Below are 144179 nucleotides of genomic sequence, written 5' to 3'. Positions count from 1 at the left end.
GTCTTAAGTCAGTTAAACTGGGGTATTCCACTAGTAGGTGCGGAACCGTTAGCGGCACCAGGCAAGTCTAGTGAACCTGCGGGTGTGTGTCGGGTGGTAAATAAACCCAGGAAGTTGACCCTAGTGACTGTGGTTTCTCTCACATGCCTGTTTGTCTGTTTGCCTGCGTATGTCTGGCCTATGAGTGCCTCTCCTTGCTATTTCACTTATGACTACGGCCATCAGATCTTCGCCAAAGTGAATAAATCTTGTGTCTCCCCTGGTGTTTCTGCCATGCTATGAGGGCTGAGGAGTATCCTTGATAATCGGCAGGTAAAGGGGCATACGTAACAATAACATACATATCAACAAAACTTGAAGCTTTTCACTTTCAAGTTAACGAAACACATAGATAAAAGACCTTTCATCCTTAGAGTACAGTATTGTATGTGTGGTAAATTAATGAATATATTCAATCCTAATGTTTGCATAAATGGCAAAAATATTTAGAAAATTACTATAGCGATTGACGATGATAAAGATGCTTTTATACTCTATATTTGAAACTGTTTACTGGCAACGTATTACAATCATATTTTACTGATAGAGGGTGAGAGTAATAGATTTGAAGATCAGATCAAGACACATAATGTAATTTCAAAAGAGAGTAGTTATAAAAGGAGGACGAATCATATTTATCTGGTTACTTCGAGTGGAACGTGAATGTTATTTTTTGTTTATCTGAAAATATCGAATGAAAGGAACTATTTATAAATGTAGGTTAACTTAAGTATACTTAGAATGGAAAATATCTCCTCAATCAACTCATTTTTCCTTGAATATCAGTCTTAAAATATTTCTGGTTTCTGAATAGTAAATTTAAGAAAGATGGCCAGGTGCAACCCCAAATAGAAATATAGTACATAATGTAGAGTAACAAAATATAATAAAAGTAAATATTGATTCAACAGTTAATTTATGTCTAACACGATACAATATTCCGGTGATTTTCTTTTTTATAAAGTTACAGACCCATTAGCTATATGTTCCCTCCAATTTAGATTATCATCAATCGTAACTTTTAAGAATTTTGTAGTTTTAACACGATTAATAATTAAATGGAACCTAGTATTGATTCCTGTTTTGTAGTAAGAAAATGGATTATCATAAAAAAAACTAATTGTTTGTTGTAGGATAAACAACTTTTTGATATATTTAAACCTAGTTCCCTAACACCAATATATTATTTAATTTGGCTAATAGAATGTCATGGTTCAGTGTATCAAAAGCATTAAAAATATCAGGAAACACACTTGCAACAGAATAATCCCAGTCTAATTTGGTATATAGGTACCTTTGAGACAAAATTTAGAATCCCTGCCTATGTAGATCATTTTATTCTTTTTAACTTTTCGTTGATAAATTATTGTCCTCAAGAAAAGCACAAAGGTGACATACAATGGCTTTTCTATAGATATTACTAATAGATGGTAAAATGGATATTAGATTATAGTTACCAATTTAATATTCGTCCCCACACTTATGAACAGGTACGGCTTTTGCTACATTATGTGTATCAGGAAAAATACCATGACGAAAAAATATATTTGTATGTGTAAGTGGGGTCAAAATGCTGCTCAGCGTAATTTCATCAAACCCAAAAGAATTTTATTTTAATGATTTAATATAACCTTCAATTTTTGTTTCATTGTACGGGAATAGATACGTACATTGAAAAATTTGTTGCAGGTGTAAAAGTATCAGTGACTTCGTTATCGTCATTCGTATAAAGATTGTCAAAAATATTGATAAAGTGATTGTTAAGGCATTAACTTTATTAGAATCTGAAATGTTGTTTAGATTACTAGATACATTACTAGCTTGTCTTGTTTTATCCAAGATTTCAGTAATCATCTTCCATGTTTCTTTAGGATTACCTCGTGTGGATTTAATTTACTTCTATAATATTCGGTTTAGCATTACGCAACAAGGTTGTTAGAAGGTTTCTGTATGTTTTGTATCTTGACTTATAAGTCATGGCCACGGTATTTACTACCAAGTCTGGAAAGTCTGTGGTTTTCTTTAATGTTTCGAATTAGTCCTGATGTTAGATAGAATTCACTAAATGATGTTTTTTATTGTTGATGTTTGAGAGGAATATTAGTTTGAAAAAAGCAAATAATAAAAAAAAAATCATCATACGCAGTATTAATACAGTCACTTCGAAGCATCTCCTCCCAACTCAGCTGCGCCACGCCTTCCACAAAGCTATTCACACTCCCAGAACTGAAAACCGTCTTGAACACATGTCGCCTCGGCTGTGTTGGTTTGAAGTACATAAGAAAACATGACACAACTGGAAAATTGTGGTTAAGTAGTGCAAATATTATACATAAGTAACTAACGCCAATACCACGCGCACTCTCTTCAGTCAGGGTAACCAGCAGTATCAGCAAGATGGGACAGCGCGAGCGAGGCAACACAAAAATGGAAAATAAATCGTCGACCGCGGCCCCGGCAACATTAAAGACTGCACCATGCAGAGTTAGCCCCTTCAGTACCATGACGCGTTTCCATATCCATCCTGCTTACAATTTGGTGATCTTATACAGTTTCAGAGACTCATGTAAGGTATTAAAATAGTGATGACTGTGGCCATTAATCTTCTGAACTCCATAGACCTTTCCTAATGTCAATAAAATGATCTAATCGTACACAAATCTCAAGGTAAAAATGCGTCCCAGTACTGAAGGGGTTAAGGCGGGTTCACACGTGTCAATATGCGACTGAAATTGCAAGTCGTTAGAAGTATCGACTGAGATCTTCTAGTCTGAATACGTTCACATATGGCGAATGCGACGTATCGGCTGGTTGACGGGAAGTGAATGTAAACAAACAGCTACCCAACAAAGTGTCTTGCTCTGGTGACGATAACGATGGCGATCAAATTAAATCATCACAAATCCTCAATCCTCACCTCCAACAACACTCTGCACAGAGGAAGCACTCACCGGAGAGTGGCAGTTGTCTCATCGAACGCCTATTTGCGTAACCTTTTTTTACTGTAGATTTAATTTTTAGGGTTCCAGTTGTGCTCTCTTTCCCTCACCAACTCAAAAATCTTCTCTACAATAACACCACATCTTCAAACCTTTCTCCGCGACGTTACAACGTAAAGAAAGTTTCAAATCAACTAAACAACATTCAAAATGTTGGTCTTGTTTTGCGACTGTTTTTTAACAGTCGCTAGACAATGATATTCAGTTGCAAACTCTACCGACTTGGGTTTTCAGTCGAAAATTGATACACTAAATTTAGAAAATCAATTAGATAGGGAATATTGTGATGAAGTAAATATACATTCCAATCACCAAAGATCTAAACAACAGTACACTGGTACGTCTTGCAACAAATGCATACCTGTCTGCGTAAGACTTACGTAATTTCTATGATTTTTAAGTCATCCGGCTTAAGATGAAAATCTTGATGTTTTTTTTATTTATGTGTTTGTTTCAGAACAATTTGAAATAAAATAGCCTTTTCAAGCGTTATGTATATGACACTTCTCCCAACAGGTTCCGCTGTGGTACAATGGAACCATGTGTGCTTTGGGGTCCAAGGGGTTTCCAAGCACACGGGTTAATGTTAAACTGCATTTGCCATTTGTCTATCCATTCATTCATCATATCTAAATCTGCCTGTAAGGTGATGGCATCCGAATCCTAAGGTGACTTGAATTTTTCTAGTCTATCTATCTCCTTTTCTACACTCTCCTTAGTTATGAGAATATCTGTCTCCGTCTCGCTCTCATCTGCTCCAAAATCAAGAATTTCCCGCATGTTTTCCTTTATAAAAATATTTAAAAAGTACTCGTTCATAATTTTACGAATCTCCTCCCCAGAACTAACCAGCTCTCTATTAGCTGGTTCCCAACTTTTTCTGAGCGAGTACCACGTAAGAGGTCGTCCCGTCCAGTCCCCGCGTACCATCTCGTTCTAGAAAACTCAATTCCAGCAAATATCAATTCATTCACAAGTAAAACACACAAATAAACTAACAACAAGGACCACAACTCAATTTAATGCGAGCTGATCGAAACTAAGTGATCTTGTGTAAGGCGATAATAATTTTACTGAACAATGAAAAAAAAAAAATCGTATTTGATCCTGAAAGTGATCATGTACCATCTGGAAGGCCTTCGTGTACTACTAATGGTAGATAGTCTCTCTCTCTCTCTCTCTCTCTCTCTCTCTCTCTCTCTCTCTCTCTCTCTCTCTCGTGTTAGCAGAAACAGCACTTGTGCACCAGACCGTCACCTCTTCCCTCTACACAAGTGTCACCTCCCCACCGTGCGATAAGGTGAACTATTCCATCACTGTTATCATCTCAACACGTGTCCCGATGTAGCTCAAGCCAGAACTTATCTACCAGCACATCAGTTCCGGGATATGTGTGTGTGTGTGTGTGTGTGTGTGTGTGTGTGTGTCCTCAAGGGGAATGTTCTAAAACACCGTTCTCCTTTATTCTGATCGGTACTAGATGTTACAGAAAGAAGAATACGCGGGCAGTATGCAAACCTGTTTAACAGACGGTTGGTCCTCCTCTCATGGAAATTTGCTATTCCTTAAAATAAAAGCGTATGATTGAATACGGCGCTTTCTTTTTTATTTCTGCGCTTCCTTTATATGGTTTCTCTTTCACACCAATTTCCTTTTCTGACATAATACTTTCACTCCTCTCCTCTTTATAGTATCATCAATAATAAAGGACCCAAACTGGCGAGTTTTCAGTGTTCACAGGCTGGTTTAATTAATTCAGAAGTAGGTCAGCATCGTCTTTCGCTACAGAGTAGTCGTCTTTGAATCTATTAATTTACCATGCCTTTCCTCCTTCCAGCATTTTTCCGTTGTTATTTTGTTATAATATTTCTTTATAGTTACTCGAGTTTACACGACCAACATCATTATATAGAGCAAAATATAGTCGGCCTGATGTACCAAGCTCTTTAATCTTTAGACTCATTATAATTTGTTTTCTGATTAAGGTAATTAGATAGATTTAATATATCTTATCTTATCAATATTATAACAATTTCCAACAATGTAAAGAACAACCATTGTAATAATGGAAATAAAATTCTGAATTCTGAATTCTGTGTTTTCGCATAGCCTGAACTTAACTAACTCATTAACAATCTCATTAACAGACTTTGATTTCTAAGTTATGAAAATACACTCATTTGCTAGGTTTCATATGTTCATGTTTTCTTGTAGTTTACTTCCTAGTCTAGAAGGAAAGAAAAGTCATGCTGACTATAAGTAAGAGTAACGAAGTATTTTTTGTCCCAGGGAGAGAGATGGTATTAAAAAAAAAATGCATGGTTATAACCTTAATTTTACTATCAAAAGCTTTATGCCGTAGATATGTGTTTAAAAATACTTAAGCTACTTCAATAAATCGGTATGTGACAGTAGAATATCCAAAAATATACGATATCTAGTTGACCACCTTTTTTCTATGAAATGTTACGATATCTGATGAATCTGGCAACCGCAACGGGAGTTTGGGTCCTCTCCTATTCATCCAAAAGGTGTAGACAATCATCTGTACGACGATTTCATATCTCCCAATACTTAAAAAAAAAAAAAAAATGGAATAACTGTTTTGTATTCAATTCATTGCATGATTTCGCTAAAAAGCGAACGTCACAAGAGACACGATGATTTGTGCAACTAACTATGCCAAAGGTAAATTAAATACTTTAAAGATTATATCGTTTTAACTGTTTCCTCGTATATTCCTGCGGCACTTTAATGTTGGTAGGTGAACGGATTGGATTGAATTGGATTTTTATTTTAGGCGCCGCAACATCAACGGTCATATGGCGCCGCTACGATATTTTAATTATACTGTAGTTTATGAAAACTAAAATCAGTTAAAAACAATAAAATCAAAGGAGGAGGAGGGAGGATTTGGTGTTAGGTGCCGCAACAGCATAGGTCATTAAAACTATTTAATTAAAACCAAAAGGGTTTAAAACAAAGAGTAAAATAACTCAATCAAGTAAAAACGATAAAATTAATGGTAATTAAAAACAAAAAGCTACAATAATATACATAAAACATTAAAATACATATAATAAAATTAGATAAAATTCACAACTTTGGGAGAAGGCCAGCTTCTCCCAAAAATCTAAAAACGTCATGGCCTTGGGCCAGACACTTTGGTCCAAGGACCTATGAGATATAATATGATGACACCGCTATCTCTACCGCGACAGCGGTAGAGGTAGCGGTGTCGTAACTCTATCAAACTAGGGCACTCTACCAATAGGTGCCGCACGGTAAGCGGCACCAGGCAGTCATCACAGTAAGGTTGAGGGTCCCTGGTCAACAGGTACCTGTATGTAAGGTACGTGTGACCTATACGCAGTCGCGCCAATACAGTCTGTAAACGTCGATCTCGAACATGGGTGTATGTCCAGTGAGGGATAGAGAAAATAGGGATCTCTCCCATTTTCGAGGTTGCGACCCCCGTTAGCCATCTCCTCTGCCAGATTGCTGCAACTGCCTCACGAATTAGAGGAAAGACATCTCGAAACGGAAGAGACGCAGGAGATGGAGCGCGACTTGCTGCCTCTTTAGCGAGGCGATCTGCGTGTTCATTCCCTAGAACACCAACGTGACCAGGAACCCAACAGAACCCAACACGATATCCTCCTTGTGTGTAAGAAGGTATAGCCACTCCAGGGCTGATAAAACCAAAGGGTTAAAGGATATAGTGCAAGAGAGAGAAGTAAGAGCACTGCGACAGTCACTAAAAATTGTAAAAGACGAAACCGGTAGAGTAAAAATTATTTGTAAAGCTAGGACTATGGCAGACAGCTCCGCAGTAAAACGGATGCCACTGAAGGAAGGCTGCCAGACCGATAAAAGAGGGAAAACCACACTAAATCCAACGCCTGAGTCGGATTTGGAACCATCAGTAAAAACAGGGATATCATCAGAATGCATAAAAAGTGTTCTAAAACCGTGTGTGGGACAGAGCTGGCAGAAAATCCTTCTTGCCATCCATGGCAGGGCATAATGAGATAACAGGAAGCTGCCAATAACCAACTCGCGGGAGACGGAAAGAGTACACAGGAGTGGGGTCGATAGATAACTCTGCCATGAGATTTGCAACACGTAGGCCAAAAGGTTTAGGGAGACTCGGTCGAGTGACATACGCCTGCGAGCGCGAGTCCCGCAACATTGACACACAGGGGACAAAATCAGGCAGACGGTGGGTGCGAAACCAACACCGGAGCATCGAAGACTGGCGCCGGAGGTCGAGCGGCCAGAAACCAGCATCCACTAGAAGGCTAGGTATTGGAGATGTCCGAAATGCACCCGTAGCCAAGCGGACCCCAGCATGATGCACGGGGTCAAGCGAGCGTAGTCGTGCATCTGTTGCGGATGAGTAGATCTCACAGCCGTATTCCAGCTTCGGAAGTATGAGTGTACGGTGAAGCAACAGCAACGTGTCCCTGTCCGCACCCCAAGAGGTATGACTTAAAACCCGAAGAAGGGATAGTGCCTGCCGACAAGACGCCTTAAGAGAACGAAAATGGGGAACCCAGGTGAGACGGTTGTCAAATAAAAGGCCAAGATATCGAGTCGCCTCCACGCATGAGAGGCGTCTATTGGCGAGGTATAAATCCGGGTCTGGATGGACACCACGGTTGCGACAAAGATGCTTGGCTACGGTCTTCGAGGTGGAGAATCGAAAAGTTGGAGCTTGCGCTCAACCAGTGACATCCTAGAAGCTGCAAAAGAGATGCAAAAGTCGTCCACATATAAAAAACTGTGAACGCAATCCGGTAGAGTATCTATAACACCATTTATTGCAACTGCATATAGTGTAACACTAAGAATACTTCCCTGTGGGACACCGTCATTTAAAGATGTAGCATCGGAGAGAACACTCCCAACTCGAACCCGTAAGAAACGTCTGGATAAAAACTGCTGGATAAAAATAGGAAGGTGGCCCCGAAGGCCAAAATTAAACAAAGACTGTAAAATGCCATGACACCAAGCCGTGTCGTAGGCCTTCTCCAGGTCAAAAAAGACTGTTACTTGATGGTGGTGATTAGCGAAGGCCTCACAAATGGAAGACTCTAGGGATAAAAGAGCATCAGTAGTAGACCTCATCTTTTGGAAGCCGTACTGTACCGGTGACAAGTACTTCCCCTCTCCAAATACCACATGAGTCTTATATTTACCATCTTTTCTAACACTTTACAAATACAGGACGTTAAAGATATAGGACGGTAGTTCGTAGCCTGGAGATTATCTTTCCCAGGCTTCGGAAATGGGAGAACCACTGCCACAGCCCAAGAAGATGGAAAGTCACCGGTATGCCAAATCATATTATAAAGATTTAAAAGAAAGTTAAAAGCAGTGTCAGACATGTGGCGCAAGAAGGCATAAGGTATATCATCTGGCCCAGGAGAAGAGTCGTGACACTGGGACAAAGCAGTCCGCAACTCGGAAGCAGAGAAAGGGACATTATAAGACTCCTCCAGCGGAAGAAAAGTTTATGCCGAGAGATTCCATTCTCTGGCGGTGACGTGCGCCCGGCTGCAGGATGCCTCTGGGAAACACTGGCAAAGTGCTCCGCGAAGAGGTCAGCGACATTCCTAGGGTCTGCCACCGTTCGCCCAGCAGACAACAAAATTGGTGGGGAAGGAGCAGAATACTTCCCAGCAATTCGGCGGACTTTGTTGAAGACATCCGTAAGAGGGGTGCGGACGTTTATGGAAGAGACATAGGCTTTCCACGAGGCTCTTTGTGCCTCTTTCAAAATGCGGCGGGCCCGAGCTCGGCAGCCGAAAAGCTTCCAGGCACTGCGGGTCCCCACGATGTCGCCGGAGACGAGAGAAAGCTGCCCGTTTCTCTTTTACCGCTGCAGTGCATGCTGCGTTCCACCAAGGAACGGGACGCTTAGTAAAGCGACCTGACGTCCTAGGGATTGTCTGAAGGGCTAAAGAAATAAAAAAATCAGTAAAATAATCAACAGCCTCAGCACAAGTAGAAAAGTCAGCCAGCGGACGGATAAAAGAGCTAAGGTCTGTGAATCGACGCCAATCTGCCTTGTCTAAAACCCAGCGTGGTGGCCGGGACTGTGGCTCAGATTTCACAGATTGCAATAAAATCGAAAGTGGTCACTACCGTGTAAATCCGGTAGGACTCGCCAATTAAAATCAAGGAAAGAATTAGATGTACAAAGAGAAAGATCGATAGCTGTAAAAGTCCCAGTAGGACTGTGGAAATGTGTAACATCCCCAGAATTTAAAATCTCCAATCCCTCATCCTCAATAAAAGAACCGATTAAAACCCCACGAGGATTACTAGCACCTTCATCCCACAATGGGTGACGGCCGTTAAAATCTCCCAACAAAGAAAAGGCGGAGTCAGCTGACGCACCAGGCCGTCAAGCTCACCCCTGGAGACAGGAAGCAGAGGAAGGATATAAACTGCAGATGGTGTACAGTCGTCCCATAAAGACCTTAACAGCAACCACCTGAAGGGGAGAGTTAAGTTGTACCGGGATAACAGGTATATCCTGACGGACTAGAATAGCTGTGCCACCGTGGTGGCCCTGGTCAGGGAAAGGAGTGTTAAAAAAGGCACGATAGCCAGGAGGACTAGAATAAGTACTATCACCTATCATAGTCTCTTGTAGAGCTACACAGGCTGGAGAGAACTCCGACAGCAAAGCTCGGAGTTCCCCCCACGAGGCGCGAAGGCCTCTACAGTTCCATTGTAGAAGCTTGAAGACGACTATTTGGGTGCAGTGGACGAGCGAGCCTTTTGAGGCTGCCCGTGACTGACCTGACTAGAAATAATCAAACGACGAGAAGACACCGGGAATTGAGGTGTGCCGGGTCGTTGGACCTCAGCCTTTCGGCTTATCGGTGGGTGATGCAAACCATCATCACTTTTACTGGTCCTCGGAGGACGAGGATCAGGCAGGACTGCACTTTCCGATACAGTTGGTCCACGAGGGACGGCTATGACAATATCATCGGACGTCTCCATGCTCAGACCGTCCTCATCATAAGAAGCCCGATCTGAGACGGAAGGCGTCACAGAAGGCTGGACAGAAAGTACTGGAGCTACCCTAGCAGAGCGGTCCCTGGAGGACTCACGATTATAAGCGCCGGGAGAAAACTTAGACTGCTTATGCTGAGCTAAATCTAACGACTCCGCAGAGCCGCGGTGCCGCTTAGTTACACCCTTGAAAGGCTTAGGAGATAAAGGTGGCAAATGGACATCTACTACATGGGTGACTTTGTTCAAGTCCGTATTTTTCTCGTCACTTCTAAGAGATGACTCAACCGAGTCATCAGCCAAAATGGCAAACCTGTTAGCCAGATAAACAGTACCACCAGCCCCAACAGAGCGAGAGGTAGCAGGAGGAGTTGTCTTCGGACCGGCAGACTCAGCCGAAGAGCGAGCGGCCAATGAAGCATAGGATGTCGCACCAGTACCATCCTTCTGGCGGTACAGGAGTTCACGGCGGGCGCTACCGAGACTGATAAACTAACTGACTATTGGCAAGCTGTAGAATGTCCTGCTCCAGGCGATACCTGGGGCATTGCCTGGAACGTACCTGGTGAGCATCACGACAATGAAAACAATAAGCTGCACCATTGCAATGCTCCTCTGAATGCGAGTCGAGTGCAGAGCAATTACCACATCGGGAAGCTTCCTTACACGAGCTTTTCCCGTGACCGTACCCATAGCATGAGAAGCACTGAAGAGGGCGAGAAACAAAGCGCCTCACCCTAAGGTTGATAGGACCGATATTAACACGGTCAGGAAGGGTGGACCCAAAAAATGTGAGAAGGACCATGTTGGAGGAGTTCCTCATCTTAGTCACCTTTTGTACTGAGCTAGGGCACATTGCTAGTATTTCCTCTTCTGGGAATTCATAGAGGTCTTGGCTATAAACACAACCTTTGCTATAGTTAAAGGTGGGATGAGCCTTAACAGTCTCAAACATGCTGTCAGAAGGGCATGGGAGATGTTGCAACATCCTAGCTTGCGTAAGATCTTTTGCTCGCACAAGCACCCCCTTCCCATACTTTTTCAGATTCCCTCAGGAATCGTGCCGATTTCTTTGGACAGGTACCGGGAGGCATGGATGAAATTCCACGCCCATTTCTATAGTACGCCACAAACCAACGTGGAGGTGGTATCTGGCGGACTGCTGGAACTGAATTCTCTAAATAGTTTTCAAAAACATTTGGGATGTAATCCATGTCACTGTCTGAAATATTACGTGACTGGAGAAATTCAGTTTTAAAGCCATGGCCGGCGAGTGGCAGAGATGCTACATGTTCATAAGCTAAATGAGCTTCATCACATGACATAAACGTTACATAGCAGCGGTTAGAAGGAAAGTCCTTATCATAAACCAGTCGAATGCGAACAACCGTACCATACGCCTTGAGAAGTAAGTGCAAGGCATGATAGAAAAATGATGGATTAACATTTACCATTACAATAGAGTCATATGCAGGAGACTGCTGTGAGAGGCCCTTGTGGAGGGGAATCCTCCTCCTTAATCAGACCTGAAGATGACGTCTCGTGGGCCAGGTCAGCCATCTCACGAGAACCTGAATGTTTTTTGTGTTTTCCCATAAAAAAAACAGCTACACAAAAAATTGGCTCCAGGGGCAAGGAAAACCACCTACTGGGACTACAATGGGAGGAAGCGCTGGCTGCCGTGGACGGGGTACCTCGTCCCCATGCGGACCAGTCGTTTTAAAAATAGGCCCCACATGATACGAATGTTTGTCCATGAAAGAGCTGAGACTCCCCTCCCAAAGCATCCCAGCCTGGACACCCAACCATCCAGCACAGGACAGCCCCTATTGGGCGATCCCTCCAGCGGGTGGCTCCGCTGGTCCACTGGCAGCCTACGTAGGAACCATTTATTCTGGCCCCTCACTGGCGACCGTATTAGCATGGGTAGCCCTCTCCCCCTCGAAAGCGCAGAGCAGGGGCCTAAGCCCCCCCTCTAGCCTAGATCGCCAGGTCACAGGGGCACGCAAGCCCCCCCACCACGACAAGGCGGTTCCCATCTGGGGGGATAAAATCAAAGGTCTCTAGAAATACTAAAACTACAATAAAATTAAATAAAACATTAAAAACACGTATAATAAAAGGAAATAAAATTCACACATTGGGGAGAAGCCCAGCTTCTCCCAGGTACTTGTAAACATCATGGCCCGGGGCCAGACAAGCTGGTCCAAGCACCTGTGAGATATTGTAGACACCGCTATCTCTACCGCGACACCGGTAGAGGTAGCGGTGTCGTAACTCAATCAAACTAGGGCACTCCACCAGCAGGTGCCGCACGGTGACGGGCACCAGGCAGTCTTCACAGTAAGGCTGAGGGTTTCTGGTCAACAGGTACCTTTGTGTAAGGTACGTGTGACCTATGCGCAGTCGCGCCAATAATGTCTGTGCACGGTGATCCCGGACATGGGAGTATGTCCACTGAGGGATAGTGGAAGTAGTGATCTCTCCCATTTTCGAGGTTGCGACCCCTGTTAGCCATCTCCTGTCATAATGCTGCAACCGCCACACGAATAGTGTGAAATACAAGAGATGGAGCGCGACTCGCTGCCTCTTTAACGAGGCGGTCTGCGAGTTCATTCCCAGGAACACCTACGTGACCAGGGACCCAACAGAACCCAACACGATATCCTCTTCTGGTAAGTAAATAGAGCCACTCCAATGCTGATAAAACCAGTGGGTGAAGAGAAATAAAAGAAGATAGAGCAGTGAGAGCACTGCGAGAGTCACTAAAAATTGTAAAAGACGAAACCGGGAGAGTAAAAATGATCTGTAAAGATAGGACTATGGCAGACAGCTCCGCGATAAAAACGGATGCCACTGAAGTAAGAATGCCAGACCGATAAAAAGAGGGGAAAACCACACTAAATCCAATGCTTGCGTCGGATTTGGAACCATCAGTAAAAACGGGAGCATCATCAGAATGGATAAAAAAAACTGTTCTAAAAACCGTGATTGGGACAGAGCTGGTGGAAAATGCTTCTTGCCATCAATGATAGGAGGGCATAATGACACAACAGGAAGCTGCCAATAACCAACTCGTGGGAGCCGGAAAGAGAGGACAGGAGTGGGGTTGAGTGACATATGCCTACGAACGCGAAATCCGCAATATTGACAGACAAGGGACAGAATCGGGAAGACGGTGGGTGCGAAACCAACACCGGAGCATCGAAGACTGGCGCTGGAGGTCGAGCGGCCAGGAACCAGCATCCAATAGAAGACTAGGTAATGGAGATGTCCGAAATGCACCCGTAGCCAAGCGGACCCCAGCATGATGCACGGGGTCAAGCGTGCGTAGTCGTGCATCCGTTGCGGATGAGTAGATCTCACAGCCGTATTCCAGCTTGGGAAGTATAAGTGTACGGTGAAGCAGAAGCAACGTGTCCCTGTCCGCACCCCAAGAGGTGTGACTAAAAACCCGAAGAAAGGATAGTGCCGTCCTGCAGGACGCTTTAAGAGAACGGAAATGGGGAACCCAAGTAAGACAGTTGTCAAACAATAGGCCAAGATATCGAGTGGCCTCCACACATGAGATGCGTCTATTGGCTAAATATAAATCGGGATCTGGATGAACGCCACGATTACGACAAAAATGCATAGACACGGTCTTTGAGGTAGAGAAACGAAAACCATTTATGTTGGCCCAAGTGGACACTCGATTGATTGCCAGTTGGAGCTTTCGCTCAATCAGTGACATCCTAGCAGCAGCAAAAGAGATGCACAAATCGTCTACACATAAAGAGCTGTGAACGCCATCTAGGAGAGTATCAATAACACCATTTATGGCGACTGCGAATAATGTAACACTAAGAATACTTCCCTGTGGAACGCCATCATTTAGAGCAGTAACCTCAGAGAGAACACTCCCCACTCATACCCGTAAAAAACGTCTGGATAAAAACTGCTGAATAAAAATAGGAAGGTGGCCACGGAGACCAAAATTAAACAAGGAACGTAAAATGCCATGACACCAAGCCGTGTCGTAGGCCTTCTCCAGGTCAAAAAAGACTGTTACATGATGGTGGTGATTAGCGAAGGCCTCACAAATGGAAGACTCTAGGGATAAAAGAGCATCGGTAGTAGACTTCATCTTTCGGAAGCCGTACTGAACCGCTGACAAGTACTTCCCCCTCTCCAAGTACCACATGAGTCTTACATTTACCATCTTTTCTAACACTTTACAAATGCAGGATGTCAAAGATATAGGACGGTAGTTCGTAGCCTGGAGATTATCTTTCCCAGGCTTCGGAAATGGAAGAACCACAGCGACAGCCCAAGAGGATGGAAAATCACCGGTATGCCAAATCATATTATAAAAAGATTTAATAAAAAGTTAAAAGCACGGTAAGACATGTGACGCAAAAAGGCATAAGGAATGTCCTCTGGACCAGGAGAAGAGTCATGACGCTGAGACAAAGCAGTCCGCAACTCGGAAGCAGAGAAAGGGACATTATAAGACTCCAGCCGAAGAAAAGTTTATGCCAAAAGATTCCATTCTCCGGCGGTAACGTGCGCCCGGGGCTACAGGATGCCTCCGGGAAATACTGGCAAAGTACTTTGCGAAGAGGTCGCCGACAGTCCTACGGTCTGCCACCGTTCGCCCAGAAGACAACAAAACTGGTGGTGAAGAAGCAGAATACTTCCCAGCAATTCGGCGGACTTTGTTAAAGACATCCGTAAGAGGAGTGCGGGCATTAATGGAAGAGACATAAGCTTTCCAAGAGGCTCTTTGTGCCTCTTTCAAGATGCGGCGGGCTCGAGGTCGGCAGCGCCGAAAAGCTTCCAGGCACTGCGGGTCTCCACGATGTCGCCAGAGACGAGAAAAAGCTGCCCGTTTCTGTTTCACAGCGTTTGTGCATGCTGCGTTCTACCAAGGAACGGGACGCTTAGTAAAGCGGCCGGACGTCCTAGTGATTGTCTGAAGCGCTGCTGAATGTAAAAAATCAGTAAAATAATCAACAGCCTCAGCATAAGTAGAAAAGTCAGGCAATGGACGGATAAAAGAGCTACGGTCTGTGAATCAAGGCCAATCTGCCTTGTCTAAACCCAGCGTGGGGGCCGGGGGGTGGATTTAAAATTAGGCGCCGCAACGGCGGAGGTCATATGGCGCCGCTAAAATTCCTAATGGAAAACAAAAAGGTTTAAAAGAAAAATGATAAAATGAATAAAAGCAGGTAAAAACAATAACATTTAAAGAGTAACTAAAACAAAACAAAACAAAAACTACAATAAAATCAAATAAAACATTAAAAAACATATTATAAAATAAAACTCACAGGTTTGGGAGAAGGCCAGCTTCTCCCAAAAACTTAAAAACGTCATGGCCCTGGGCCAGACACTCTGGTCCAAGGACCTTTGAAATATAATAGACACCGCTATCTCTACCGCGACAGCGGTAGAGGTAGCGGTGTCTTAAGTCAATCAAACTGGGGCACTCTACTAGTAAGTGCCGCACCGTAAGCGGCACCAAGCAATCATCACAGTAAGGCTGAGGGTCCCTGGTCAGGAGGTACCTTTGTGTAAGGTACGTGTGACCTATACGAAATCGCGCCAATAAAGTCTGTGCACGGCGATCCCGGAGATGGGTGTAAATCCACTGAGGGCGTGTGGAAGTAGTAATCTCTCCCATTTTCAAGGTTGCCACCCCCGTTAGCCATCTCCTCTGCCAAAGTGCTGCAATCGCCACACGAATTGCATGAAATATATCTCGAAACGGAACAGGGGAAGGAGACGAAGCGCGACTCTTTAGCGAGGCGGTCTGCGTGTTCATTCCCTGGAACACCAACATAACCAGGGACCCAACAAAACCCAACACGATATCTTCGTTGGGTAAGAAGATATAGCCACTCCAGGGCTGATAAAATCAAAGGGTTAAGGGAGACAGTGCAAGAGAGAGCAGTAAGAGCACTGCGAGTCACTAAAAATTGTAAAAGACACCAGGAGAGTAAAAATAATCCGTAAAGCTAAAACTATGGCAGACAGCTCCGCAGTAAAGGCTGCCGCACCGATAAAAAGAGGGGAAAACCACACTAAATCCAACTTCTGCGTCGGATTTGGAACCAAGTAAAAACGGGGATATCATTAGAATGGATAAAAAAGTGTTCTAAAAACCGTGTGTGGGACAGAGCTGGCAAAAAATCCTTCTTGCCATCTATGGCAGGAGAGCATATTAAAACAACCGAAAGCTGCCAATAACCAACTCGAGGGAGCTGGGGAGTGGGAGTGGGGAGTGGGGTCGATGGACAAATCCATCATCAGGTTTGCCACTCGAAGGCCAAAAGGTTTAGGTAGACTCGGTCGATTGTCATACGTCTGCGAACGCGAGTCCCACAACATTGCCATACAAGGCACAGAATCGTGAAGACGGTGGGTGCGAAACCAACACCGCAGCATCGAAAACTGGCGCCGGACGTCGAGCGGCCAGAAACCAGCATCCACTAGAAGGCTAGGTATTGGAGATGTCCGAAATGGACCCGTAGCCAAGCGGACCCCAGCATGGTGTACGGGGTCAAGCGTGCGTAGTCGTGCATCCGTTGCGGATGAATAGATCTCACAGCCGTACTCCAGCTTTGGAAGTATAAGTGTACGGTGAATAAGCAGCAAAGTGTTCCTGTCCGCACCCCAAGAGGTGTGACTTAATACGCGAAGAAGGGATAGTGCCGTCCTGCAAGAAACTTTCAGAGAACGGAAATGTGGAACCCAAGTAAAACGGCTGTCAAACAATAGGCCAAGATATCGAGTGGCCTCCACACACGAGATGCGTCTATTGGCTAAATATAAATCGGGATCTGGATGGACACCACGATTTCGACAAGAATGCATAAACACGGTCTTTGAGTTGGAGAATTGAAAACCATTTATGTTGACCCAACTGCACAAACGATTTATTGACAGCAGCAGCAGCAAAATAGATGCACAAGTCGTCCACATATAAAGAGCTGTGAACGCCATCCGGTAGAGTATCTATAACACCATTTATAGCAACTGCGAATAGCGTAACACTAAGAATACTTCCCTGTGGGACACCGTCAGTTAAAGCTGTAGCATCGGAGAGAACACTACCCACACGAACCCGTAAAAGACGTCAGGATAAAAACTGCTGGATAAAAATAGGAAGGTGGCCACGGAGACCAAAATTAAACAAGGAACGTAAAATCCCATGACTCCAAGCTGTGTCGTACGCCTTCTCCAGGTCAAAAAATACATTAACCTGGTGTTGGTGATAAGCGAAGGCCTCACAAATACAAGACTCCGTAGTAGACCTCATTTTTCGGAAGCCGTACTGTACCGATGACATTTAACATCTTTTCTAACAATTTACAAATACAAGACGTCAAAGATATAGGACGGTAATTCGTAGCCTGGAGATGATCTTTCCAAGGCTTCGGAAATTGGAGAACAACTGCCACAGCCCAAGAAGTAGGGAAGTTATCGGTATGCCAAATCATATTGTAAAGATTTAATAAAATGTTAAAAGCACTGTCAGACATGTGGCGCAAGAAGGCATAAGGAATATCATCTGGGCCAGGAGAAGAGTCATGACACTGGGACAAAGCAGTCCGCAACTCGGAGGCAGAGAAGGGGACCTGGGGCTGCGGGATGCCTCCGGGAAACACTGGCAAAGTGCTCCGCGAAGAGGTCGGCGACAGTCCTAGGGTCTGCCACCTTTCGCCCAGCAGACAACAAAACTGGTGGGGGAGGAGCAGAATACTTCCCTGCAATTCGGCGGACTTTACAAAGACATCCGTAAGAGGAGTGTTGGCATTAATGGAAGACACATAAGCTTTCAAAGAGGCTCTTTGTGCCTCTTTCAAAACGCGGCGGGCCCGAGCTTGGCAGCGCCGAAAAGCTTCCAGGCACTGCGGGTCCCCACGATGTCGCCGGAGACGAGAGAAAGCTGCCTGTTTCTCTTTCACCGCTGCAGTGCATGCTGCGTTCCACCAAGGAACGAGACGCTTAGTAAAGCGACTTGCGTGTCTGAAGCGCTAAAGAAATTAAAAAATCGGTAAAACAATCAGCAGCCTCAGCACAAGTAGAAAAGTCAGCCAGCGGACGGATAAAAGAGCTAAGGTCTGTGAATCAACGCCAATCTGTCTTGTCTAAAACCCAGCGTGGGGAGCCGGGACTGTGGCTTAGAGTTCACAGATTCCAGTAAAATCGGGAAGTGGTCACTACCGTGTAAATCCGGTAGGACTCGCCAATTAAAATCAAGGAAAGAATTAGATGTACAAAGAGAAAGATCGATAGCTGTAAAAGTCCCAGTAGGACTATGGAAATGTGTAACATCCCCTTAATTTAAAATCTCCAATCCCTCATCCTCAATAAAAGAACCGATTAAAACCCCACGAAGATTACTAGCACTTCATCCCACAATGGGCGACGGCCGTTAAAATCTCCCAACAAAAGAAAAGGCGGAGTCAGCTGACGCACCAGGCCGTCAAGCTCACTCCTGGAGACAGGAAGCCGAGGAGGGAGATATAAACTGCAGATGGTGTACAGTCGTCCCATAAAGACCTTAACAGCGACCACCTGAAGGGGAGAGTTAAGTTGTACCGGGATAACAGGTATATCCTGACGGACTAGAATAGCTGTGCCACCGTGGTGGCCCTGGTCAGGGAAAGGAGTGTTAAAAAAGGAACGATAGCCAGGAGGACTAGAATAAGTACTACCACCTATCATAATCTCTTGTAGAGCTACACAGGCTGGAGAGAACTCTGACAGCAAAGCTCGGAGTTCCCCCCACGAGGCGCGAAGGCCTCTACAGTTCCACTGTAGAAGCTTGAAGACGACTATTTGGGTGCAGTGGACGAGCGAGCCTTTTGAGGCTGCCAGTGACTGACCTGACTAGAAATAATCAAACGCCGAGAAGACACCGGGAGTTGAGATGTGCCGGATCATTGGACCCTTTCGGCTTATCGGTGGGTGATGCGAACTATCATCACTTTTACTGGTTCTCGGAGGACGAGGATCACGCAGGACTGCATTTTCCGATACAGTGGGTCCACGAGGGACGGCTGTGACAATATCATCGGATGTCTCCATGCTCAGACCGTCCTCATCATAAGAAGCCCGATCTGAGACGGAGGGCGTCACAGAAGGCTGGACAGAAACTACTTGAGCTACCCTAGCAGAGCGGTCCCTGGAGGACTCACGATTATGTGCACCGGGAGAAAACTTAGACTGCTTATGCTGAGCTAAATCTAACGACTCCGCAGAGCCGCGGTGCCGCTTAGTTAGACCCTTGAAAGGCTTAGGAGATACAGGTGGCAAATAGACATCTATTACATGGGTGACTTTGGTCAAGTCCGTATTTTTCTCGTCACTTCTAAGAGACGACTCAACCGAGTCATCAGACAAAGTGGCAAACCTGTTAGCCAGATAAACAAGACCACCCGCCCCAACAGAGCGAGAGGTAGCAGGAGTGGTCTTCGGACCGGCAGACTCAACTGAAGAGCGAGCGGCCAAACAAGCATAGAATGTCGCACCAGTACCGTCCTTCTGGCGGTACAGGAGTTCGCGGCGAGCATTACCAAGGCTGATGAACTGCGAGTTAGCAAGCTGTAAAAAGTCCTGCTCCAGGCGATACCTGGCGAGATCTGGCGAACTTCAGGAACTGAATTCTTTGAAAGGTTGTCAAAAAGATTTGGGATGTAGTCCGTGTCACTGTCCGAAATATTGCGAGAGTGGAGAAGTTCTGTCTTAAAGCCAGAACCAGCAAGGGGCAGGGATGCTACATGTTCATAAGCCAGACAGGCATGACAGAAAAGTTACATAGCAGCGGTTAGAAGAAAAGTCCTTATCATAAACAAGTCGAATGCGAACAACCGTGCCATACACCTTGAGAAGTGAGTGCAAGGTGTGATAAGAAAATGATGGGTTAACATTTACCATCACAAGGGAGTCATATAAAGCAGAAATACGTCCCTCAGAAGAACTCCCAGAACAGGAGAGGCTCTTGTAGAGGGGAATCCTCATTCCCACTCAGACCTGAAGATGATGTCTCGCGTGCCAGGTCAGACACCTCACGAGAACCTGATAGTTTTTTGTGTTTCACCATATATATAAAGTTACACAAAAAATGGCTCAAGGGGCAAGGAAAACCACCTAATGGGAGTACAATGGGAGCGAGCGCTGGCTGCCATGGACGGGGTACCTTTTCCCAATGCAGACCAGTCGTTTTAAAAACAGGCCCCACATGATACGAATGTTTGTCCACGACAGACCTGAGATCCCCTCCCAAAGCATCCCAGCCTGGACACCCAACCATCCATAACAGGACGGTCCCTACTGGGCGATCCCTTCAGCGGGTGGTTCCGCTATCCACTGGCAGCCTAAGTAGGAACCATTTAGTGTGGCCCCTCACTAGCGACCTTACTAGCATGGGTAGTCTCCCCCTCGAAAGGGCAGAGCAGGGGCCTAAGCCCCCTCCAGCCTAGCTCGCCAGGTCACAGGGGCACGCAAGCCCCCCCACCACGACAAGGCGGTTCCCAATAACCAACTCGTGGGAGACGGGAAGAGTACACAAGAGTGAGGTCGATAGATAACTCTGCCATGAGATTTTCAACTCTTAAACGAAAAGGTTTAGGGAGACTCGGTCGAGTGTCATACGCCTACGAACGCGAGTCCCGCAACATTGACATACAAGGGACAGAATCGGGAAGACGGTGTGTGGGAAACCAACACCGGAGCATCGAAGACTGGCGCCAGAGGTCGAGCGGCCAGAAACCAGCATCCACTAGAAGGCTAGGTATTGGAGATGTCCGAAATGCACCCGTAGCCAAGCGGACCCCAGCATGGTGTACGGGGTTAAGCGTGCGTAAGCGTGCATCCGTTGCGGATGAATAGATCTCACAGCCGTACTCCAGCTTTGGAAGTATAAGTGTACGGTGAAGAAGCAGCAAAGTGTCCCTGTCCGCACCCCAAGAGGTGTGACTTAAAACCCGAAGAAGGGATAGTGCCGTCCTGCAAGACGCTTTTAGAGAACGGAAATGGGAACCCAAGTAAGACGGTTGTCAAACAATAGGCCAAGATATCGAGTGGCCTCCACACATGAGATGCGTCTATTGGCTAAATATAAATCAGGATCTGGATGGACACCACGATTTTGACAAAAATGCATAGACACGGTCTTTGAGGGGGAGAATCGAAAACCGTTTATGTTGGCCCAACTGGACACCCGATTTATTGCCAGTTGGAGCTTTCGCTCAATCAGTGACATCCTAGCAGCAGCAAAAGAGATGCAAAAGTCGTCCACATATAAAGAGCTGTGAACGCCATCCGGTAGAGTATCTATAACACCATTTATTGCAACTGCGAATAGCGTAACACTAAGAATACTTTCCTGTGGGACACCGTCATTTAAAGCTGTAGCATCGGAGAGAACACTCCCCACACGAACCCGTAAAAGACGTCTGGATAAAACTGCTGGATAAAAATAGGAAGGTGGCCACGGAGACCAAAATTAAACAAGGACGTAAAATCCCATGACACCAAGCTGTGTCGTAGGCCTTCTCCAGGTCAAAAATACAGTAACCTGATGGTGGTGATTAGCGAAGGCCTCACAAATAGAAGACTCTAGGGATAAAAGAGCATCAGTAGTAGACCTCATCTTTCGGAAGCCGTACTGTACCGATGACAAGTACTTCCCCCTCTCCAAGTACCACATGAGTCTTACATTTACCATCTTTTCTAACACTTTACAAATACAAGACGTCAAAGATATAGGACGGTAATTCGTAGCCTGGAGATGATCTTTCCCAGGCTTCGGAAATGGGAGAACCACTGCCACAGCCCAAGAAGATGGAAAGTCACCGGTATGCCAAATCATATTATAAAGATTTAATAAAAGTTAAAAGCATTGTCAGACATGTGGCGCAAGAAGGCATAAGGAATATCATCTGGGCCAGGAGAAGAGTCATGACACTGGGACAAAGCAGTCCGCAACTCGGAGCAGAGAAGGGACATTATAAGACTCCCTCCAGGGAAGAAAAATTTATGCCGAGAGATTCCATTCTCTGGCGGTGACGTGCGCCTGGAGCTGGAGGATGCCTCCGGGAAACATTGGCAAAGTGCTCCGCGAAGAGGTTGGCGACAGTCCTAGGGTCTGCCACCGTTCGCACAGCAGACAACAAAACTGGTGGGGGAGGAGCAGATTACTTCCCAGCAATTCGCCGGACTTTGTTAAAGACATCCGTAAGAGGAGTGTGGGCATTAATGAAAGACACACAAGCTTTCCAAGAGACTCTTTGTGCCTCTTTCAAAACGCGGCGGGCCCGAGCTCGGCAGCGCCGAAAAGCTTCCAGACACTGCGGGTCCCCACGATGTCGCCGGAGACGAGAGAAAGCTGCCCGTTTCTCTTTCACCGCTGCAGTGCATGCTGCGTTCCACCAAGGAACGGGGCGCTTAGTAAAGCGATTGTCTGAAGCGCTACTGAAATAAAAAAAAAATCGGTAAAATAATCAACAGCCTCAGCACAAGTAGAAAAGTCAGCCAGCGGACGGATAAAAGAGCTAAGGTCTGTGAATCGAGGCCAATCTGCCTTGTCTAAAACCCAGCGTGGGGGCCGGGACTGTGGCTCAGATTTCACAGATTCTAATATAATCGGAAAGTGGTCACTACCGTGTAAATCTGGTAGGACCCGCCAATTAAAATCGAGGAAAGAATTAGATGTACAAATAGAAAGATCGATAGCTATAAAAGTCCCAGTAGGACTGTGGAAATGTGTGACATCCCCAGAATTTAAAATCTCCAATCCCTCATCCTCAATAAAAGAACCGATTAAAACCCCACGAGGATTACTAGCACCTTCATCCCACAATGGATGACGGCCATTAAAATCTCCCAACAAGAGGAAAGGCGGAGTCAGCTGACGCAACAGGGCGTCAAGCTTACCCCTGGAGACAGGAAGCAGAGGAGGGAGATATAAACTGCAGATGGTGTACAGTCGTCCCATAAAGACCTTAACAGCAACCACCTGAAGGGGAGAGTTAAGTTGTACCGGGATAACAGGTATATCATGACGGACTAGAATAGCTGTGCCACATGGTGACCCTGTTCAGGGAAAGAAGTGTTAAAAAAGTCACGATAGCCAGGAGGACTAGAATAAGTACTATCACCTAGCATAGTCTCTTGTAGAGCTACACAGGCTGGAGAGAACTCCGACAGCAAAGCTCGGAGTTCCCCCCATGAGGCGCGAAGGCCTCTACAGTTCCACTGTAGAAGCTTGAAGATGACTATTTAGGTGCAGTGGACGGGCGAGCCTTTTGAAGGGGCTGCCCGTGACTCACCTGACTAGAAATAATTAACCGGCGAGAAGACACCGGGAGTTATGATGTGCCGGGTCGTTGGACCGCTGCCTTTCGGCTGTCGCTTGTTCCCAGTTGGGCAAATGGTTTGAACAAGCGACAGCCGTGCACACAGGGCTGGACAAGAAGAAGAGGAAGCTGGTGGAAGCCGTCTACATTGCGTCAAGAGAGGCCACCAACCACAGAGACGGCTTCGTAAACCTCTCCCGCACAGCAGACAGACTCATTCTTACCAGCCAATCAGCGCGCCCACCAGCCAGACGTCCAGCGAGGTGATCCGCCTCAGAGGTATATGTACAGCTAGGCTATCTGTGTCTATTTACACACAACAGTTCTCTACAAGCAGTTACGCAGTTCGGACGTACCTCTCTGCATCTCCCCAGCGAAGCCAAGAAGAACATCCAACCTGTCTCCTCATTGGTCGGTTCACCGTCTCCCACGGAGCGGATAGGCTGAAACCAAACTGGTTTGCTGCGCCGGGCGCGGTCAGCCCCTGGTTGGGTGACCAACTAAACTTGTTACAAGTTTACTGTTTGTGAACCTTAAAGAGCTGAAAGGGATTACAGACAACAGAGCAGCCTGGCTCACCTCAGTTTGTTTTAGACAAACGATCTTTCTCTACTACCAAATTTCCTTTTCTGCCTTAGTGTCCGCCTGCTGGCGAAGGTGAACCCCGAGGCTATACGCTTGAGGGGGACCCTTAGAGGGCTGCCTTAAACCAGCAGGTAAGGTTGGGCAACAAGCTCGGGATAGAGTTAGGTGCAGTCCAGGGTGGTTGCGACGGTCACTAGTGATCGGGTCACTAAACTGGTCTGCATAGGCAGGCTCCTCCATTTTTTTCTATCCACTAGCTGGGTCGTATGTCGGGCTTCGGCTCCTTGTAGGATTCTTTTTACCACACACATCACTACCACTATCTGCTCACGGCTTCACACACACACACACCCTACAACACTGAGACATCCATGCAACCATGGCGAGGGTCCGGATCAAACACCCTCACCCCAACAACCAGTCAAAATTGCAGCTTCTACGCGCCCTCTCGGAGCACCTGATCTACGCGACACGCATCATCATGACCCCGGACTCCTTCATCGTCCTCACCCGTTCTGATGAGGACACTGACAACATCTTTGAAAAGGAATGCAACCAAACATTGCAAGAGGCGGGCTTCGAGCCCATCCTTCCTCCAGAAATGAGCAAAAAGAACCGTTCTTGTCTTCAACACCGACGACTACATCCTCTCTCACTCCGAGGAAGAAATCAAACAAGAAATAACCAACGAAAACTCATGGATCAACCAGGGAATTGATAACATCTTCAAGATCCCGTCTTCAAAAATTCTCAAAATTTGCTTCAACAGCACCAACGCTGACAAACTGGCCACAGACAAAGGCCTACTAGCCTTCCACATGAGTGTACCACCATACAACATAAAAGTGGAAGAATTTATCCCCATCATCACATGCATGAGATGCAATGCTATGGAGCAGCATACCACCAACAAGTGCACCATGCCTGAAACCCACACAGTCTGCTCTGAATGCGCCAGTGATAAACACACCTGGAAGACATGCACAGCGAGCACAAAGAAATGTCTCAACTGCCATGGCCCCCACCGCACACTAGCAAACAAGTGCCCGATGATGAAGAAAATTAAAGAAGACAAAAGAAAACAAAACAAAAACAACGGCAAAACCTACAGCCAAGCCACCCAAAACGCCACCAATTCCAACAATACAAACACAAATAACATAAATTTTGAAAAAGATACAGCCACGAAAATTCTTACGTGCATTCTTCACTCCCACATGCTCAATATGGCCAATCCTGGGTCATACAGTGATGAACTAAACAAATTGTTCAAACTTAACAACCTTCCCACCATAAACCTTCCACCCAACCCTCCATCACAAAACATCCTAAGCCTCACAGCAGCATGCAAGATCAACACTATTGAGGATCAGGAGGCCAGCGAGCCAGACGAAGATCAAGAGGAGGAAATTGAAGAAGAGGTAGAAAACTCACTAGCCACAACACAAGCTCTTGAAAAAGTAACACCACCACAACCTACACCAACACCAAAAATACAGGGAAAATATATTGATCTAAAATTAATAACAAAAAGAACAGCAGGATGGCAGGAAGAGCTAGAACCAATCGAGCTCAAAACAACATCAAAAAAGGAATATACAAAAAATTAATAACAAAAAGAACAGCAGGATGGCAGGAAGAGCTAGAACCAATCGAGCTCAAAAACAACATCAAAAAAGGAATATACAAATTCACATACAACTCAATGCATACACGGACGAAGAAATCCTCTCCCTAATTGCTAATAACAAAATCAACCTATCAGGAGTTTGGACGACCCTAGACTCTGCTAGCTTCAACAAGACCCGTTGCGGTTTAGAGCGAGAAAGCACCACCCACAAAAAGGTAACCCGCACCACAACCAAATAAAATCACCCACAACAACCACACTACAATCAACACCAACAGATACAAGCAAAACACCATGGATAACAGACACACAATTACCATATTACAACACAATGTACACACCTGGAAAACCAACAAAAACACACTCTCAAACCTATACAGGGAAATAAATCCTGATGTACTACTGCTAAACAGTCACGGCCTGCCACAAAACGAACACATAAAACTACACACATATCACACATACACCATCAACTCATCTGGAGAACCACATGATGGATCTGCCATCCTCATCAAAAACAACATAAGACACACACTTAAAGACAACTTTGACACAGACATACTACAGATCACAATAGACACCAACACGGGACCAGTAAATATAGCCACCACGTACCTCCCACCCAGACGCCCCTACCTACCATTCACAGATTTCCACACCCTTGCCAAACAATCACAACCTACATACATCATTGGCGATCTGAATGCTCATCACCCAACACTCGACAACAGACCAAGCAACACATTGGAGAAAGCACTCATGAGGATGATACAACTCAACCAGCTACAACACCTAGGCCCCAACTTCCCCACCTACCTCTCACACAACGCAGCCACCACACCAGACACTATATTCGCCAACAGCCACACATACCACAACATACACACCCAACAAGGACCTACCAACCCCTCTGATCACCTCCCAATCATCATCACCATCACATCACAACCTATACACATACACTCACCTACATATAACATACACAAAGCAGACTGGGAAAAATTCCAGGAAATAGCCACTCTAAAAACACAAGACATAAACACTCAACCAGACATCACACAAAACACACTAGACTCCTCTATAGAACAATGGATCAACGCAATAAAATACTCCATGACACAAGCCATCCCCACATCCAACAAAAAGACCATTTTAAAACCAATATACAATAACAAAATAAAAGAACTACAATTCTGGGCAAAAAGACTACTCAACAACAGCCTATTACAAGGATGGACATACACAACATATATTGCCTACAAAAAGATCAGACAATACTTAACCGAGGAATGCAAAACACAAAACTGAGTTAACTGGGAAAACAAAATAAAATCACTCAACACTCTCCACTCCAGCCCCCAAAAATTCTGGCACAACATCAAAATATTAAAAGGCAATCCATCCACTCCCACACCTTACTTAATTAACAACAACCAGAAAATTTTTAAACCCGAAGACAAGGAGGTTATTTTCAGAGAGATATGGAGGAATGTCTTCAGAATAAGCCCACAAGAAAATCAACAATATGACCAAGCAACAGAAAATATGGTGGACGAATACTATAACAGGCACGCAGAACAATACATCCATATAAACAAGGCGACCCACACAGACTCAACACAGACAACTACTACACACAACACATCACACCCCACGACATCAAACAAACCATCAAAACATTAAAGAATAACACCCCAGGCGAAACAAAAATAAACAAAACAATACTCCAACACCTACCAGAAGTAGCTCTCGAATGCTACACTAAATTACTAAATATCTCCCTCTCTATGGGTTACTTCCCCCGCCCCTTTAAACATGCCAAACTAATACTACTACCAAAACCAGGCAAAAACACCACAGATCCCATCAATTACCGCCCCATCTCCCTCCTTGAAGTCCCGGGAAAAATATACGAGAAAATCATAAACAAGAGAACACGCACATACCTCGAAGCAAATAACATCCTTCCCAATACACAGCATGGATTCCGCCCCGCTCGCTCCACGGACACAGCAACCGCCACCCTAACAGAAGTATTAGGCAAAACACTCGCGGAGAGAAAGCAATGTTGCATAGCTCTCCGAGATGTGTCAAAAGCTTTCGATAAGGTATGGCAAAAGGGATTAAAATTCAAAATCAATAACACCGGCATGCCATCGCTACTTAAAAAATTACTGTAGCTTTCTAGACAATCGCACAGCAGCCATATCTCTACACAGTTACACAGGCCCACCATTCCAACTACTCAGCGGGGTACCTCAAGGAAGCTCAATCTCGCCTACTCTATACACACTATACACACACGACACACCTACACCTATCACAGACAGCACACACATTATATACGCAGACGACATAACACAAATCATCACATACGCTGGGAAGTCCAAGAACATGTTTGCCAAAAGTATTGAAAAGAAATTAAAAACATCAACACCTTTGAATATAAATGGAAAATTAAAACAAACACGCAGAAATTCACACTCCTCCCCATAGCATCAAGAAATCTCAAACCAGTTAACATAAATGGAAACAACATACCATATGCATCAGAGGCAAAAGTATTAGGACTCACGCTTGGTAGAAGCGGTTACGCGAAACATGTCCATGAAATAACAAGAAAAGCCCAGATAGCCATCAACACCATGAGACGTTTTCAAACACTAAACAACAACATAAAGCTACACCTAGTAAAAGCGTGCGTGCTCCCAATTCTAACATATCCTGCTTACGCCCTCAACGCACTATCTAAATTCCAAGTAAATAAATTACAAAAGAAACAAAACAAAGCACCTGATTTGCTTTCGATATCAGGCACCCATACAGTCACACCACCGAAGAGCTGCACACACTTGCCAATATAACACCCATCAACATCACACTGTTCAACAGAGGAAACAAAACACTACACACACTTACACACACACTCAGAGACATCACATTCAACAATATCATACAAGAACACGAACACAACAAAGATCACCCATGGTTCAGAAAACCTATAAACAACCTTTCAAGCGAACCACCAGATCCTATTTACACTTAACAACACCAACAACCCAGAAAAATTCTCCCAACTAAACTTACAATAAACTTATAATAAACTTATAAAATAAAGATGCAAAAAAACTCAAGCTTCAACACTCCGCTCCCTACTCAAGATCAGACATCGCTGAGCAACCCCGACAGCTGACTGGCTAAAACAGTAAACACATTGAAAGATCAGCAAGGCGGTTCGCCCGCCAACTTTACTCCCTACTACTATATTTCTTCTCTTTTCACCCCCACTATTTTCTTCCACTCATCTCTTATTTCCCCCCCACTATCTATCACACCCTTACTGTTACTGTTAATTTACTCTCTGAAGAAGACTCTGTCGAAACGTAAGAGAATAAACAGTGTTCCTAATTCTGCCCAGGTTTCCTTACCACCATTACACACAGTTACGTTTATCATTATATTAAGTGTACAGTTATATTAAGTGTACAGTTAACTACACTACACTAAGACAGGCTGCACACACACTAGCAGAGCTCCCTGGCAGTCGCCGGGAGAGTCGCGGTCAGATTATACGATCGCTAAACTCCATCTCCTCCGACAAGCTCTCCTGTGGACCTTCGTCAGCAAAAATTCACTGACACGGTGACCGACTCGCACATTTAAGAGCACTTACAAATGCATTGATTACATTACACGGTGACCGACTCGCACATTCAAGAGCACTTACAAATGCATTGATTACATATGTAATTATAAATGTAAGAAGTAAAATATGTTAATATTAAACGTATGTCTATGTTGTTATACTTAGCTATAATTACATATATGTAATCTAACAACTAGTTTCCCACAGCCTGTGAGAGCGCATGGTGACCTCAGCACGGTCCCCCTGTTGGAAGTGCATGTGTGGATACCTACATCACAATATAACAAGAAGAAAACCCCGTCGGTACCATGACTCGTATCCATATACATTCTGCTTACTATTTGGTGATTTTATACAGCTTCAGAAACTCGTGTGGGATATTGAAGTAGTGATTTCCATACACCCTTCCCAAAGTCAATAAAATGGCCTAATCACACGCCAAACTCGAGGTATAAATGCGTCCCAGTACTGAAGGGGTTAAACAATTGAGGAGCTCTTCTCAGATAAATACAGTGATGCTCTATTATGATTGTATAGCAGATCTTGGCAGTCTACCAATAGTAATACATTACCTGCATTTAAAGCGCGTGTGTTTCATGTAGTTTATATGGTATGTATGTTTCATTTGTTTTATGTTACGTTTCATGCGTTTCATGTGATATGTGCTTCATGTGTTTTTGTTTTGCGCTTTGTTCTATATAGTAAGTACCTCAAGTGTTTCATGTGTTATGTGTCACGTGTTTTATATGGTATGTGCAGCATGCGTCTTAACCCCTTCAGTTCCATGACACGTTTTTCCATATTCCTTCTGCTTACTATTTGGTAATTTTATACACCTTCAAAACCTTTTGTGGGGGATTAAAATAGTGAAGACTGTGGCCATTAATCTTCTGACCTCCATAGATGTAAATGAAATTGTCTAATTGTACACAGATCTCTAGGTAAAAATGTGGCCCAGAATTGAAGGGGTTAAGTGTTTTGTTTTGTGTTTCAAGTGGTATGTGTTTCATGTGTTCTGATGTGTTACGCTTTGTGTTTTATATAGTAAGTACCTCATGTGTTTCATGTGTTGTATTTTCTGCTTTCATGTGATATGTACATGTTTTCTTTTTTTTTTTTGTGTGTGTGTGTGTGTGTGTTTGTGTTTCTTGTGGTGTGTGTTTTAAGTGTTTTTATGTGCATGAATGTTCATTAATGTTGAATATATAATAGTATATTTGATGGACCATACGCTACAATTTAGTTGTATTTGATATGTTGTGGTTAATTGAATAACTATATCTAAAAATCTGTGTCTGTCTGTCTGTCTATCTATCTATCTATCTATCTATCTATCTATCTATCTATCCATCCATTCATCCATCTCTCTGTGTCTGTCTCTGGCACCATATCAGACCTCCTAACACAAGTATTTCTGCTTTCTTGTTAACACGAACATATTTTAGAGACTGTGTCCAGGTTGAACATTAAATACTATATATATTTTTTTTTTACGGTAAGGCCTATAGCGCCTGTAGGCACACTTCAAGAGTGTATGGGAAGCGCTGTTCAGCTTCCGCCCATTAGTGGCGCAGGCAATTTTATTTATAGTGGTACCCATATTAGGGCCCATATCACCGCCCAAGCTCATCATGAGTGTAACCACCTAGAACCTGGGTATCATAGTGATATGTAGGTAACTTTAAACCACTCGACAAATGGCAGTGTTTTAAGGATGTACGTGGCGGGATTCGAACCTACGCGTGGACGTCTGCCCGATCCCACGCTCACCACCTTATCCGCTATGCCACCGCCACCACTCAGAATTTTTCGAACGTGTTTTATTCCCACATGTTTTTTTTTTTGTCAAACAAACCCATTAGAGTTTCAGAAAAGTCAGCCACAATAATAGATCATATATAGACCAATGACATGCATAATTATATTTCTAGCGGTATTTTGTACACAACCATCAGTGATCACTTCCCGGTTCTTAGCTCATTTTCTGTGCCAATGCCCAATTTTCAGTCTCCGAAGATAAAAATTTCAAAAAAAATAATTTCCAACAACAATATTGAAAATCTTACAATATAATTAAGAGTTTGACTGGAAAGAGATTACAAATACTGGAGTAGATGACCATTTCAATGCGTATATGGATAGATTCATGCACCTTTACAACAAGCATTTCCCTATAAAAGAATACACAATTAAGGACAAACACACCAACAAGCCATATATAACTAAAGGTATAAGGAGGTCCATTAAAGAACGTAACAGACTCCAAAAGTTATATGCCAAGTGGCCAATTACTTACGGAACTAGATTTAAAAGATACAGAAATACCCTGACTTCCTTAATAAGATCAGCAAAAAAAAGTTATTATAAATCTAAATTAAAAGATAATGCTGGAAACAGTAAGAGAACATGGGAAACACTTTAAAATAATATAATGGGAAAAAAATAGTCATCAGCTTCCAACATCCATGAACTTTTCAGATAGAATCTTGTTGACAAATCATGAAATAGCACAAATCATGAAATAGCAGAGTCCTTTAATCATTATTTTTGTAATATTGCTAATGATCGAGCTCAAAACGTTGAACATTCACCACTTTCTATTGAGAGCTTTTTACCTGACCCAACTACTTTTTCTTTCTTTATTCGGCCAACATGTCCATATGAAGTAGAAACTGCAATGAAAAACCTTGAGCTAACTTTTCCAGGATACGATGATATAGATATAAAAGTAATAAAAAATGCAGTAGTATAATATCACCGTATCTTGCCTACATAATAAACAAATCTTTCGAGGAAGGAGTATTTCCTAAAAAAAACTTCAGATAGGCCGGGTCATTCCCATACACAAAAAAGACGATAAAGCTCTTCATCTCAATTACAGACCCATATCAATATTACCATGCTTTAGTAAAATATTCGAAAAAATTGTGGCTTCAAGACTCGTGGAACATTTACATAACATTTCATTACTGTCACAACATCAGTATGGTTTCAGAGCCAATTATAGCACAGAGTTAGCGGTCCACTAGCTTTGCCAACACATCTGCAATACTATCGACGACAAGCAATTCCAAGTTACCATATTTTGTGACCTAACGAAAGCATTTGACACCATCTCTCACTCCATATTACTGAAGAAACTTGATGTCTACGGTAATCGTGGACAAACTAACAACAGGTTTAAAAGTTATTTAAATCATAGACAGCAATATACAGTTTACAACAACTCAGCATCTTCCTATAATATCATAAATATTGGTGTACTACAAGGCTCAATTCTCGGTCCTTTATTGTTCTTTTTTATATATTAACGACATTACACGCAGCACTAAATCATTAAAATTTCTTTTGTTCGCCGATGACATTAACATATTCAAATCTGGGAAAAAATGTTAATGAATTGGAATACATAATAAACCAAGAATTGAGCCACGTGACAAACTGGATCAAATGCAACAAATTAACTTTCAATATTACTAAAACAAAGTACATGATATCCCACCCACTAATGACACAAGCACCACAGATTAACTTAGAAATTAACAATCTATCTCTCACTCAAGTATATGAAATACGATTCCTTGGTATTCAACTGGATAATTCCTTAAGGTGGAAATCACGCATAGAATCCATAAAAACAAAACTAAGTAAAGTAATTGGTGTATTATTTGAGTGAAGACAGTCTTAAACAAATATACAGTTTCTCAGCATATCCTCATATCTTATATTGTTGTGCTCTATGGGGGGGGAGGAGCTTATAAAACGTATATTGACAGTCTCTTTATTGAACAGAAGATATTACGCATCGTGTCTCGCCGCCAACGCTATGACCACACTCACCCACTCTTCACAAGCTACAATTTGTTGAAACTGCCAGACATCACACACCTACAAACATGCTTATTTGTGCACACAGCCCTACACTCCTCTCCTGTAAATGTTAACTATATTGTAATAGACCGAGCTGGCACTAGACATACCAACTTACGAACGCCGCTAATGTAGAACAAGTCACGCCCAGCAGTGTTGTTTAACGAGGAGCAAGACACGGGAAACAGCTCCCCCAACATATCAAGGAAATCACATCCTGCATTAAATTCAAAAGCAAACTTAAATCATTTCTTTTAGGAAAGTATAAATAAATGTTTACTATAATGCATGACATAATACTATATCACTGTGTATTACAACTGTTTTGTATTGACATTAGTATTACTGTAACCATTATTACTATTTCTCTTATTAACATTATTATTATTATTATTATTATTATTATTATTATTATTATTATTATTATTATTAGTTGTAATTAACTGTATTACTGCGTGCTGTTATTTTTCTTTCTCCATTCCTAATATTACTGATTTAATGTTTGTTGTTGTTGTTGTAATCATTATCAAGTATTATTTGTTGTTGTAATTATTGCATTATTATTACCGTTATCATTATTGTTATTATTATTATCATTATTATTATTATTATCATTATTAATCAAGGTTTTTATTTTAATATCATTATTAGTGTCATTATTACAATTATTATATACTACTTCGTTACCATTAATTTGTTTACTTAGATATATACATATGTGTATGCATGTATATGTATGTGTGTGTGTGTGTGTGTGTGTGTGTAATTCACTGTTTGATCTGCTGCAGTCTCTGACGAGATAGCCAGACGTTACCCTACGGAACGAGCTCAGAGCTCATTATTTCCGATCTTCGAATAGGCCTGAGACCAGGCACACACCACACACCGGGACAACAAGGTCACAACTCCCGTACCTACTCACTGCTAGGTGAACAGGAGCTACATGTGAAAGAAGACACACCCAAATATCTCCACCCGGCCGGGGAATCGAACCCCGGTCTTCTGGCTTGTGAAGCCAGCGCTCTAACCACTGAGCTACCGGGCCGTGTATGTGTGTGTGTGTGTGTGTGAGTGTGTGTGTGAGTGTATGTGTGTGTATATGTGTGTGTGTGTGTGTGTGTGTGTGTGTGTGTGTGTGTGTGTGTGTGTGTGTGTGTGTGTGTGTGTGTGTGTGTGTGTGTGTGTGTGTGTGTGTGTGTGTGTGTGTGTGTGTGTGTGTGTGTGTGTGTGTGTGTGTGTGTGTGTGTGTGTGTGTGTGTGTGTGTGTGTGTGTGTGTGTGTGTGTGTGTGTGTGTGTGTGTGTGTGTGTGTGTGTGTGTGTGTGTGTGTGTGTGTGTGTGTGTGTGTGTGTGTGTGTGTGTGTGTGTGTGTGTGTGTGTGTGTGTGTGTGTGTGTGTGTGTGTGTGTGTGTGTGTGTGTGTGTGTGTGTGTGTGTGTGTGTGTGTGTGTGTGTGTGTGTGTGTGTGTGTGTGTGTGTGTGTGTGTGTGTGTGTGTGTGTGTGTGTGTGTGTGTGTGTGTGTGTGTGTGTGTGTGTGTGTGTGTGTGTGTGTGTGTGTGTGTGTGTGTGTGTGTGTGTGTGTGTGTGTGTGTGTGTGTGTGTGTGTGTGTGTGTGTGTGTGTGTGTGTGTGTGTGTGTGTGTGTGTGTGTGTATGTGTGTGTGTGTTGTATGTATGTATTTGTGTGTGTGTACGTGTTATATACATGTGTATGTCCATATGTTATTTGTGTATGTGAGCATGTGTTATCATTAGTTATTATTTATTATTTCATTATCATTTTTGTTTATGTGTGTGTGTGTGTGTGTGTGTGTGTGTGTGTGTGTGTGTGTGTGTGTGTGTGTGTGTGTGTGTAGTTATATTTATGTAGATTTGTATTTTTTGTACTGTTAGTACTGTCACTATTCACGTTTCTATTTGCCCGAGTTTGGTACATAATGTACATGTAGGAGGGCCTCAACATACGTTTATTGTCTCCTTAGGTTAACTATCAGGTCCACAATAGGGCCTCGGCTCACTGGGCCTTGGTTATACAACACCAACTAGTATTAATATGTAATGTATTGAATAGCCAATAAAATGTATCAACATCAATATCAATGTCAATCTCTCTCTCTCTCTCTCTCTCTCTCTCTCTCTCTCTCTCTCTCTCTCTCTCTCTCTCTCTCTCTCTAATATAAATGTTGCACATAGTCTGGACTCAAAAAGTGCACAGAACACAAATAGACCGATCATTGTGAAACAGCACAAGTGTTACTTTGAGACTGAACCTTTACATCAATGAGATATCTTTTTCAACACTGTTATACACATGATGGAAAGAATATACGTGAAAATTAAAATCTTTAATAAAAAAAAAATCATGTTATCATTAGTGATGCAACACTTGCAGACTGCTTAGGTAAAACCACCCCTGTGTTGAATTTATTCCAGCTGGTACCGTGACCATCATTACTTATTATCTACTTAAATTGCCATAATTATATATTCATATATGACTTGTTTTCCCTCTTTCCTTACTAATCTAAACTAGTCACTTCATACCTTTTGTGCAAGACCGTTACCTCTTCTTAATAAATGCTCTCTCTCTCTCTCTCTCTCTCTCTCTCTCTCTCTCTCTCTCTCTCTCTCTCTCTCAGGTAACATAGTAGTAATCTCTCTCTCTCTCTCTCTCTCTCTCTCTCTCTCTCTCTCTCTCTCTCTCTCAGATAACATAGTAGGAGTTACCATAGTAGTAATTCTCTCAGGCAACATAGTAGTAATTCTTTCTCAGGTAACACAGTAGTAATTTTTTTCTCATGCAACATGATAATAATTCTTTCTCTCAGGTAACATAGTTAACATAGTAGGAGTTGCCAAACATAGTAATAAGCTGGCATAAGTAAAGATAAGTAGTAATAGTACTTTTTAAATAAGAGCAACATCACACATGCCTGGAAAACTGACCACGTTGTTCCAGAGCAAACCTTATTTCTTTCTACATTTCAGTTACTAATGCCAAGCTTCTCAAATTCAACCCCTTCAATACTGTGACACATTTTTACCTCGACATTTGTGTACTATTAGACCATTAGGAGGGGTCTATGGAGGTCAAAAGATTAATGGCCACAGTCTTCACTATTTGAATCCCAACATTAGTTTCTGAAGCTGTATAAATTCACCAAATAGTAACCAGAATGAATATGGAAACGCGTCACAGTACTGAAGGGGTTGACCCAATTTGGTACTCACTCTTCCTTGCTCTGTTCTCCCTGCGTCCCGCTGTAGTGATAAATCCAAGCAGTTGACGAAATAGTAATAATAGCCTTAGCACCGATACAACAAGGACACTCTCCCCACCACTGTCCGGCCAACATTAACGCTCTGGAGGGCCGAAGATTAACCGATCGTTTACCTATATATTAATTCCTTCGCTTCTGAGTCTAATGGTCGCTGGTTCATACAAAAGCGTTGATAAATCATGTTATTTATTTGTATTCATTTCTGAGTATGGAATTGTGTTTATTTTGATGTTTAGATACGAGTATTTGTTAACCCGTTCAGTACCATGACAGTCTTCATACTTATTCTAGTTACTATTTGGCGATTTTATACAGCTTCAGAAACTCATGTGGGGATTAGAAGAGTGAAGATTTTTTTATCATTAATCTTCTAACTTCCATAAAATCTTGCTAGTGTAAATAAAACAAAATTCATAGTAACAAATGCGTCCTAGCACTGAGGGGGTTAAAGATGTGTTTCGAGGGTTCGAGTCTCGTGTCGATGCTTCGGTCTGGTCTCGAACTTGCCTCATATAACAACCCTTCATTACTTCAATCTCATCCATTAAATCTCCTGCCTTCCTTCTCATTTGTAATTTTCTTCCTTCCCTCATTCCTTCATTCATTCACTTATTCATTCATTCATTCATTCATTCTGTCTCGTGTATTCAAAAGTTTTATGGTTTCGAAGTTTATTTTTGAGAAAAATAATATGGCAGTGTTCCCTCCATCCCCCCCAATCTCTCTCTCTCTCTCTCTCTCTCTCTCTCTCTCTCTCTCTCTCTCTCAAAAAAAAAAAAATAAATAAATAAATAAATAAATAAATAAAAATAAATAAATAAATAAATAAATAAATAGATAGATAAATAATACAAAAATAAAAATAATAATAATAATAATAATAATAATAATAATAATAATAATAATAATAAATAAATAAATAAATAAATAACTCTTAATTTAAGTTTATTTAATTTGTACTCAGTTATACTAACAAACTTTCATCTAATTCCCTTACAGCTAATTCCTAGTGAATTACTATAAATTCATTATAATCACATTGTTTTGTTTCATAATCTCTTTTTGTTATGTGTATTCGTATTGCCAATGTTGTTTTTATTATTGACAGTGTTATATCATTGTTACCATCGTCATTTTTGTCAGCATTATTTTGTATTGTAAACACTTAATAATAATTATTATTATATTATTATTATCATTATTATTATTAATATTATTATTAATAGTTTATTTTTTATTATTATTGTTATTATATTATTATTATTATTATTATTATTATACTATTATCAATCAATAATAATAATAATAATGATAATAATCATTATTATTATTATTATTATTATTATATTATCAATATTATCATTATTATTATATTACATCATTATTATTATTATTATTATTATTATTATTATTATTATTATTATTATATTATCGATTCATAATAATAATAATAATAATAATAATAATAATAATAATATTAATAATAATGATTATTATTATTATATTATCATTATTATCATTATTATTATTATTTTTATATTATAATTACTATTATTAATTCATAATAATAATAATAATAATAATAGTAATAATTATTAATTATTTTTATTATCATTATTATTATTATTACTATATAATAATAATTACAATTTATATAATAGTAATAATAATAATAATAATATTAGTTATATAATAATAGTAATTATTATTATTATATACTACTACTACTACTACTACTACTACATAATAATAATAATAATAATAATAATAATAATAATATATAATATTAATAATATTATTATCATTATTACTATTATTACTATTATCATTATTACTATTATTACATCAATTATTATTATTATTATTATTATTATTATTATTATTATTATTATTATTATATTATTATTATTATCATTATTATTATATTAATCATTATTATTAATAATAATATAGTAGTAATAAAATACTATTATTACTATTATATTATCATTATTACCATTATATTATTATTATTATTATTATTATTATTATTATTATTATTATTATTATTATTATTATTATTATTATATTTATTTCCACATATTCAACTTAGTATTATTTTTAGCGTTTCCTCATTATTATTATTACAAACACAGTTATTTTACCTTATTGAGGCAAGTTAATCTAATTATTCAGTCATGTCAATAAGTTATTACTTCTCTCATTACACAAAACAGCTCTGCACGTGGCTTAAAAATGCCTCAAGATTGCTGAGTTTTAAAAAGATTGAGCCCTAGCTGATAAGGCTTGCCGCCAATCTCAAGGGCTACAGGAATTCAGGTGACCACTCTCCAAATTTTGATCCTGGATCGGCCACTGAACTCTTACAAGTATCATCCACCATCCACCAACACATACACACATTTTTTTTCTAAACCTTAGGCAAGACACCTTTCTATAAAAAATAATAAAAATGAATAAATATACATAACCAATACCATTCTATAAAAGCCTGGAGAAGAGAAAGGGAGAAAAAAAATATTCGGAACAGTGTAGAGAGAGTGTAGACTCCAGATCCATTATTCTAAAAAGAAAAAAGTCAAACACTGAGTACACAATGCAGTGTTTTCCACATTTTCTGCATCCTGAATTATATCTCGTGTGATAAGATAACGCCTCGCGGAAGTAACGCGTGTGTGTGTGTGTGTGTGTGTGTGTGTGTGTGTGTGTGTGTGTGTGTGTGTGTGTCTGTCTGTCTGTCTGTCTGTTTGCAGTGCACCTGTATATAAAGAATCAGCAGCAAAATAGGTGATACAGCCTGCGTGTGTTACAACTGTCCTCACTTCCCCGCCAGCGAGCAGAGAGGGACCACTTCAGCTCTGGTAAGGAGACCCACCACGGCCAACAAGGAACGCTCATTAGTCACCATCGCCCATCACAATAGTCCCGCCTCGTCCCTGTCATGCACAGATAGATAGATGACTTGTTTCACACTATTTTCTACACGAGTAAATCTAAACACTTGCGGAATTGCACTGAGGTAAAATTTTGTTTATCGCTTTCACTGATCACTGCAGCCTTTCTATTACATTATGCGTACGTAGATTTTTTTCTTTTTTTTTATCTACATCTGTGACTTTTCAGATAGCATTTTCTTATTTCGTCTTTCCCTTTCCTTCTTCCTTCTGCTCTTGTGTCTCCTTGGGCAGCATTTCTTATTCTGGTGTTCTTCTAAATATATCAACTTACATACCAAAGCCACACCTTCCTCTTGTCACGGTCGCTTGCCTCACGTCCAGTCTCTCCAGTCCATCCTCTTAAACTGATCCCGCTATTCCATTCATATTAGTAGACACTTGCCGAAACGCTAATTACTCCCAGTGAGGTCTAATAGCACTAGTGTTTTTTTTTTTTTTATTTATTTATTTTACGTTATGGCCTATAGCGCCGGTAGGCATACTTGAAGGGTATATGTGGAAAACGCTGTTAAGCTTTCGCCCATTAGTAGCGCAGGCAATTTTATTTATAGTGGTACCCATATAGGGGCCCATATCACCACCTAAGCGCATCTTTTTGCGTGGACGTCTTCCCGATCCCACCACCACGTTATCTACTACACCACCGCCTCCCTGTATGCTGTGAACTTATCACTAAAGTCAGCTGTGACTTCACTGAACGTTTCCCTTTGCGTCTCACAAGAGAAGGGGGTAGTCACAGCTTGCCCTCTAAAGACAACTCTCTTTCTTCACACAAAACTACATGCAAAACTACATGCATCTATCTACACAAACATTCTTCACACAAAATTTAAAATCGAAAATAAATAAATAAATAAATAAACAAATAAATGAAAAAAGCCTCCTTTTCCATTTGGAGTCACTTTGTAATTACTTTCTATGCAGTTTGTTTGGGGACCGGCACCCCAGTAGGCTTTTTTTTGTTGTCCTTGGCCAGTCTTCACTCTTTTTTAAAAGTCTTCCTCTTCTCTTACCCAGGAGATCGAGTTACTCCGTGTTAAAAATAAGAAAGGCTGATACGGGTTGTTAAAGATAAGAAAGGCTGATACGGGTATAGAAAGTTTTATTTATTTTTTTTATACATATTTTCATCGCCGAATGCAAAATTTCTTCCCTTGATATTCACTTGTTCATTGTTTTGATTTACGCGTCTCTAATGCATTTGTTCAACTTGTTCATTTCACTTTCCTCACAACAAAGCTTTCTCAGGCTGCTAACATTTTACATGATAAAAACATACAATAAAGGAAGTTGCAAGAAGCTGTCAGGCCTACACTTGGTATTCCATGTGTTGAAATGCACCCATCCATTTCCACCTATCATCCTCATCCACAAATTAGTTAAACTTCTCTCTAAATATCACAAATGAATCAGGTTTAACAATCCGATGACTAAGTTTATTCCATTTATCTTCAACCATCTCTTCGTCTCTTTTTAAATTCAACTTAACCAATCTTCAACTCATTATTTCCTGTGTTATCCTGACGATTGACCCTAATGACTGCTAATGTCTCTTTGGTCATGACACGTCGCTTAAAGACTTTTATCATGTCTTCTCTAACTTACGCCTTCCTAAGGAATGTAGTTTTAAGAGTTTAAGTCTCTTTTTGTAAGGAATACCCGACATTCCTGCATCCTGTTAACCATCGTTTTTCTTTTCTTTTCACGATCACGTAAAGCTCACCCACTTGTACCGCCACGGACATGATGAAGGCAGTGGCGGCCGCTGCGTTGCTAGGGATGGTTCTGTGCTGCCTGGTGCCAGTGACGTTCTCTGCTAGCACTCTCTCTGAAAGGAAACTACAAGAGGAGAGCGAGAAAGAAGCACCTCTCTCACCCGCAGCAGAGCCAGCCAAGGAAGAGATCGATGCTAGAGTAGAAGAGATTGGTGAAGGCAAAGAAAAAGGTAACGATACTATTTAAGCAGTAAATGCGGTGTGGGTAATAAAACACAGTTGCTGTAAAGACAATTTTCCTATTATTTGCTGAAATGAAAAGGAATCTGAGCAACAAAAAAAAAGAAAAAGAAAAGAAAGCCGCTATACACCATACAATTTGTACGATACTCTTTTTAATTTTGAGCAAAAAATACGCAGATAAAAAGAAGCACTTAGGCTTCTTGATTAGATTGGAAATACCTGCATATACAAGAAAGTTACATTATAGGCCACTCTGTCACAGAGACCAACATTCACTGAAGGCATGCATTAGATTTGGCTGGATGTACACAAAATATAAATTGTGGAGTAGTTTGCTATCTATATTGATTTTTTCATGAAGTGATCATTTCCTCAGAATAGAAAAACAGAAGCTGACAACCGCAAGGATCATCTAAACACACTTTTTCGGCCTTTACGCAACTGATTTCACAGGATCACTTATTTTCTTCTTCTCACAGAGGGGAAGGCAAAGCCTGAACGGAATCGACCAGCGTCACCGGGTGAGGAGGTGTCGGACAGATACCCCTCTCAAAAACCTCAAAAGGGAAATAAAAGTAAGATGGTCTTGGAATTCAATAAGTAGCGTAACAATATTAACTTTTTTCGTCACCAATAAAAAAAAAAAAATATATATATATATATATATATATATATATATATATATATATATATATATATATATATATATATATATATATATATATATATATATATATATATATATATATATATATATATATATATATATATATATAACATTTTTCATTTAACAAAAACAGAGACAGTGGAAGGAATAAAGAGGGTTGTCCAAATTTAAAAAAATTAGTGTTTTGAAACCTACCACGAAAGATAAAAAAAAAAAAAATGGTCTTAGTAAGTGGGAAATACAAAAGTAGCCAGATAGTTCCTGAGCATCAACGTGAGAGATAAAAGACTGAGAATGCAGGCAACATTTTACGTAAAAGAGGACAAAATTGGGATGTGAGAAGATAGAAAGTGTCGTGCAACAAGGCCCTAACAGGAGGGAAGATGAGAAGAAGAGTTGGCGTGAAAGTAATGATAGAAGACAGCAAGAAACACAACATTACGGTGGAGGAGGAGGAGGAATGTCCGTTAGTGATGAGTTGAGAAGACGAAATGTTGTCTTCTTTATTAAATTCCGTCGAGCAAAGCAGTATGAATGGATGGATGGATTTTGGGTAAGGCGCCGCAATAGCAAGGGTCATCTGGCGCCGCTACAATATGTAAAAAAAAATAAATACAAACTACTAAAAGCAACGAAATTAAAAGTATGAGTGGATGGAGTTTGGCATTAACGTCACACACATTATCTACAACCCATAGTGATATTCCTCATGACAATACGGTGTGGGTGCCTCGCTCTTCAGCCTTCTATCTACTGGAGTGACCGTTCTCCATTTTATTCGTTTTCACATTTGTATTAAACTTTATTGGATTGGATTGGATTTGGATTTAGGCGCCGCAACAGTGAAGGTCATTTGGCGCCGCAACAAAATTTTAATGAAGACAAAAAGGTTTAGAAGAAAAATTATAAAATAACTAAAAAGAATTAAAAAATAAAATTAAAGGTAACTAAAAAACAAAAACAAACTACAATAAAATTAAATAAAACATTAAAATACATATAATAAAATTAAATAAAATTCACAGCTTTGGGAGAAGGGCAGCTTCTCCCAAAAACCTAAAGACGTCATGGCCCTAGGCCAGACACTCTGGTCCAAGGACCTTTGAAATATAATAGACACCGCTATCTCTACCGCGACTGCGGTAGAGGTAGCGGTGTCTAAGTCAGTCAAACTGGGGCACTCGACAACCAGGTGCCGAACCGTATGTGGCACCAGGCAGTCATCACAGTAAAGCTGAGGGTCCCTGGTCAACAGGTACCTTTGTGTAAGGTACGTATGACCTATGCGCAGTCGCGCCAATAAAGTCTGTGCACAGCGATCCCGGACATGGGTGTATGTCCACTGAGGGATAGAGGAAGTAGTGATCTTTTCCATTTTCGAGGTTGCGACCCCCGTTAGCCATCTCCTCTGTCAAATTGCTGCAACCGCCACATGAATAAAATGAAATACATCTCGAAACGGAACAGGGGCAGGAGATGGAGCGCGACTTGCTGCCTCTTTAGCGAGGCGGTCTGCGAGTTCAATCCCGGGAACACCAACGTGACCAGGGATATTAAACTTTATTGCGGCATGCTTTGATTTTCTTACCTGAAGTACCTATGGACAAAACAGAAGATCCTCTGAATGTACCGGCCCTTAATAAGCATAGCCTGAAAAAAGAATATCTGAACTAGAGAAGTGCATTGCAACCTGCAGAGTTCAAATCGTAGGTAGTGGAAGTACAGAATTAAGGCAGAGAGGGAGTTCGACCGCTTAACAGTAAAAGGGACAAGAATTACTTATCAACAATATTCACAATAGTATAACAACATTACTGCTGCCAGTATTTTAAATCCTTATTACTTTATTCGGGTAAACTTGGGAACTGTCTGTGCAGTCTACTTCTGTATATTATTTTCCTTCCTGTGACCTAAACTCTTTGAAAGGGGGAGGCTTCAAGACATATTCACCTCTGTTTAAATTCCTTTGAACTCTTTCAAAAGGGGAGGCTTCAAGACATTTTCAGCCCTGTATATTCCTTTTTTTTTTTATTTCATTCCCTTTGAGCTACATTTTTTTTTCTTTCTTTCCCTTTTGCTACATAGTTTTTTTTCTCCTTCCGCTTCGCTACATGAAGGTTTTATTTATTTTTTTTTTTTTCCTATCTCTGAGATCACTGTATTTGCCTCAGATTGCAAACCGAAAAGACCTTGCAAGCAGAAGGAAGGGAAGTGCAGGAGTCGTTGCAAGGAAAAGGAGAAAAACTTGGGGCCTCTGTGTAAACCAAAGAAGAAAAGATGTGTCTGCTGTGTTAAAGGTAAACATGATTATTATTATTATTATCATTATTATTATTATTATTATTATTATTATTATTATTATTGTTATTATTATTATCATCATCATCTTTCTTATAATCACATTACTATCATGATCATTTTTATTTCGTTGCATGATATATTCCCAGTTCCTGCATCTATTGATTTTATTGAGTGAGTTGTGAAGGTACAGTGGTGCTGGCTCAACTAGTACTTGTAATGCTGGAATGTCTATCTACTGATTGTATACAATAAATTAATGAGCAAACAACTAATTATTTAGAAAGTACTTGTATGTACATTTCACAACTCCAATCAAGGTTTTCTCAATTGTTTTAACACGAAATGCTACTTTGCTCATACATTAAACTTTCAAATTAGACGACTTTGCCTTGTCAATACTGTATTTTCCTCATTCTTTATTAAACATATCTTATTTCACCCACGTACCAAAATACTTCTTTTCGCAACTTCGCAACTTCACTCTGTCATTATTTCCTGAAGTCTTTTAGCAAGAAATTTAAGTCTGCCATTTCCGAAGCTTTTGCATTTCACATCATTACTTGGTCAATATTTTTCTTCACGATCTTTAAATATATTACACATGTCCATACATTAAACTTTTTTGTACAATTCACAGATTTACTTGGTAATATATATATTTTTTAAATTCCTTAAACATGAAGTCTAAAGTTCTTTGTGTATCAGCCTATTTACTTTAACTTATTCCTATTTCCTTGCGTTTGAGAAGGTTACCTATAGAAAACTTAGTGCGCACTTTCCCAAGACAACCAACCGACGGCGAAAAGAGTGATGGGATGATTCAAGCCTTTTTAGTACCTGCAGTCTTATTTACGATCAGCCAAAGTCAAATGGCCAGTCAATAGACAGTAGTTCCATTGACCTGTACTCAGAAACGCTTTACTTTCTCACCATGACTATTTCCAAAGGCTAAAAAGTTATTCGTCTGGCTCTCAAACTTCTGATAACGCATAAATATTGTCAATTTGTTACTAGAATCTTAAAAAAGGATAAATTATAATAAAGGCAATGATAATAATGAAATTGATAATAAACCTGTGTAACGTCAACTGGACCCTTTTGAATGTAGTGGTGTGGCACAGATGCATGCCAGAATATCGTCCATTGCTCGATAACAGCCTGCAGTACTGGGACCCATTTTTTACCATGACTTTGGGTACGATTAGACGATTTTATTTGCGTTAGGAAGTATCTATGGAGGTTTGAAGATTAATGGCCAGAGACTTCACTATTTTAATCCCCACACGAGTTTCTAAAGCTGCATAACATCAAATAATGAGCAGAATGATTGAATATGAAGGGGTTAAACGTCTCAATTATCGTTCATCTAGAGAAAAAGAAGAGGAAGTGTTCGCAGAATGGAAGCTGCAAGGGTGCGGGGCGATGTAAGAAACGGTGCAAGAAAGGGAAGGAGCAGCAGGTGCCTCACAAGACATGCAAGACCAAGGGCTGTGTTTGCTGTGGCCCCATCAATACAGGTGACCACTCACTCATCTGAAGCTTGCTTGAATTAGCCTGCCTATATTGAAAGTACTTTGTTGTTGTTGATGGTGGTGGTGGTGGTGGTGGTAGTGGTGGTGATGGTGGAGGTGGTGATTATAGTAATGTTGTTGTTGTTGTTGTTGTTGTTGGTGGTGGTGGTGGTGGTGGTGGAGGTGGTGGTGATAATGTTGTTATTGCTGTTGTTGTTGTTGTTGTTGGTGGTGGTGGTGGTGACGGTGGTGGTGGTGGTGGTGGAGGCGGTGGTGGACGTGGTGGTGATGGTGGAGGCGGTGGTGGTGATAGTAATAATGGTGGTGGTGGTGGTGGTGGAGGTGGTGGTGGTGATAGTGATAATGTTGTTGCTGTTGTTGTTGGTGGTGGTGGTGGCGGTGGTAGTCATGGTGGTGGTGGTAGTGTTGCTGTTTTTTCCGTTTTCTTTTTTTATCCTTATATTCTGTTTCATTGTTTTTTCTTTCTTATTACTTTTTTTCTTAATTCTTTTTTCTTTTCTTCTTATTCCTACTCATATTTTTCTTCTTTTTGTTTTTATTCAAGTCACTGATAATATTAAGGTTATTGAGTTGTTTTGCTGTTGCTGTCCTTGTTTTTATTTCTTCTCGTTCTTGTCGTGTACTATAAAGCAAGTCTCGGAACACCAATACTTTCCCTCCCCAGGCCCGTGTCCCGTTGACCTCACCTGCAAGGCGAAAGGCGGCAGTTGTAAGGCGAGCTGCGGTGGTGACCTGAAGGTGTCCGGACTCTGTCAGCACTGCTCTTGTTGTATTCCTCCACGTGAGTATGAATTGAGAACCTCAGTACTACTCTGGTGTCAAGGTAAGGCGGCGCAGGGCTGCGTCAGACACCTTATGGATGATTCGAATAATCAGGACACAGTAGACAGGACTCGTGTATACATAATAAACAGGTTGCCCACAAAAGGTACGTGACCCTTCCTTCCATCACCTGAATCTCATGCTCTTTATATTTCTGCCTGGAATCATACTAACTCTTTTCTCCAACTTGCCAAACACTCCTTCATTAATAGAAAATGTTAAAATCTTTCAAAATCCAAGACTTCTGGCATCTGGCCAAAAACATCACCAATAACTTTACTTCTTTCTCTCCTTTATTTCATCCCAATTGCACCATTGCCATCACATTTGACTAAAAGCTGAACTCTTCTATCGAACCTTTGCTAATAACCCTACTTTGATTGATTCTGGGCTTCTCCCTCCCTCTCCTGCTCCAACTGACTATTTCATATATTCGATTAAAATTCTTCGCAATGACGTTTTCCATGCCTTTGCTGGCTTAAACCCTCAAAAGGTTTCTATTGTTCTTAAAAACTGTGCCACTGTTCTTGGACCTTTCATGGCCAGACTCTTCCAACTCTGTCTATCGACTTCTACCTTTCCTTCTTGCTGGAAGTTTGCCTACATTCAGCCTGTTCCTAAAAATGGTGACCGTTTTAAACCCTCAAATTACCGCCCTATAACTTTAATCTCTCGCTTATCCAAAGTTTTTTTTTTTTAAATCTATCCTCCACAGAAAGATTCTTAAACATCTGTCACTTCACAATCTATCTTCTGACTTTTCTTTGCTGTTTGCTGTTGCGTTAGACATATCAAAAGCTTTTGATAGAGTCTGGCACAAAACTTTGATCTCAAAACTGCCCTCCTGCGCCTTCTATCCTTCTCTTTGCAACTTTATTTGAAGTTCCCTTTCCGACCGTTCTATTGCAGCCGTGGTAGACGGCCACTGTTCTCCTAAATCTATAACAATGGTGTTTCTCAGGGTTTTATCCTGTCACCCATTCTCATCCTATTATTCATTAATGATCTTTTAAACAAAACTTCTTGCCCTTTCCACTCCTACGCTGATGATACCACTCTACATCTTTCAACGTCCTTTCAGAGATCACCAACCCTTCAGGAAATTAACAGATCCTGCAGGGGCACCACAGAACGCCTCACTTCTGGTCTTTCTAAGGTTCCTAATTGGGACAGAGTAAACTTAAAAGTGTTCAATGCCTTAAAAACTCAATTTCTCAACTTGGCATAATCTTTAAACAACTATCCCCTCTTCTTCAATGACACTCAACTGTCCTCTTCTACACTGAACATCCTCGACCTGTCCTGTATTTACAATTCAAACTGAAAACTTCATGTCTCATCTCTTGCTAAAACATCTTCTATGAAGTTAGGCGTTCTGATTCGTCTTCGCCAGATTTTATCATCCCTCCTTCAAATTGGTAATTCTGTGCAAGGGCCTTATCCTTGAATATATGGAGTATGCTTCACATGCAAGGGTACGGGGAGGTTCTAGTCATACTGTTCTTTCAGACAAGATGATATCAAAAGCTTTTTGACTTACTAATTCCTCTTCTCTGACTGACTGTCGTCAACCTTTTTCTCGCCGCTGCTGTGTTAAATCTACTGCTATTTTCACAGCAAATGTTCTTCTGATCCTGCTAACTGCATGTCTTCCCTCCTCCCACACCCTCGCTGCACAACATTTTCTTTCTTTTTCCTCATTGCTATTCTGTCCTACTCTCAATCAATCATACCTTTCTCTGGTAAACTCTAGAATTCCCTGCTTGCTTTGATATTTCCATCTTTCTACGACCTCAACTCATTCAAGAAGGAGATTTGAAGACACTTGTTCCGTACTTTTGACAGACACCTTTTATCCTGCTCTTGCCCGGTTCCTTTCTTAAATGAATAATAATAATAATAATAATAATAATAATAATAATAGAAATAAGCGATGTTGGGACGGCGCACCCTCGGATGCATACACAAGACATCTTTATTCATTTTACACTGAAAACAGAAAACTAGGCAGGAATCAAAGCCTGAGGTTGGCCAAGGTCCTCCGAGATTTGGTGGAGCGCTATGAGCCTGAGCTGTCCTCTAAAAGTCACAGCAAAGGAAATAAAAAGACAAAGTTACAAAGTAGTGAGCAACAAAATATCTTCTTTTACCAGGTCCGTGTCCTTTTGATCTGGGCTGCAAGGCGAAACTCGGCACTTGTAAGTCGAGCTGCGGTGATGACGAACTGAAAGTGTTTGGCCACTGTGACTCCCACTGTTCCTGTTGTGTTCCTCGGCGTGAGTATAAAGGAGCTTCCGTATTACCTTATAGATTTCTTGAGCTTCAGGAAGTATAATGTTTGGTATCACTTAATCAAAAGAGTGATGTTTGGCCATAGCAGGACCATTTTGTATTGGTCCAACGGATTTTTGCCAATCTTCCCTGCGACAATGGAATGATAACTATTTTTTGTATTCAATCTACTGTAATGCATGACTTCATTAAAAGGTCACAAAAGACCCCACTTCTATGCAGCTAATTTTGCCTTAAGCAAGTCATATACAGCAAAGGTCCTGATTACATATGTGGAAAGGAGACTGGTAGTCTATATTTTTTTTCTGTTATGTGCACACCAGTCGCACAGTTTGAAGCAATGACAGGTGAAAATGAACGCATCATGAATGAGCAGCACTTTATTTCAATAATTACCCAAACCCGAACATTTTATTTTTATTTATTTATTTATTTTTTTTTATACCATGTGGGCTTTTCACGGGAATTTACGGAATAAAGGGGATACTTTTTTGGGGTACCTCCTATCTCAAAGCCCACCCGCTAGGAAACCATTGCCCCGAGTGAGGAAGCCCAACCTACACTAGGACCATGGACAGAGTTTAAACCTGTGCGCTTGGAGACCTCTCGGACCCCAAAGCAGGCATGGTTCCACTGTACCACGGCGGACCCATTTCTTGGAATCCATTAAATGAGGAGATATTTTTTCACACCACGTTTGAGGTGAAAGTCTTAAGAACAGTGACTCCCGACGGAATACGCTGACTTGCCCCAGGGAGGTCCTTACGGTCCTTGGACTGTGATGAGGTGGTTGTAGTTTACCGAGACAAATCAATTAATGAACAAGATGCCATTCAGGGTAATGCAACACACATCCATATAAGAATCAGTGTTGACAGACTGTGCTGGCAAAAGACCTTGATCCAGCCTCCCTCGTACACGGTCTGATACCAAATTATCGCAAAGAGAGAGAGAGAGAGAGAGAGAGAGAGAGAGAGAGAAAAAAAATTGATTTGATTAATTTATTGCACCGTAGCGTCAGACAAATGAGAGTTGTGTGAGAAATGGAACATAACATAACATTTTTATTAAAATGAATGGAAGCCTTACAGCTGAAACTCTTACATATTACATGTATTTATTTACTAACATACATAACTACATCTTCAGTACACCCACCCAGTGGTGGTATCTGACAACTTGATACCGTAGCTATCAAGCACCTAATTAGCATGGCAGACTAGGCCCAAGATGGCCAGGCCACCCTGTATGTATTTTCTATTCGTACTTTGTTTCTCCTACCCAGCAGCTGGTCACAACTTCCTAATCACTGCTGGGTGAACCGGGACCACACTGACGCAAGTCTGAACAAACTTATGACATGACCCGAGATTGCAACCCGTGTCCCAGAGTAACGATGGATGGATGGATTTTATTTTAGGCTCCGCAACAGCGAGGGTCATATGGCGCCGCTACGATATTTTAATTAAAATAATATAGTTTATAAAAACTAAAAGCAATTAAAAACAATACAATTAAAAGTAACTAAAAAGAAAAAAAAATTAAATTGAATAAAACCTCAAAATACATATAATAACATGAAATAAAAATCACAAATTGGGGAGGAGGCCAGCTTCTCCTAAAAACCTAAAAACATCATGGCCAGGGACCAGACACGCTGGTCCAAAGACCTTAGAGAGACAATATTCACCGCTATCTCTACCGCGACACCGGTAGAGGTAGCGGTGTCTTAAGTCTATCAAACTAGGGCACTAGAGCATCTAGATCTCCCCTAGAGACAGGAACCCGAGGAGGGAGCTGGAGACTACAAATAGTGTGAGATCATCCCAGAAAGGCAGCAACTACCTGAAGGGGAGAACTAAGTTGCAAGGGGACAACAGGTATATCCTGACGGACTAGGATAGCTGTGCCACCGTGGTAGCTCTGTTCAAGGAAAGGAGTGCTAAAAAAGGCACGATAGCCAGGAGAACTAGAATAAGTACTATCACAAAGCATAGTTAATCTCTTGTAGAGCAACACAGGCTGGAAAGAACTCCGATAGTAAAGCTCGGAGTTCCCCCCCGATGCGCCAAGGCCTCTACAGTTCCACTGTAGAAGCTTGAAGATAACTATTTAGATGCAGTGGACCTAACTAAAAATAATTAACCGACGAGAAGACACCGGGAGTTGAGATGTGCCGGGTCGGTGGACCGTAGCCTTTCGCCCTTCCAGTGAGTGATGTGAATTATCATCATTCCTACCGGTCACCGGAGGACGAGGGTCAGGCTGCACTGCACTTTTTGCCACAGTGGGTTCACGAGGGACGGCTGGGATAATATCATCGGATGACTCCATGCTGAGACCATATTCACTAGAAGCCCGATCTGAGACAAAGGGTGTTTCAGAAGGCTGAATAGAAACCACTGGAGCTACCATTGCGGACTGGTCCCTGGAGGACTCACGGTCATGTGCACCAGGAAAATCTTAGATTTGCTTTGGCTGAGCTAAATCTATCGACTCCGCAGAGCCGCGGTGCCGCGGTACCGCTTGGTCAGGCCCTTCAGAGGCTTAGATGATACAGGAAGAGAATGTACATCCATTACATGAGTCACCTTGGTCAAGGCTGGAGGATTCCCATCGCATCTTTGAGATGACTCAATTGAGTCATCAGACAAAAGGGCAAACCTATTAGCCAAACGAACGGCAGGACCACCAGCCACAAGAGAGTGAGAGGTAGATGTCTTCGCACCTGCAGACTCTGCTGATGAGCGTGCGGCTAATGAAGCATATGATGTCGCACCAGTACCGTCCTTCTGGCGGTAAAGGAGTTCATGGCGAGCACTACCAAGGCTAATGAACTGACTATTAGCGAGCTGTAGAATATCCTGCTCCAAGTGATACCTCGGGCATTGCCTGAAACATACCTGGTGAGCATCACGGCAATGGAAACAATAAGCAGCAGCATTACAATGATCCTCAGAATGTCAGTCTAATGCTGAGCAATTACTATATCGAGAAGCTTCCTTGCAGGAGCTTTTACCATGACCGTACCCGTAACATTTGAAACACTGAAGAGGGCTGGAAACAAAACTCCTCACTCTAAGATTTGTAGGACCGATATGAACACAGTCAGGGAGGGTGGAACCAAAGGTGAGAAGGACCATGTTGGAGGAATTCCTCATCTTGGTCACCTTATGGACAGAGCTAGGGCACATCGCTAGTATTTCTTCCTCAGGAAATTCATAAAGATCCTAACTGTACACACAGCCTTTACTATAATTAAAGGTAGGATGAGCCTTCACGGTCTCAAACATGCTGTCAGTAGGGCATGGGAGATGTTGCAACATCCTCGCTTGGGTAATATCTTTAGCCTGCACGAGTACCTTTAACATACTTCTTGAGATTTCTCTCAGGAATCGTGCCAATTTCTTTGCCAGGTACTAGGAGGCATGGATGAAATTCTCACGCCCATTTTTATAGTACGCCACAAACGAACGTGGGGGCGGGATCTGGCGGACTTCAGGAACTGAATTCTCTAAATGGCTGTCAAAAATATTTGGGATGTAGTCCGTGTCACTGTCTGCAATATTGCGAGAGTGGAGAAGTTCGGTCTTAAAACCAGAACCGGCAAAGAGCAGAGATGCTACATGTTCTAAAGCCAAACGGGCTTCATCACATGACAGAAACGTCACATAGCAGCGGTTAGATGGAAAGCCCTTATCATAAACAAGTCGAATTCGAAAAACCGTGCCATACACCTTGAGAAGGGAGTGCAAGGCGTGATAAGAAAAAGATGGTTTAACATTTACCATCAAAATGGACTCCAAACCAGCAGAGACGCGTTCTTCAGAAGAACTCCCAAAATAGGAGACTGCTGTGGGAGGCACTTGTGGAGGGGAATCCTCCTCCCTACTCAGACCTGAAGATGACGTCTCGCGGGCTAGGTCAGCCACCTCACGAGAACCTGATAATTTTTTTGTTTTCCCATAAACATCAAGTAACACAAAAGAATAGGGGCAAGGGAAACTACCTACTGGGATGACAATGAGAGCAAGCGCTGGCTGCCGTGGACGGGATACTTCGTTCCCTTGCGGACCAGTCATTTTAAAAAAAAGGCCCCATATGATACAAATGTTTGTCCACGACAGAGCTGAGACCTCCCTCCCAAAGCATCCCAGCCTGGACATCCAACCATCCAACACAGGACGACCCCTCTTGGGCGATTCCTCCAGCGGGCAGCTCCGCTGGTCCACTGGCACCCTACGTAGGAACCATTTGGTCTGTCGCCTCACTGGCGACCTTACTAGCATGGGTAGCCCTCTCCCCCAAGGAAGGGCAGAGCAGGGGCCAAATCCCCCTCTAGCCTAGCTCGCCATGTCACTGGGGTACGCAAGCCCTCCCACCACGACAAGGCGGTTCCCAGCTGGGGGGGGGGGGGGCAAGTGGAGTAACCACTGCACACATGTTTGTTTGTTTGTTTGTTTGTGTATGTGTGTGTGTGTGTGTGTGTGTGTGTGTGTGTGTGTGTGTGTGTGTGTTTGTGTGTCGTTCACCATGCTAACCCGCTGGTCACCCAGCCAGCCTTTCCCCTACGGAAGGAGCTCAGAGCTCAAACTGACCGTTCTTTGGGTAGGACTGAGACCACATTCCCCACCACACACACCGAGAAAGCGAGGCCACAGCCCCTCGAGTTACATCCCGTACCTATTTACTACTTGGTGAACAGAGGCTACCCAGTAAGAGGCTTGCCCATTTATCTTGCCGCACCCGGAACTCAACCCAGGCCCTCTCGGTTGTGAGCTGAGCATGCTACCCACTACACTACGCCGGTGTGTGTGTGTGTGTGTGTGTGTGTGTGTTCATACGTACAAAGATCAACATGGGAAATCGCACTATATTAGAAACTTGTCAATATCGCATTAAAGCAATGATCAAAAGAACAGAACATGAACTTCCCCTCCACAGCTCCATGCCCCCTTCATCCAATCTGCAACGCGAAAGGCGGCACCTGCAAGGCGAGCTGTGGTCCGGGCGAGCAGAAGTTGCCTTGGCAGTGTGACGCCAATTGTCTCTGTTGTGGCGCCGCGCGTGAGTACACCAGTCCATCAAGGTGTATACTGGTACAGGTACATAATGTTTACAGGAAGAGAGAAAAAGCAAGCAAAAGAAATAAAGCATAAAAGATTAGCTGAATAGCAGTAGCTGCTGTTATTGTTTTGCTGTAGTAGTATGAGAAGTAATAGTACAGGCAGTAATAGTAGAGGCAGCAACTGTAGTTGTAGTTGTAGTTGTAGTAGTACTAGCACTAGTAGTAGTAGTACTAATGAGTGTTTTAGTTTTTACAGGATTCCCTCAAGAATTATTGTCTTATTGAATGATCTGGAGAGAGAGAGAGAGAGAGAGAGAGAGAGAGAGAGAGAGAGAGAGAGAGAGAGAGAGAGAGAGAGAGAGAGAGAAGTACCCAGTGTCTCTTCCGTGAGTGCAGGATAAAGTGGCTGGCTACAAGTCCTTGCCTTACCCTGCATTCCTGGTCTTGTTTTTGCTGGAGATTCAGTAATTTAGCTTGTGATGATCCCAGGCTTGCACGAGGAGGCGGAAACAATAAAAAGTATGTTAATAATATCACTCTAAGGTAAATATGGGTACATAACATGAACTTTCCCTCCACAGCTCCGTGCTCTCTCCATCCCATCTGTAACGCGAAAGGCGGCACCTGCAAGGCGAGCTGTGGTCCGGGCGAGCAGAAGTTGCCTTGGCAGTGTGACGCCAATTGTCTCTGTTGTGGCGCCGCGCGTGAGTACACCAGTCCATCAAGTGTATACTGGTACAGGTACATAATGTTTACAGGAAGAGAGAAAAAGCAAGCAAAAGAAATAAAGCATAAAAGATTAGCTGAATAACAGCAGCTGCTGCTATGGTTTTGCAGTAGTAGTATGAGAAGTAATAGTACAGGCAGTAATAGTAGAGGCAGCAACTGTAGTTGTAGTTGTAGTAGTAGTAGTACTAGTACTAGTAGTAGTAATAGCAGTAGTAGTAGTAGTAGTAGTAGTAGTAGCACTAATGATAGTGTTTTAGTTTTTACAGGATTCCCTCAAGAATTATTGTCTTATTTACTGATCTGGAGAGAGAGAGAGAGAGAGAGAGAGAGAGAGAGAGAGAGAGAGAGAGAGAGAGAGAGCGAAGTACCCATCGTCTCTTCCGTGAGTGCAGGGTAAAGTGGCTACACGTCCTTGCCTTACCCTGCATTCCTGGTCTTGTTTTTGCTGGAGATTCAGTAATTTAGCTTGTGATGATCCCAGGCTTGCACGAGGAGGCGGAAACAATAAAAAATATGTTAACAATATCACGCTAAGGTAAATATGGGTATATAACATGAACTTTCCTTCCACAGCTCCGTGCTCTCTCCATCCCATCTGTAACGCAAAAGGCGGCACCTGCAAGGCGAGCTGTGGTCCGGGCGAGCAGAAGTTGCCTTGGCAGTGTGACGCCAATTGCCTGTGTTGTGGCGCTGCACGTGAGTACACCAGTGCATTAAGAGCTGAAGTGGATAGATAAATTTAATGTATGTACTAAGCACAAAAGAATAACAGTGTTTATATCCGCTGAGAATAAGCTGTTATTTTTTTTTTCATTTTTAATAACAGGAGAAAGCTAGTCTAGGACAACAAAAAAAGAAAAAGTCCAACTTAGTTGCCAGCCCCTTGTAAGTTTGATAAAATTAGCCAAGAGAAAAGTACAAATGTCTAGAAACTTCCTCCTAAATGAATTCATGTTGAACATACAGACACAAGTGGAGAGTTCCAGGCATTACCAGAGAAAAGTGTGAAAGATTGAGAGTACTGGTTAACTCCTGCATTAGATGGTTGGACAGAGTAGGGATGAGAGGAAGAAGAAAGCCTTGTGCAGCGATGAGGGCAAACATGCAGTTAGCAAAAGATCAAAAGAGCAGTTAGCAGGAAGATACAAGATACAAGATAGCAAGCCATGCAACATTCGGGAGGTGAGAAAGAGGCTAAAAACAGTCAGAGGAAGGACGAAAAGCTTTTGATTCCATCCCTTCTATAAAACTGTAAGAGTGGAACCGTCCAAACATGCGAAGAGTAATCCATACAAGGATAGATAAGGCTCTCGTATAAAAATTCGCAGTTGGAGCGGGGTGAGAAAAACTGGCGTTAACGTATCAGAACGACTAACTTTATAAAAGCTGTTTTAGCAAAAGATGAGATGTGAAGTTTCCAGTTTAGATTATGAGTAAAGGATACTCAAATGTGGAAGAGGGGGACAGTTGAGTGTCATTCAGGAAGAGGAGATAATAGTCTGGAAAGTTGTATAGAGTTTATAGGTGGAGAATCGAGTTTTTGAGGCATTGAACACTATAAAAATTTTCTCTGCCCAGTCAGAAATCTTACAAAGATCAAAAGTCAGACATTCTGTGGCGTCCCTGCGTGATCTGTTGACTTCCTGAAGGATTGGTCGTCGCGGAAAGATGTAGGATGGTATCAACGTAGAGTAGATAGGGCAAGAAAGTTTGGTCAAGAAGATCTTTAATGAATAATAGAAATAGTGGGAGACAGGACAGAACCCTAAAGAACACTACTGTTCATAGATGTAGTTGAAGAATAGTCCGTCTACCACTTCAGCAATAGGACGGTCGCTGAGAAAATTTATGAAGTTGCAGAGAGAAGGATAGAAACCGTAGGCGTGCAGTTTTGAAATCAAAGTTTTGTGCCAGACTATATCAAAAGGTTCTAATATGTATAAAGCAACAGCAAATATTTCACCATAATTTTTAAAACAGGATGACCAAGACTCAGTAAAGAAAGCCAGAAGATCACTAGTAGAGCGGCCTTCACGGAAGCCAAACTGGCGATATGATAGATGATTATGATGTGACAGATGTTTGAGAATCTTCCTATTGAGGATAGATTCAAAAACTTTAGACAAGCAGAGATTAAAGCTGATACATGCAGTGTTCTTAAATATGAACGAAAGAACTGTCGTCAAGGAATGCGTCAGCTAGTCAGTCAAGTCTATCGTCAAGCCAAGAGACGTGATATTCATGTTACACTATGTGATATGTGATACTGAGCAGTTCACATACAAAACATTACATACCATGGATTTGCACTCCTAGAACCCTCACGAGTCAGTAAGTTTTGGAAGAGAAAGACCCAGTACCGGCGTCCCCGTCTGGGGAAGGAACCCAAAAAATGTCCTCAGACCGGCTGTTCTCCTGGCATCGATCCTGACTGCTAGATTATCATATAACCCCTACCTTCTTTCTACCTGGAGACCACTCTTGCTGTATTTTTTTTTTTTTTTATTTATAGCTTGTTTCTCTTACCTAGCAGTGAGTCACAACTTTAAACTACACCAGATACCTAATCACTGCTAGGTGAACGGAGGCCACACTGACAGAAGTCTGACATGACATGACGCTCCCCAGATTGTGAATTGGGTGCGCTAACCACTGCATATGTATGGGTGTGTGTGTGTGTGTGTGTGTGTGTGTGTGTGTGTGTGTGTGTGTGTGTGTGTGTGTGTGTGTGTGTGTGTGTGTGTGTGTGTGATATAAATGTGTGTGTGTGTGTGTGTGTGTGTGTGTGTGTGTGTGTGTGTGTGTGTGTGTGTGTGTGTATAAATGTGTGTGTGTGTGTGTGTGTGTGTGTGTGTGTGTGTGTGTGTGTGTGTGTGTGTGTGTGTGTGTGTGTGTGTGTGTGTGTGTGTGTGTGTGTGTGTGTGTGTGTGTGTGTGTGTGTGTGTGTGTGTGTGTGTGTGTGTGTGTGTGTGTGTGTGTGTGTGTGTGTGTGTGTGTGTGTGTGTGTGTGTGTGTGTGTGTGTGTGTGTGTGTGTGTGTGTGTGTGTGTGTGTGTGTGTGTGTGTGTGTGTGTGTGTGTGTGTGTGTGTGTGTGTGTGTGTGTGTGTGTGTGTGTGTGTGTGTGTGTGTGTGTGTGTGTGTGTGTGTGTGTGTGTGTGTGTGTGTGTGTGTGTGTGTGTGTGTGTGTGTGTGTGTGTGTGTGTGTGTGTGTGTGTGTGTGTGTGTATGTTAATACGTACATATATCAACACGGGAGTCAGATTCTGTCACAAACTTATCAATATTCCATTAAAACGAAACCCAGGACAGTGGTAACCCGCTGCAGGCATTGGTAAGGTCGGTTCATGAACTTCATGAAGCTGATTACTAGGAAGTTACTGCTGTGGTTAGCGCTCCACAGTGGGAAGTTGGGTTTACCTGCTTGATGTTCTGGAGAGAATCAGATCTGAGGGAAACCGGAACTAAAACCAACGAACTTTTAACTTTCTCAACTTTCCCTCCACAGCTCCGTGCTCCCTCCATCCCATCTGCAACTCGAAAGGCGGCACCTGCAAGGCGAGCTGTGGTCCGGGCGAGCAGAAGTTGCCTTGGCAGTGTGACGCCAATTGCCTCTGTTGTGGCGCTGCACGTGAGTAAACTAGTGCATCAAGAGCTGAAGTGGGTAGATGAGTTTAACATAGTGTAATTATCAAGCACAAAGGAATAATAGCGTCAATGCGCTGAGAACAAGCTGATGCATGCAGTGCTCTTGAATATGAACGAAAGAAACGCGATCAAGGAACGCATCAGCTAGTCAAATCTGCCGTCAAGCGAAAAGGCGTTACATTTACGTCACAGTATGTGACATTAATTGAGCAGTTCACATGCAAAACATTATACTATTTGCGCTCACAGAACTAGTCTAAGTTTTGGAAGAAAATAACCAGGCAGACCTAGCACCGGAGTCCCAGTCTGGGGAAGGAACTTAAAAATATCCTCAGACCGGCTGTTCTCCTGGCATCGATTCTAATGGCCAGTAATAACCTCTTCCCTCTTCCTGCCTGGAGACCACTCTTGGTGTATTACCAGTCACAGGGAGGCTCCTCTAGATGCGCAGCAAGAGATGGATGGATTTTTCTTTAGGTGCCTCAACATCTGAAGTCATATGGCGCCGTTACAATATGTTAAAAAAAATAAATAAATAAAAAAAACATCGTAAAGAAAAGGAAACTAAAAGTGATTAAAACCTATAAAAGTAAAAACATCGTAAAAAAAAAAAGACTAACTGAAAGCCATTAAAAACTATGAAATTAAAAGTATCTAAAAACACAATTAATTAAGTAAATAAAGCATTAAAATACATATAAAAAATAAAATAAAATTCACAGCTTTGAGAGAAAGCCAGCTTCTCCCAAAAACCTAAAAACGTCATGGCCCTGCACCAGGCACTCTGGTCCAAGGACCTTTGAGATATGTTAGACACCGCTATCTCTACCGTGACAGCGGTAGAGGTAGCGGTGTCTTAAGTCAGTCAAACTGGGGCACTCAACAAGCAGGTGCCGAACCGTAAGTGGTACCAGGCAGTCATCACAGTAAGGTTGAGGGTCCCTGGTCAACAAGTACTTTTGTGTAAGGTACGTGTGACCAATAAAGTCTGTAAACGGCGATCCCGGACATGGGTGTATCTCCACAGAGGGAGTGTGGAAGTAGTGATCTCTCCCATTTTCGAGGTTGCGACCCCCGTTAGCCACCTCCTCTGCCAAATTGCTGCAACCGCCACACGAATAAGATTAAATATATCTCGAAACGGAACAGGGGCAGGAGATGGAGCGCAACTTGCTGCCTCTTTAGCAAGGCGATCTGCGTGTTTATTCCCTGGAACACCAACGTGACCAGGGACCCAACAGAACCCAACACGATATCCTCGTTTGGTAAGAAGATATAGCCACTCCAGGGCTGATAAAACCAATGGGTTAAAGGAGATAATGGAAGAGAGAGCAGTAAGAGCACTGCGACAGTCACTAAAAATAGTAAAAGACGAAACCGGAAGAGTAAAAATGATCTGTAAAGCTAGGACTATGGCAGACAGCTCCGCAGTAAAGACGGAGGCTACCGAAGGAAGGCTGCCAGACCGATAAATAGAGGGGAAAACCACACTAAACCCAACGCCTGCGTCGGATTTGAAACCATCAGTAAAAACAGGGATGTCATCAAAATGGATAAAAAGTGTTCTAAAACCGTGTGTGGGACAGAGCTGGTGGAAAATCCTTCTTGCCATCCATGGCAGGAGGGCATAATGAGACAACAGGAAACTGCCAATAACCAACTCGTGGGAGCCGGAAAGAGTAGACAGGAGTGGGGTCGATAGACAAATCCATCTTAAGGTTTGCCACTCGAAGGCCAAAAGGTTTAGGAGACTAGGTCAAATGACATACAGCCTGCGAACACGAGTCCCGCAATATTGACAGACAAGGGACAGAATCAAACGATGGGTGCGAAACCAACATCGTAGCAGCGAAGACTGGCGCCGGAAGTCCAGCGGCCAGAGGCCAGCATCCACTAATAAGCTAAGAATTGGAGATGTCCGAAATGCACCCGTAGCCAAGCGGACCCCAGCATGATGCACGGAATCAAGCACGTGTAGCCGTGCCTCCGTTGCAGAGGAGTAGATCTTCCCAGCTTGGGAAGGATAAGTGTTCTGTGAAGAAGCAGCAGAGTGTCCCTGTCCGCACCCCAAGAGGTGTGACTTAAAACCCGAAGAAGGGATAGTGCGGTCCTGCAAGACGCTTTAAAAGAACGGAAATGGGGAACCCAAGTAAGACGGTTGTCAAACAATAGGCCAAGATATCGAGTCGCTTCCACACATGAGAGGCGTCTGTTGGCTAAATATAAATCAGGATCTGGATGGACACCATGAATGCGACAAGAATGCATGGATACGGTCTTTGAGGTGGAGAAATGAAAACCATTTATGTTGGCCCAACGGGACACCCTATTGATCACCAGTTGAAGCTTGCGTTCAATCAGTGACATCCTACCAGCAGCAAAAGAAATACATAAATCATCAACATATAAGGAGCTGTGAATGCCATCTGGGAGAGTATCTATCACACCATTAATGGCGACTGCGAATAGTGTAACACTAAGAATACTTCCCTGTGGGACACCATCATTTAGAGCACTAGCCTCGGAAAGAACACTCCCTACTCGAACCCGTAAAAGACGTCTGGATAAAAACTGCTGAATAGAAATAAGAAGGTGGCCAGAGGCCAAAATTAAACAAGGAATGTAAAATGCCATGACACCAAGCCGTGTCGTAGGCCTTCTCCAAGTCAAAAAATACGGTTACCTGGTGGTGGTGATTAGCGAAGGCCTCACAAATAGAGGACTCCAGGGATAAAAGAGCATCAGTAGTAGACCTCATCTTTCGGAAACCATACTGTACCGATGACAAGTAGTTCCCCCTCTCCAAGTACCACATGAGTCTTACATTTACCATCTTTTCCAACACTTTACAAATACCGGATATCAAAGATATAGGACGGTAGTTCGTAGCCTGGAGGTGATCTTTTCCAGGCTTCGGAAATGGGAGAACCACTGCGACAGTCCAAGAGGATGGAAAATCACCGGTATGCCAAATCATATTATAAAGATTTAATAAAAAGGTAAAAGCACTGTCAGACATGTGACGCAAAAAGGCATAAGGAATGTCGTCTGGACCAGGAGAAGAAAGAGTCATGACACTGTGACAAAGCAGTCCGCAACTCGGAGGCAAAGAAGGGGACATTATAGGACTCCCCTCCAGTGGAAGAAAAGTTTATGCCGAGAGATTCCATTCTCTGGCGGTGACGTGGGCCCGGGTCTGCAGGATCCTTCCGGGAAACACTGGCAAAGTGCTCCGCAAACAGGTCGGCGACAGTCTTGGGATCTGTTTGCCCAGCAGACAACAAGACTGGCGGGGAAGGCTTAGGATACTTCCCAGAAATTCGGTAGACTTTATTGAATACATCCGTGAGAGGGGTGTGAACATTAATGGATGAGACATAGGCTTTCCATGAGGCTCTTTGTGCCTCCTTCAAAACGCGGCGGGCCCGAGCTTGGCAGCGTCGAAAAGCGTCCAGACACTGCGGGTCCCCACGATGTCGCCGGAGACGCAGCAAGAGATACAGAGGCCGAAAAGCTAACTAGTTTTGCATCCCATCATTATTGCCTCGTTGCCAACTTATTTGCTTATTAATTGCATGCCTAACTACATGGCGTTTTAACGTGTTAGTGTATTAGTAATTGGTTATTGGATCAAGTAACACATTTTTGGCATATGAAAAATCGTATCTTGCGGAATTATTACTTTTCAGTATGTTAAGAAAAACTAGGATCAGCAGATCCAGTATTGGTTGAAATGTGATATATTTTTCTGCTTAATTTCATTCACTACTTATCGAAAAGCGAACAGCTGATTTGGACAACCGGCAACAGCTGTTTGGTTGTCCCCAGTGATGTCATAGATTTGTCTTTGCCCAAAGCAACAAACTAAAAGACGTCTTTATGATTATCAATACTTAATTAGCTGCATACATTGTACTCTTGAAATGAAACACTTGATGGCAATGTGGCGAGGCAACAATGCAGGAATTGTTTGCACTGTTCTCACTGTTCCATCTCCACACAGCACACAGTACTTACCACAGCTCAAGTAATTATCTGGTTTAGCTGCTTGAGATATCAGTAACCTGCCCATTGTAAGAGTGGAAGCTCTGAGCGTTCACCACTCGTGTTAGCACTCGTCACTTTTAAACTTTTTAACACTTTTAAACAAACAGGCAGAGCGCAGCCAAATATTATATGTCTTGTCTGTACTCCTCAAATCACACACACACACATGAGCGAGCTTCTTAATATGTAGCCCCTATTCACCTAGCAGCAAGTGTAGGAAAGGGATGTAACTCTGGGGGTTCTAGCACTGCTGTCCTGGTGTGTAGAGTGTGGTGTGGTCTCAGTCCTGTAGAAGATGAGCTCTGAGCTTGCTCCCTAATGGAGAAGGCTGTTGAGATTGGAATTGGGTTTGGATTTTAATTTAGGCGCCGCGACGGCGAAGGTCATATGGCGACGCTACAATATGTTAATTACAACCATATAGTTTATAAAAAAAAATTAACTAAAAGCAATTAAAAACAATACAATTAAAAGCAGGCTGCTGAGTGACCAGAAGACTACCGTGGTGAATTAAACACACACACACACACACACACACACACACACACACACACACACACACACACACTTTTTTTTATGCAAGAGGGGAAGCTGGCCAAGGGCAACAAAATTGAAAAACAAAGGTCCACTGGATTGCCAGTTCCCTTAAAGACAATAAGAGTTATCCAAAAGACAGGAACAAATGCCTTGAAACCTCCCTTTTAAAAGAAGTCAAGTCGTAGGAAGATGAAATACAGAAGCAGGTAAGGAGTTCCAGAGTTTACCAGAGTTAAATAGTATTCTCAATCATTCATGCCTTTCTCTGGTAAACTCTGGAGTTCCCTGCCTGCTTCTGTATTTCATCTTCCTACGACTTGACTTCTTTTAAGAGGGAGGTTTCAAGACATTTGTCCCCGTCTTTTGGCTAATTCTTTACATTTAAGTGGGCCTTAAAATTTTTTAATCTTTTTTTGCCATTGGCTAGTTTCCCTCTTGCATAGAAAAAAAGAACCCTGAGGAACACCACTATTAATAGATTTAGGACAAGGACAGTGGCCGTCTACCATGTATGGCTGCAATAGAACGATCGGAAAGGAAACTTACGAGATAAAGTTGCATAGAGAAGGATGGAAACCGTAGCAGGGCAGTTTCGAAATCAAAGCTTTGTGCCAGACTATCACAAGCTTTTGATATGTCTAACACGACAGCAAAAGTTTCACCGAAATCTCGAAAGAGATATATAAAAAAAATAATAACACAAAGACTCTAGCGATCACATTTGTTAAAGAAAGATAGGAAGAGAGAGTGTAGTGTATTTCAATCTTACCTCCCACATTTTCCTCTCCACAGCCGGCTGCTCGCGCCATCCCATCTGCAATGCGAATGGCGGCACCTGCAAGGCCAGCTGTGGCAAGGGGGAGCAGAAATTGCCTTGGCAATGTGATGGCAATTGCCTCTGTTGTGGCGCTGCACGTAAGTAGCTATACTATGTAGTCGTAGAGGTCTAGAAGTACATTACTAAACTGTACTAAATGACTTGACCTCATCTAAGGGGAAGACAACTTAATTTTTGGTTAGTCCTTTAGTTTTTTACCGTTTTGGGACTGCTATCTTCTATGTGGCCTTTTATTCTACCATTATTATCATTATTATTGTTATTATTATTATTAATGTTCAGACATTCAGACAAGCTGGAGGAGGAGGTGAAGAGAAACATGGGCTCTGCCGGAGCTCCCTCAGTTTCCTTGATGAAGCATCAGCGGAACTAGTCGGGAATAAACTCACCTCCCTACACCTGTTTCTCTTCACCTCTTCCTCCATTATTATTATTATTTTGCTTTCTTCTTTACAGGAAGTATATCTGAATGGCTACAGAAGTACAGTATACAGTGTGAAATAGACATGATGAGATGTTGAAGTACATTGCTTAATAGTTTAGAGAGTGAAGTAGAAAACAACAAAGCCCATTATTATCAGAGAAGTTTCAATAGAGCTCGGAGAAGCATCTCTCCAGTGAATGTGACAGTAAACATGTACAGTACCAGTGACAATGAAGCAAGGGAGAATAAGTTATGCAAAATAGCCACTTTTATCAAACCTTCTGCTCTCTCACCACTAATATTCTCAAAGGCTACAGAGGTTATCTGCAAAGTTCTTAAGAATATTTCTCTTGTAAATCTATCACTAGAATCGTAAAAGCTCACTCCTAAATTTCCAACTGAAGCTTTTCTATGTAGTGGAGGTGGGACACAAGAATCTTAGGAAATATGGTCCATGATGGCACAATACGAGAATAAAGAATGGATTTAAACAGTAGTGTGAAAGTAAAATAAATAAATAAATGAAATAAAATAAGAATAAGAAAACCCCTGATCAGTCAGTCAACCTAATAGTTGTTTCCCTTTATTGCTCGAAATACTTCAAATGTTATTTCACATACAGAGTGCGAGGAAGTGAAGGACTGCTCGGCGGTAGGCGGCAAGTGTGTCAAGGAGTGTAAAGGCAAGATTGTACCTGACCTGTGTGACGCCAAGGAAGCCTGTCAGTGTTGCCTGGCTGCCTGTGAGTATCAGTCTTGTTATTGCCATCACAACATAACTGCTGACAATAACAGCAATAATAATGATAAAAATAATAATAATAATAATTAATAATAATAATAATAATGTCAGTAATGATAATAATAATGGTAATAATACTAAACAGTAATTGATAAGGCACTCGTGACAATGAAAATGCAGAATAACATATACGAGAGGTGTTCATCTGTACCTACATCGCATTTGGTACACAAGATCAACAGTGTATTACGTTTCTCCTAAAAGAGTCATCTACCACCGAGACAACCGTTCTTTAGGCACTTCTGTCCACGGCACTGAGAAGAAAACAATGCCATACCTTTCTCTCTACTCTGCAGCAGTCACTATACTAACCAGCAACACACACACACACACACACACACACACACACACACACACACACACACACAGAGAGAGAGAGAGATGGAAGGATGGATGGATTTTGCATTAGGCGCCGCAACAGCAAGGGTCATCTGGCGCCACTACAATATGTTAAAAGACTAACTAAAAGCTATTAAAAACAACGAAATTAAAAGTAACTAGAAATACAATGAATGGAAATAAAACATTAAAATACAGATTACAGAGAGAGAGAGAGAGAGAGAGAGAGAGAGAGAGAGAGAGAGAGAGAGAGAGAGAGAGATTAATATCTTTATTGGCCATTTGTATTACAAATAATATAACATACACAAATTGATAAAGCCTATGTCCAATGAGCCGTGGCTCTTTTATAGACATTTTTTCAATATAAGAAATAAAATATAAAGCAGACGTAGCCTTTAACTATATATGTTACTAGATATTGATTTCTTAATAAAAAAAAAAGGAAAAAAATACCCTATAACAAGTATATTCTATATAGTAATACTTAACACGTAATTTATAAATTGAGAGAAGACAATAACAATAACAATGATAGCAATGATGATGATAATAAAATACAATAACAAAATATCAATAAGGTAATAATAATAAATTACAATAAAATATCAATAAGGTAATAATAATAATAATAATAATTAAGGTAAATATTAACAAAAACATAGTAAATATTAATAAGTTAGTAACAAATTATCAATAACAAAAAAATACTAATGAGAGAGAGAGAGAGAGAGATTTAGCCCCGTAAACCCGCGATAGAAAGGGCCAGCCAGCCTCGTGGATCACTGTACTACATACATCCCGGAGCATTGCATTGATACAGAAGAAAACACTTCATACAAATGCAACACAGTTTGAACAATTCACTGCTGACGAGTTTGTATTGTTGATCGAGAGTCACACAGCACAACACTGAAGACTTGCTAGAAACCTTGACCAGTCTTGCAGATAAGCCAGTATGAAACGTGAAAATCAAGAATGTTACTGTGAACTGTCTATCATTGTGCAAGGTTGGTTTTTATATTCATATACCAGGTTGGCTCTCACATGGTGCGAGGCGGGCCGGGCAAACAACCACCACACACACAACACACTTATACAAACTTGGTTCACCTCGGGGTCTGATGGAAAGGGACAGTTCCTTGCACATCCACGTTACACCTCTGGCTAAATCATATACTGTATTAGGTTACATTAAAAAGAACAGCAGTTTCCAATTGTTTACTTAGGCGTTTAAGCCACGGACATATGCACAGTTAAGTTCGGGATTTTAATGGTAATGATGTAATGTGAGTAAACGATAACTACAGTTGGTTTGTTTTGCAGCTCCATGTTCGGCCCACCCCGATTGTACCAAGAATGGAGGCTACTGTGCTCCGACCTGCGATGGAGGCAAGGCTCTGCCAGGACTGTGCCACGCCAAGGACTGCGAATGCTGCTTCTTTCCCTGTGAGTGTTCGTGTATCAAGACTAGTGGAAAGTGGTTGCTTTAGAAAACAGAGAAATGGAATAACATTATAAGCATAAATTTTATATTCCTGAACCTGCATTTTGTTTGTGGGTGGATTTATTACAATTTCACCAGCTCAAGATACACAATATATTTATTCTATATTTCTCTCTCTCTCTCTCTCTCTCTCTCTCTCTCTCTAACCAATGCAAAAATTTAACTAATACTCTCAATATTCGGTCTTTTTATTGGTCTCTTCCTTTACTTTCCCTTTCTTAAGCTTCATTTTCACGAGGGAAGTTTTCAAGACTGCTCCTTTTTTTTGGGTGATGCTTTCGCTTTAATTAAGGACCGCTATTTATTTATTTTTTTAATAAATACGAAATCTCCAACTTTCTAACCCTTAATTTTAATCTCTTTCAAACCTGCCTCCCGAATCCAGCCAGCCTCTTTCCTCTCAGTCCTGTCTCTCTCCATCCTATCCTTCCTCTTACCTCTTAATCGTAATAGCTGTTACCACAAAACTCACATTTCCATATCATTACTTTCAAATCTCTTTATTCCAATCACTTCCTCTTAATTCAATCATGCTTCCCAAACTCACTCGTTTTAGTTCAATTTATTTATTTATTTTTTATTTTTTATTTTTTTTTTTTTTTTGTGCGTCCTAATTCGTCAGTTTTTATTCCAATTTCCTTCTCTTACGTAATCTATGTTTCAGTCCCAGCTATTGTCACAGCAGCTACATTCCAATTCTGCCTCCTCTCAAATCTGCCTTTATCCTCTTTATTCCGAACTCTTCCTCATAATTTAGTCTTACTTTTTCCCAACTCTAAAAGTTTTTTCCATTTTATTTCAATGCCTAAATGGTCATAATTCATCCTACATTTGCCCTCAAACCAAACCACTTTGCCCTTTATTCCAATCAACTTACTTTTAACTCTGCCTTCTTAGTCCTCTCCTCTTCATTTTAGTCGACTCCATATGAATTCCGTCTTGCTCCCTCTCTCAACTCCAACCTCTTCCGTCTTTATTCCAATCCCTCTCTTCATTCTAACCTTCCTTATTTTATCTTAATCTCACCTACTTCGTCGTATTGCCACAAAATGCCACAATTTACCTTTCTAGTTGCCACTGGTTACCTAAAGTCCTGCTGCTAAATGTGACCGACGGCATGGAGTAAGAAGACACAATGTAAGAACACAATGATAGTAGAGACAGTGTAATGACTATATTGCTCCTGTCCCTCAGTGTGCAGACTGGAACCCGCCTGCCAGGCAGCGGGCGGCCTCTGCACGACTGACTGTTCTGAGGGCAACGTGCTCAAGGATCTCTGCCAAGGAAAGGACTGCCAGTGCTGCGTGCCTCCCTGTGAGTGTGGCAGTGTGATGTCAAGTGCTGGGTAGACCTTAAGGACAGAGTGAGGCTTCAGATCAACTCCAGATGTAGTTAAAGCATAAAAGAACACCCTTTCTATACTCATCTTCTTATAATTCTTTCCAATTTCTCCTCTTTTGTTGTCTACAGTGGCCATGTTTCTGCACCATACATCATTACCAATCCTACCATTAACTTGGCTATAGTCTCCCGGTGACATCACCCGCCTCTAATAATCTGCTGTCCCGCCTCTCCCAGCCTCCTGCAAACACACGGCGAAGTGCACCAGCAAGGGCGGCCACTGCTCCGAAACGTGCCCGGGAGGGCAGACGCTGCCTGACTTGTGTGAAGGGACGAACTGCCAGTGTTGCCTTCCTGTCCGTGAGTGTGGAGAGAGAGAGAGAGAGAGAGAGAGAGAGAGAGAGAGAGAGAGAGAGAGAGAGAGAGAGAGAGAGAGAGAGAGAGAGATGCGGCAAATAAATAACGATAATGGTAATAGTATACATAGTAGTAGTAGTAGTAGTAGTAGTAGTAGTAGTCGTAGTAGCAGTGGTAGCAGTAGTATATGACTGATTAAACCCATGGCGGAGCAACATCGCGGTCACAAGGTGGTACCTGTGCAGAACTTCAAAGCTTTTATTCATCTTTTTTTTTTTATGTTACGGCTTATAGCGCCTTCAGGTATACTTAAAGAGTATGTATGGGAAGCGCTGTTCAGCTTCCACCCATTAGTCGCGCAGGTAGTTTTATTTATAGTGGTGGGCATATCAGGGCCCATATCACCATCCAAGCGCATCTTTGGTGTAACCACCTAGAACCTGGGTATCATGGTGACATGTAGGTCACTTTAAACCACTCCAGAAATGTCAAAGTTTCAAGGCGGTACGTGGTGGTATTCTAAACTACGCGTGGACGCTCACCCCACCCCACCTAAAACCTGAGTATCATGGTGGCATGTAGGTAACTTTAAACAACTCCACAAATGGCAATGTTTCAAAGCGGTTCGTGGTGGGATTTGAACCTACGCGTGGATGCCTGCCCGATCCCACGCTCACCACCTTATCCACTACGCCACCGCCTCCCTACAATGTTAGAGGTTAAAATATTAATATTAAAAAAGCGGTGGATATGATAAACATGTTCAAAAGGGTAATTCAATACAAATACGAGTAGACAAAGCGAAATAGGATGGAAAATAAGGAAGTGCAAAAAAAAAAAGGATTGAGTGGCATGGTGCTTCCAAATGTGAGTGTACTGACACACTAACCCAGGCGTTGTTCGCTTCGTAGTAGTAGTAGTAGTAGCAGTAGTAGCAGTAGTAGTGTTAGTAGTAGTAGTAGTAGTAGTACTACTACTAACACAACACAACGTGTACGCCGCGAGACATACAAACGGGAGGAGAAACTTAGTCTGGAAAGGACTAACAGAAGAAGAAACAACCATGTGGGTGAACAACACTTACATAGAATTAGCTGGGTGGTCTACATGTCATCTGTTCGATCCACCAAAGTGTGCAGCCACCAACAAAATTGTACAAGAGATGGTCATCCTCCTCAACAATTACTTACAAGAGTCACCCCTCGCACCGTATGCGATGAAATTATTCTTCACACTGCCAAAACTCTTCTTTCAAAAGACACATAGGAATGCGAAGGTGGCGGAAAACGTGAAAGCCGTCGCAAGAAGAGTGGGTCTATGGCAGAACAACCAACTGGATGAGCTCCTGGAGGAAGCCCGAGCCATCCAGAAGAGGCTGCCAAGACCATCAGGAAACCAACAAAGGCAGGAAGACAAAGCCCGTAATTTCGCTGGCAATATGCGGCAAGGACAGGTGTCCAAGGCTCTGCGGGCACTTAATGAACAGCAGTCAGGATGGAAGGGACAACACAAGGTGACCCAGTGGCCATGGCGATGTACGCCCTCGGACTTTCAGTGCTGCAACAAGTTATCTCATATGAGAAAACGAGTGTGAAGCAAGTGGCGTACGCGGATGACCTGTCAGGGGCCGGCAAAATAACAGACTTGAAAAAATGGTGGGGCTTAGTGAACGATAATGGTCCCATCATAGGGTACACACCCAGTGCCGCTAAGTCCGTCCTTATTGTAAAGCCTGAACACTATGACAGTGCAGTGGATAGCTTCAGTGGCAGTGGAGTTATAATAACAAAGGATGGACAGCGGCATTTAGGTGCTGTCATCGGAACAGAGGAGTTCAAGAAGGAATACATAGGAGAGAAGGTGAAGGAGTGGATACATGAGGTGGAGGTCCTGTCTGACATGGCCAGGACTGAGCCTCATGCAGCCTACTCCGCCTACACCCACGGCTTGCAGCATCGATGGAGATTCGCCATGCGCACCATCCCAGGCATCAGCCCTCTCCTTGCACCACTGGAGGTCTCGATAAGGAACACCTTCATCCCAGCGTTACTGAGATCCCACACCATCGGAGATGGGGAGAGGGCGCTGCTCGAACTTCCACCAAGACTGGGCGGGATGGGAATCACCTCCCCTAAGAAGTTAGCGACTGTGGAGAACCTCAACTCCCTCAAGCTCACCAGGTCCCTCACAGAGAAGATCATTGCTCAGGACGCACATGGTGAAATAGCCCAAAGTGCAGTCACTGAGCAAAGACGAATTATATCTAGAGACAGGCAACAACATCAACGAAACTGTCTCGAAGACCTGAAAACATCCTGCCTGCAACCACAGTGAGAAAAATCCACACTGCACAGGAAACAGGAGCCTCTAACTGGCTAACGTCACTGCCCATTGGAGCGAAGGGCTTCAGCCTCAACAAACAAGAATTTGTCGACGCCATTGCTCTGAGGTACGGCTGGCCGGTGGAAGGACTCCCAGTACCTGTGTGTGTAGTTCCCCAATGACGTCAACCACACCATGACGTGCAAAAGGGGATTCGTATGTATCAGGCACGATGAGGTGAGAGATCTGACCGCCAGCATGCTCAGGAGGTGTGCCACGATGTCTCCACTGAACCGACCCTCCTACCGCTAGACGGCGAGCACCTGCGCTACAGAACAGCCAACACCACCAACGAGGCTCGAGTCGACGTCAGCGCACGAGGGTTCTGGACAAGGGACAGAAAGCATTCATGGACATACGGATCTTTGACCCGATGGCCGCCTGTCACCACGAACTCTCCTGGAGGCCGCCCACCGCAAGAATGAGCAGGAGAAGATCCGAGCGTATGGGGAGAGAATCCAACACATTGACCAGGGCAGCTTCACACCTCTGGTCTTCACCACATCTGGCGGGATGGGCTCCAAGGCTCAGTGCTTCTACTCAAGACTAGCCGACCTAATGGCAGAAAAGAAGCACCAGCCAAGGAGCCATGTCGTCGCATGGATGAGGTGCCGTCTTTCATTCTCCTCCTCAGATCAGCCCTCCTGTGTCTCAGGGGGACAAGGCATTCCACTCCCATACCTGCAGATTTAAGTGGCCTTGACTGCGAGGCTACAGTGGTGGAGAGTGGCATAAGAGTAGATAGAGTAGAGGTAGAGTGAATTTATAGCTAACAACTAATGTTTATATTATAGAGTAATAGATATGGTTGGATGCCACAGTCATTAGCGAGAGTTGGGGCTAATGACCTCCAAGTAGTGGAGCCCCTAATTGACGCATCAATAAACATGGGGTGGAGGTATTCTTTAGTAGTAGTAGTAGTAGTAGTAGTAGTAGTAGTAGTAGTAGTAGTAGTAGTAGTAGTAGTAGTAGTAGTAGTAGTAGTAGTAGTAGTAGTAGTAGTAGTAGTAGTAGTAGTAGTAGTAGTAGTAGTAGTAGTAGTAGTAGTAGTGGTAGTAGTAGTAGTGGTGGTGGTGGTGGTGGTGGTGTGGTGGTGGTGGTGGTGGTGGTGGTGGTGGTGTGGTGGTGGTGGTGGTGGTGGTGGTGGTGGTGGTGGTGGTGGTGGTGGTAGTGGTGGTGGTGGTGTGGTAGTAGTGGTGGTGGTGGTAGTAGTAGTAGTGGTGGTGGTGGTAGTGGTGGTAGTAGTAGTAGTAGTGGTGGTGGTGGTGGCAGCAGCAGTGGTGGTAGTAGTGGTGGTGGTGGTAGGTAGTAGTGGCTGCAGTGGTAGTAGTAGTAGTAGTAGTAGTAGTAGTAGTAGCAGTAGTAGTAGTAGTAGTTGTCGTAGTCGTAGTAGCTGCAGTGGTGGTGGTGGTGGTGGTAGTAGTAGTAGTGGTAGGGTGGTAGTAGTAGTAGTAGTAGTAGTAGTAGTAGTAGTAGTAGTAGTAGTAGTAGTAGTAGTAGTAGTAGTAGTAGTAGTAGTAGTAGTAGTAGTAACAACAATAACAACGGTCCACAGAGTGTCCCACCGACGTCTCTTGCTCTGCGGTGGGCGGGTACTGTGCCAAGAGCTGCTGTGAAGGGGCGGAGCTGAGCGACCGTTGCGGCGACGATGGCTGCGTCTGCTGCATACCTCCGCGTGAGTGTGGCATTGTGTAGTGTGGTATTGTGTTGTGTGGTATAGTATGGTAGTGTGGTATGGTGTGGTAGTGTGGTATAGTGTGGTATAGTGTGGTATGGTGTTGTAGGTAGTAATCAGTAGTGTGGTACAGTATGGTAGTGTAGTAGAGAATGCCTATCTCAGTTGGTAGACTGAACACAATTGGAGCCGAATTGACTGTTGCCTCTCGATCCAGTAATAACCATTCACTTCCAGCAGTAGACTGAACAGAGACTGACTGACCGCTGCCTCCCCAGCAAATAATAATCTGTGTTTCAGTTCAAATAACAGATTGAACAATTAAACTGACTGCAGCTTCAAGGGTGCATATTAACCCTTTTCTTTCAGTAGTACGTATATTCAATAGGGTTAGTTAAAGACAGGTTGAATGGTGCACCCCGAGCAGTCATCGAGCTTGTCTTTCTAATAACAATAAACAGAACTGCAGCATCCACACCAAATCACAACTTCATAACTTTTGTCCTGCAATAGTACACAGAACACAGCTTGCACGCAGCAGCTGTGTGTTGTGTGTTGTCAGTTCGGAAGACGGAGGAGATATCACAGTGGACTAGAACACTGCCATGATGCCAGTAGTCCATTGCAGCTCTGGAAGTAACACTTCCTCTCTCAGGACCACCTGTGTTCCAACTTCTTCCCTTAACCTCTTACCAACCTAACGCGACTCCAGACTGGTGGTGGAGGGCGGCACAGTGAGCCTCAGTGCCGGTAAGAAGATTAGAATCCCTGAAGAGAAGCCGGTGCCTGAGGAGCACGAGAGACACCAGCACTCCCACAGCTGACTGCCCAGGCGACAGCCGTAGCTGGCACCCAGTGGGTAGTCACCAAGGGGTTAGGCCCCAAAGACAGTGCCTTAGCAGAAGGAAGTGTCTTAATCTATTCGTCGCTGCGAGAACGTTTCTGCTGGCGAAGGTCAGCAAGGGCGGGCCACCTACAGAATTGGCGTGCCCCATTTGAGAAGCAGAGAGAAGAAATAGTACAGTCACATGGTCACTGGGTGTGGAGTGAGTTGCAGACCAGATGACAGCCGATCGGTGTGAAGTATGTGTCTGCAAAAATATAGGAAAGTAGTTTTATCAGAATTTGAGAGCTTATTGAAACAAGTCGCTTGCCTCGGTAAAGGAGACCTCTTCTTTCTTTTTTTTAAATCTATATCGGTACGTTCTACACCCCCCCTCCGCCCTACGGTAGACTCCGCTCCCACACAAAGGCCCTGGGAAGTAGACAGGACAACGATTGGTCCACGAGGCCGATGGATACCAAGGTCTTTCATGATAGGCAGGTGGTAATCCGACCACCATTTTAACATTCGGCGGATGATTAACAGTGCAAACATAAACAAATATTTGATCGATAAGTTTAAAATTAATACATAAATGTCTTCTCTTATGCATGTTTTCTGCTGCATTTGCTTAAATCAACACTAAAGAAATATTTAATGGAAAATTTAACGATTACTGCACAAGTACCTTGTCTTCTACACTTCCTGCAGCAATCTGTGAGCCGAGAAGCGCGTGCACGGACAAGGGAGGTCGCTGCGTCAAGGACTGCCCAGAAAAGAACTCGCTGCCAGATCTGTGCAACGAAGACGAGGACTGCACTTGCTGCCTGGAGTCAAGTGAGTAGCGCTACACCACACCACACCATGCCACCCACTCACACACAATCATGCCTACTGCTACTATTACTACTACTATAATACATTTACAACGTGCATACCTGCTTCTGCATTTCCATCTTCCTACGACTTGACTTCTTTTAAGAGGGAGGTTTCAAGACATTTATCCCTTTCTTCCGACTGACTATGACCTGCAAGGGAGCTGGCAATTAAAGGTGGTCTTTTTTAATCTAATTTGTTGTTGCCCTTGGCCAGTTTCCGCTCTTACATAAAGAAATACACGTACATGTCTTTTGCTTTGCACAATATACAAGGACTTCCAGGAATCGCGTAAATAGAAATCGTGCATAAAGAAAATACAATCATTTAATTAATTTTCAAGTATCAAAAAAAATAATAAATAAAAACATCGTGTGAACTGAGAATCACCTGTCTATACGTAGAAATCCACAAGACTGACCTAAACAAACCCCAAACAAATGAAGGTCAAGCTCCAAATGTTTCACGTTAGACTGGACTGTCACACTCCACTCGTCACGCTCTCCGGACACTTAACATTACCACTTCAACTTTCTTTAGGATCATCATCGCCCGTCAATGTCAACTCACTCATTATATATATATATATATATATATATATATATATATATATATATATATATATATATATATATATATATATATATCATATTGTGTAGTTATTGTAGAAAATCAGTCATCATCAGTGCACTCATATCAGCCTATCCAGTCTCTGTGCTTCCCCTCCCCCGCCTGTACTGTACCCTCAGTGCACTCAGGTCTGCCTATCCAGCCTCCCTGTTCCTCCTCCCCCACCCCGTACTGTACCCTCAGTGCACTCAGGTCTGCCTATCCGGCCTCCCTGTTCCCCCTTCCCCCCCGTACTGTACCCTCAGTGCACTCAGGTCTGCCTATCCAGTGTTTCTGCTCCCCCTCCCCCACACCTGTACTGTACCCTCAGTGCACTCAGGTCTGCCTATCCAGCCTCTCTGCTCCCCCTCCCCCCGCCTTTACTGTACCCTCAGTGCAGTCACGTCAGCCCATCCTCTCTTGATCGTGTACCCTCAGACAATCAATTTCAGATTCCAGAAAAATAAAATTTCATTTCTATTCATTTTTTTTTTTTTTCATGAAGTATGGAACCAGGTCTCCAAACTGATTATTATCTCATGCTTGAATGATATCGATGTAACATTTGCGTTTTCATCTGAGATGAGGTTAGGTTAGATAAGATGATGATGATGATTAATTACACCATTGGTCCCGTCACTGAGTAAGCCATGGCGAAAAACAGCAAACTCAACACCTTTCACGCTTTCCGTGTCTTTGCAGAGTGCGTGGATGACGAGTGCAGGAAGGTGGGAGGATTCTGCACTGCACTGTGTAGCCTGGCGGGCACAGACATCCCTCCCAGCCTCGCCCAGTGTAGCTCAGGGGCAGACTGCGCTTGTTGCACTCCAACATGTCAGTACTCACCACTCACCACTCACCTCAACCACACTGACTGCGCCATTACAATACATTTATTCATATATGCTTGAGCAACAGAAGAAGAAATATGACGCATGTGATGGTCAAAAGTGAACTTATGAAAATGTCAATAGCCTCAACAATATTAATGGATTGACAAGTATTTAGTTAAGGGGACAACGTCAATGAAGAGATCAGTCAGGATGGGAGGACAAGATCTATGATACTGACGCTAAATTCACATAGATCAAACAGAATTGGAATATTAAAAAGAAAGATACCACACAAGATGATAGAGAAAACACGTGATGATAATGAAAAGCATGAACAAGACATGACGAAATATTAACAATGATGGCACGCAAGGCAATTATAACAACCCCAGACTTATTTCATTTCTCATTCTCGGCAGCCGTGTGTCCAGCCACCTCTCGCTGCACGGACAAGGGAGGTTTCTGCTCCAAAGACTGCGACATTTGGTTCTTTGTGGACGAGTTGTGTGACGGAGAGGAGTGCAAGTGCTGCTTTGCTCCTAGTGAGTACATCGCTACGCATTCAGCGGTCACACAGCTTCACCAAACCAACAAGAAGGAATCACAAGCTTTTCGTTTCATATCTTCCTTCTCTCACATGCTGCCAGAATGTTCTGCTTCTTGCTATCTTCTAACATTACTTTCACATTGTTGCTCTTCTGAACTTGCTAACTATGTATAAATGGCTCTTGCTCTTACTCTTACTCTTACTCTTCGTGACCTTAATGCACAAAACTTTCTTCTTACTTTCATCCCTGTTCTATCCATCATTAATGTAAGAATTAGCCAGTATTATTTTTCTTTTCATTGTTTAGTGGTGACTGTGAAACGCTCTTCCGGTTTCCCTATTTCCCCCAGTCTGGCACTTACACGGTTTCAGAAAGGACTGTCAAAACACAAGCACCGTTGAAGATTAAGTGCACCTTGTCATTCTCTTGGATCCCTACTACTCGTTATTCATTGAGAGGACATTTTTAGCCACTTTCCGTAACATGACTCTCAGATCACACAATGTGCCAATGTATATTCTGACACTGAATTGGATTTGTTTACCCAAGCAACACGCCTACTAATACCCAAGCAACACACCTACTTATACCCAAGTAACACGCCTACTAATATTGCAGAAAAATATGTCGACATCGATTTAGGAGCACTAGAATAAAACTTAATACTAAAAATTTAAACTAAATCTATCCGCTATTTTTCGAAGGCCAACCTTCACTTCGACATGCATATATTTCAGAGTGTAAGCCAAAGGGCAAGTGTACCGAGCTGGGAGGATTCTGTACCACCAACTGTCCTGAGGGATTCTCCACGCAGGAACTCTGTGAAGGAAACCAGTGCACCTGCTGCCTTCCGGCACGTACGTTTTCCGTGTGTGTGTGTGTGTGTGTGTGTGTGTGTGTGTGTGTGTGTGTGTGTGTGTAATTCACTTCGGTCGCCTGCTGGTCACCCAGCCAGTCTTCCCCATTACGGAGCGAGCTCAGAGCTCATAGACCGATCTTCGGGTAGGGTGTGTGTGTGTGTGTGTGTGTGTGTGTGTGTGTGTGTGTGTGTGTGTGTGTGTGTGTGTGTGTGTAGCAGCAGTAATAGTTACCTTTTTATGCAAGAGGTAGAACTGCCAAGGGCAAAAAAATGAATATTAGAAAAAAAAAAGCCAACTTGAATTGTAGTCTCCATAAAAGAATCAAAAGAATTCATTATAATTCAGGAACAAATGTCTCTCTCTTAAAAAGAATCTTGCTTGCTGGCAGTAGGCAGGAAGAGGAGCCACACGGCGGGTATCGAATGACGAGACACTGTTTACAAAATGAACAACAAGGACAGAGCTGACACCGCAGGCTGGAACCTCTCCTCTACCGTAAGCTGTACGTTGCAATAACGTTGAGCAGCGGAACGAGCCACTAACAACACACTCTACCGAAAGTCACATTGAAAAATGTAGACTTGACCAAAATAGTGAGGCTTTCAGTGTCGTAACTTTGAAACTAGTCGATATATACAATACTGTCAACACACTTGAGTCGATAACGGAAGAGCAGTCAGAATTGGTAACTATTGTGACCACCTGGATCCCCTTCCCGGACGGGGACTCCGAGCTTGGTGTACGAGTCGCTATATCTAACTAATTTAGAAATGTACTGCCCTTTTACATAAATAAATGAACAGATATAAAAAAAAAAAAACAATAGAAGTGCACTCATCTCAACAGACTTTAGGCGTCCCTGCAAGCTCTGAGGAAATGCCACCCTTCAGACAACATCAGATTGATAACACAAATACCAGAGTCCCAAGCCACGTTGTAGAGGTAACGAACTCGCAGACCAGGCTGCTCGGACAGCTGCCCTCCGCCCTCACCCCGACGACCATGTTCCACCTACTAGTATATTGCGCAAACCAGATCTCAAACGACAAGTACACGCAGCAGAGGCTCAGTATCGGCAACATGGTATGCTAAGTGACCAGGTTACCCTTGGACATGCCTGCCTCCACACACCCTAGGATAAGAACAGACGTCCATCAGCTCCGCCTATGTTGTCCGCAATTCTCGGTGAAAACATCCCAGACTGCAGCCACTGTGAAGCTCGGACAGAAAAACCCCTTCTGCATTACACCCCCGATTGCCAAGCTACAAGTTCATTCAGAAACCCAAATAGACATTACCCCAGCGCCAGTGACATCAACGCTGATGCCGCTACAGCAAGATTAGTTGACGCAACGCCTGTGCCAAGTTTCGGTGAGACACTCATTGACGCGCCAGCCAGAATTTTTTTTTTTTTTTTTGCATCACCTTGGTAGGGAGGCGGTGGCATAGTGTATAAGGTGGTGAGCGTGGGATCGAGCAGACGTCCACGCGTAGGTTTAAATCCCACCACGTACAGCCTTAAACACTTTGCCATTTATCGAGTGGTTTAAAGTTACCTATAAAGTTACCTACATGTCACCATGATACCCAGGTTCTAGGTGGCTTGGGTGGTGATATGGGGCTTAATATGGGTACCACTATAAATAAAATTGCCTGCGCCACTAATGGGCGGAAGCTGAACAGCGTTTCCCATACACTCATCAAGTGTGCCTACAGGCGCTATAGCTATGCCTTACCGTAAAAAAAAAAAAAAAAAAAACCGTGCGCGCACCTTAGGTCAAAGCCCTGTCATATCGGGCTCTGGGGTGTATCCAGCTCTCGGCATGTTCCGAGAAAGTTGAACTTCCCTGAACTTTGGGGACAGCTTCACCAAAGTTGGTCCCTTTCTCTATTACTCTATTACTAAATACACTAATTCCAGAAGGCTCTAAATAGCCCAGCTAGCCAACGTGACAGCAAAAATACAACAACCAATCAACCATCCTCGCAATCCATAATCCGATGCCCAGGATGAAATGAAGATCGAGAAGTGTTTGAACACACTCCTTAAGACACACAACGTTAGTTTTGCTGTGAAATGAATCGTGTCCAACAAAGTTTCAATACATTTTCTTGTTTCACTATTCAGGTATGTATCCAGTGAGTGCAAACGATACCACTGTGACCTTCACAAGCAATGTGTGACTGTTTGCTTTATCCTGCAATATTACGAAATCACTCACTCCGCGGTGAACCATATATCTTACTTAGACTGGTCACTTTTGGTTCCTCCGACTAAATGTTATCCGCACTCCGCAGTCGCGTGTCCACCGGATAGACAATGCACTGCGGCCGGTGGGCGATGCACTCAGACCTGTCCCACCCAGAAAGAAGTGGCCACGTTGTGTGACGAAGGCGAGGACTGCGGCTGCTGCTTCTCTCTACGTGAGTGTGCATCCTAAGTAGCAAGGTTTTTTAACAGGCTTAAGTCACAGTAGCAGTCATAGGTGAGGAGGTCGCGTTGAATCGCACATCCTCTTGTTCTGTCCACCTCCCTAATGCAACACTAACCAAAATTCTATATCTTCCATCCTTCCATCAATACAAGCTGAACAAAACCTTAGATCTGCACTGCTAACTGTACAGTAAAGTGGCATCGTCGTCAGAATGTCAATAACTGAGTGGACTGACCGCCCGCAGAGTGCACAGCCAAGAAGAGCTGCTCGGACCTGGGAGGGCGGTGTGCCAAAACCTGCGCCGAGGGTCAGGTGGAGGTGGAAGGCGACCGTTGTGAGGGAGAGGGATGCAAGTGTTGTGTCAAGCCTCGTAAGTACATCGCACCCATACATTATATATAGATCCTGTGCACCCATACATTATATATAGATCCATTAAGTGTAAGCACATCATGAACCCCTTAAGCCCTTGAATGCATTACAAGTCCTTAACTAGGACATTATGAACCTCGTAAGTCATTCATAAACCTTGCGAGTGCATTACCAACCCTGTCAGTACACTCGAGAGGCTGAGAGATAGCGAGACGAGAGTTGTGCTGCTTGTTGTGGAGGAGACAACTGCTGCAACTCACCACTGGAATGCAGTCACTTCACTACCATCGACTTCGTTAATTTACTATTTGTTTGTGTCACCATCCGTCGTCTGCTCTCTCTCTCTCTCTCTCTCTCTCTCTCTCTCTCTCTCTCTCTCTCGTGTGTGTGTTTGTGATTATATATCTGTTCTGGTAAAGGCTCAATGAGTTTGTGAGTGAACCTTCCCACAGAGTGCAATCCTCAGTCCAAGTGCACGAAGAAAGGAGGCTACTGTGCCCCCAGCTGTCCCGACCCTGACCTGGAGCTGGATCTGTGCGGCGAGGACTGCAAGTGTTGCTTCCCTCCCCGTAAGTTGACACCAGATAACAACACTGACACTGCTACAGACACTGACACCCTCACACCTGCAGTGCCTCTGTGCCTGCACCTTGTAAAAGTGTGTAAGTACTGTACCTACAAGTCCTACATACATAGTCTTCTGACGAGAGAAGGTGGACTTGAGAGACTAACAGCGACCAATAGCGCAAGGCTTTACTGGTGGTTGTGGCTTGTGCCAGTGTGTAAAGAGCGCACCTTGCTTTACTTACATCTCCCTCATCACGAGTAATAGTTCATCATAATAAGTAACAACACTACTTACTTTTTTTTCCTTCACTCTTCTTGTCATGTTCACAGTATTAATCTTAAGTGATGTTCACTGTATCAATCTTGAATAACTATTTTAGTTCCACAGATTTTTTTTGACCAGTCACACTTTGTGAACATACACTTTGTGTATGTTCACATACACATACATAGAAAGGGAACACACACTTTGTGTATGTTCCCTTTCCATGACTTCGATGATTTCAAAAGGGTTGCTTCAAGACACTTCAACCTTAGTTAATCTTTTTCGCTCTTCTTTAGGGACGGGCATTTCAGTAATTTTCTTATGTAGAAGTGTTGTTGCCTTTAGCCAGCCCCATTCTTGCATTAACAGAGAGAGAGAGAGGATATAACAACTATTTCAAAAATTTCTTGACAATAAATTTACTAACCCTCCTATCTCTTCTACAACTCCAGAGAAAACAAGAAAATACATTACGTTACCCTTTTATGGTCACCTCAGTTATTCTATTAGGAAAACCCTTAATAGCTCCTTGAAAACATATTACCCTGACACTGAATTTTTCTTTATTTTTTACTAATCGTCATACTATTGGCTTTTTTTCAAATTTAAAGATTGTTTTCCCTACAAATCTCACCTCTACATAATGCCGTATATGAATTTTGTTGTTCGTGCTGTAAAGTACGATACACAGGTGAGACCTATAGAAACCTTACACACAGAATAGCCGAGCACAAAGATTTTTCTGTTAGAACCAATAGACTTTTATCTAACCCATCTTTCTCTGTAATCAGAACACATTAACATGATAGTGATCATCCTTTCGGTATTACTGACTTCAAAATTCTCCAAAGATGTCAATCTAATTACACAGATATCAAACTTTTGGAACCAAACTTTTGGAGGCACTTTTTATAAAACTTTACAACCTGAACTCAATAATCATCTCTCTTCAACCAGGCTTCACAACCTTCAATAGAAATCTCGAACCTTTGCTCCACCCTTCTTCATACCTTTCCTCTCATCTTAATACTACCGTTCCTTCCTCTACCACGTACAACACACTTCAACTTCAAGGTTGGTTTCCCGTGTACTTCTGTTTTTGTGCAGTTTTGTCTTTTGACGATGTATTGTGATTTTTTTGTTTTTTTTTACTTTGTATTTTAACTTAATATCTTCATAATGTCTAAATGTTTTAGACTTTTAGACTTATATTTTTGTTATTAATCATTGTAGGCTCCGATAATGCCTTTTGCTGTAAGGCGAAACGTTGGAAAATAATAAAGCAGGAGGAACGAAGATTTCCATGGTGATTTCCCTGCATTATAGTGCATATATACACACACATATATATATATATATATATATATATATATATATATATATATATATATATATATATATATATATATATATATATATCTGTAATGAACGAGAATGTTTTGGAAAATGAATTTCTTGTAAATGGAAATATACAAGAACCAAGACTTTTAATAACTCATGAATAAATGAGTGTTTTTCCAGGATGGAACGCAATGAGACTCAGCTCAGCATGCCTTTGATTTATGTAGCAATGAGTTCCCAGCCTGTGCCAGCCTGTGCCCTCCTGGGCCTCTGGCTCCAACACAAACAAGGCTTTCTCAATGAATCGGTGTGTTGTTCTGATGAATAATTGTGTCTTGAGCAACACTGGTGTGTACGATATGAATATCTACTTATGTACTCCATGACGTTCATTTTCTTTTTCAGGATCACAGCATAGTTTATCTTCATAATGAAATGAACACAAGATAACATACAGGAAATCTTGTTACCTCTAGGATAGTGCTTCTTGACCTTCTTTCTGTGTTGTGCTGGAGTGCTGCACATGTGGCGCGACAGTGTCAGTATTCCTGGCAAAGGAATAAAATGCATCTTTTCTACACTTTGTCTTTTCTCCCAGGCGCGTGTGAGGACAGCAGGGAATGCAAAAGAGAAAATGGATTCTGCACAAACAACTGTCCCGAGGAGTTCCTCGGCCCCCAGACTAGGAGTGGGCTTGTCAACTGCGATGGGGAGGACTGCGTCTGCTGCCACGATAAACGTAAGTCGATAAATGTGACTTGTAGACTTTCAATTAATAAATTTCGTATGTATAGTCAGATTCAAAGGTCGGTTCATGTGACGTGACTTGTAGACTTTATCAATTAATAAATTTTGTATGTAGACTTTATCAATTAATAAATGTTGTATATAGTCAGATTCAAAGGTTGGTTCATGTGCCATGTTTTCTTCTACAAGGGAGGCGGTGGCGTAGTGGATAAGGTGTTGAGCGTGGGATCGGGCAGACATCAATGGATATGTTCGAATGCCACCACATGCCGTCTTGAAACTGTCATTTGTCGAGTGGTTTAAAGTTACTTACATGTCACCATGGTACCCAGGTTCTAGGTGGAGGTGTAACTGCCTTATCCAAAAGATGCGCTTGGGTGGTGATATGGGCCATAATATGGGAACCACTACAAATAAAATTATCTGCACTGCTAATGGGTGGAATCTGAACAGCGCTTCTTATACCCTTCAAGTATACCTACAGGCGCTATAGGTAGGCCATAACATAAAAAAAAAGATTCGCCATCATCTCCTGTTATCTATTACCACTTTTTCCCACGGTAACAGCTGTTTTCATCTCGCTGGTTGCATGCCTGCCTCCTCACTGCATAACACTTACTACTTCCTTCCAACCCTCTTTTTTCTACTCTTTAATGCAAAACTTAATCAGTATTCTCAATTTTTCGTCCTTTTCCTGATATACTATCTGGAATTCCCTGCCTGCATCTATATATCCATAAAATTACATCGAAAAACAGGCCAGAACAGACCTTGCGGTCCTCAAGAAGTGACCTGAACTATAACTACTTAGATGATAGTGTAAGTTAAGGACAGCAAAGCAAAAGGCTCTCTTCCAACCCTTCACTCCCTCCAGTATAAGCTGTACAGGAAAATAGATGGGAAATCAATACCACACGTGGTTAGAAGAACAAAATCCGAAGGAAATTCTACAGGAAAAAATGGAGATGAAAGATGTCCCCATTTCCTGGAGGCGAGGAAGTTAATCCCTAATTTTTCGCATCCTACGATTTGATCTTTCCCACGAGAGGCTTAAAGACACTTATCGTCTAATTCGAGATAGTTTTCTTCTTTAGGGATTGGCACCTGAATGGATCTCTTCTTTTCACTTCTTTAATGTTCGAGGCCAGCGTCTCTCGTACATAAACAGAAAAATGAATCATCTGATGTGCTGGTCGCCTTACAAAATGTGAAAACAGAGAGAGAGAGAGAGAGAGAGAGAGAGAGAGAGAGAGAGAGATGAAAATACCAGTGTGAGGAGTGCAGACCAGGACTGCGTAAGTCTCCTTTGCTGTGTTGCTCGAATTCTTACTGTCGGTATAAAACCTGTGTTGTTTTAGATTACAAGACAATAAGAAAATAAGAAGAGCTGCAAGAAACTTACAACAACCCACCTATTTCCAAATATCATTCTCATCCATAAATTTGTCTATCAGCATATTTGAAAACTAGAGCCCTGAGGAGCACCACCGTTGCAATAAGTTTAGGAGAACAGTGGCCGTCTACCACAGCAGCAATAGAACGGTCGAAGAGGAAACTTGAGATAAGAAGGATAGGAAGGTAGTTTTGAGATCAAAGCTTTGTGACGATGAAAAGCTTTTGGTATGTCTAAGGTAACAGCAAACCTAAATCTCTAAAATATAGGATGACTCAGTAAGGAAAGCTAGAGCACCAGTAGAGCAGCCCTGCATGACGTAAGCCATACTGGCGATCAGTTAGATAGAAGAAGAATCTTCCTGTTGAGGATAGATTCAAAAACAAAACTTTAGACAAACAAGAGATCAAAGCTATAGGACGGTAGTTTGAGGGATTAGAACGTTCGCCCTTTTCAGGAAGTTGAATGTAGGCAAACTTCCAGCGAAGAAGGAAAGGTATATTTCGATGGACAGAGTTGAAAATTTGACTATACAAGGTGCAAATACGGAAGCACAGTTTTTGAAAAAAATAGGAAGCCCATCAGGTCCATAAGCCTTCCGAGGGTTTAGACCAGCTAGGGCACGGGAAGATCAGAAAAGCAGTACAATATAGCAAGAAATGTGAGGTTGAGGAGAGAAGAAGAATCATTTTTATTCTTGAATATAGGCGTCTCTTACAAGACTTTGCCCTTAGAAGTCTTCCGAAAAATTGCAGACATTATAGCATGCATCACTACCACCACCACTGCCACTCCACCACCACCACCACCACTACCACCATCATGACACTCCATCAGATTACAATTGTGAAGATCTCTCAGCCTTCTCTTTCCTCTCACAACTGCCACTCAGCAAGATTTCGTCTTTTTCCATCTCGCTCCCTGTCTGCCAATAAGCCTTACTTCATCTTGCCAAGAATACCCTTCCGTTATTCACACTTCCCACCTATTATTTGTCCAATGCCGCGTTTACCCATCGCTGATTATCTACCATCTATATTTTGTGTTTATTGTTCCACTACAGACTGTGAGCCAAAGTCTGACTGCGTAGAGAAGGGCGGCTTCTGTGCAAATTCTTGTCCTGACGAGAACAAAGAGGAAGGCTTGTGCTTCGGTACTGACTGCGTGTGTTGCCTCCTGCCCAGTGAGTGCCTCTAAATGATCGTTTCTGAGAAACTGAAACTGTTGGGAACTAAATTATTTTATCTAGTGTTCAATAAAGTCTATTTACAAATTACTCATGTAATTATTGTTGATGTATAACAACAATAACAACAACAGCAACAATAGCAGCAAAAACACTTGTTGCCACTGTCATTTTCACAACAGCAATGAGAACAGACATAACACAAGGCAAAGTCAGCTGGCCGGATGAGCGACACACGGCCGGCCACACGGTCACACAACACAACATAAGAACAAAAGAAAACAAAGGACCTTTAGGAAACCATCAGACCAACACACGTGGAATAGAACTTTAATAATTCCACATAGCCTCATTTAGAAATTTGTATGATCTTCTTAAAGCGTCCCAGACTAATTGCCTGCCATATTTCATAGTTAGGTACTGTTCAATGTACACTGACAGTCATCTTGAGTACGTGACTGGGTGCCTTACCAGTACGCAGATCATACCATTAAATCTGCATTTCCTCTAGAATGTAAACCGGCGGACACCTGCGCAGAGTTGGGAGGGTTCTGCGCCAAGACTTGCCCATCAGGAACCCTCGAGGAAGAGAAATGTGATGGCGACTGCAAGTGCTGTATTCCTGAACGTGAGTAGACCTTCCAGTGACTCCCTTCCCTCCCCTCCCCGCTATATGGGAGAAAGAGAAGACCCAGCTGAGGGCCATTAAAACAAAGATAAAAGACCCAATGAAGGTGCCACTTCCCAGAGAGAGAGAGAGAAAGAGAGAGAGAGAGAGTGTGTGTGTGTGTATGTGTGTGTGTGTGTGTGTGTGTGTGTGTGTGTGTGTGTGTGTGTGTGTGTGTGTGTGCGTGCGTGTGTGTGTGTGTATAATTCGTCTAGTAACCAGTAGAGCGAATCAATGAAAAGTAAATGAATAAATGGATAAATAAGACAATGAGTGACAAATAGTGAGTCCTTTACTGAGTCTTCTAATGGTACAGCCGCGTGCGACACCAAGAGTGAGTGCGCCGAGAAGGGAGGCCGCTGCGCCAAGACCTGCGAGGGACAACAGATCGACGGTCTGTGCGGCAGCCAGCGGGGATGCAAGTGTTGTCTCGAGCCAGGTGAAGAGGCGGCTTTTGTACCCACTACCTCCTGGCCCTGGACACACACACACACACACACACACACACACACACACACACACACATCTTCCTCAGTCCCTACTGTTTTTTTTTTATGGTGGTGTGCCTTAATAGTCGTTCCCATAATGCTCTGTCCTCTGTTTCCTCTCCACTTAACGCCCCTAAACACACACACACACACACACACACACACACACACACACACACACATTCTCTCTCTCTCTCTCTCTCTCTCTCTCTCTCTCTCTCTCTCTCTCTCATAATGTGTGCAGTCTTTCCATCTCTTGTTTGACGTGTCTTGATCTTCCTCTTCCATTCATCCATCCATTGGCTTCATGTGCTGCACCGCTCTTCTGCTGACATGCTACTCGTTCCGTCTCTTCCTCTGATGACCAATAAAGTGAAAGGTATTAACTTTACCCATAGGTCGTGCTACGTCAGTCTGATTCATTGATTATAAGAGCTTTACAATATATTCTTTACAGTCTCTCTGTCCACTTTATCCCTCAGACTGCCAGCCAGCGGACACCTGCTCGGAGATCGGCGGGTACTGCGGCAGCCAGTGTGGCGAAGGGGAAACTCAGGCAGACCTGTGTGGTGGAGACGGCTGCACATGTTGCTTTGTCCTGGGTGAGTAGTGCGCTCTCTGTGTGTGTGTGTGTGTGTGTGTGTGTGTGTGTGTGTGTGTGTGAAAAAGAAAAAGTGAGGAATCAACACGTGTCTAATGCAAAAAGGAACCATAAGTACACTTTTACTTATGTTAGACCAAATCAACCGTCCCACAGATTGTGAAGCCAAGAACGTCTGCACCGAGAAAGGCGGTTACTGCACCAAGGACTGTCCAGACGGCCAGCACGTGCCGGGTTTGTGTGAGGGACAAGGCTGCGTCTGCTGCTTCTCTTCAGGTAAGTGGGTGTCTCTTTCCCTGCTTACCCTTCCTTCTCCTCACTTTCCTTCTCCCCCCTCTATGCGTTAGACAGTGTTTCCAGAGCGAGTACCACTTGGGGAGGTCCCGTAGACTCCTCGCGTACCACTTGGTTTCAGAAAAAAAAAAAAAACTCAGTTCCAGCAAATATCAATTTATTCACAAGTAGAACACACAAACGAACTAAAAGCAAGGAACACAACTCAATTTAACGCGAGGAATGCAGTTGTTTCTTCACCAGCTGATCGATGCCATCATTTTTTCCGAGAAATTGAGTTTAATTAACTCAATCTGACTAAAAACACATACATCAAATAATGCACAAACATAAGACATCGGTAATGAAAGACTTGGTAAGACAATGATGGCTTCTGTTATAAAGAAAACACTAACAAAGTTCATTGCATCAACCTATGATCGTATTGCATCAGACGTATAGTGATATCGTACTTTTATAAATGTAATATACTTGTACTTTGTAGTTCCAGCACGTGCTTGAAATAACTCGGTTTAACTTGATTCATGATTCACACGCCTTCTCCCTCACCAGAGTGCTCGGCGGAGCAAGACTGCACTGACATCGGAGGCTACTGCACCCACAACTGCATCGAGGGCACAGAGGTTGAGGGGCTATGCACGGAGACCGGTTGCCGATGCTGCGTGCCGCCGCGTGAGTGTCGCTCAGCCCTGTGGCTCCTACTCTTGAATAGCACTTTGATGGATGCTGGTGAATGTCTGGCTATGCACAGGTGCACACAGTGAGAAACGACTTAATATAAGGAACTGGCAAACTAAGGTGTCGAGAAAGTATAAGAGAATACATCGGTTTTGAGACATAAAAAGATGGGATTAGCAACATGGTGGCAAAAGAATGATAAATGTGGCAGTGGATGCAATAACAAGAACAGACTGGTCAAGGAATAAATCGAGAGAGAGAGAGAGAGAGAGAGAGAGAGAGAGAGAGAGAGAGAGAGAGAGAGAGAGACGAGGAGGGGTTAGTGAAGGCAGAAGAGGCTTACGGGAAACACAAGTAAGATTGAAGTATCCTTGGTATAAGTTGCAGCAAGGTTTCAATGGCAGCCCTCAACAAGTGCACGTGTGTTTGTCTTGTCACCAGCTGTTTGTGAAGCCAAGAGGCAATGCACGGAGCGGGGAGGTTTCTGCGCGCTCACCTGCGAGGACGGCATGAGTGTGGATGGCGATCTGTGTGACGGGGACGACTGTGCTTGCTGCTTCCCCCTGCGTGAGTATACACACACACACACACACACACACACACACACACACACACACACACACACACACACACATCCGCGCCCTTGGTCCCTGACTCGCCTTGGGATCCGTTTCTTGCTTACAATAACAAATTACCCGCTGACTTTTTCTCATGTCTCAGCAAGGGGTGCGTGAGAGTGGACGGTTGAGTTGCAATTACTAGTGTGTCACCCGCGTGCTGGTTCTGGCCTTGTGACCACACACTACACAGCCGTGGTGTTCCTTTGACTTCTTACAGAGGGAAGATAAACAAATATGTACCGTGAAAGGAAAAAAGAGACATACATCAATGAGAACACTGGCCAATCTTTTCTGTGGCCTTTGAAAATAACCTTATTGGGAAAATATTATGTTTAAACAATCGTGCCTGAAGATTACAATTACAATACATGTCAAAAAGTTTGCCTTAATGTAGATAAAGAACTGAGAAGCGTTCCTTCCTATCTCAGATTTTTAAGAAGCGTGTTTCAAGAAGGTATGCAAGTTTTCAGCTTTAAAGAAAAGTCCCTTACCATTTCAGATATCAAGAAGTGTGCCTTTCACTCTCATGTTTCAAGAAGTGTGCTTTACAATGTCATACATCACTCACAATTTCAGTTTTTGAGGAAGCGATTCTTGTATAAATATGGTGTTGTGTGTAGTTGTGTAAGTGTGATGTTGGGTGTTGCAGAGTGCAGCACCACGCCCTCCTGCAGCGCCGCGGGAGGATTCTGCTCGCGGGACTGCCAGGGCTTGCCGTCTGTGGAGGGCGAGTGTGGCGCGGGCTGTCACTGCTGCATTCCCGCCGGTCAGTACTGCTCAGCATGTCTTGCTTTGTGATCACTCATATTTACTTACCATGATCATCTATTCGGTCATTTTTTTATTCAAATAATTAATCAGTTAATTGTCATTTATTTGCTTTCTATCACTATTAACTCACTTATTAATCTCTCGTGTTTTATTCTACTTCATTTATTTATATATCCTTATTTATTTATTCATTTACTTATTTGTGCTTTCACCTGGCTTCCTTTTTCTTACAAAATGGTTCAGGGACTTACAAAAGAGAGAGAGAGAGAGAGAGAGAGAGAGAGAGAGAGAGAGAGAGAGAGAGAGAGAGAGAGAGAGATTTTTAATGCAAACAACTGTCTGCTCCCTGCCAGCTGCCTGCAAAGCCAAGCCGGCCTGCACGCTGGTGGGCGGCTGCTGCGTGAAGGAGTGCGAGGAAGGCAAGGAGATCGCCGGGCTGTGTGAGGAGCGAGACTGCAAGTGCTGCTTCTCTCCTCGTATGTATTGCAAGTGTTGCCTCTCTCCTTGTGCGTATGGACTGAATTAACGATTATACTCCAAGGTTAACCAACAATATTCTTAAACTTTAATTCCATTTCCCTGGTAAACTGCAGAATTCCTTGCCTACTTCTGCATTTACGTGACGAACTCTCAACCAGCATTCTCTCTGCATTCTCTCTGTCTTTCATCCCGTTCACTGGTAAATTCTGGAACTTCCTGCCTATTTTCGATTTTCTCCTTTCTATGATGAACATTCACGTCATTTATCCTCTAGTTTTGGATATTCCATTTGGTTATTTTCTCTCATTATATATATATATATATATATATATATATATATATATATATATATATATATATATATATATATATATATATATCTTGTCAGTGACCCTGTTCCATTATTGTGGTACCCAATACTTGAATATCTTTTTATTAAATATTTATTGTAAATAATTGTCATTCATTATTTTTCATTTGCTTTTAAAGAGTTTTCCTCTTTTAGACAAAGGAGCAGCATAACAGTAAAAACCAAGGAGGCATCCATCACCTTTTGTCTGCCTGTCTTGAAATATTGTTAGGATGTTTGACTGGAATGTTGGTTACGCTACGTTGGGTGTAGACTCTCTCACTTCATCATTATTTCAGCACCGATCCATTCATTGTGTGAATTATAATTTAGAAAAATAAATCAATAAAAAGGCACCATTTTTTTTTCCCAGGTATACAGCAGTCTCAAAATAATTAAGTTTAGTTTTTTTCCATAATCTTCCTTTTTTCCTTGACAGAGTGCAAGTCTGCCCCGCAGTGCACCGCCTCGGGGGGATTCTGTACCAAGGAGTGTGCAGGAAACGTGTTGCCTATCAAATGTGAAGACAAGGACTGTCAGTGCTGCTCCCTCGCCCGTGAGTACTACCACCACCACCACCACCACCACTTATCACAGAAGCCTGCAGTTATCATGATGCTTTACTTATCTCTAAATTACTATTTCTTTTTTTTTTTTTTTTTTTTTTTTGCTGTTCTTATCTTTATAGTATACTGTGGTTCTTATTGATATTCCAGCTTTTCTTCTATATTATTTTTGTTCTTGTGTGATGGATGTTTTGATGGATGGATGGATTTAAAATTAGGCACCGCAATAGCTTAGGTAATTTGGCGCCGCTACAATATCTTAATTAAAACCATAAAGTTAGTTTTTGCGTGATGCAGAGTGTGATGCCACAACGGAGTGTTCCGATGTGTGGGGAGTGTGCGCCAAGTCCTGCCAAGGCCCTGCTGTCGCCAAGCTGTGTAAGGGAGGATGCAGCTGTTGTCTGTCTCCTCGTGAGTATTGAACATTGTATTGTAATAATTCTCTCTTTCTCTAATATAAGAACAACTTTTGTTCACCTTAGTGAGTCTGGTAAAGAAAATCATAGAAGCGATTCTGAAGCCAAAACTAGAGTATGCCCAGGTAGGTAGTGTGGGCACCGCACCTAATGAAGCACACAAGGAAACTAGAAAGGGTGCAAAGAGCTGTAACAAAGTTAGTACTAACCTTGCAAGATATGGATTACCAAGAGAGATTGCATGCCCTGGAGCTGCCAACTTTAGAAGAAAGAAGGAAGCGAGGAGATATGATTGAGATGTTAAATGCGTGAAGGGGGTGGACAAGATTGACCGAGAGGACTCCCTCGAGCTAGACATAGAGAGGAGAACGAGAGGTGGTCATGAGTTCAAGCTGATATTGCCGGGATACACGACTGATATCGGGAAGTATAGCTTCCCACCGAGAGCTGTTCGCGCTTGGAATGAACTGCCTGGAGAGATAGTGACACTAAGTAATATTCAGAGTTTCAAGGAAAAGTATGATGAGTGGATGAAAGCAAGCAGGACACCACGAGTTTAGCTCATCTCCCGCAGCAAATTTATAGGAAATTTATAGGTAAACTCACTCTCACTCTCTCTCTCTCTCTCTCTCTCTCTCTCATCGTCTCTCATGAAGTCCCATAGATAATTACATAAAATCTCACAAATGACATCTGGTAACTCCAACTGACGTCCTCCTCCACAGCTGCGTGCTCCCCTAAGGCAGAGTGCACCAGAAAGGGAGGCCATTGCTCCCATAACTGTGCAGGTGACAAGTCCTTGCCAAACTTGTGTGACGGAAACTGCCAGTGTTGTTTCTCCAATAGTAAGTAATGTTTCCGTTCCGTACATGGAAGCAAACTACATTAAAGAAAAGGAAAAGTTTGCAGGATGTTTTGTGCACGGTTGCATGTAAGCTTTCTGAAAATGTAACTAGTTGAATTTGGGCTCTTAGTTAATAATTGTGTGTGTGTGTGTGTGTGTGTGTGTGTGTGTGTGTGTGTGTGTGTGTGTGTGTGTGTGTGGACAAAAAGATCTCATCGCAGTCAATATCTATTAAGGAACTACATTAAAAATATGCAATTATTCCTGTTACTTCACTCGTCACTTACTGATTTGTCTGTTTCCTCAGCATCACCAGAGTAAGATTGCTACGTAGATCGACGACTCCCATGTGATCTATTCTCTTCAGGAGGAAAGACGTGAAGTGACGAGCACGAGTTTTCAATGTTCTTCACTCATCATCGCTGTTTTTATCTAGGAGTTTTATATGTTAAGGATGTCTTTTCATTTGATCATATATACAGCTTAGTTCTTTAGAGAAAGTCTGCGTTTTCGATCTTGTATAAAGGTTCGCCCAATGCGTCTTTTTAAATGAATATGCTTTCTGTTTTTCATGGCTTCCATATTTTATGTATTAAGCACGTCTTATTCCATATTGTATGAATATATTATATAACAGTGAACAGCCTCATTGTTTTATTATCTCCTTCATAAACAGTGAAACCATGCGTGCTTTGGGGTCCGAAGGGTCTCCAAGCGCATGGGTTCGAATCCTGTCCACGGTCCGAGTGTAGGTTGGGCTTCCTCACTCGGGGCAACAGTTTCCTAGAGGGGTGGGCTTTGAGATAAGGGGATATTTTTGGGGGGATACCTCCTTAGCCCACATATTCCCGTGAAAAGCCTTCACCTTATAGTGCTCCAAATAAATCTAAACAAGGTTTTCTGGCTGGGCTCCGTAGGGATTGGATTGGATTTTATCATAAGGCGCTGCAACATCTGTGGTCATTTGGCGCCTCGACAATAATGTAAAAAGACTGAATTGTTGATAAAAACAACTAAAAGCAGTTAAAACCAATACAATAGCTAAAAAACTAAAAATACAATAAAACTAAATAAAACAAAAATACATATAATGAAATGAAATAATATTCACAACTTTGGGAGAAGACCAGCTTCTCCCAAAAACCTAAAAAAGTCATGGCCTTGGGCCAGGCACTCTGGTCCACGGACCTTTGAGAGATAATAGACACCGCTATCTCTACCGCGACAACGGTAGAGGTGTCTTAAATCAGTCAAAGTAGGGCACTCCAATAGTAGGTGCAGCACCGTAAGCGGCACCAAGCAGTCATCACAGTAAGGTTGAGGGTACCTGGTCAACAGGTACTTATTTGTAAGATACGTGTGACCTATACGCAGTCGCGCCAATAAAGTCTGTGCACGGCGATCCCGAACATGGGTGTATGTCCACTGATGGAGAGTGGAAGTAGTGATCTCTCCCATTTTCGAGGTTACGACCCCCGTTAGCCATCTCCTCTGCCAAATTGCTGCGACCGTCACACGAATAAGATGAAATACATCTCGAAACGGAACAGGGGCAGGAGATGGAGCGCGATTTGCTGCCTCTCTAGCGAGAATGGATGGATGCATGGATTTTAAATCAGGCACCGCAACATCAAAGGTCATTTGGCGCCGCTTCAATAATTTAAAATGTCACAATAGTTTAAAAAAAAAAAAAAAGTAACTAAAAACAGTTAAAAACAACGCAATAGCTAAAATCTAAAAAAGAAAAATAAACTAAATAAAACACTAAAATACATAATAAAATAAGAATAAAATTCAAAGCTTTGGGAGAAGGCCAGCTTCTCCCAAAAACCTAAAAACGTCATGGCCCTGGGCCAGGCACTCTGGTCCAAGGACCTTTGAGATATAATAAGACTGTCCTGGTACCGCTAGCACCATCAATATGTTCTGGTGTGGCTGAAGAGAAACACTAGGGGAGCTTCCCTGTGTTTATTGTAGGATACAAAATGTACTGGAGACTTGGTAGCTTGGTAGCGAGCGGCCGTGGAAAGGCTTGAGAAGTAGCCGGCGACGAGAGAGAGACTTGTAGTTATTAGCGGCTAAATGGAGCTTGTAGCAAGCGTGATGGATGTATAATTACAGTCTACACACTGGAGTGTGACTGTAGACAGTAGACTGTAGAACTAGACTGGCTGTGCGGGATAGTATAACCAGTCAGAGAAGGAAGGCAAGCAGATTGCCAACGGAGCGTGAGTCCGTCTAGAAGCTGTGTTTGGACCAGACTGAGCGTGGTGTCCCGTGGGGCGGAACAATACCCACGGTCGTAGTACATCATACGGTAGAACATTACATTACTCCGCATTAACAAGGTAGTGCCCATCATATTGCTCAACCACGCTAACGAAGGTGTCCTCAACGAGCACTCTAGTCAATATATAAACACTTCAAAAAGAACAATAATAATAATAAGACATGTCATACAATGCACTGAGCAAAATAAATATCACATAAGTATGAAAACAATTAAGAAAATATAGTTAGTTTGCAAATGAATAGCAATAATATGATATAGTGAGTATAACATAGCTAAAAAAATTTATTTAGCTAAAAAAATTTATTTGATGCAATTTTAAAAGTAAAATGCATTATTGATCAAAAATTTACACATTTGTGGTAATGACTAGTAAATATAACATACAAAATTTGTATAAAGACATAGAAATGTTACATGATCATGCATAATTAAATCACTGAAACATAAGGAACAATGTTACATACATATGTGTAAAAATGTGTTACATATGGTGAATCAACTGTATATGTCATAAGTATTGTTTTTACATATAATACATGTGATAATTGTGCAATATATATATATATATATATATATATATATATATATATATATATATATATATATATATATAATGTAATTGAACATAAATGAAAAGCATGAAAAGATGATAATGTAAACAAAAATCAGCAAACAAACACTCAACTATAAATAACATAAATCACCTACATACCACGAGTTGAGTAGCGAATTCAACTTGGATAGAGCAGATAACAATGTATAACAGTAGAGGTGCTGCTAAAACAAAATGCAATGAATGTTACATTAATATTGAAGTTACATACATAGGTAGAATATATATAATTGACACTAGCAAAAAAATATTACGTAGGTAGGGAGAATGAGAAAATGTTAGTGTAAATTTAGTAATAAAAAAAGTAAAATGGGATGTAAAAAAATGTGACTGCAAATGGAACCTTCCATTAAACACACGATATACCCTAGGGGCCACGCCTGTGTGTTAAGGCCTGAGAAGCGTGAATATGTCTTCTGATAAATCAAGCAAATTTACAGTCAAAATAAATATTACCTACTGTACATTACATTAATCCCTCCCCATGTGTCATCTGGGGACAGCACATAAAAATATAATATAGTATAATGCAATAGAACATAATGCATTACAACATCATATTATAAGAGATACACTTCACACAACTGTAAAAATTGAGCAAGAGAATGTGTCAATATCTTCCCCACTGAATTTCTGAATGGAAGAGTCATGTTGTAGAAGTTTAATAGCAGGAGATGCTACAGATATATAAGAGATAATGTAACATTTGTAGTGGATGTAGTCACAGGAGTGAGAGTATTAGTAGTAGCCATAGTAATATTTTTAGTGGTAGTTGTAGTGGTGGTGGTAGTAGTAGTAGTAGTAGTAGTAGTAGTAGTTGTTGTTGTTGTTGTAGTAGCAACAGGGTCAGACATTGTGACAATTTGTTTATGATAAGATTTACCACTACGTAAAAACATACAGAAAAATATTATATATATAGTTACCACTCCAAAAGAAATTGTTTTTGGACCACGTACAGGTGTGCTGCGTGTGTACTCGTACGTAAACAGACGATAACTGAGTCACAGACAGGTAAAATAAGAACTTCTCAACATACAGGTCTGCTAAGCACTCACTCTGTGAAAATGAATAATATTAGTACAAGAGTACTTCACAAGAACATAAGTGTATCAGACTTGAGAAAAATAAATTAATATGAAATTATACTAAGTACACTTTTACAATAATCAAGAGATATAATAATGATATTGTACACAATAAAATTACAAAAGTGCTGTACTAATTACGTTAATATAAATGTAAATAAGAATGCGATGAAATAATTATAAAAAGTTGACAAGTAATATCATTATAGTAAGTGCACACTGAAAGAAATCATGAATATAGGAGTTACCCTTAAAATTAGAATCAAAGAAAACTGCGTGTCTGAGGAAAATTACGTTAAATAAATTTATGCACACGTAAATAAAGAAATCACTGCTAGGACTATGGCAGACAGCTCCGCAGTAAAGACGGATGCCACTGAAGGAAGGCTGCAAGACCGATAAAAATAGGGAAAAACCACACTAAACCCAACGCCTGCGTCGGATTTGGAACCCTCAGTAAAACCGGGGATTTCATCAGAATGGATAAAAAAAAAAAGTGTTCTAAAACCAGTGTGTGGGACAGAGCTGGCAGAAAATCCTTCTTGCCATCCATGGGAGAAGGGCATATTGAAACAACCGGAAGCTGCCAATAACCAACTCGTGGGAGCCGGAAAGAGAAGACAGGAGTGGGGTCGATAGACAAATCCATTATCAGGTTTGTCACTCGAAGGCCAAAAGGTTTAGGTAGACTCGGTTAAGAGACATACGCCTGCGAACGCGAGTCCCGCAAAATTGTCAGACAGAGGACAGAATCAGGAAGTCAGTCAGATTTCACAGATTCCAATAAAATCGGAAAGTGGTCACTACCGTGTAAATCCGGTAGGACTCGCCAATTAAAATCAAGGTAAGAATTAGATGTACAAAGAGAAAGATCGATAGCTGTAAAAGTCCCAGTAGGACTGTGGAAATGTGTAACATCCCCAGAATTTAAAATCTCCAATCCTTCATCCTCAATAAAAGAACCGATTAAAACCCCACGAGGATTACTAGCACCTTCATCTCACAATGGGTGACGGCCGTTAAAATCTCCCAACAAAAGAAAAGGCGGAGTCAGCTGACGCACCAGGCCGTCAAGCTCACCCCTGGATACAGGAAGCCGAGGAGGGAGATATAAACTGCAGATGGTGTACAGTCTTCCCATAAAGACCTTAACAGCAACCACCTGAAGGGGAGAGTTAAGTTGTAACGGGAAAACAGGTATATCCTGACGGACTAGAATAGCTGTGCCACCGTGATGGCCCTGGTCAGGGAAAGGAGTGTTAAAAAAGGCACGATAGCCAGGAGGACCAGAATAAGTACTATCACCTATCATAATCTCTTGTAGAGCTACACAGGATGGAAAGAACTCCTACAGCAGAGCTCGGAGTTCCCCCCACGAGGCGCGAAGGCCTCTACAGTTCCATTGTAGAAGCTTGAAGACGACTATTTGGGTGCAGTGGACGAGCGAGCCTTTTGAGGCTGCCCGTGACTGACCTGACTAGAAATAATCAAACGACGAGAAGACACCGGGAGTTGAGATGTGCCGGTTCGTTGGACCTCACCCTTTCGGCTTATTGGTGGGTGATGCGAACTATCATCACTTTTACTGGTCCTCGGAGGACGAGGATCAGGCAGGACTGCACTTTCCGATACAGTGGGTCCACGAGGGACGGCTGTGACAATATCATCGGACGTCTCCATGCTCAGACCGTCCTCATCATAAGAAGCCCGATCTGAGACGGAGGGTGTCATACAAGGCTGGACAGAAACTACTGGAGATACAGGTGGCAAATGGACATCTACTACATGGGTGACTTTCGTCAAGTCCGTATTTTTTTCGTCACTTCTAAGAGATGACTCAACCAAGTCATCAGAAAAAATGGCAAACCTGTTAGCCAGATAAACAGGACCACCCGCCCCAACAGAGCGAGAGGTAGCAGGAGGAGTTGTCTTCGGACCGGCAGACTCAGCCGAAGAGCGAGCGGCCAATGAAGCATAGCATGTCGCACCAGTACCGTCCTTCTGGCGGTACAGGAGTTCGCGGCGGGCGCTACCGAGGCTGATAAACTGACTATTGTCAAGCTGTAGAATGTCCTGCTCCAGGCGATACCTGGGACATTGCCTGGAACGTACCTGTTGAGCATCACGAGAATGAAAACAATAAGCTGCACCATTGCAATGCTCCTCTGAATGCGAGTCGAGTGCAGAGCAATTACCACATCGGGAAGCTTCCTTACACGAGCTTTTCCCGTGACCGTATCCATAGCATGAGAAGCACTGAAGAGGGCGAGAAACAAAGCGCCTCACCCTAAGGTTGATAGGACCGATATTAACACGGTCAGGAAGGGTGGACCCAAAAAATGTGAGAAGGACCATGTTGGAGGAGTTCCTCATCATCATCATGGCTGCCGTGGACGGGGTACCTCGTCCCCATGCGGACCAGTCGTTTTAAAAAAAGGCCCCACATGATACGAATGTTTGTCCACGACAGAGCTGAGACCCCCCTCTCAAAGCATCCCAGCCTGGACACCCAACCATCCAGCACAGGACAGCCCCTATTGGGCGATCCCTCCAGCGGGTGGCTCCGCTGGTCCACTGGCAGCCTACGTAGGAACCATTTAGTCTGGCCCCTCACTGGCGACCGTACTAGCATGGGTAGCCCTCTCCCCCTCGAAAGGGCAGAGCAGGGGACTAAGCCCCCTCTAGCCTAGCTTGCCGTGTCACAGGGGCACGCAAGCCCCCCCACCACGACAAGGCGGTTCCCATCTGGGGGGGCCAGGGGCAAGGGAAACCACCTACTGGGACTACAATGGGAGGGAGCGCTGGCTGCCGTGGACAGGGTACCTCGTCCCCATGGGGACTAGTCGTTTTAAAAACAGGTCCCATATAATACGAATGTTTGTCCACGGCAGAGCTGAGACCCCCCTCCCAAAGCATTCCAGCCTGGACATCCAACCATCCAGCACAGGACAGCCCCTATTGGGTGATCCCTCCAGCGGGTGGCTCCGCTGGACCACTGGCAGCCTACGTAGGAACCATTTAGTCTGGCCCCTCACTGGCGACCTTACTAGCATGGGTAGCCCTCTCCCCCTCGAAAGGGCAGAGCAGGCCCCCTCTAGCCTCACTCGCCAGGTCACAAGGGCACGCAAGCCCCCACGACAAGGCGGTTCCCATCTGGGGGGGAGAGCATCAAAGACTGGCGCCGAAGGTTGAGCGGCCAGAAACCAGCATCCACTAGAAGGCTAGGGATTGGAGATGTCCGAAATGCACCCGTAGCCAAGCGGACCCCAGCATGATGAACGGAGTCAAGCACGCGTAGCCGTGCATCCGTTGTGGATGAGTAGATCTCACAGCCGTATTCCAGCTTTGGAAGTATAAGTGTACGGTGCAGAAGCAGCAGAGTGACCCTGTCCGCACCCTAAAAGGTGTGACTTAAAACCCGAAGAAAGGATAGTGCCGTCCTGCAAGACGCTTTAAGAGAACGGAAATGGGGAACCCAAGTAAGACGGTTGTCAAACAATAGGCCAAGATATCGAGTGGCCTCCACACATGAGAGGCGTCTATTGGCTAAATAAAAATCGGGATCTGGATGGACGCCACGATTACGACAAAAATTCATGGACACGGTCTTTGAGGTGGAGAAACGAAAACCAATTAAGTTGGCCCAACTGGACACCCTATTGATTGCCAATTGGAGCTTTCGCTTAATCAGTGACATCCTAGAAGCACCAAAAGAAGTACATAAATCATCAACATATAAAGAGCTGTGAACGCCATCTGGTAAAGTATCTATAACACCATTTATGGCGACACCATCATCTAAAGCACTAGCCTCGGAGAGAACACTTCCAACTCGAACCCGTAAAAGACGTCTGGATAAAGACTGCTGGATAAAAATAGGAAGGTGGCCACGGAGACCAAAATTAAACAAGGAACGTCAAATCAGCAGCAAGCCGTGTCGTAGGCCTTCTCCAGGTCAAAAATACAGTAACCTGGTGGTGGTGATTAGCAAAGGCCTCACAAATAGAGGAGTCCAGAGATAAAAGACCATCAATAGTAGACCTCATCTTTCAGAAGCCATACTGTACCGATGACAAGTACTTCCCTCTCTCCAAGTACCACATGAGTCTTACATTTACCATCTTTTCTAACACTTTACAAATACAAGATGTCAAAGATATAGGACGGTAGTTCGTAGCCTGGAGATGATTTTTCCCAGGCTTCGGAAACGGGAGAACCACTGCGACAGCCCAAGAAGATGGAAAGTCACCGGTATGCCAAATCATATTATAAAGATTTAATAAAAAGTTAAAAGCACGGTCAGACATGTGACGCAAAAAGGCATAAGGAATGTCGTCTGGATCAGAAGAGTCATGACACTGGGACAAAGCAGTCCGCAACTCGGAGGCAGAGAAGGGGACATTATAGAACTCCCCTCCAGTGAAAGAAAAATTTATGCTGAGAGATTCCATTCTCTGGTGGTAACGTGCGCCTGGGGCTGCAGGATCCTTCCGGTACACACTGGCAAAGTGCTCCGCGAAGAGGTCGGCGACAATCTTAGGATCTGCCACCGTTCGTCCAGCAGACAACAAAACTGGTGGGGGTGGAGCAGAATACTTCCCAGCAATTCGGCGGACTTTGTTAACCCTTGAACGCCTACCGTTACCATATGGTCACAGTTTTCAGTGCGCACTTTAAGTGACAACAGATCTCTAGCATGTTATCCGTTTCAAATTTCCCACCAAATGAAGAATGCCTGGCATTGGCTAAATGAAATATCACATCACTACCGTCATCTTATTCCTTAGTCTGGCACAAGCAGCTGAAGTGTGCAGACGCTTCTTCTCGCCATCCACCATGGCTCAATCGAAAAGGTAGGACAGTAGTTTTCTTCACTTCTGTTTTAATTCTTATGTTTGATTATATCTTATTTTATAAAGAAGGAACTACTCTTTCAAATCATGTATCCAGTGTATTACTATTATATACACGTTTTGTTAGGGAAGCGTGCAATCACAATGTTACCGTATGGTTACACTAGGCTTTTGCAGAATGAAAAAAATAAACTCTGAGTTTTTACAGCGATATTATAAATATATTTATTTATTTTCTCTTCTTAGGAACTTAACAGTGGACGAGATACTTCAAGAACTGGAAGATGATGAAAAGGACATTAGTAGGCTGTACATTGAACCTCCAGAGCCAAATGTCGAGTCAGATGAAGATTCTGCTGATGAAGACGAAGGGGGAATGCTCGACAATTTGACTGGCAGACAGTTACGTGCTGGAGCTGAGGTATTATTTGCAAACAATGCACGAACACAGCTTGACCCTGAACTATCTACTGATGATGCAGAAGGTGATAATTGTAAACCTAGTAAGAAAAATGAAAAACGGAAACGGAATCAACGTAAACAACGCAAGTGGGGAAAACATGACCTGTGCAACTCATTGTCTCATTTCCTGAATGTGATTTTTCAAAGTACCGTGATTTTAGTCCATATGAGCTGCTAGAGTTGTTTTTTGATGAAGACATATTTAACATGATATTGGCTGAAATACCAATCTATGCACAGTTCAAGAATGAACCTGACCCTGCAGTAACTAAGGCCGAGCTGAAAGTGTTTATTGCAGTTTTGATTCTCTCTGGGTACAATAGGCTGCCAGGAAAAAGGTTTTACTGGGATTCAGGTCCAGACATGAGAAATGAGATGGTTCATGCAGCTATTAGGAGAGACAGGTTTATCCAAATTATGAAATTTCTGCATTTTGCTGATAATAATGCCATGGATTCAAGAGACAAATTATGGAAGCTCCGTCCACTGATAAAGAAACTTCAAAATAAATTTGTAAAACACTTTGTTCCTGTACCTAGGCTGAGCTATGATGAATCTATGATTGCATATTATGGGCCTCATGGGTGTAAACAGTTTATCAAAGGAAAACCAATTAGGTTTGGTTACAAGGTTTGGTCTTTGAACACTCCTTCGGGCTATTTGGTAAATTTTGATGTGTATCAAGGAAAGAATGTGCAAATCAATGAGGATTATGAGAAGCAATTTGGAAAGGCAGTAACTCCTCTAATTCAAATGATTGATAGTTTTGATGATGATACAAAGAATTTGCCATTCAGTTTATATTTTGATAATCTCTTCACTGGTATGGAGCTGCTGAGTTATTTGAAACAAGAGGGATACAATGGTACTGGGACAATCAGGGAGTCACGGGTTCCAAAGGAATGCACCATAATGCCTTGCAAAGATATGAAGAAGCTTGAAAGGGAACCTTTACATATAAGTGTAGTGATGATGGAATTTTAGTTGCAAGATGGCAAGACACTGGATCCGTTACTGTAGCAACAACTGTTCACTCAGTCAATCCCGTTGGTCATGTAAGGAGATATTCTAAGAAGGAAAAAAAATATATAATGATTCCACGACCACTTTTGATTGGAGAATACAACAAATACATGGGAGGAACAGATCTGATGGATGAAAACGTAAACAGGCACAGAATATCAATTCGTGGTAAAAAATGGTGGTGGTCAATTTTCACATGGCTGTTAGATGTATCGGTTCAGAATGCATGGCAACTACACAGAAGTGTAGGATCAAAGTTGACACAGCTGGAGTTCAAGAGGGAAATAGTAAGATTTTATCTGACATCTTACGGATCTTCCCCCAGAGGAGCTGGTCGCCATCCACGTCAAAGGCCAGTGTATCCAAAGGTCGACTACCAGACTCCATTAGATATGATGGTAAAAACCATTACATTATTCAAAACCTAGGCAACAAAAGAAGACGTTGTGCAGGAGAATATTGCAAATCTGTAGGTCGCACAGCATGCAGTAAATGTGATGTTGGACTGTGTGTCATGCTTTCTTACCTATCACACTGGCAAATAATATTGTAAAACACAGCATATGAATAGTAAAACAATTATGTTTGTATTTTGTATCACCATAAACCTTTATGTGTACTCAGTATATAAATAGTAAAACAATTATGTTTGTATCTTGTATCACCATAAACCTTTATGTGTACTCTATGAAAAAAATAAAATTAGCTTCAAGGGAGCATATGTTGTATTGTATTATCCAAGGACCCTACCATTTCCGCTTCCAGATTAGCCTAGCGTGACCATATGGTAACACCTTATAACTACACAAATACAAATACGAAATTAATTTCAATCACATAAATACATTTTAGCATGACCACTAAATAAAAATATCATAAACATATTCATTTACAAAAGAAAAAAATAATTCAGGCTTTGAAGGGTTAAAGACATCCGTAAGAGGGGTACGGCCGTTAATGGAAGAGGCATAAGCTTTCCAAAAGGCTCTTTGTGCCTCTTTCAAAACGCGGCGGGCCCGAGCTCTGCAGCGTCGAAAAGCGACCAAACACTGCGGGTCCCCATGATGTCGCCAGAGACGAGAAAAAGCTGCCCGTTTCTCTTTCACAGCGTTAGCGCACCCTGCGTTCCACCAAGGAACGGGACGCTTAGTAAAGCGACCGGACGTCCTAGAAATTGTCTGAACTGACTGTAAAAAATCGGTAAAATAGTCAACAGCCTCAGCACAAGTAGAAAAGTCAGCCAGCGGACGGATAAAAGAGCTAAGGTCTGTGAATCGAGGCCAATCTGCCTTGTCTAAAACCCAGCGTGGGGGCCGGGACGGTGGCTCAGAGTTTACAGATTCCAATAAAATAGGAAAGTGGTCACTACCGTGTAAATCCGGTAGGACCCGCCAATTAAAATCGAGGAAAGAATTAGAAGTAGAGATAGAAAGATCAATAGCTGTAAAAGTCCCAGTAGGACTGTGGAAATGTGTAACATCCCCAGAATTTAAAATCTCCAATCCCTCATCCTCAATAAAAGAACCGATTAAAACCCACGAGGATTACTAGCACCTTCATCCCACAATGGGTGACGGCCGTTAAAATCTCCCAACAAGAGAAAAGGCGGAGTCAGCTGACGCACCAGGCCGTCAAGCTCACCCTGGAGACAGGAACCCAAGGAGGGAGATATAAACTGCAAATGGTGTAGGATCGTCCCATAAAGACCTTAACAGCAACCACCTGAAGGGGAGAGTTAAGTTGTAGAGGGACAACAGGTATATCCTGACGGACTAGAATAGCTGTGCCACCATGGTGGCCCTGGTCAGGGAAAGGAGTGCTAAAAAAGGCACGATAGCCAGGAGGACTAGAATAAGTACTATCACCTAGCATAGTCTCTTGTAGAGCTACACAGGCTGGAGAGAACTCCGACAATAAAGCTCGGAGTTCCCCCCACGAGACGCGAAGGCCTCTACAGTTCCACTGTAGAAGCTTGAAGATGACTATTTAGGTGTAGTGGACGGGGCGAGCCTTTTGAAGGGGGGCTACCCGTGACTCACCTGACTTGAAATAATCAACCGACGAGAAGACACCGGTAGTTGTGATGTGCCGGGTCGTTGGACCGCAGCCTTTCGGCTTGCCAGTGAGTGATGCGAACCATCATCACTCCTACCGGTCATCGGAGGACGAGGATCAGGCTGGACTGCACTTTTTGACACAGCGGGTCCACGAGGGACGGCTGTGACAATATCATCGGACGTCTCCATGTTAAGACCGTCCTCATCACAAGAAGCCCGATCTGAGACGAAGGCTGGACAGAAACTACTGGAGCTACCATTGCAGAGCGGTCCCTGGAGAACTCACGATCATGTACACCGGGAGAAACCTTAGATTGTTTAGGCCGAGCTAAATATATCGACTCCGCAGAGCCGCGGTGCCGTTTGGTCAGGCCCTTCAAAGGCTTAGGGGATACAGGGGGCAAATGGACATCCACTACATGGATGACTTTGGTCAAGTCCGTATTATTCTCATCACTTCTAAGAGATGACTCAACCGAGTCATCGGACAAAAAGGCAAACCTATTGGCCAAATGAACAGGACCACCCGCCCCAACAGAGCGAGAGGTAGCAGGAGGAGTTGTCTTCGGACCGGCAAACTCAGCTGAAGAGCGAGCGGCCAATGAAGCATAGGATGTCGCACCAGTACCGTCCTTCTGGCGGTACAGGAGTTCGCGGCGGGCGCTACCAAGACTGATGAACTGACTATTAGCAAGCTGTAAAATGTCCTGCTCCAGGCGATACCTTGGGCATTGCCTGGAGCGTAACTGGTGAGCATCACGGCAATGAAAACAATAAGCAGCAGCATTGCAATGCTCCTCAGAATGTGAGTCTAGTGCAGAGCAATTACCACATCGAGAAGCTTCCTTACATGAGCTTTTTCCGTACCCATAGCATGAGAAAAACTGAAGCGAGCGAGAAACAAAACGCCTCACCCTAAGATTGATAGGACTAATATGAACACGGTCTGGGAGGGTGGAACCAAAGAAGGTGAGAAGGACCATTTTGGAAGAGTTCCTCATCTCAGACACCTTTTGGACTGAGCTAGGACACATTGCTAGTATTTCCTCGTCTGGAAATTCATAAAGATCCTGACTGTACACACAACCTTTACTGTAATTAAAGGTGGGATGTGGCCTTAATACTCTCAAACATGCTGTCAGAAGGACATGGTAGATGATGCAACATCCTTGCCTGCGTGATATCTTTCGCTCGCACTAGCACCCCATTACCATACTTCTTGAGGTTTCCCTCAGGACTCATGCCAATCTCTTTGGACAGGTACCGGGAGGCATGGATGAAATTCCCACGCCCATTTCTGAAGTACGCCACAAACCAACGTGGATGCGGGATGTGGCGAACTTCTGGAAATGAATTCTCTATTAGTTTTCAAAAACATTTGGGATGTAATCCATGTCACTGTCTGAAATATTACGTGACTGGAGAAATTCAATTTTAAAGCAAGGTGCAGAAATACTACATGTTCATAAGCCAGATGGGCTTTATCACATGACAGAAAAGTTACATAGCAGCGGTTAGTTGGAAAGTCCTTATCATAAACAAGTCGAATGCGAAGAACTGTGCCATACACCTTGAGAAGTGAGTGCAAGGCGTGATAGGAAAATGATGTATTAACATTTACCATCAAAAGGGAGTCATATTCAGCAGAAATGCGTCCCTCAGAAGAACTCCCAGAACAGGAGACTGCTGCGGGAGGCTCTTGTGGAGGGGAATCCTCCTTCCCACTCAGACCTGAAGATGACGTCTCGCGGGCCATGTCAGCCATATCACAAGAACCTGAAATTTTTTTGTGTTTTCCCCTAAAAAAAAACAGTAACACAAAAGATTAGCTCCAGGGACAAGGGAAACCACCTACTGGGACGACAATGGGAGCGAGCGCTGCTGGCTGCCGTGGACGGGGTACCTCGTCCCCATGCGGACCAATCGTTTTAAAAAAAAAAGGCCCCACATGATGCAGAAAGTTTGTCCACGACAGAGCTAAGACGTGGCGAGGGAGTGCGCGTCGTCGGGGATCCATCCGCAGGGTCCGCGCAGCGCCATGCTGAGAGGTTGGCACGGCGGAGGGGCCAAAACGGCTTGGTGTTGCCTGACGAGGGTTGAGTACACACGGTACCGGCGACGCTAGCCCTCTCGTCGCTCTAGCCGAGAGCTCGGACCGGCGTGTCTCCGGCCCTTCCGTGGAACGCGCTAGGCTGCGTGGGCGCGGGGGCGCCGGCTCTCTCTGCCTTCTAGCACGAGCATTAGCCGTCCCCCGCTCCAAACCCACTTCGGCTAGCGCCCAGCGATCAATTCAAAACTGGCACGGACCAGGGAAATCCGCCTGTCTAATTAAAACAAAGCATTGCGATGGTCAGTGATGGATGTTGACGCAATGTGATTTCTGCCCAGTGCTCTGAATGTCAAAGTGAAGAGATTCAACCAAGCGCGGGTAAACGGCGGGAGTAACTATGATCACAATTGGGCATAGTTGCTAAGAGAGTCACCTCCTCGTGGTCCTGCTGGAAAGTCTCTGGCCTGGGTCTTCCCGCCACCCCAGGCTGTTTTCAGTCGGTCAGAGAACCAAGTACACTCTCTCCTTCTGTGTGGGCACACAGAGGTAGCGCAGTCAGCTATCAAAAGGCCTTATTGATTTCCCTCATCCAATTACGATGGGGGAAGCTGCTGCACCTGGTCAGGCACAAGGTTCGCCCACCTGCCCCGTCTGCCATGTTCGATACGCCAACTTCAGGGGGCGTAGAGTTCATGAGCGTGCCGCTCACCCTGAAAGCTTCCACGCTGCTGAGGCTGCTCGGCTGCGTTCTCGCACTAAGGCCCGGTGGGACCCGGAAGAGGTTCGTCTGATGGCGGCCTTTGAAAGGCTCCACTAGGGTGAGCGGGGATTAAACGAGCAAATACATGAGCTGGTCTTGCCTCACCGAACCATCGAGGCAATAAAAGGCAAGAGGAAGCAGGCGGAGTACAAGGCTCTGCTTGTGGCGGAGGTTGTCTCCGCTGTTGATCCCATGCCAATTCCAGCTCCAGAGGCGGACTCTGGACCGTCCTCTGAGCCTCAGCAACCACTCTCTCCTCCGGCGTCCCAATCGCTGAGTCAAAGGGAGAGAGCAACATCGGTTGTGGAACTACCTCCACCCGAGGAGGATCTCCGTCTTGCACTACATCGTGAGATGGAGACCCTCAGTTCCATCCTTGGGGTGGAGGTTCCACGTGACACCACAGATGTCCAGAGACAACTGGATGACTGGTCTCCGTCCCCTTCGGTCCGCCCAAGACCCGAGAAGAGCCTAAGGGTTCCGAGGGACACTAGGGGGAGGAGACGGATGGAGTATGCCCGATTCCAGGAAGCCTGGAAAAGGGACAGAGGTCGTGCGACCAGGAGGGTGGTCGACGGTCAGAGCTGGCTAGTGGAGGAGGGGCCAAAGCCTGTTGGCACTAACGACTTCTGGCTATTCCTTTTCACTAGACCTAGTCCACCCCAATGCCGGGGAACGTCCCGGACTCCTTGCCGGGAGTCGGTGGAAGGAGAAATCTGGAAGCCGATCTCCGAGGAGGACGTGAAGATGGCGCTCCGGGCCACCAAAGCCCAAACAGCCAGAGGTATCGACGGTCGGTCGAAGGCCGCCGTCGAGGCTCTTGGTCTGACTAAGCTGCGGTGGCTTTTTAACGCGGTCTTGTGCCTGGGTCAATCCCCAACCAGCTGGACCGCTGGTCGGTCCGTACTCATTCTGAAGGTTGACGAACCTTCCAGTCCATCTGACTATAGGCCACTCACTATCACTCCGATTCTGACGAGAATCCTCCATCGGGTGTTGGCAAAGAGATTGGTGGGCCACCCACGCTCCCCTACCTCGGAGTCAAAAGAGGTTTCAAGGCGGAGGAGGGCTGCGCGGCCAACGTTTTGTTGGTTCGCGAGGCCATCCGTAGGGCGAAGACAGGCCCTAAACCTCTGTATATGGCTTTCTTGGACTTCACGAAGGCCTTTGACTCCGTGGGACTCTCCGCCATCAGGACGGCCTGCCTTAGATGGGGGCTAGGGAAGAGCTTCTCCGCCTTCGTGGGTAAAAAGATGTGGATGCTGCGCAAAGTTTTTCTCCTTCGGCTGCTGTACCCATGATGTACTCCGAGGTGGGGGTCTCAACCTTAGTAGGATGTACCGTAAAATGGGGAGGTTCGTCAGGGCCGCTCTCCATCTCCCAAAGGATAGCCCCATGGGATGTTTCCATGCGGAGATTGGGGATGGCGGTCTTGGCGTGGCCTCCTTCACGACGCGTGTCCCCCGGCTGAGGGCGGACCTGCTATCAAGGCTGTCAAAGTCTGGAGACGAGGCAGTCCGGAGCATAGCTAGGGAGCAGTGCCCCTCCGACCCCGAGTCTTCCCTGACTTGTCGGAGGAAGGAGGAGAGGATACTCCGGCAAAACCGATTGGTCAATTCCCACGATGGCAAAGGATTGGATGGTGCTTCGTGTACCCCCATTTCCGCCTCGTGGGTAGGTGATGGATCCCGGCTCATGCGTGGAGAGACCTACGTGCAGGCAGTGAAGCTCAGGGGAAACCTCCTGCCGACGAAGGTCCGCAGCGCACGAGGCCGCCAAGTGACCGCAGTAGGATGCGACCTTTACTATGGCAACAGGCCCGAAAGCCTGGGACACATTCTCCAGCAGTGTCCGGCCGTGGCGGTTCAGCGTCTTGCTAGACATAACGGGATCTTGGAGAGATACATCACCACCCTCCAGTGGCCTGGGTATCGCACCCGCCGTGAGCCTGCCATCCCAACGGAGGCTGGCGTGCGGTACCCTGACATAGTCTGTTGGAAGGGAAATCAATCGCATGTGATTGATGTCCACGTCGTGGCTGACGCAGCGGCGGGCGACCTATATGACGCACACATGCGCAAAGTGGCGTATTATAACACGCCGAGAATTCGGGCATTCGTGGAAGATCTCACTAGGAGTACCCCAATCTTCTCGTCGTTTACGATGAGCTGGAGAGGGGTGCTTTCGGTCCCTCCTACAACACCTGGCGGAGCCTGGGGCTCCCTCGTGGGGCCCTGAAGCTCCTTATAGTCCACGGGATGGAGAAGGGGGTAAGAATTGCCCAGTGCTTTAAAAAGACTTCCGGGGCTCGGGTGAGACTGGTGGATGGAGCCCGGCCGGTGTGATATGGGCCGCACCCATGCGAGAGCTTAGAGAAGCCCCCGCGGTAGTTCATTCTGCAAAACGCTAATAGGGAATCCCATGTCCCCGCGGGCCTCCTCCCTTTTTGAGTATGGTGGTGGGTTTGTTGTTAATACGTACAAGTACGTATATGGGGTCAGAAGTCCTGACCCCGGACGTTGATTTTGGGTACTCTCCCACAAGGACTTACGGTATGTAAGTCGTGGTCTGGGTGGGTAAGGAGGTCTGCGCCCCGCATGGAGCCGTGGCCCGGTGGAGGATTAATTTCTTCTGCCTGGGTAGCGGAGCCATTTGGGGCGTAGGGGTAGTTGGGAGGACCGGGAGTAGCCAAATGCTTCGTCATCTAATTAGTGACGCGCATGAATGGATTAACGAGATTCCCACTGTCCCTATCTACTATCTAGCGAACCCACAGGCAGGGGAACAGGCCTGCGTTTAACAGCGGGGAAAGAAGACCCTGATTTTGTAGAGAGACATCAGAGGTATAGCATAAGTCCCAAAGCCTGGACACCCAAACATCCAGCACAGGATGGCCCCTATTGGGCGATCCCTCCAGCGGGTGGCTCCGCTGGTCCACTAGCAGCCTACGTAGGAACCATTTAGTCTGGCCCCTCACTGGCGACCTTACTACTAGCATGGGTAGCCCTCTCCCCCTCGAAAGGGTAGAGCAGGGGCCTAAGCCCCCTCTAGCCTAGCTCGCCAGGTCACAGGGGCATGCAACCCCCCACCACGACAAGGCGGTTCCCATCTGGGGCGGCAGAAGGAAGGGAACAACACCAAAACCGACACCAACATCAGAATTAGAATTTTAAGTCATCAGTATAGATAGTAGAACAGTGCTCCAAAAAATAAGGCAGGGGACACGAAGGGTAAATCACTCATGTCGAAAATATGGTCGCACACCAACACAGAGGAATTACCAGTACCCAATCCTATAGGTGACCTGTAAGGGCAGGAGACCGCACTCAATGGGCTACTTTAAACAACGTGAGTATAGTTTGCCGAGGGGAAGGACCCGCAGTAGCAGCCTGGTGACAAGTGAAGCCACAAAAAGGAAATAAGCTCGCTAGAAGCCGGGAGGACAGAGATATGCCTGCCGGGAGCCCAGGACAGTCCACCGCACAGCCAACGTGAACGTATACTGACTGAATGCGAGACGTGAGTGGCTGATTACTTTTTTTTTTTTTTTTTTTGGGGTGGGGGCCATCACCCCGTCTTGGGTATTAGGCCATTTATTTATTATTTTTTTAAGACTTATATTTCTTTAAAATTAGACCTTTTATTTTATATCTTTTTACATATATATTTTTATTGGATTTATTTATTTATTTATTTATTTTATAGTTATTTTAATTTAACCTTTTTTTGTTTGTTTTAATTTATTTTATATAGTTATTTTAATTTAACCTTTTTTTTTATTTGTTTTAATGTTAACAAAATATCCACACACATTCTCATGCACGCTTCATTCACACAAGGATCCTATACCTATCTCAAAACTATTGTCCTTTGTCAGGGGATGGGGAAGGGAGGGATAACTCACAATCACACAGGGTGGCTACGTGGCATCACTACGTATTGCATATATACATGAAGGGAAAACATTCACATTAGATCACGCAAAATTGGAATCATACACGCTTTCATGCTTTTATTTACATACATATATATATTTTCAAATATTTACAGAGTGGAGAATAAATAACGATATATACACATAATCACAACTCTCTGATTAAATTGGTCTCAGTCAGATAAATCATCAGTCTTTCGACCACATGTGGATGTTCGTCACCCAGAGGGGTGGTCAGAGTTAGCGGGACGGATGGATGGATTTTAAACTTATGGCGCCGCAACAACGATGGTCATATGGCGCCGCTACTATAAATTCATTGCAACTAACGTGTATATATATAAAAATTAAAAGTGATTAAAAACAATACAATTAAAAAGCTAAAAACTAAAAATACTATAAACCTGAATAAAACAATAAAATACATAGTGTAAAATAAAATAAAATTCAGAGCTTTGGGAGAAGGCCAGCTTCTCCCAAAAATCTAAAAACGTCATGGCCTTGGGCCAGGCACTCTGGCCCAAGGACCTTTGAGATAAAATAGACACCGTTATCTCTACCGCGACAGCGGTAGAGGTAGCGATGTCTTAAGTCAGTCAAACTGGGGCACTCCACTAGTAGGTGCCGCACAGTAAGCGGCACCAGGCAGTCATCAGAATAAGGTTGAGGGTCCCTGGTCAGGAGGTACCTTTGTGTAAGGTACGTGTGACCTATACGAAGTCGCGCCAATAACGTCTGTGCACGGCGATCCCGGACATGGGTGTAAGTCCACAGAGGGAGTGTGGAAGTAATGATCTCTCCCATTTTCGAGGTTGCGACCCCCGTTAGCCATCTCTTCTGCCAAATTGATGCAACCGCCACTCGAATTAGATGAAATACATCTCGAAAAGGAACAGGGGCAGAAGAGGGAGCGCGACTTGCTGCCTCTTTAGCGAGGCGGTCAGCGTGTTCATTCCCTGGAACACCAACGTGACCAGGGACCCAACAGAACCCAACCCGATATCCTCTTCTGGTAAGTAGATATAGCCACTCTAGAGCTGATAAAACCAATGGGTGATGGGAAATAAAAGAAGAAAGCAGTAAGAGCACTGCGACAGTCACTAAAAATTGTAAAAGACGAAACCGGGAGAGTAAAAATAATCTGTAAAGCTAAGACTATGGCAGACAGCGCAGTAAAGACGGAGGCTACCGAAGGAAGACTGCCAGACCGATAAAAAGAGGGGAAACCACACTAAACCCAACGCCTGGAACCCTCAGTAAAAACAGGGATATCATCAGAATGCATAAAAGAATGTTCTAAAAACCGTGTGTGGGACAGAGCTGGCAGAAAATCCATTGGGCCATCCATGGCAGGAGGGCTTAATGAGGTAACAGGAAGCTGCCAACTCGGGGGAGCCGGAAAGAGTACACAGGAGTGGGGTCGATAGATAACTCTGCCATGAGATTTGCAACTCGTAGGCCAAAAGGTTTAGGGAGACTCGGTCGAGTGACATACGCCTGCGAGCGCGAGTCCCGCAACATTGACCCACAGGGGACAGAATCAGGAAGACGGTGGGTGCGAAACCAACACCGGAGCATCGAAGATTGGCGCCGAGGTCGAGCGGCCAGAAACCAGCATCCACTAGAAGGCTAGGTATTGGAGATATCCGAAATGCACCCGTAGCCAAGCGGACCTCAGCATGATGCACGGGGTCAAGCGTGCGTAGTCGCGCATCCGTTGCGGATGAGTAGATCTCACAACCGTATTCCAGCTTCGGAAGTATGAGTGTACGGTGAAGCAGCAGCAACGTGTCCCTGTCCGCACCCCAAGAGGTATGACTTAAAACCCGAAGAAGGGATAATGCCTGCCGACAAGACGCCTTAAGAGAACGGAAATGGGGAACCCAGGTGAGACGGTTGTCAAATAAAAGGCCAAGATATCGAGACGCCTCCACGCATGAGAGGCGTCTATTGGCAAGGTAAAAATCAGGGTCTGGATGGACACCACGGTTGCGACAGAAATGCATAGCTACGGTCTTCGAGGTGGAGAATCGAAAACCGTTCATGTTGGCCCAACTGGACACCCTATTGATCGCCAGTTGGAGCTTGCGCTCAATCAGTGACATCCTAGCAGCAGCAAAAGAAATACATAAATCATCAACATATAAGGAGCTGTGAATGCCATCTGGGAGAGTATCAATCACACCATTTATGGCGACTGCAATAATGTAACACTAAGAATACTTCCTGTGGAACGCCGTCATTTAGAACAGTAGCCTCAGAGAGAACACTCCCCACTCGAACCCGTAAAAAACGTCTGGATAAAAACTGTTGGATAAAAGAGGAAGATGGCCACGAAGGCCAAAATTAAACAAAGACTGTAAAATGCCATGACACCAAGCCGTGTCGTAGGCCTTCTCCAGGTCAAAAAAGACTGTTACTTGATGGTGGTGATTAGCGAAGGCCTCACAAATGGAAGACTCTAGGGATAAAAGAGCATCAGTAGTAGACCTCATCTTTCGGAAGCCGTACTGTACCGATGACAAGTACTTCCCCCTCTCCAAGTACCACATGAGTCTTACATTTACCATCTTTTCTAAAACTTTACAAATGCAGGATGTCAAAGATATAGGACGGTAGTTCGTAGCCTGGAGATTATCTTTCCCAGGCTTCGGAAATGGGAGAACCACTGCCACAGCCCAAGAAGATGGAAAGTCACCGGTATGCCAAATCATATTATAAAGATTTAAAAGAAAGTTAAAAGCAGTGTCAGACATGTGGCGCAAGAAGGCATAAGGTATATCATCTGGCCCAGGAGAAGAGTCATGACACTGGGACAAAGCGGTCCGCAACTCGGAAGCAGAGAAAGAGACATTATAAGACTCCTCCAGCGGAAGAAAAGTTTATGCCGAGAGATTCCATTCTCTGGCGGTGACGTGCGCCCGGAGCTGCAGGATGCCTCTGGGAAACACTGGCAAAGTGCTCTGCGAAGAGGTCAGCGACATTCCTAGGGTCTGCCACCGTTCGCCCAGCAGACAACAAAATTGGTGGGGAAGGAGCAGAATACTTCCCAGCAATTCGGCGGACTTTGTTGAAGACATCCGTAAGAGGGTGCGGACGTTTATGGAAGAGACATAGGCTTTCCACGAGGCTCTTTGTGCCTCTTTCAAAATGCGGCGGGCCCGAGCTCGGCATCGCCGAAAAGCTTCCAGGCACTGCGGGTCCCCACGATGTCGCCGGAGACGAGAGAAAGCTGCCCGTTTCTCTTTACCGCTGCAGTGCATGCTGCGTTCCACCAAGGAACAGGACGCTTAGTAAAGCGACCTGACGTCCTAGGGATTGTCTGAAGCGCTAAAGAAATTGAAAATCAGTAAAATAATCAACAGCCTCAGCACAAGTAGAAAAGTCAGCCAGCGGACGGATAAAAGAGCTAAGGTCTGTGAATCGACGCCAATCTGCCTTGTCTAAAACCCAGCGTGGTGGCCGGGACTGTGGCTCAGATTTCACAGATTGGAATAAAATCGGAAAGTGGTCACTACCGTGTAAATCCGGTAGGACTCGCCAATTAAAATCAAGGAAAGAATTAGATGTACAAAGAGAAAGATCGATAGCTGTAAAAGTCCCAGTAGGACTGTGGAAATGTGTAACATCCCCAGAATTTAAAATCTCCAATCCTCATCCTCAATAAAAGAACCGATTAAAACCCCACGAGGATTACTAGCACCTTCATCCCACAATGGGTGACGGCCGTTAAAATCTCCCAACAAAGAAAAGGCGGAGTCAGCTGACGCACCAGGCCGTCAAGCTCACCCCTGGAGACAGGAAGCCGAGGAGGAGATATAAACTGCAGATGGTGTACAGTCGTCCCATAAAGACCTTAACAGCAACCACCTGAAGGGAGAGTTAAGTTGTACCGGGATAACAGGTATATCCTGACGGACTAGAATAGCTGTGCCACCGTGGTGGCCCTGGTCAGGAAAGGAGTGTTAAAAAGGCACGATAGCCAGGAGGACTAGAATAAGTACTATCACCTATCATAGTCTCTTGTAGAGCTACACAGGCTGGAGAGAACTCCGACAGCAAAGCTCGGAGTTCCCCCCACGAGGCGCGAAGGCCTCTACAGTTCCACTGTAGAAGCTTGAAGACGACTATTTGGGTGCAGTGGACGAGCGAGCCTTTTGAGGCTGCCCGTGACTGACCTGACTAGAAATAATCAAACGACGAGAAGACACCGGGAGTTGAGATGTGCCGGGTCGTTGGACCTCAGCCTTTTGGCTTATCGGTGGGTGATGCGAACTATCAACTGGTCCTCGGAGGACGAGGACCAGGCAGGACTGCACTTTCCGATACAGTTGGTCCACGAGGGACGGCTGTGACAATATCATCGGACGTCTCCATGCTCAGACCGTCCTCATCATAAGAAGCCCGATCTGAGACGGAGGGCGTCACAGAAGGCTGGACAGAAACTACTGGAGCTACCCTAGCAGAGCGGTCCCTGGAGGACTCACGATTATAAGCACCGGGAGAATACTTAGACTGCTTATGCTGAGCTAAATCTAATGACTCCGCAGAGCCGCGGTGCCGCTTAGTTAGACCCTTCAAAGGCTTAGGAGATACAGGTGGCAAATGGACATCTACTACATGGGTGACTTTGTTCAAGTCCGTATTTTTCTCATCACTTCTAAGAGATGACTCAACCGAGTCATCAGCCAAAATGGCAAACCTGTTAGCCAGATAAACAGTACCACCCGCCTCAACAGAGCGAGAGGTAGCAGGAGGAGTTGTCTTCGGACCGGCATAGGATGTCGCACCAGTACCATCCTTCTGGCAGTACAGGAGTTCACAGCGGGCGGTACCGAGGCTGATAAACTGACTATTGGCAAGCTGTAGAATGTCCTGCTCCAGGCGATACCTGGGGCATTGCCTGGAACGTACCTGGTGAGCATCATGACAATGAAAACAATAAGCTGCACCATTGCAATGCTCCTCTGAATGCGAGTCGAGTGCAGAGCAATTTACCACATCGGGAAGCTTCCTTACACGAGCTTTTCCCGTGACCGTACCCATAGCATGAGAAGCACTGAAGAGGGTGAGAAACAAAGCGCCTCACCCTAAGGTTGATAGGACCGATATTAACACGGTCAGAAAGGGTGGACCCAAAAAATGTGAGAAGGACCATGTTGGAGGAGTTCCTCATCTTAGTCACCTTTTGTACTGAGCTAGGGCACATTGCTAGTATTTCCTCTTCTGGGAATTCATAGAGGTCTTGGCTATAAACACAACCTTTGCTATAGTTAAAGGTGGGATGAGCCTTAACAGTCTCAAACATGCTGTCAGAAGGGCATGGGAGATGTTGCAACATCCTAGCTTGCGTAAGATCTTTGCTCGCACAAGCACCCCTTCCCATACTTTTTCAGATTCCCTCAGGAATCGTGCCGATTTCTTTGGACAGGTACCGGGAGGCATGGATGAAATTCCACGCCCATTTCTATAGTACGCCACAAACCAACGTGGAGGTGGGATCTGGCGGACTGCTGGAACTGAATTCTCTAAATAGTTTTCAAAAACATTTGGGATGTAATCCATGTCACTGTCTGAAATATTACGTGACTGGAGAAATTCAGTTTTAAAGCCATGGCCAGCGAGGGACAGAGATGCTACATGTTCATAAGCTAAACGAGCTTCATCACATGACATAAACGTTACATAGCAGCGGTTAGAAGGAAAGTCCTTATCATAAACCAGTCGAATGCGAACAACTGTACCATACGCCTTGAGAAGTGAGTGCAAGGCATGATAGGAAAATGATGGATTAACATTTACCATTACAAGAGTGTCATATGCAGCAGAAATGCATCCCTCAAAAGAACTTCCAGAACAGGAGACTGCTGTGGGAGGCCCTTGTGGAGGGGAATCCTCCTCCTTACTCAGACCTGAAGATGACGTCTCCTGAATGTTTTTTGTGTTTTCCCATAAAAAAAAAAAAAAACATCTACACAAAAATTGGCTCCAGGGGCAAAGGAAACCACCTACTGGGACTACAATGGGAGGAAGCGCTGGCTGCCGTGGACGGGGTACCTCGTCCCCATGCGGACCAGTCGTTTTAAAAAAAGGCCCCACATGATACGAATGTTTGTACACGACAGAGCTGAGACCCCCCTCCCAAAGCATCACAGCCTGGACACCCAACCATCCAGCACAGGACAGCCCCTATTGGGCGATCCCTCCAGTGGGTGGCTCCGCTGGTCCACTGGCAGCCTACGTAGGAACCATTTAGTCTGGCCCCTCACTGGCGACCGTACTAGCATGGGTAGCCCTCTCCCCCTCGAAAGGGCAGAGCAGGGGCCTAAGCCCCCTCTAGCCTAGCTCGCCAGGTCACAGGGGCACGCAAGCCCCCCCACCACGACAAGGCGGTTCCCATCTGGGGGGGAAAGAAAAGGCGGAGTCAGCTGACCCACCAGGCCGTCAAGCTCACCCCTGGAGACAGGAAGCCGAGGAGGGAGATATAAACTGCAAATGGTGCACAGTCCTCCCATAAAGACCTTAACAGCAACCACCTGAAGGGGAGAGTTAAGTTGTAACGGGATAACAGGTATGTCCTGACGGACTAGAATAGCTGTGCCACCGTGGTGGCCCTGGTCAAGGAAAGGAGTACTAAAAAAGGCACGATAGCCAGGAGGACTAGAATAAGTACTATCACCTAGCATAGTCTCTTGTAGAGCTACACAGGCTGGAGAGAACTCCGACAACAGAGCTCGGAGTTCCCCCCATGAGGCGCGAAGGCCTCTACAGTTCCACTGTAGAAGCTTGAAGATGACTATTTAGGTGCAGTGGACGGGCGAGCCTTTTGAAGGGGCTGCCCGTGACTCACCTGACTTGAAATAATTAACCGACGAGAAGACACCGGGAGTTGTGATGTGCCGAGTCGTTGGACCGCTGCCTTTCGGCTTGCCAGTGAGTGATGCGAACCATCATCACTCCTACCGGTCCTCGGAGGACGAGGGTCAGGCTGGACTCCACTTTTTGACACAGCGGGTCCGCAAGGGACGGCTGTGACAATATCATCCATCGGACGTCTCCATGTTAAGACCGTCCTCATCACAAGAAGCCTGATGTGGGATGGAGCGCGTCACAAGCGGCTGGACAGAAATAACTGAAGCTACCATTGCAGAGCGGTCCCTGGAGGACTCACGATCGTGTGCACCTGGAGAAACCTTAGATTGCTTAGGCCTTAGGGTGAGCAAATTCTATTGACTCCGCAGAGCCGCGGTGCCGTTTGGTCATGCCCTTCAAAGGCTTAGGCGAAAGAGGAGGCAAATGGACATCAACTACATGGGTAAGTTTGGTCAAGTCCGTATTATTCTCGTCGCTTCTTACAGGTGACTCAACTGAGTCATCAGACAAAAGGGCAAACCTATTGGCCAAATGAACAAGACCATCCGCCCCAACAGAGCGAGAGGTAGCACTTGTCGTCGTCTTCGGACCGGCAGACTCAGCAGAAGAGGGAGCGGCCAATGCAGCATAGGATGTCGCACCAGTACCGTCCTTTTGGCGGTACAGGAGTTCACGGCGGGCGCTACCTAAATTGATGAACTGACTGTTAGCGAGTTGTAAAATATCCTGTTCCAGGCGATACCTAGGGCATTGCCTGGAACGTACTTGGTGAGCATCACGGCAATGAAAACAATAAGCAGCAGCATTGCAATGCTCCTCAGAATGTGAGTCTAGTGCAGAGCAATTACCACATCGGGAAGCCTCCTTGCGAGAGCTTTTACCGTGACCGTACGAAAAACATGAGAAACACTGAAGAGGGCAAGAAACAAAACGCCTCACCCTAAGATTAATAGGTCCGATATTAACACGGTCAGGAAGGGTGGAACCAAAAAAGGTGAGGAGGACCATGTTGGAGGAGTTCCTCATCTTTGTCACCTTTTGGACTGAGCTAGGACACATTGCTAATATTTCCTCATCAGGGAATTCATAAAGATCCTGACTGTACACACATCCTTTGCTGTAATTAAAGGTGGGATGTGCCTTTATAGTCTCAAACATGCTGTCAGAAGGACATGGTAGATGTTGCAACATCCTTGCCTGCGTGATATCTTTTGCTCGCACTAGCACCCCCTTACCGTATTTCTTGATGTTTCCCTCAGGAATCGTGCCGATCTCTTTTGACAGGTACCGGGAGGCATGTATGAAATTCCCACGCCCATCTTTGTAGTAGGCCACAAACCAACATGGAGGCGGGATCTGGCGGACTTCAGGAACTGAACTCTCAGAATGGTGGTCAAAAAGATTTGGGATGTAGTCCGTGTCGCTGTCCGAAATATTGCGAGAGTGGAGAAGTTCTGTCTTAAAGCCAGAGCCAGCAAGGTGAAGAGATGCTACATGTTCATAAGCCAGACGGGCTTCGTCACATGATAGAAAAGTCACATAGCAGCGGTTAGATGGAAAATCCTTATCATAAACAAGTCGAATGCGTAGAACCGTGCCATACATCTTGAGAAGTGAATGCAAGGCGTGATAAGAAAATGATGGGTTAACATTTACCATCACAAGGGAGTCATATGCAGCAGAAATACGTCCCTCAGAAGAACTCCCAGAACAGGAGACTGCTGCAGGAGGCTCTTGTGGAGGGGAATCCTCCTTCCTACTCAGACCTGAAGATGACGTCTCGTGGGCCAGGTCACGAGAACCTGAGTTTTTTGTGTTTCACCATATATATAGTTACACAAAAAATGGCTCCAGGGGCAAGGGAAACCACCTACTGGGACTACAATGGGAGGGAGCGCTGGCTGCCGTGGACGGGGTACCTCGTCCCCATGCGGACCAGTCGTTTTAAAAAAAAGGTCCCACATGATACGAAAGTTTGTCCACGACAGAGCTGAGACCCCCCTCCCAAAGCATCCCAGCCTGGACACCCAACCATCCAGCACAGGATGGCCCCTATTGGGCGATCCCTCCAGCGGGTGGCTCCGCTGGACCACTGGCAGCCTACGTAGGAACCATTTAGTCTGGCCCCTCACTGGCGACCTTACTAGCATGGGTGGCCCTCTCCCCCTCGAAAGGGCAGAGCAGGGGCCTAAGCCCCCTCTAGCCTCACTCGCCAGGTCACAGGGGCACGCAAGCCCCCGCACCACGACAAGGCGGTTACCATCTGGGGGGGAGTTAGCGGGAGGCCGCGACCCCGGCAATACGCCGCCAAGGGCCGCCTTTCCTCACGATAACGCACACAGTGAAGCAGGATGTGCTCGACAGATAGGGTGATATTACATGTGGAACACTGTGGTGGAAAGGTGTTGGCGATGTAGGGGAGCATGTGGGTGGGGAGGGTGCAGCCCATCCTGAGGCGTGAGAGGACCAGCTCCTCCCGCCTTGTGGGGCGATTGGAGAATATCATTAATCATTATACAAAATAAAATGGGACTAAGAACACTACCCTGCGGCACCCCGTTCTCTTGAACGAAAACGTCCGAGATTACGTTACCAGGAAGCTTGACAGAGAATGTTCTGTCCTGAAGAAAATTATAAACAAAAATAAGCAAAAAAGTTACCTCTGAAGCCATGAGCGTAGAGTTTCATGAGGATACCGTGTCGCCATGTCATGTCGAAGGCTTTGTGGATGTCTAAAAACACCCCTATCATTAATTCTTTTATTTGGCAAAAGCCTCTGAAATGCAACGCTCCAGGTGTGTTAGGTGATCCATCGTGCCTCGGTACTTCCGAAAACCCGACTGCTGATCACCTAACAGACCCTTCGCTTCTAAAACAAAAAGTAGCCTTCGCCTTACCATACGTTCCATGACCTTACATAGACAGCTCGTGAGCGCAATAGGACGAAACGCATTGGGGTCCGTAAGGCGTCCAGTCTTTTTAGGAATTGGAATGGTGTGGACGAAACGCCAAGACTGGGGAAAGGTGTGAGATGGATGGATGGATTTTAATTTTTGGCGCCGCAACAATCATGGTCATATGGCGCCTCTACAAAAAATTAAATAAAATCAACGTGTATATATAAAAAAAAAAAAAAACTAATTAAAATTGATTAAAAACAATACAGTAAAAGGGGAAAAACTAAAAAAACTATATAACTAAAACTAAATAAAACTTAAAACTTAAAATACATAGCAGTTAAAAACAATACAGTAGTTAAAAACTAAAAAAGACAATAAAACTAAATAAAATATTAAAATGCATATAATTAAATAGGAATAAAATTCAAAGCTTTGGGAGAAGGCCAGCTTCTCCCAAAAATCTAAAAACGTCATGGCCCTGGACCAGACACTCTGGTTCAAAGACCTTTGAGATATATTAGACACCGCTATCTCTACCTCGACAGCGGTAGAGGTAGCGGTGTCGTAACTCGATCAAACTAGGGCACTCTACCAACAGGTGCCGTACGGTGAGCGGCACCAAGCAGTCATCACAGTAAAGTTGAGGGTCCCTGGTCAGGAGGTACTTTTGTGTAAGGTACGTGTGACCTATACGAAGTCGCGCCAATAAAGTCTGTGCACGGCGATCACGGACATGGGTGTATGTCCACTGAGGGAGTGTGGAAGTAGTGATCTCTCCCATTTTCGAGGTTGCAACCCCCGTTAGCCATCTCCTCTGCCAAATTGCTGCAACCGCCATACAAATTACTTGAAATATATCTCGAAACGGAACAGGGGAAGGAGATGGAGCGCGACTTCCTGCCTCTTTAGCGAGGCGGTCTGCGTGTTCATTCCCTGGAACACCAACGTGACCAAGGACCCAACAGAACCCAACACGATATCCTCGTTGGGTAAGAAGATATAACCACTCCAGGGCTGATAAAACCAAAGGGTTAAGGGAGACAGTGCAAGAGAGACCAGTAAGAGCACTACGAGTCACTAAAAATCTGTAAAGCTAGGACTATGGCAGACAGCTCCGCGGTAAAAACGGATGCCACTGAAGGAAGAGTGCCAGACCGATAAAGAGGGGAAAACCACACTACACCCAACGCCTGCGTCGGATTTGGAACCATCAGTAAAAACGGAATATCATCAGAATGAGTAAAAAAGTGTTCTAAAAACCGTGAGTGGGACAGAGCTGGTGGAAAATCCTTCTTGCCATCTGTCAATAACCAACTCGTAGGAGCCGGAAAGAGAGGACAGGAGTGGGGTCGATAGATAAGTCCGCCAAAAGATTTGCCACTCGAAGGCCAAAAGGTTTAGGTAGACTCGGTCGAGTGACATACGCCTGCGAACGCGAGTACCGCAATATTGACAGACAAGGGACAGAATCGGGAAGACGGTGGGTGCGAAACTAACACCGGAGAAAGGTGTGAGAGATCCAGATTTTATTATAAAGTGTTAATTTTTAAAGGGAATAATAGCCGAGATGTTGTAACATAGTCTATGAAATGTTGTCTGGAGCGGGACTGGAGGCTTACAGGATTTCTGCCCTAAAGAGGACTTCATCCAACGTAAACTCTGTGTTGTAGTCAGAGTTTACGCCTCCTGTGGCAAAGTTTGGGACAGTGTATTCTGCAGCCTCCTTCCTTGGAAGGAAGGCAGGGTCATAATAAGTTGTACTGCTGGCCTGATGGAATTGATTGGCTATGGCGTTTGCTATACCTATTTTATTATCTATTACAATATTATGTATTTTAAGTGTGTTTATAGGTATATATGTTTTTTTGTTATTTAATATGTTTATTGTTTTCCACACTTGTGTGAGACGGGGTTGTTCGGTTCACCGTTGTAATAAATTGTCGTGTCCCTCATATCTTCTATACGGGTGGTAGTGTTTTAGCACTGCAGGATCAGGCTGATCCTCCAGTCTCGTCTCCTGTAGACAAATAACGGACGGCCTGTGTATATTCACTAAAAGTAACAAGTATGGATCTTTATTCCGAATACTTCTGCAATTCCACTGTAACACCTTGAACATTATGGCTTAAGAGTTGTGGTGGCGGCCGTTTTTTTTTTAGTCCTTTTGCGCTCAGAGGCGCTGCGGGGGGACCTCTCCCGGCCCTTACTAGTGGTGACATCCATCGATTCATCAATTGTTAACTCCCCGGAGCTCGTCGAGAGGGAGCGAGCGTGAGAACCCCTTCTCGACGGCGCAGGAGCAGCGACATGAGAAGGGCGTTGACGTTCAAGTTTTGTTAAATTTAATTTATTATACTTGTCAGTCTTCTCACCCTTGCTGGGAGTGCGAGAAATAGCAGACAGGTATGGAGCAGAGGAAGTTATAGGAGTAGAGGTTTTAGTAGTAGTAGTAGTAGTAGTTTTTGCAGATGATGAGGCAGAGGTTGAAGGGGAAGCAGTGGTGGTAGATGGATCAGGCAGCAGGTCACTGAAGTCAGTCTGAATGGCAACAGTACACATCTTAGGTGGAGCCCTTACTGTTGAAGCGTAGGAGACGTTTGAAGCAGGCGCGGCCTGCGTCTGCTTCACTCGCATCCTTGCTTCATAGTAAGAGATCCCTTCAGTAGCCTTAACCGTGCAAACCTCTTTCTCCACTTTCCACGTGGGATAATCGCGTGAGAAAGTGGAGTGAGCACCCTCACAGTTACGGCACTTTTCTACAGAGGATGTGCACTGTTCCACAGAGTGGCCCTCTTCTGCGCATCTACCGCAGTAAGTATGAGAAGACCGACAAGCGTTGCCATGGTGACCATAAAGCTGGCACTTGAAACAAAGCAGAGGATTCGGAATGTAGGGACGAACGGGAACCGACTCGTACCCTACATGAATCCTCTCTGGCAACTTAGCAGCACTGAAGGTGAGAATGACTGAAGCTGTGCTGCTCCTTGTACCGTCAACCATTTTAGTAATTTTCCTAGCCTCAATGACTTCCTGATCAGTCATGCAATCGACGATCTCGGTCGGTTCCATATCCACAAAATCGCGGTGGGAAGCGACTCCCCGACACGAGTTCATGGACACTGGAATCGAAGCCTCGATATCTATGTCATGAATGAACTGGAGCTTCAACAATGATTTGACTTGACTTACGTTAACTGTCTGAACAAGTAAATTACCACTGGCAAGTTTTTTTTTTTTCACATTAGCAACATTTCCAATATTACCATCAATTACTTTCTTTATGATAAAAGAATTAACAGTAGACAGGCGGGTGTTCGTCTTTGAGTGGAAAGTCACATATGTCGCTTTAGCAGGATCAATAGACAGTCTGGCAGTCGGGGGTCGTCTATCAGTGTCTTCCCTCCCCTTTACGGGGGAAGGCAGGAAGGTCCGTCAGGCATGGAGGGGAGTACACCCCCCTCCTGCAGGAGGGGAGCGGGACACAAGTGGGAGGAGGTCAGGGATGAGTTACCTAATGTCAGATTGTCCTGCCAAACCACTCTAGGGGGGCCGGACGGTGTTAATTCACCCCAAGAGCACGCTCACTGAGGCGGATCCTCCGTAGGTGTGAGGAAAAACAATCTGACAACCTGGCAACAGATACCTTCTGTTGCCTCTAAGGAGAGGACAATGAAAAGGCAAAGCTAATAACACGGGACAATGGGATTCCTAACTCTATTTAACTAATCCTAGGCCTAAAGTACAAAAATCCACACAGAGGTGGGTGAAGGACAGAGCGCAGGACACGTGTTTGTACCACGGTGTCTAGGCCGAGTCTGACTGGCTAGCGGCTGATTACAAGGGAAGGGGGAGAGAAGAGAGGCGCGCGCAACATATCCCTCCCACAATGCAACGCACAATGGACTAAACATAGTGAATATAAAAAATATATATGAATGTAGATTAATACACATGATAATATTAATGAAAGGTATACATAAATTATATATGAGAGGCCACTATCACCGCCATAACCTAAAATAGTCTCCTCATATCTGCCTCTCTCCACCTCACCCATACATATACTTATCAGCTTCATAATTTTTGTTCATCTCTTCCTCCTACGCTTATTTATGCATACATTCTGCGTATATTACATAGAATATACACTAATATAGCTACCCTAAATATCTGTCCATGTAAAAGTAGGCTATACTCTGGGGAAAAAAAAAAAAAAAAAAGCAAGACTCGTCCACTCCCAGGAATATTCAAGAAATACTCTAAGTTTGTTCTCAGACTGTAGGATATTCATGCAATAAGATGTGCAATATCTATTTATCTATTTACATCTATCTTTGGTATGTATAGCTACTATCTATTTTTGTGATATCCTATCCTTAAGTCTTTGCCCAGTGGGTGGGTGGCAAGGCCCATCTTCCTTCTTTATTGTATTTCCTTGTTGATGCGACAAAAAAAAAAATGTATCAATCTATCAATCAGAAGAATAGTATTTTTTTTTTTCCCCTCCCCAGTCCCCACCCACAGCCTCAGTCACCAATACATCGGCAGGAGTCTCATTAATTTTTTTCTCTCATTTCTCACTCCTGCCCATTCGTACTCCCATACGACACCAACACATGGATTATTCTCTTGTACATCTAAGATTCATGTCTCAACTCGATGGTTCACACTTTTGAGAAAGGATAGTTGAGAATTGTAGGCTATACGTAACTAAAACTTCGAAAAATTCGATATTTCGAAATTCGTGTTCTACTGACTTCCGTAATTTCGAACATTTACTGTAGGTACAGAGAGAGAGAGAGAGAGAGAGAGAAAGAGAAAGACAGAGCCACACCTCCCACTGCGGCCTCACCATATACCGTTTCACTACCAACACCGCAACTACGTATTGTCACCGTGACAACTGTTCCTATAACTGCGCTTCTAGTGGGGTGTGGATGTGTGACGTGGGTTTGACACGATGGGTTGTTCAGCAGGGCTGTATCACTTTGGAAAAGTCCACCGGAACGCGTTTGCCATCTAGTATTAAGACTATAATATTCTGAAACACTACTGCGCCTCACCACAGCTAGTACTTTCAGGAGGCTAACTGAACTGATATTGATTTTGATGTATTTTGATGATTCCAGTGACATAAATAAGACTTATGCATTACTAACAGGAGAAACACTCTTGAGAACCCATCATGATGAGCTCCGCTGAATCCTCTTTTTATACCACCCTGGTGAGTGAAGGCTTCATGGGCGTTGTTATGGAGTGCCGTGGTAAGGAGGGCACTCACGCAATCATGGCGGGAGTAACTAGCCAGGCACACACGTATATTTTGTGAAGGTGCTGTTTCCGAGCTAGTTGAAGGGAAAGGGCCTCCTCGTGGCCTCCTGCCGGGCAACAGAGTTTAAGTTCTGTAAAAGATACAGGAATTAAACTCTGGCTAACACTTTCCCTCCCCCAGAGTTCTTGAACTTGTCCTCTGGGTTCCGCTGCCGTATTATTTCCAAGCGATTTTCTCTGTGGTTGCCAATTCTTAGCCTCCACAATGGCAGCTTTAGATGGAGACAAGAGTCCTACCTGTCCTACATGTCTCCGGACCTTCTCATGCTATAAGGGGAGAAGAGTCCATGAGAGGTCACAACATCATCTCCATTTCCATGGAACCGAGGCGGCGACCCTCCGCACCGAGGTGAAAAAGGTAAGATGGGATCCCGAGGAGCTGGCTATGATGGCTGCCTTCGAGGCGAGAAATCCCAGGGCAAAATCCATCAATGTCAAGATTCAGGCAGAAGTGCTCCCCCACCGCTCCATAGAGAGCATTAAGGGGGCCAGAAAGGCAGAGACATATAAAGCCCTGGTCAGCCAGAATGCCTTGTCTCCTCGAGGTGCTGCGTCTACGCCGGCTCCTCGGAGTCCCCCCTTACCAGTGCCTTCCATAACATCTGAGGGCCCACCAGAGCCCGCTATAACATCTTATGGCTCTCCTATCATTCCTGTAATACCTGGGAGTACCGCCTCCGGCGGTCACCAGCCACCTCTTCCTCATATAAAGTCCGAGGAAGATGTCCATGTTCACATGCAGCAATTATCAGCTACCCTTGGACTCCATGTCCCAGCCTGCATTGGTGAGGTGGAGCACCAACTTGACCTATGGTGCCCACCTAGTGCTTATGTTTATAGACCTCCGGGAAGGGGCGGCCCGGTAAGTCTCCATAAGAAGGCGGTCAGAAGGCGTCAATACAGACGTATTCAAAATATGTGGCGAAAAGAGAGAGGCCGGGCCGTGCGGGAGATACTTTCTGGTATCCCTGACGGCCCACTTAACATTCCACCCAATCTGAAGACCTTCTGGGTTGGCCTCTTCCAAAGACCATCAGGGAATGAGACTCGCACACCAGCTGCTATAAGGCCCACCCTTGATGTCGCCGGTCCTATAACAGAAGATGAAATCAAGGCTGCAATAAGATCCACTAAGGCAGCCACAGCCCCAGGACCGGACGGCATGGGGCTTGAGGGCATTCGTGCCCTCGATATAAGGAAGTTGGGTTGGGCTTTCAATGCCCTCCTACTCCTCAAGGAGGTCCCTTGGAGTTGGGCCAAGGGGAGAACCACCTTAATCCCCAAAAAGCCTGAAGCCGAGGAGCCGAGTGATTTTCGCCCAATCACGATAACATCAATCTTCCTCAGGCTATTCAATAAGATCTTAGCAGCACGTCTCATGGCGACGGCACCCTTGCCTGTACAACAGAAAGGCTTCGCGCCCGAGGAGGGTGTTGCGGCAAACATCCTTCTCGTCCAAGAAATAATTAAAAATGCCACAGCCCACAATAAGAACTTGTCTGTAGCCTTCGTTGACTTTAAGAAAGCCTTCGACTCGGTGAGTCACCCCTCTCTAGTAGCCGCAACTAAGAGATGGGGCCTTCCACCTGTACTCACTGAGTTAATTACCAACTTATACCAAAAAAGCAAGCACTAATATCATGGGGGATACGGTTAACATCACCAGGGGAGTACTCCAGGGCGATCCTTTGTCGCCATATTTGTTCAATACCTTGGACTGGGTACTCTCCTCATTACCGGCGGACGTAGGGGCGCGTCTGCCGGTACCCCTGTGAGCTATATCGCCTATGCAGATGATGTGGCACTCACAGCTTCCACCCCCTGGGGTCTTCAGGCCTCGATTGATGCGCTGGTCACCGAGGCCGGGCGGGTGGGGCTGGAAGTGGGCCATAATAAATGTGCCACTATAAACATCGTGGGAGATGGTAAGAGGAAGAGGTGGCTGGTCGGCCCCTCCACCTTTCGCGCCGGAGGAGAGGAGTTGAGGGCCTTAGGACCTGGTGAGACTTATAGATATCTCGGCCTTGAAGTGGGACCTGCCATGGGCCGCCCCGAGCCAGGGCGGGCCCTAGCTGCACTTGTTAGGGACTTGGGAGCCCTCCAGAAAGCCCCTCTAAAGCCACAGCAAAAGCTGTGGGCTGTATGCAATATAATCATGCCATAACATCTCTATGCACGTGTATTGGGCGTTTCCACCAAGAGCACTCTGCGAAGGTTTGATGATGAAATGAAGTTTGTTAAGAAGGCGCTCCATCTGCCAAAGGACACCCCAAATGTGGCCTTGTATGCCAAGACGGGCCACGGGGGATTGGGGGTCCCATCCTTCCTAAGCAGAGTGCCAGCCCAAAAGAGAGGCTGCCTGGAGAGGCTCTCAAATAGTACCGACGCAAGGGTAGCTAGGATTGCAGGAGCGCTGCTCGGCAATCCCCCATGCCCATCCGCCAAAGAGCAGCTCAAAGACCATACCAACACCATGCGGAATGCCTTATACGCAACCGCGGATGATCGGGGTCTCTCGGGGACGGACCGCTCCCCGCCCACTCATGATTGGGTGGGGGACGGAACCCTTCTCATGAGAGGCTCCACATATGTTAATGCCCTGAAAACCCGCCTTGGCTTGGTAAACACCAGGCTAAGATCTTCAAGGGGTAGACCAAACGCTCCTGTTAATTGTGATCTGGGCTGTGGCCGCCCTGAATCCCTCGGGCATATCCTACAATCGCCCAAAATTGGCTCCTGAGCGGTCCCGGCGGCATGACCGAGTCCTAGACCTGCTCCAACAACAACTTGGCCGAAAGAACTGGCAGGTGCTCAGAGAGCCACATATTCGTACCCAGGCGGGTGTTAGAGTCCCCGACCTAGTAATTTGGGACCGCCAAGGGTCGACGGTGCTCGATGTCCAGGTGGTCGCTGACAACTCAGTCGGCGACTTCCTGACTCGGGCCCACGACCTAAAGCGGTCCTATTACGACGTCGGGGACATTAACGCCTGGGTGAGGGAAAAGACAGGGCACCCCCCGATGTTTACCACACTGACCATCAATTGGCGTGGTACTATGGCGTCGCAGCCCCAATTATAGGATTAACACTGGTGTGGAGAAACGCCCATCTCTCTCTCTCTCTCTCTCTCTCTCTCTCTCTCTCTCTCTCTCTCTCTCTCTCTCTGGCTTGTTACTACTTCCTCCTGTTTCTTATTACTATATAGTTCTCTCATGCACGTGTGTGTGTGTGTGTGTGTGTGTATATATATATATATATATATATATATATATATATATATATATATATATATATATATATATATATATATCCTGCTTGCGCGAGTCTTTCAACAGTTTACGTATTGGTTTTTCTGTGACGCGGCATACATATACACACACACACACACACACACACACACACACACACACACACACACACACACACACACACTCACTCACTCACTCACTCACTCACTCTCTCTAAAATAGACAAGTAGACATGCATCTTTTTTTGTTGTTTTATTTTACTCTTTTTCCACACCACCCATGAGGTAAGAGTTAAGGTGCGTTTTCTTTATAGAGATTTTACCGTGTAGGCATAATCCTCTCTCAGCTGTTTAATCAGACAGTTCTTCGTCAGAAGTGTCCTCCACATTGATAATAAAAGAATCCTCTAAGCAGAACTTGTTGACGCTGTAATTAATTAATTTCTCTCGACTATGAAGGTTGCGATGGCGAGTAGCGCGCAGTGTTGCCAAGTTGGCGCGAAATGCGCTAGTTCTGGCGCATTAGCGTTACAAACAGCGCGGTAATTTTGTGATTAGCGCATAGCGCATTTTCTAGTGCATTTTAAACGGATTTGGTGCATGATCTAGCGCAATGATATTGAGTCAAAATAAAAAAATTAATTCTGCATAAATTAGTATATTCTACAGTGGATATGCCAGTGACAGAACGCTGTAGGAGCGCTACATTGACAACACTATGCAGCAGCACCAGGCTGGATCCGTAAGTGACTGGTACGTTACGAGTATTGTACTTGTATAGGTGTAGGGAACGAGGTCTGGTAGCGCCTTGACGGTCTCAGTTACACGTTCTTTACCGAACTAGTTGGTACACGTGGTCCAGTAGAAATGGGTCCAACATACGCTCAAGCGTACAGAAAGAGCTGGGAATCTATCCCAGACTTGAAGGACTGGCTGAGGCCTGTGGAGAAAGATAAGACTAAGTCTTTATTGTAAATGTGAAATAACGGCAAAACTCAGTGACTTACGAAGGCATACCAGCTCTGTAAAGCACGTTCGAGCAGCGGAACCTTTTTCTAGTTCGAGGCAAAGAAAAATACCATTTTCACAAGTCAGTGACAGTCAACGCCAGTCAACTAGTCAAGCAGAAGGACGACTGGCTATGGTGATTGCTGAACATACGTCCTTCCTGACGGTGGACCATGTGTCAGAAGCTTGCAAAGTGATGTTTAGTGACAGCAGTGCAGTGAAAAAATCTTAAGTTACATAGAACCAAATGCAAAAAACATCATCGTAAATGTCTTGGCACATTACTTTATGAAAAACCTAAGGGAAGACATAGGTAATGAAAAATACAGCTTGGTGATAGATGAATCCACTGATATTTCTGTTACAAAGTTACTTGGTGTTACTGCACGGTATTACAGTAGGAAACTAGGGAAAATAGTAGCAACCTTCCTTGCAATAGCTGAGTTGGAAGACGGAACCGCACTTTCAATTGTCAGTGCCATAAAGCAAGTTTTATGTGATGTCCAGTTGGATCCTAAAAACCTACTCGGTGTTGGGGTTGACAATGCAAGTGTTAATGTTGGCATAAACAATGGTGTGTGTGAAATGCTAAAGAAGGATCTGGAGCTCCCAAATTTGATCATGGTGCGTTGTGTCTGCCACTCTCTTCAGCTAGCCGTTATTACTGTAAGAAGCGGGCTTCGTAGAGTCGGAAAGTGTTGCTACTCGTACGAGTTACCAGAAGAGGTAGTGAAGAAAATAGGTACAATGGCAGTGTATAGTGAAACAAGACTAGACCAAGCTGCTGCATCGCCTCTACACCTTTCGTCAGAAACTGTGCCATGCTCTTCATCAGTGGATATTGGGGAGGACTTGGACCAAGAAGAAGACACCGTTATTTTTTCTCTCAACTAATTCAAATCAGGTTAGTAGCAAGTTTATAGTTACATTTTATAATCATTAGCTTAGTGTACGTTATATATAATAATGCAAAACGACGAAAATATAGCACATAAAGATGATGGCCGCATTACTCGTTTATATATATATATATATATATATATATATATATATATATATATATATATATATATATATATAATATAACGGAAAAATAATAATCAGTATACGAAAGCTTTCTAGCGCATTCTAGCGCATTTTAGACCTCAATATAGCTCATTCACGCCGGTTACATTTGGCAACACTGGTAGCGCGGACGAGATATTCACCTTCCATCCTGAGCAACAGGGAGGGGAGGAGTGACTCGACTCGATTTGACCTGGGGATTATCAGCGGTCAGGGAGGTTGACCTCACCCAAGTCCAACCTTGAAAAGTAGCAATGCTGGAGAGCAAAGGTGCTTCATTTTGTGGTATCTATGCAAAAGCATTGTCTTCATTACACTAAAACAATATTCAAAGCTCTCTATACATCCTTATTAGAAATTTAGAGGAATACACTTTTATGACGGTTCATTAAGATGTAAGTTGTTACGTACGCCACAGCTGCGGTTAACTGCTACAGCTCACTAGAGTGTTATTCTGGCAAAATCGCCAACTTTGTTACGGTCAGTACAGTGGGGAATATAAAACTCCACAGAGTCCCCACTACTATAACTCACAGCCGCCGTAACCCTCAGGTTCTTTCAAGGTCGCCAACAGTGTATAATTTCCCCCACTGTAAGGGAATCTCCTTAGCAACTCCTTCTCCTCCTGTACCCAACCAAGTAGAATTTGTAAATGGTAGATGTTATGTGTAACAGGGCGAGGCCTTAATACCCCCTAGAGAAATCGCCCACAAGGACAATTCCACCCACTTCTCTATGAAGTATTAATGCCTCTCCGCACGCCTTGTCCACAGACGGTGATGAATCACAGACTGGGACAACACGCGCAGTGTATATATTACTATACTATCCTACTACAAGTGCTTCCTAACACCTGTCAGACTGACACCCCTAACCTACGACTACTACAATATATGATGTGTACAGCACATCTGGTGGTGTACACACAAGTCCAGACACCACCTACAGGTGACAACAGCCATACAAGGGGTCCAGATACTCGTCACAGACAAGTCTGACGGACGAAAACTACGCACCACTGGCCGACAGTACGAAGCTTCTCAGCTTTTCACTAGCGTGCGTGGCTACAACCACTACAATACAGTGTACTACTGATACTACACAACAGATGATGGGGGCACACAGCCGCCCACCAAACCCCACTGGTGACTACAGCCACCAACAGCAACAATGGGACGAAACAATAAAGCATGTCGCCCACCAGATCGGAAACGACGCGTCGGAACGGACACGAAGCATCGGAAAAAAATCTAAACCATACATTTGAACGAGCTAACGCCCACCTGATCGGATCGGAAACGAAACGACGCGTCGGATCGGAACGGAAACGACGCGGATATCTTGGAAAGAATATTTTTCTGATGCTTCCGATGCGTCCGAGAGACTGCACATGCGCAGAACGGTGTTTGGAGAGGAGGTGATGCATGAGCGTGGCTGTGACGGGCAAACAGCACTTACGTGTGGTGTGATAGAGGTGTACATAAGTTGTATGCATGAGTGAGTTGTTTACGCCTTTTGTCTCTGCTGTCTGGGGTGGTGGGGTAGTGGTGGAGCCAACGGTCACCCGGAGTCCCAGGGCATTGAGTACTACTGTGACACAGTGACATCTAGCAGCCCTGTTGTGAAGGAAATGGAAGCTTAGCTTAGTAGTTGTGAAGACGGCGTGGTGTATGTGTACAGCCTTTCTCCGCGCATGCGAACTAGTGGAATCGTGTATAATATTGTACCATGTCAGCTAATTTCGAGGAGAAACTGATTAATTGTGTATCAATATGAAATTTTATACGATATTAGTCATCAACATTATTATGATACCGTAAGAAAAGAAAATGCATGGGAAGAAATTGCAGAAACGTTGAAATTACAAGGTAAGAAAAGTTCATCTTATTTAATGTTTTATTAGTAGGTACAATTTACTGTAATGTTACTTTGACAATAGCTCTCTATGTATACAATTTCAATGTTACTGTAACCTTCCTCTGTTGACCATTTCTTCCTGCCAGGGTACTTGGCCTTCTGGTGAAATAAAATAGTTCTTAAATCTATCCCTGATCTCGAAAGCATCACGCCCAGCATTGCCACCCACTCCACGAAGATCTCTGAAAATGCCAAAGGCATTTTCAGAGACACGTCTAGCTCTGGAGTGTCTATAGTTGTATATTTTATTTGCTGCACTATTTGCAAGTTGAGCTCCTGGGAATGGTCGCATGATATGCTTATGAAGAGGAAAAGCCTCATCGCCGACGATGACGTGCGGCAATACGATGTTTGTACTTGGTAGGGCTTTTGGGGGTGGTATGTTCAAGTGATTAGTTAAAAGACGTTTACCTAAATTAGAATCTCTGAATATAGCTCCATCACTATTTTTTCCATAGGCTCCAAAATCAACAGAAATGAAATTACACTCTGCATCTACTAATGCCAACAACACAATGCTAGTCTAAACTCTTTCTGATAATTAAAGTAAAGTGAGCCGCTGTTATTGGGTTTTGTAACCACTACATGTTTCCCGTCTATAGCCCCTATCACGTTAGGATATTGACATCTTTGAGTAAAGCCATCTGATATTTTTTCCCAACTTTTCACGTTAGGTGGCGCCATTACAATTGGACTTAATTTTTCCCAAATCGCTTTGCAAGTGGTGTGAACAATTCTTCGTACAGTTGTCTCTCCCATTCTGTAGCTGAATGATACTGTTCTGTAAGTGCCAGCATGACCCAGAAATCTGAAACAAAAAACATCTTTCATTACACCTGAATGTCTCTGTATGATAATAATAAACGTTTATATGAAAGCCTTTCCATCGAATGTTGAGCACCATTTCTAGGTAGCAGAAATAACACAAAAATTGCATTTTATTATATAGAGTTTTGATAAATGTAGAATACATTATAAAGTTCTACTGTGTTTCTCCTTCAGTTAAAGATGTTAAGAAGAAATGGACTTCTCTACGAGATTGCTACAGAAAGGCTTTAAATAGGAAGAAGACTGTGAGCGGACAAGAAGCAGAACACATATCTCCTTGGAAGTATGAAAAGCAGATGTTGTTCTTAAGGGCACATTTCAACAATAAAAGGCCTCAAATAAGCAATGTGCCCTCTGTGACAAAGAATACTATGGAAGAGGAAAACACAGGCGAAGGCACGAGTGGTGATGGGACTTCTTATGCTGAAAAAGTCTTCATTAAATGAAAGCACAATGGAATTAGAAAGCTCTTCAGTTCATGAAAAAGATCAGCTTTCTTGTCAGGAACTCGCAACGCCCTCGACGGGAAACATAACAACTCAAATTAGAACCCCATTGGCAAAGAAAACAAAGACCAGCCATGAAACAGGGTCCTCTGCTCATGAAATTATGAAAACATACTTTGAAAATAAGAAATCAAAACAAGATCATTTAACATCTTACTTTAAAGGAGTCGAAGACACCGTTAGAACCTTTTCACCCCTTCTACAAATTGAAATTAAATCTCGCATTTCAGCTTTAGTTTCAGAATATGAATTGAAAAATTTTACAGCAGGCTCTATGCCTTCCCATTGCTATCCTTCCACTTTAGAACGCTCTACGCCTTCCCCATACTATACTTCAACTTCTATGCCTTCCCATTGCTATCCTTCCACTTCAGAACGCTCTACGCCTTCCCCATACTATACTCCAATTTCTATGCCTTCCTCAGACAATCCTTCAAATCCGTCATGTTTTACTCCCATACCAAATGAACCAAACATGACTGATCTCTTAGAATTGTAGAGCATTAGAAACCTCAGTATTTCTACAATGAGCAAGGAAATTTTTTTTTGAAAGATGTTTTTGTTCCTTTCAACAATTTAACTGATGATTAGTTTTACACAAGGAAAAATTAACATTAGAAATCTCAGTATTTCTATAATGAGCAAGGAAATTTTGTTTTGAAAGATGTTTTTGTTCCCTTCAACAATTTAATCGAAGCTTATATGTACACAAGTAAAAAAGATGCACATTAGTAACCTCAGTATTTATATAATGATAAAGGAAAATTTAATTTGAAATATGTTTTTGTTCCCTTCAACAATTTAACTAAAGTTGATTAGTTTTACATACATTTATATGTACACAAGTACAAATATGTCTGACTTAAAACACATACAGGTTGTCCCACAAAAAAAGAGGCCCGAACTTAAAGTTATATCAATTCCAAGTCTATTGCATGAAATTCGGTTCTGTAAATATTTTTTTTAGTACAGCTTTTGTCTATCAAAGTTCGGACCTTTTTTTTGTGGGACACCCTGTATATTGCGAATATCAAATTATATCTTACCTGAGAGTCACAGTCAGTCGTTCCTCTGCAGATATACATTTGCGATAATTAGTATTTTGCTTGCATATAACTGGTTCCACAATTGATAGCAGTTCAATAAATTTGTCGTAACTCATGCGGAAATACTGAAAAAACTTTTATCATCTCTTTTCAAATGAGGAAACAATGTGAAATATTCTCCTTCCTGTTCTCTAGATGCACATATAGGATGCATCCACTGCTTAAGTCACTCCGGTCCCTAGTTTTTCCGGCCCTGGTCACTCCGGCCTCCCCCGCGTCCGACCCAAGTCACTCCGGCCCCCCTGATGGTCGGGGCGCTGATGGTCGGGGCGCGCGTGTATGAACCCATCAAGGGTTGGGTATATCAAGTGGGTATATATATATATATATATATATATATATATATATATATATATATATATATATATATATATATATATATATATATATATATATATATATATATATAAAGAGAGAGAGAGAGAGAGTTACTCTAAATGTGAACTAAAGCAGTGCTTCATACACATTCGAAACCCACTTTCTCCATAAACATAAAGGCGCTTGAATCTCGAAACGCCCCCCTGATGGTCGCGGCGCGCGTGTATGAACCCATCAAGTGGGTATATAGGCCTCGAAACGCAATTAAAATTGTCCGAAGAAACATGAAGCAAAGCCACTTTGGAGTACAAAGCTGCAAAGAATATGAGTGTCACCATGGCTTCCTTTCCGTGTGCTGCTTGTTCTGCAGAAGTACGACCACGGCAGCAGGCATTGCAGTGTGATGGATGTGACCTGTGGCAACATCGAACTTGTTCCTCTGGTGTTTCTCAGCAGGATTACCGCCGTATGGTACGCAGGGAACTTGAAAAACAGTGGTACTGCGTCAAGTGCTCACTGCCGGAAATCACAGGTTAGAAATGTGTGTGTTTGTGTGTACAGTTGCGAGCAAAGGACTCGAGGGCACGTAGTCCACCAACATACTGGTGCAGGAGCCAGGTGGAAGGGGATGTGTACAATAGTATAACCTTCACTCTACCCTCTAAATGTGTGTGTGTGTGTGTGTGTGTGTGTGTGTGTTTTGGAGGTTAGATAATCATACATATAATAAAAGTGACATTAAGGACGATTATGATAGAGAGTGAGAGTGAGAGAATAAGAAATAATCATAATAAAAACTATAATAATTTCAATAGTAATGATTGTAACAATAATAGTTGACGATAATAATAATAATAATAATAATAATAATAATAATAATAATAATATTAATATTAATTGTTAGTTTTCTCATAATCGTCCTTAATGTTGCAATTATTATATGTATAATTATCTGGAAAAGCTAATTATCTAACCTCCAAAACTCACACACACACGTACCCTCCTCTCTTCCTACCCCCTATCGATAATTCCCTCCATTCCTCCTCCCTCCCCTCCCCTCCTCGTCTATCTGTTCCCTTACTCTCTCTCTCTCTCTCTCTCTCTCTCTCTCTCTCTCTCTCTCTCTCTCTCTCTAATGATTACCTTAGCCTACCACTAGTTATATAAAATACAGACAGAGACAGACGAACAGGACGTAGAGAGAGAGAGAGAGAGAGAGAGAGAGAGAGAGAGAGAGAGAGAGAGAGAGAGAGAGAGAGAGAGAGAGAGAGAGAGAGAGAGAGAGAGAGAGGGGAGAGATTACGAACAGGAATCGACGTCATTTGCTCGCAACTATAGTCACTCTTAAAAAAAAAAGAGACCACCACATCAGCAGGCAATAGTACTCATGGCTGTGATTTATTTCATTGCTGATCCAGATGTGCCTGTACCTGTGGCCGAGAGCACCCCAGTTGACACTGCCTTATTGTCGTACGATGCTGCTATGATGACTGATGCCGCTGAGGTTACGCCTGTGCTTGACATAAGCACACGACCACCAATGCCAGCTCCATGTGAAGAAGACATCATACCTGATGACACATTAGAAGGGTGCCTGGCGTGGGCGAAGAACTTGAAATCTCCTACAAACTCATCGAGGGCGCAACGAGAGACGGAAAGACTCTTATGGTAGATTCCTTAGGGTATACTTATAACAGAAAGGCATTGGGGAAGAGGAAAATACAGCTTGATAGCAAAAGCACATGGCGTTGTAGTGTTAGAAATAAGAATTTAACCTGCCCAACAACTGTCTCCCAAAACGGTTCTCAATTTATTCGCGGATCCCGTCCTCACGTGCACCAAGCCCAACCTGATGCAGCTCTTAAAGTTGCAGTCACGGCTACTGCCAAGTCTCTAGCCAGAGAGAAAGGGAATTTATTCAAACCTGCCGCCAGTATAGTTGATTGTGCCTTAACCCAAACAGAAGGCAGTGACACTGCTCCTATAAATCCAGAGTACATAGCCCGAAATGTGAACCAAACTCTTTAGATTTTGAACTTGCAGATGATTATATCCCAAAACATTTTCTTCAGGCAGACATTGTGTTGGATAACGCGCGGCACTTGGTATTTGCTACAACAGAGCAGTTGTCATTGCTAAAGAAGGCCAGAACATGGTATATGGATGCAACATTTCGTGTCGTACGGAAACCATTTCAGCAGCTTTTTGGCATCCATGCTTTTGTGAAAGGGCAGGAGGGTAATATAAAACAAGTACCACTGGCATTTACACTCATGTCACGAAAGCGAAAGAAAGATTACAAAAGAATTCTCAACACTATCATGGGACTATTTCCAGAGTGTAAAGTAGAGAAATTTGTTATGGATTTTGAAATTGCCTTGTGGTCAGCAGTTAGAACTCTGTTCCCGGTAGCCAAATTGCAAGGATGTGCGTTCCACTGGAACCAAGCAATCTGGAGACAGGTACAGTCACTAGGGCTTGCAGTGCCTTATGTCAAACACCGTCCCACACAAGATTATATACGGCAGTTAATGGCCCTTCCCTTTCTCCCAGAGGAACATATTGAACAGACGTTTCGTCATTTGGAATCACGTGCGCCAGCTGGGCCAGTCAAAGACTTGGTAAGGTACATAGAAGAAACCTGGATAGATGGACTGTGGTCGCCAAGTGAATGGAGTGTTTTTGGCGAGAGCATACGCACTAATAATGACGTGGAAGGGTATCACAGAAAATTAAATGGTAGTGCAGGAAATGCACATATTCCTCTCTAAGTACTTATACCCTTGCTGTACAAAGAAGCCAACAACGTACATATCCAGGTGCGGCTAGTCAAGGACGGGAAGCTGTCACGTTATCAGCGACGGAAATACCGCTCTATGCAAGGTCGCATCTTCAATTTATGGAAAAAGTACGAGCAACATAAAATGACAACTGATCAGTTATTGAAAGCTTGCTCCAGATTGAGTGGACCAACTATTTAATTTCTTAAGTTACAGCTGAGACTGTTTTATCTGTATTTTAAACACTCTTCATAATTATCATTTTTTTGCAAAGCTTGCTCCAGACTGAGTGGACCAACCACTTAACTTTTTTATATGAGTTTTACCTATATTTTAAACACTTTACATTTTCATTATTATTATTATTTCTATAATGCTGCTCCAGACCGAGTGGACCAACCACTTGACTTTTTGTATGAATGTTTCCTTTTCTTTTATTTTGACTGTTTTATCTGTATTTTAAACACTTTTTTTTAAATTATCATTATTATTGTTATTCTCAATATATATTTATTTCCATATTAGATTTTATCATGTGATTTTGTTGTTGACTAAAAACAGAACTATATAGTGAGAACCAATTTTTATTTTCGTGTTGCTATCTTGCGCCAAATATATACAATGAATTATGTCTGCTTTATTTGTATTTTCAGCATTTATAATAGTGTTCTCTTTGATGATTTAACTGTGGATGATGACTTTCGTAATGCTCCTATTAATCCGTTTTAAATTTGTGTTGGCAAAAGTTAAAAATAAACAATGTTACAACAGAGAAGAATGCTACTTTCTACCAATGTTGTTGATTCATTATCATAGTCTCTTATGTAAATGTAAAGTCAAGTTTGGGGACATGAAAGAACACAAAATGACACAACAGATGATGGGGGCACACAGCCGCCCACCCAAAACACACTGGTGACTACAGCCACCAACAGCAACAACGGGACGAAACAATAACGCGTCCCTCCGCGTCGCCACACCCGAGTGGACGAACGCCAGACAGGAAATGCAGCCCCAACCGGCCACACTTTCCTCAGGACAACAAGCCCGTTGTCCCACACAGCCACGGTCTACCGAGTAACAAGCCAGCTACTCAAGGGAGGGCACAACTCCCAGACCGATGACTAGTGAGCACCAAGAGAAGTCCAGCAACACGAATCTCCCTACACTGTGCCAGACCGACGAGAGTCCGTGTCCACCTCAGCTGAAGACTACACTGATACTGAGGCGAAGCTCGCAGCCTCGCAGGCACAAGATGGAGGAAACAAAGAGAGGGTGGTTGGCCGCACAGCGGAACAGCGACAGCCCGCGCTTGGGGCCGCCATACTATAGGCATATAATAAAGTAATAAATTAAAGGGGAAACAAGGCAGTGCCTCTCACAAAGTTAATAATGAGATCGAAACATGTGCTACAATGTGTTGTGGTCAATGTTATGTTACCACGAAGAGGGCACAAGAGTAGCAGTGTCGTTAGTTCAGGAACTCTCCCACACTGTCTTCTCAGGGGAGTTAACGAAAACACAGCTTGGGTTTTCCTTATATTAACAATACAGTTATTTACACTACACAAGGATAGTCTTGTACACACACACACACACATACAGTCCACAGCTCCCTGGCAAACGCCCGGGGGAGCACAACGACCTGCTCGTGTGTTCGTCAGACTCCAACTAACGTAGTACCGTCTTGTCAATCTCTCGTCAGCAAAAACTTACTGACACCGGTGACCGACTCATATATTAATGCATTGGTTACAATAGTTAAAGTATTACTTAATTATAAATGAAAGAAATCAAATATATGATAGTACTAAATATATGTCTATGCTGTTATAATTACATATATATAATCCAGCAACCAGAGGTTCTCACACTGAGCCTGTGGGAACGTATACTGACTTAGCATAAGAAGTGCTTGCATATGAAAATGAAAGGATGTGCTCCTCGCTAAGATCAGCCTCGCTTCTCACGGCTGTGTGTAGAAACAAGGAAAAAATAATTATATACAATTCATACCCTAACACCGCTCGGTCACATACTTGCTGCGTCCTCGCGGCATAAAAAGAAAGCATACATAGAAATATTCTAATCGTGTACCTACCCGTGTTAAAGTGTACTACAGGAAGTTCATGGTTGAGAGTGAAATCGCCGCTGGGCAACTTTGGCAGCATGAAGATTAGAATAAAGACGTAACGCTTTGTAAACACAAATAAAGAGAGGAAGTAAAATGCAAATGGTCAGGAGAATAGGAACTAAGAGACTAGGATAGAAAACAACAGGATCGAGGTACTCTGGAAGAGACTCTTCTAAGGCTTGAGCAAATTCTGACTGGTTTGAAAATCTAATTTCATGAAAGGTGTTAGTAACATAGGAAAGTCTGTAAAGAGATAGATTTTGCAAAAATAGATAAAGGGAAAAGATGAGGAGCAGATATATTGACAGTAAAAGCTTCGTAGAGACGTTTAGGATAGGTGGTTAGATTAGTAGACGTAACATGACAAAAATTGTGAACTGCATGATGACCAACAACCCTCTCATACATTGTACCATTCGGACAAACAACTGCGAGAGGGATGGGAGTTGGGAAAAAGTAATGATAACCATGGAACGGATGTTGAAAAATGGCCTGTGAAACTATATGTCTATAGGGACAAGTTAAGAGAGCATCCTCTGCGTGAACACGAGTAGGGATGACCTCGCACATATTCCCTACAATGGGGCGAAAAATAAAAAGGATAGTATCGCAGTGATATCGGTGTAAATACGATGACATGCAGCTACTCAGCGAGTCCCTTGAGGTAGTGGTATACACGGAAAAATCCTTTGCAATCAAAACCAGAGTAGGAGGTAAGTCTAGGATTAGGACAGAGGTGTTAATAGAGAATGGAAAAGGAATGATTTCATAAGCATGAAAGGTGTCCATTGATTTGAAAGGAACATAGATGACGACAGCTTCAAGCGTGAGAACCGTTTCTAAGATGGGATAATAATGTTCCACAATATCACGGTTAAACAACCGGGGAATCCCGGTTAGGTCTCCCCCCCCCCCCCGCTCAGCGGCCTTCATATTTGAGTCAGATTATAGATCTGTTTAACTTGTCTCTCACTGCAGGCAAGCTTCCCTACTCCTGGAAAGCAGCCATTATTATCCCAGTCCCTAAAGGTGATGGCACCTCTCACCCCATCTCTCTCAACAGCTGTCTAAGATGATGGAACAGGTAATATAGAACAGGCTTATATATAAGGTGGGCCATGTACTCTCTGGTAATATACGTACATGGCTTCCTAAAGGTTACTCTACAAGTCATTGTTTTGTTGAGTGTCTTATAAATAAGGATGCTACCTGCAGAGCTTTCGTTGATCTCAAAGGTGCCTTCAACAGGGCCAACAAAAATGTTATTATGGAGGAACTCATTCTCAAAGGTGTCAAAGATAGATTATTAGGATGTACAATAGAACAGCACAGGTTTGGTTTGAAAATGCAGTCTCCCCTGAGGAAGCCTTTGAGCTTGGAACACCACAGGGTGGAGTCCTTAGTTCAATGCTTTTCAATGTTTTAATGGACAAAATTGTGCGTTGTTCCTTTCTGCAGGGCACCCAGGTCCTCATCTATGCTGATGACATATTCTTCCAATGCCCCACATCCAGGATTCTCCAGTTAGCTCTGTTACAACTAGCAGCACTGTGTGTCCAAATGGGACTTGTGATTAATGAAAGTAAAACTAAATTTTAAGTCAAGGGGAAGGTCTCTCAACCGTCCACTGTAAATAATGTTCCCATGCCTAGAGAGTTCATACAAACAAGCACCTGGGTTTCAGCTGAGTTTCTGGAAGTCTCTCCAAGCCGTCCACTATGTTTGAGACCTCTGTCTGCCATGGCTAACGACACTTCGGCTGCTAGCAAACAGAGGCCTCTGGGGGCTGGCATTCCATTCCTAAGGATGTTTTATATATCTGTCGTATACGTAGTCTCCCATTGATTACGCAGCCCCTTTTTAATACAGTTTAGTGCCACCCAGCTCCATCCCCTGGAGCTTGTTCAGAATGAAGCCATAAAGATAATTTTGTGATGCCCCAGGACTGCACGGATTGAGGTCCTCAGAAATTAACTACACCTGCCGAGTATTATGTGTAGGATACAGGAAATTACTGTCATACTGTTGGTTGGATACTATGTATACTGGCTCTGTCTCTCTAAAGGGATCACTGAATCCCCCCCCCTGTATCCTTGGACTCCTACAGCTCCATACCTCAGGAAGATCTTGGGAGTACTTACAAGTGTAGGTGTAGCCAAGACCTGTATTAATGTTGTTATGTCACTGCTCTAATCTGCCTAGAACCCTCACTGTATCAGTGTTGATATTCACTCACTGCATCAGCCCAAGAGGGACTGGCTCCCTCATGTGCTGCAAGACATGCTCATGACTAAATTGTCCAAGTACCCACACGTTCAGGCTACTCATGTTTATTGTGATGGGTCAGCCAATGACAGCAGGTCTGGATGTGAGCTGTTCATCTGCAAGTACATTTCTGTCAGTCACTACACTGATACTGAGGCTTCCAGTGGCTCCCTGCAGACATGTTCTCCATTAAGGCAAAACTGTATGTTGTTCTGGAGGCTCTCTATATTGTGATGCCTCTTCATAAGGATGTTTATTTCATTGTTGACAGTCAGGCTGTATGCTCTTCAATCTACCTCCCCTATGGACTGTGAATCTAGTTAATAAATGTCTTGATCTCATCCACGCTCTATAAGGTGTTGGTGCCACAGTCCATTTCACCTGGGTACCCTGTCATGTGGGTATCCTGCTTAATGAAAAGGCAGACCACCTTGCTCAAGGACTTTGTACATAGAAGCATTAATGATCAGTTGGAGCTATGCTGCCATAGG

General features: G+C 43.7%; 2 protein-coding genes across 2 annotated transcripts; both read left to right on the top strand.

Annotated features, from left to right (window-relative positions):
• Positions 1–39236: 39236 nt before the first annotated feature.
• Positions 39237–92922, top strand: LOC123515734 (balbiani ring protein 3-like). The gene is made up of 38 exons (XM_045274591.1): positions 39237–39290; positions 41105–41331; positions 41824–41919; positions 44183–44308; positions 45683–45829; positions 46509–46625; positions 48820–48942; positions 53903–54025; positions 54608–54730; positions 55329–55451; positions 58261–58383; positions 63777–63899; positions 64869–64988; positions 66713–66835; positions 68088–68207; positions 68472–68594; positions 72529–72648; positions 74183–74308; positions 75659–75790; positions 76209–76331; positions 77075–77194; positions 79496–79621; positions 79877–80002; positions 80457–80573; positions 82776–82916; positions 85381–85500; positions 86015–86131; positions 86487–86609; positions 87141–87260; positions 87416–87535; positions 88106–88225; positions 88673–88798; positions 89501–89617; positions 89976–90098; positions 90891–91007; positions 91315–91428; positions 92159–92278; positions 92585–92922. Exons 2-38 carry the CDS (start codon positions 41130–41132, stop codon positions 92596–92598), a joined length of 4494 nt encoding a protein of 1497 aa, XP_045130526.1. The 5' UTR covers positions 39237–39290; positions 41105–41129; the 3' UTR covers positions 92599–92922.
• A 7981-nt stretch (positions 92923–100903) lies between these two features.
• On the top strand, positions 100904–107295 carry LOC123513947 (piggyBac transposable element-derived protein 3-like). The gene is made up of 5 exons (XM_045271445.1): positions 100904–101124; positions 101371–101719; positions 101827–101990; positions 105902–105926; positions 107134–107295. Exons 1-5 carry the CDS (start codon positions 101021–101023, stop codon positions 107293–107295), a joined length of 804 nt encoding a protein of 267 aa, XP_045127380.1. The 5' UTR covers positions 100904–101020.
• Positions 107296–144179: the final 36884 nt, after the last annotated feature.

Source organism: Portunus trituberculatus, chromosome 5 (assembly GCF_017591435.1).
Source record: "Portunus trituberculatus isolate SZX2019 chromosome 5, ASM1759143v1, whole genome shotgun sequence".
Classification (NCBI taxonomy): domain Eukaryota; kingdom Metazoa; phylum Arthropoda; class Malacostraca; order Decapoda; family Portunidae; genus Portunus; species Portunus trituberculatus.
This window is presented reverse-complemented; position numbering and strand designations above follow the sequence as displayed.

Bases quoted from the DNA above. Each gene is read 5' to 3' on its own strand.
- LOC123515734 (XM_045274591.1), top strand. From the start codon at position 41,130: ATGATGAAGGCAGTGGCGGCCGCTGCGTTGCTAGGGATGGTTCTGTGC. The intron at 75,791-76,208 runs GTCAGTACTCAC...CATTCTCGGCAG, and splicing joins CGCTTGTTGCACTCCAACAT to CCGTGTGTCCAGCCACCTCT. The intron at 86,610-87,140 runs GTGAAGAGGCGG...TTTATCCCTCAG, and splicing joins CAAGTGTTGTCTCGAGCCAG to ACTGCCAGCCAGCGGACACC.
- LOC123513947 (XM_045271445.1), top strand. From the start codon at position 101,021: ATGAAATATCACATCACTACCGTCATCTTATTCCTTAGTCTGGCACAA. The intron at 101,720-101,826 runs GTGATTTTTCAA...ATCTATGCACAG, and splicing joins CATTGTCTCATTTCCTGAAT to TTCAAGAATGAACCTGACCC. The intron at 101,991-105,901 runs GTTTATCCAAAT...GGTTTCCCTCAG, and splicing joins GCAGCTATTAGGAGAGACAG to GACTCATGCCAATCTCTTTG.